The sequence below is a fragment of the Crinia signifera genome, chromosome 4, assembly GCF_055691185.1.
Source record: "Crinia signifera chromosome 4, ASM5569118v1, whole genome shotgun sequence".
NCBI classification, from domain to species: Eukaryota; Metazoa; Chordata; class Amphibia; order Anura; family Myobatrachidae; genus Crinia; species Crinia signifera.
In genome coordinates, this window is record NC_139220.1 from 317,048,180 (window position 1) to 317,192,358 (window position 144,179).

General features: G+C 43.8%; 3 protein-coding genes across 14 annotated transcripts in view; all 3 read left to right on the plus strand.

The window, feature by feature from the left end:
* The first annotated feature begins 7,694 nt into the window (after positions 1 to 7,694).
* Positions 7,695 to 53,815, plus strand: LOC146075889 (uncharacterized). 6 transcript variants are annotated; one of them, XM_083185566.1, is made up of 4 exons: positions 7,695 to 7,923; positions 9,523 to 9,658; positions 33,205 to 33,304; positions 48,238 to 53,815. In XM_083185566.1, the coding sequence occupies exon 4, from the start codon at positions 48,388 to 48,390 to the stop codon at positions 49,603 to 49,605; it is 1,218 nt and encodes a 405-aa protein (XP_083041692.1). In that variant the 5' UTR covers positions 7,695 to 7,923; positions 9,523 to 9,658; positions 33,205 to 33,304; positions 48,238 to 48,387; the 3' UTR covers positions 49,606 to 53,815. The 6 variants fall into 6 exon arrangements, 5 of the variants coding, with proteins under 5 accessions (XP_083041692.1, XP_083041691.1, XP_083041690.1 ...); XR_014473652.1 differs by lacking the exons at positions 7,695 to 7,923; positions 9,523 to 9,658; positions 48,238 to 53,815 and adding exons at positions 20,068 to 20,362; positions 41,003 to 41,071; positions 41,369 to 42,181; XM_083185565.1 differs by lacking the exon at positions 9,523 to 9,658.
* A 36,794-nt stretch (positions 53,816 to 90,609) lies between these two features.
* Positions 90,610 to 126,391, plus strand: LOC146075886 (uncharacterized). Of its 4 annotated transcripts, none has more exons than XM_083185559.1 (3): positions 90,610 to 90,816; positions 91,040 to 91,201; positions 122,116 to 123,723. In XM_083185559.1, exon 3 carries the CDS (start codon positions 122,287 to 122,289, stop codon positions 123,586 to 123,588), a length of 1,302 nt encoding a protein of 433 aa, XP_083041685.1. In that variant the 5' UTR covers positions 90,610 to 90,816; positions 91,040 to 91,201; positions 122,116 to 122,286; the 3' UTR covers positions 123,589 to 123,723. The 4 variants fall into 4 exon arrangements, 3 of the variants coding, with proteins under 3 accessions (XP_083041685.1, XP_083041684.1, XP_083041686.1); XR_014473650.1 differs by lacking the exon at positions 90,610 to 90,816 and adding an exon at positions 123,870 to 126,391 and having other exon boundaries at positions 90,912 to 91,201; positions 122,116 to 123,694; XM_083185558.1 differs by lacking the exon at positions 90,610 to 90,816 and having other exon boundaries at positions 90,912 to 91,201.
* An 11,735-nt stretch (positions 126,392 to 138,126) lies between these two features.
* The window catches only part of LOC146075885 (uncharacterized), a 37,774-nt gene continuing 31,721 nt past the window's right edge, over positions 138,127 to 144,179 (plus strand). For 2 of the 4 annotated variants that reach the window (XM_083185553.1, XM_083185557.1), the window contains exons 1-2: positions 138,127 to 138,515; positions 139,247 to 139,408. The gene's annotated coding sequence lies outside the window, so the exon portion shown is untranslated. Of the gene's footprint in view, positions 138,516 to 139,246; positions 139,409 to 143,519 lie in introns of those variants that run through there. The other 2 variants (XM_083185554.1, XM_083185556.1) reach the window with 1 other exon arrangement.

Consider the following 144,179-nt stretch of genomic DNA (forward strand, 5'->3'; position numbering starts at 1 on the left):
CCTATGATAAGAAGAACCTGATTTTAAGAAATTCATGTTTTAATAAACAGTATTTTTATACACGTAAATATATGTATGGTTCTTATGGAATAGTATTGTGAATACGGAAAGACAGAAATAATCATGGTAATATAGGGCGCCTGACACTATTGTGGTAGTATTGGATAGAGGAAGCTCCGCTAGTAGGGAGCAAAGTGTCATTGGCAACCACTTATTGATAGCGCAAATTCCAGGAATTTTGTTGTTTATATATATATATAGATACTTATATAATAGGATATTTAGAACCGCACTCTGAAGAAAACTGGACAACTCAGCGGTGCTCCACTTTAAAGGAGTATAAGTCCCAATAATAATGCGTTGGTTTGAAGCAGGCACTCACCATAAGCAATTTTTGAGCAAGTTGGATCAAATTTTATTCAAGACATCAAAAAGTTGGTCGACGTTTTGATCCTCAACAGGGATCTTTGTCAAGACAAGAATAAGTCACATCACAGGACAGGTAGCACCAGACTGCCTGGTGCTACCTGTCCTGTGATGTGACTTATTCTTGTCTTGACAAAGATCCCTGTTGAGGATCGAAACGTCGACCAACTTTTTGATGTCTTGAATAAAATTTGATCCAACTTGCTCAAAAATTGCTTATGGTGAGTGCCTGCTTCAAACCAACGCATTATATATATATATATATGTATATAGATATATTCCTCAAGGAGGCACTCTTTAATCGAAGGCTGGAACAGGTAGGTATATCAATATAGTGCGGGTGCCTTCCATAAAAATAGCTGGCAGGCAGTACTTCAAATGTAGTCGATGGGACGGCGGCACTCAAAAAAAAGACACCAGAGAATAGTTTTGGTAAACCGACGTTTCAAGACCGTCAGGTCTTTTTATCAAGGTGCAAAAGAGATAAATGCAAGTGAAACATAACATACATAAATACCTGAGAGACCCGTTCACGTCTCCTGCCGTGGCTCCCCGGGCGCCTAATGATGACGTCAACACGTCGGAGCGTCACAGGAGACGTGAAGTGATCCTGTGCAAAGAGGAAAAAAACCGTAAACCAATAGGAAACATACATAGGTAACCATAGCAATGGCACCTAAACAATAATAACAGACGTTTAAAAACAGCGGTATTGAATACATAAAACAGTAGTGAGACTGCGGGCAATAATAACATAACTCGTATGAGTAAAGATACAGGCTATGGCTCTTTTGCTGGCATAGCAATTTATATGATACTTAGTACACACATAAAAAGATGAACAAATGCATGAAGGCAAAACTACAGCAAGTAGGTGATACTAATAAGATCCTCAGAGGAAACAAGACAACCCCAGGTTCTCATTTAAACCCCTGGGGGCCAGCGTGTCCAGGCGGTAGATCCACCTACACTCAGCTCGTAACAACGCAAGAGACCTGTCACCCCCTCTTTTGGGAGGGGGGACATGGTCTATTATGCGATATCTGAGCGAGGTGAGTGGATGTCGGGCCTGTGCGAAGTGTCGCCCCACTGGTTGTTCACTGGATCCGGACTCAATAGCTGCCTTGATGGCCGACTTATGGGCTGCTGCCCTTTCTTTAAAGGAACAGTCAGTCTTGCCGACATAGTGTCGACCACAAGGACAGCTAATGAGGTATACCACAAATCGGGTGTGACATGAAACCCGATGTCTAATTTGAAACCTCTTCCCAGAATAGGGATGAAAGAAGGCATCACCTGCGGTCATGAAACTACAGGTGGTGCAGCTGCAGCACCTGTAGCATCCAGGTTTCGGGGTACCCAGAAAAGTAGTATTTTTTTATGTACTTATAACTTTGAGCGCTACGAGGATCACACCGCATCTTGTGTTTTGTATCATTTATGTAGAGGGACCGAACTATCCCTCATTGTGGTTTGTAATCTTCATTGCTGCTCTAGGCGCAGTTGCTACAGTGGAGAAAAAAGTTTTGTGTATATCTTGTTATTTAGTTCATTCTCCACAGTTCTGACCGCTGCCATCAAATATGTTTCAACATAGAAACGTTAGGAGGGAAAAATTAAACGACCTTTTTTCAGATAAAACTGAACCCATATCACTTATAGATGATGATCTAGAAAATCTCATGGATAAAATTAAAAATGCCCTGGTTAAAGAAGGCAAAATATGGTGGGAATTAATCTCTCTAGAAAGATATGTAGCTGAGGAAATCATCCCAAGGGGCCTCAGACTAGATAAATTACCCTCCTTCAATAACCAATCAGAAGGTTTCGAAAAAGAATGGGTCAAAATACTCGACTCATGTTCATTGTCACTCATGAGATTAATCATTAGAGAAAGAGCAAAACAACTCAAAGATTTAGAATTAGAAATCGATTCCCTAAAGAGTATGGTAGAACCCATCAAAGACTCACAAGATTTCCTGGACATGGAACAGGAAATAATAGAGAAAGTAAGGAGGAATGAAAAGGAACTCATGGAGAAAAAAAAGAAAAAATATCTGAGGGATGTCAACGATTTCAAGGAAGGAAAACAACATCTTATTACAAACAAAGAGAAAAACTTCTTTAAAAGCAATAGGGAAATTAGATCCCCCCCGCACCAATAAACCGTACATAAGAAGAAATATAAGAATTTGGGACCATGAAGGAAGAGATCAGTACACACAAAGAGATAACTTCCGACAAAGAAATACATATAGGAAAGACGCTGAAGATGAATATGAAGAGCCCAGACCCCAGAGACGGAGCAATAGATTTGGCCCACACAAATTTCATCTTGATAATCGGAATGAGAGATCCACTCCCATGTATCAAAGAAGAAAACCATATAGAGACCATAGCAACCATGGTGATCACCATAGAAGGGAACGATACCAACCAATCCTAAGATACGAGTCAAATTATTGGGAACATGGAGAGGGACACCACGGCACAAGGGACACGTTCCAACCACTCGGAGTCAGGTCGAGAAGATCAAACCGATTTGAACCTCTAAGAAACCAAGAAGTAGCCGATGATTTTTTAGAATGAGGGAGCTTGGTTCCAAGAAACCAAGCAAAACAAGAAGAGGGAAAAGAGGAGGAGTCATCAAATCCAAACATAAAACAAAAAAGAAAAGCAGAAAAAGAAAAAAGAAAAACAGCACAGATATGGATCAGAATAGTGGAATGACGACTGAGAATCAAGAAAACGGGTGCACAAAAATTTTTAACATTAGTAGTCACACCCTGACCAACATAGAAGTGAAAGTTCTGGAGAAAGGCCTGAAATTTGCGCCGTCCAGCAAACTCAATCCATTTGAGGCCTACATAGACCTACAACGTTTTATACGTAAAATTACCTTGAAAAAATTCTTCGAGGACAAAGAGGATGATGAACCAGAAAGACAAATTAACCCTTTTAAACCGAAGTCCATATTCTTCCCCACCCACAAAAAGGGATGTTTTATAGAAACATTCGAAAGGATGGTTAGGGAGGATCTAGAGAACACAACGTTCAAACAGATACCTCAGAATAATTTTAATAAAGCAGAACGGGAAGCTTTGAAGAATTTACAGGACAACAAGGTAATTACTATTAAGCCAGCGGACAAAGGCGGAGGGGTGGTCGTCATGGACTCTACGGCGTATCACAATGAAGTAATGAAGTTGCTCAATGACGAAAACACCTATAAAAGATTAAGAAAAGACCCCTCAGAAGAAATAAAAGGAAAATTGATCCGGATGCTAGACAAATATTCGGGAAAAGAATTTATGCCAGAAGTCACGAAAAAATACATATTAATCCCCAATCCATCTATTCCGGTTATGTACATCTTGCCGAAGATCCATAAGGATAAGGAAAATCCCCCTGGTCGTCCCATAGTTGCCGGCACAGAATCCTTGACAGCCAATCTGTCCCATCTTTTGGACCACTTCCTTCAACCTTTGGTCCTCAAGACGGAATCGTATCTCAAAGATTCCATGGAAGTTATAAAAAAACTGGAGACCATAACATGGGATCCCACATACTTTTTAGTCACAGCGGACGTTTCCTCTCTTTACACAATCATCAACCACAAGGATGGATTGGATGCCGTAGCCTATTTCCTAAATAAAGAACAATCGACAGAGGACAGAACACACTTTATTCTAGAAGGAATAGAGTTTATACTGAAAAATAATTTTTTCTGGTATAACGAGTCCTACTACTTGCAGACCAACGGCACGGCCATGGGGACCAGGTTCGCCCCGGGTTATGCCAACCTCTTTATGGCACACTGGGAATCCCAGTGTGTCTTGGGGGGGCATGACCTAGGGGCAAACCTGGTCCTCTGGTCGAGATACATTGACGATATCCTGTTTCTGTGGAAGGGAGATGAAAACTCACTCAAAGACTTCCTCCAGTACCTTAACAACAACACAAGAAACATTAATTTAACATATACATACAGCAAAGAATCAGTTAATTTTTTGGATCTTTTGATTTATATCGAAAATGACTGTATTCAAACCAAAACATACATCAAACCTACAGATTGCAATTCCCTCATTCCCTTCAATAGTAACCATCACAACAATTGGTTGACATCTGTGCCCAATAGCCAGTTTCACAGAATCCGCAGGAACTGCACAACAATAGAGGATTATGAAACTCAAGGAAACACTCTCAAAGAACAATTCCTCTCCAAAGGCTACAAAATAGAAACAATTCAAAAGCCATTTGAAAAATACAGAAATTGTAATAGAAGAGAACTCCTAACAAAAGAAAAAACGATAAAACAATTGGATACCATACCTTATATTACAAAATACAATAGCCAACATAAACAAATGGAAACAATTATAAAGAGGCATTGGAACATCTTACTACGGGATAACACCTTGAAGAATATACTAAAAGAAAGACCTAAATTTGTATATAGAAAAGCCAAAACCATCAAAGATAATGTCGTCTCAAGTGTAAGCAGTTACCAAGAGAAAAGAGTACCGGGTACCATCTATACCAAGGGTTTCCACCGCTGTGGTTCCTGTATGATGTGCAGAAATTGCAAGAGTTCCGAACGGAAGATTACAGAAGTTACTTCCACCAAATGGGGCAAAAAACACTCCATAAACCAGTTCATAACATGTCATAGTAAAAGTGTGATTTATCTCCTTCAGTGTACATGTAATTTACAATACATAGGCCGAACCAGTAGAAAACTTAAAGATAGGATGTCAGAACACGTGAGAAACATTAAGAAGGGTTTGGATTCTCATAGTGTTTCAGCCCACTTTAAATCCACTCATGGATGTGATCCTAAACATCTGTCCTTCTTCTGCGGAATTGAACTGGTTAAGAACAATTGGAGGAAAAATAACCTGGAAGAATTATTAGCCAAAAACGAAATGAGAACCATTTTTAACTTCGGCACCCTTCAACCAGGCGGATTAAACTTAGAGTTCGAACTCAAATGGTTCTTATAAAAATCCCTTGCAAAGTATAATATGAGTTATAGAAACTTCCTTTTAAATAACACCCTCAGATGTGTATAAAGCACTAGAAGAGTTTTCCTCATATCCCATTCCCACTTTATCTATTTAACCATATATTTTTAGAACTTAAATCATCACATGAATTAATTATACACATGTCTCTTTAAATGCTTTTTTGTACATAGTGTTGTAGATTTATCATGTATGCCGTTTAAATTGCTGCAGGTTACGTTTATATGCTCCTAACAGGGCATTTCCTGTAAGTTGAAACGCATTTGCGTTCCATTCAGTTCCTCCTTTTCAGTAGGAACCTTTGCTGTCATGATTAGTTCCCATATGATCAGGAACGTTGCGCTTTGAATCCGGAAATGAACGGAAGTATTAGGCACTTCCGGTATAGCGCTATCAGAAACACAACGGTATATAGACCGTTTTACCTGCCACACATCCCCTCCACAGCAGGCTTAGTAGATGCAGTAATAAGCATCTACATATAGGTATATAAACAGCCCGTTTAGCGCTGAGACCGGCACATATTGCCGCTACACACGCTCAGCACACTTCCGGCGGAAGTGAAGTGCGTTCCACCTGTGTGGAACGCACGCTAGTAATTAACCTTTTTTTATCATTTCCAGCATACTAAATGCATATATTTTACACACAATTATCACTGTGACATCGCTTATCCTATATGGGGTATGATATGCACACTAATAGCCACCATAAAGGAATTTTATCTCATTTAAGTGAATATGTAACCACACCTCCCATAAGGGTGGTCCTATACCCCTCAGGTATAAATAGAAGCTCCAGGCAGACAGATATTGCACCTTGACAAAGACAGATATTGTTGAAACGCGTTGGTGTTTTATGATGCTGGAGGAGACTATTTGAGTTGTATTTGTCATCCCCTCCCTTTTTTACTATTTTATTTAAAATAAATTTCTACAATTTTTTTTTAACATTTCTGCCTGGACGTGATCTTATTGGAAAAGAAACCGTTATATGAGGATCCACCACGAGGATAATGTAAGCATACAAGTGAGCGTTTGAAAGATACCTTGATGTGTTTTATACCACCTGTTTGAATGTAAGCTTATTGTAACCACCATCCATTACTACGCACACAGGAGGTGAACCCATAAAGAATAACAACACTATACAGAGGAGAACCTCATTTGTGTCCTTTTGGGGAAAACAGTCCCAATATGAACTATTGAAAAACAAATTACACTATATGTGCATTTTTTCTGTTTTTTTATGTACGAATCATCCTTGAATTGCGGATGGTACACATTCCATACCCGGGACATATGAAGCATATAAGCACGTAACTACTGGTTTATTTTTTTACTATCTCCTTTTTTTATGTACTTATAACTTTGAGCGCTACGAGGATCACACCGCATCTTGTGTTTTGTATCATTTATGTAGAGGGACCGAACTATCCCTCATTGTGGTTTGTAATCTTCATTGCTGCTCTAGGCGCAGTTGCTACAGTGGAGAAAAAAGTTTTGTCTATATCTCTCCTGGCTGTGTTGCTCCACCCTGGAAGGTGCAGGGACCCAGCAGTATGGTGGGGGAGGCAGCTCACCACAGGCCCAGAGTCAGAACTTCAGAAGCAGGAAGAGCAGGGAGTGCTGGCCTCACGGTAGATGCTAAATTGTAGTGGGCTAAAGGACTTTCCACGCCCAGGGAGAGGAGCAAGGCCGGGGGGCTTGCTCCTTCACTATCCAAGCCACCACTGGTTGCCTTTAGTAACCAGGTGGCGACCGGAGCGAGCCACCGTGCCCGAAGCGTGGCGAGAGTCCATTTGGGACCCTTCTTCCGACCTTGCACCTCCTCTCTCCACCCCCACTCCTCCCCGAGGTCCTTTAGCCCATTACAATTTAGACCTAACCCTGGCCTCACGGAGCTCAGACAGTGTGGTGGGCAGGGCCAGCTCTGGCTGTCAGCTCTGCTCCGATGCCTTGGCAGTCACACAGCACATGATTGCTCAGCACTACAGCAGCTCGGCCATCGCATAACCCCGCGGCGCGGTGGCTGGCTGTGAACCCCGCCCCCTCCATTTGCCAGAGGGGTCCCGAAAACCGAGAGGAATGGGGGGGTTTGCGGGGCAGCGGGAGGCTCCTACAAAAGCAGAGAGCCTCTCGCTAAATGTGGGAGGGTAGGCAAGCGTGCGTGTGTGTGTGTATATATATATAATTTTCTTTATTGAAAACTCCTCGTGTCTGTAAATGTATCATGTGTCACATTGCAGTAGTTAGAATACTTTAGCTTTTGTCCTATCTGTAATGCTGCTACACTGGTTTATGGCTTGCATAAGTTTGGAACATCTGGGCACCCATGGTTGTAGTACAGAGAGGACTTCAGAACTACAGGATGACGTCAGAGAGGCGGTGTCACGTGACCAGGAAGTCCCCTGGTGTCTGCACACGGAGCTGGCCGGACTCCATTCCGAATACGCACGTCACAGGCTGAGGTATATAATCTGTGTATTATTGTATTTCCTGTGTGACCTCTGCACCCTGCACTCTAGGGATGGGACATCAGTTAAATGATGTTTTCAAAAATGGTTACAAAACATCATTTAGACCTAAACATTGGGACTCTAAACCCGATGTTAACCGATGTTTACTGATGTTTCAATTGTTTTTTTTTTAATAAACTGTCTAGTTAAGCCTATAATACAGTAATAAACTTATGAGATGATAAATAATAATTCATGCTTTGTGGTAAATAAAATTTGTCACGGAGGGGAAAAAAGTGAAGCATTAACTAGCAAAACTTTATTTAAACAACTCACAGCAGCTCACAGCCTGCTACATCTCACAGCAGCTCACAGCCTGCTACATCTCACAGCCTGCTACATCTCACAGCGGCTCACAGCCTGCTACATCTCACAGCGGCTCACAACCTGCTACATCTCACAGCGGCTCACAGCCTGCTACATCTCACAGCGGCTCACAGCGGCTCACAGCCTGCTACATCTGACAGTGGCTCACAGCCTACTACAACTCACAGCGGCTCACAGCCTGCTACATCTCACAGCAGCTCACAGCCTGCTACATCTCACAGCGGCTCACAGCCTGCTACATCTCACAGCAGCTCACAGCCTGCTACATCTCATAGCGGCTCACAGCCTGCTACATCTCACAGCCTGCTACATCTCACAGCGGCTCACAGCCTGCTACATCTCACAGCGGCTCACAGCCTGCTACATCTCACAGTGGCTCACAGCCTGCTACATCTCACAGCGGCTCACAGCCTGCTACATCTCACAGAAGCTCACAATCTGCTATTTTTAAATATTTTTAAGGTACTTACTCATCTTTTCAGCCACCGCTTACGCCAGTTACGTTAGCCGCTACGTGAATCACTATCGTCCCCTCCCGATTGCTCACCACGCTCGGTGGCTCGGTCGCCAAAACATTACTAAAAGGTAATAGATGGTGGCGTGGACTCCGAAAATAACCCTCGCGGCTTACCGTACGCTGCGTATGTTCTGTAGCAGAAGCGGTGGCCGCAAAGATGAGGAAGTACCATTTTTAACTTGATTTATAACAGTAGGAACAGGCTAATAACTTAAGTTGAACATAGAAAATAACTCAAAAACATTACATACAGGGCAACATAGAACATACTGGACCTTATTCTAGTTCACTCGCAGAGGCAAATTCCTTCTCAAATGGACAAAAACATGTGCACTGCAGGTGGGGCAGATGTAACTTGTGCAGAGAGAATTAGATTTGGGTGGGGTATTACTTCAAAGTGAGATCTATATTGCAGTGTAAAAATGAACCAGTCAGTATTTACCCTGCACAGAAACAAAACAACTCACCGAAATCTAACTCTCTCTGCACATGTTACATCTGCCCCACCTGCAGTGCACATGGTTCTGCCCATTTGAGAAGGAATTTGCCTTTGCGAGTGAACTAGAATAAGGGCCACTTTACGTTGAAAAAAAATGGCCTTTTCTTGTTGCAATATAGGAGTAGTGGTTTATCACTCTCCATTTTATCACTTTTGAAGCTTAGTGCATCTGGCCCAGTCTGTTACTGTTTTGGATCTGTTTTTTAAGGTGTCAATGAATATAAAACAAGGAGTGAGCTGGCTGCCGAAAGCAGTGACAGCACCACACAGTGACACACAAAAGTCATCAGCTGCAGTTTGCCAGTTGGAATTTACATTCATGCTTCATTATATGTCTACAGATTGTAAGTGTAATCTTTAAATAAAACTCTTCTCTTTTAAAAAGACCATTTGCACTATATCTTTTCCATCTCCCTCCATACACATGGTTACATCCATGGGAGAAGGGAGTGTATTTTCTTTTTTTTCAGGATTAATGGCCAATCATCAGGATTGAAGTATTGAAGGACTTTTATTTGGTGATATCAATTTAATTCATTGTCACTGGGATTACACTTTTTTGTATTATTAATGAACACTTTCTGTCTATGTTTTTACTCTTTTTTTATATATATATGTTCATGTTGTGAGTATAACTGGATGTTTACTCTTTTGATTATGCAAGACCTTTGCTGCACTTTAATTTAATTTAATTGCGCACTTTAGTCTGAATTTTTTTTTACAGTTGTGTAGGAGAACGGTGTGTGCATAGTGAGTAGTGTAGGAGAGCAGTGTGTACATGGCAAGTAGTGTAGAGGAGCAGTGGGTACATGGCAAGTAGTGTAGGAGAGCAGTGTGTGCATGGTGAGTAGTGTAGGGGAGCAGTGTGTGCATAGCGAGTAGTGTAGAGGAGCAGTGTGTGCAGGGTGAGTAGTGTAGGAGAGCAGTGTGTGTATGGTGAGTAGTGTAGGGGAGCAGTGTGTGCAGGGCCAGTAGTGTAGGAGAACTGCGTGTGCATGGCGAATAGTGTAGGGGAGCAGTGTGTGCATGGTGAGTAGTGTAGGAGAGCAGTGTGTGCATGGTGAGTAGTGTAGGAGAGCAGTGTGTGCATGGTGAGTAGTGTAGGGGAGCAGTGTGTGCAGGGCCAGTAGTGTAGGAGAACAGCGTGTGCATGGCGAGTAGTGTAGGGGAGCAGTGTGTGCAGGGGAGTAGTGTAGGAGAGCAGTGTGTGCAGGGGAGTAGTGTAGGAGAGCAGTGTGTGCAGGGTAGTAGTGTAAGAGAACAGTGTGTGCAGGGGAGTAGTGTAGGAGAGCAGTGTGTGCATGGCGAGTAGTGTAGAGGACCAGTGTGTGCAGGGTGAGTAGTGTAGGAGAGCAGTGTGTGCATGGTGAGTAGTGTAGGAGAGCAGTGTGTGCAGGGCGAGTAGTGTAGGAGAGCAGTGTGTGCATGGTGAGTAGTGTAGGAGAGCAGTGTGTGCATGGTTAGTGTAGGAGAGCAGTGTGTGCAGGGCCAGTAGTCTAGGGGAGAAGTGTGTGTAGGGCGAGTAGTGTAGAAAGACAAGATATAAGCGATAATTCGCATATATCTAGAGAGCGCCACAGTTGGATGAATTCAATACAAATTTATTAATATAAAATAACACACAATAAAATTGTACAGACAATATAAGCTCATAAAAATACAAAAAAGTAAAAAGAATCGATATATTCGCACACACTCCTATTGACGATTTCAAGGGCTGTAATAGACAGCTGATTGTCCTTTAAATTGATCCTTAAATGGATTTGGGGAATTATAAATGGCAGTGGCTTACTCAGAGTATTTATCAATGATTAACCGACCTCAGATCCTTTGAAATTTGAACAGCCGAGAGAAATATTCAGTTGTGCTGTGTATATTCAACAGACAGCTCCAGCACCCCTGTCAGCGGTCGCCGCCTGTTGACAACCCGCTGATGAGATGTTTCACAGGGGGCGAGCCGTCCGTCTCCGGCAAACAGCGCGGATGGAAGTTTGCTGTACTGCCGGGAATCACAGAAGTCAGGACACAGTGCGTTGAGTTTTCTGATATAATGTGAAGCTGCATATACAACCACCCAAACCACTTATCTAATATGTTAATAAGTTGAAGAAACCATTACTGTCATTGTCTCTGTCTTAAATGTCTACTCACTCTGGTTTTCCACACCATCAAAGTGGTTTTGTCTGTATTTAATTTTTGGATAATCATATGTTTCTATCTGGATAATACCCCATATTATAACAAAAGTATAAGGTATGGAGATAAAAAGGAAAATGTTATTCATAATATAATAATAAAGAAAAAGAATTTATTTTTTTTTTTTTATAATAAAAATAAAAATAAACTTTGCCGAACTCTGCTGACCAGGGGTTTTGAACTTGTGGATAGCACAGCTAGTGATTCTGTTGCTAAGCAGGAGCACTACTGAGTGAGCCATTCAGCTCTATATTAACATTATAGCACATTTACCCCTATTAGTCTTTCTTAAGGCCCCCATACACTATGCGATTTTCGGCCGATTTCACCCGATTTCGGCCCTTTGGGCCGATAAATCGGGTGAAATCGGACGAAAATCGCATGTATTTGACATCTGATCTGATCTGATGCGCGGTCCCGTGCGCATCAGATCTGATCAGGGCGTCGGACCTGCAGAATATAAGATATATCGGAATCTGACCCATCATGGGCACATCGTGAGTGCTTTTGAGCACCCACGATGTTTCAGATCCGATATATCTAAGTGAACAATTCCTGGTACCTCCTTCCGTGTTCTGCAGTAGCAGCAGCGAACACACATCAGCGGAAGGGGCAGGAGAGAAGAGGCAGTGAGACTCTTCCAGTTACCTGCTGCTGCTGCTGCTGGAGCTCGGCGCCGGCAGCAGAGCCCAACCCACTCTCCTCTGCTGTTGGAGGTCGGAGAGCAGCAGAGAGTCTGACACCCCCCTCTCCCCTGCTGCTGCTGGACGTCGAGGTCAGCACGGACACCAGAGCCAGTGACCCCCCTCCCCTCTTTCTCCTGCTGCTGCTGCTGGAGGTCAGGGGGAGCTTCTCATTGGCTGATCTGCCTCCCCCTTGACGTCACTGGAAGTGTCCTCCTCCCCTCTATCTCCAACTTTTGTAAGGTTTCAGATGAGAAGAAAGAAAAAAAAAAGCAAGAAAGAAACCATCCCGTTTTCTGCATCCACCTGGGACAATGTATGTGGCTGTGGGATAACTGTCTTTTTTGCACCATTAACCCCTTCCATAGTGGAAGAGCATAGGAAAGGAAATCAAGGCAGGGGGTTAATGCATAGATGTAAATGTAAATTCATCATCTATTACACACTAACATTGTAATAATAAAATTAATTCAATGAGAAATGTATTTTTCGTATTTGAAAGCTCAATTTATATATAGATATATATATATATATATATATATATATATATATATAGTCCATTGTACCGGCTCTCCGTCTGGGACTTGTAGTGCACCGGGTGTCAGGACCAAACACCTGTAAATACAAGTGTATAAGCAGCGTTGCGGGGGGGAGTGCTGCACTCACGGCGTCTTGTTAAAGAAAATTCAGCAGTCTGATTTACAACATTGAAACGTTGTAAATCAGACTGCTGAATTTTCTTTAACAAGATGCCGTGAGTGCAGCACTCCCCCCCCGCAACGCTATATATATATATATATATATATTGCAGTCTCTTGTGATAGATCCTTGGTATATCATTGAAGTCCACTGTCTCTCTCAAATATATATATATATATATATATATATAAAATCAGGGAGTCGGGTCATTCATTACTTTGCATTAATAAAATATCTATATAATCTATATAATGAAACATTACAGATGCTCTGTAAAGGTGCCCATACACTGCTGTGACGTCTCGCAGCAGTCTTCGGACCCCCGATACCCTGCAAGCCGCCGCAACTTCCCGGTGGCAGGGATGCATGCGATCCATTGTGATGGATCGCATGCGTCCCTGCTTCCCGCCTGCCTCGCCGCCTGGAGGGAGGTCCCAGAACGGGTGGTCGGACGGCCTGCAGGTCCGACCACCTGGTCGGGTCCTATGTGCACGGGACCGCGCATTGGACCCAACTGCATGTCAGGGAGAGGCGATTTGGTCCAATTTAATGGGCCGATTGGTCACAATCGCCCGAAATCGGACCAAATCACCTCAGTGTATGTATTAGTGTTTAGCCCCTGCTTCATATAGCACTGTTCAGGCCACTCCCTAGAGCCATCCCATCAGATACATCTCATGGCACATCCAAATTGCTTCAGATTAATCTTATGATTAATCACATGTGATAAATCACATGTGATTTATCTGACACAAATTGGATGTAAAAAATGGCACATCAAGTGTCAAATTGGATGTAGGCCTCCTGGGAAGTTGCCGGGGAAGTTCAAGGGAAATCAGATGCAATTTTAAAGGTCAGATAAATCTCATAGTGTATGGGGGCCTTTAGAGTTGAATATATACAAAGCAATAACTTCTTTTGCACGCTCTTCCTTCCTTTTTATCTCCACAATATATTCGGATGCCATTCCCCTCTCTATTTTCTTAGTGTTGTTTATATTATATTATGTTTATGCAAAAAAAATTTTTTTCTATTTATTTATTTCGTTTTTTGATAATATATATTGGTTTATATACTTGTATATGTAATGTTTATAATTTGTATGGATGATATGTTATACAGGAGCATTAGGATTAATGTTTTATAAGTTTATTCGAATGTTCTGGGAAATTACACATGACTAAGCAAAAAGTGCTTCTTTCTAAACCCAACCCACCAAGGGTTAACTCACAACCTGCATCAGGACATTTGCTAGAAGCACTAATTAGTGCATAAAGATGATTGGATGTCAGTCTTTTAAATAGCATGGCTCACAAACCTTGTCTTATACCTTCTGAGGAAACCGCTGCTTACCCACATAGCGGAGAAACGCTTCAAGGGATTTTACCAGCTGGCACTCCGTGTAGCCGACTCAGAGCAACCGCTTAACAATCTACCTCAACCTGCCTTAAAAATTTCCAAGCCGTTCCAGAGTGACCTCCCCAGTGTGTTGCTATCTTCAACAAGCATCCGGCGTCTGACCGGTAATTCAAGCCACCGCAACCTGGGTGAGTGTTTGCACTGTGTCCTGACTTCTGTGATTCCCGGCAGTACAGCAAACTTCCATCCGCGCTGTTTGCCGGAGACGGATGGCTCGCCCCCTGTGAAACATCTCATCAGCGGGTTGTCAACAGGCGGCGACCGCTGACAGGGGTGCTGGAGCTGTCTGTTGAATATACACAGCACAACTGAATATTTCTCTCGGCTGTTCAAATTTCAAAGGATCTGAGGTCGGTTAATCATTGATAAATACTCTGAGTAAGCCACTGCCATTTATAATTCCCCAAATCCATTTAAGGATCAATTTAAAGGACAATCAGCTGTCTATTACAGCCCTTGAAATCGTCAATAGGAGTGTGTGCGAATATATCGATTCTTTTTACTTTTTTGTATTTTTATGAGCTTATATTGTCTGTACAATTTTATTGTGTGTTATTTTATATTAATAAATTTGTATTGAATTCATCCAACTGTGGCGCTCTCTAGATATATGCGAATTATCGCTTATATCTTGTCTTTCTACATATTGTCCTCTTACAAATATACCTATTTGTACTTGGGAGCAGCCAACCATATTTACATCCATATTTACCTAATTTATTCAATAATCTTTGTGTAATTTTCCAGTTTTTTATTATTTTCTATTTTTTTCCCCAAAAGGGGGTGTGGTCACTAATTGCGCCCGATTGGTTTGTTTTTTCTGAACCAGAGCTGTTATCCTTACGAGTAGTGTAGAGGAGTAGTGTGTGCATGGCGAGTAGTGTAGAGGAGCAGGGTGCGTAGTGTAGGAGAACAGTGTGTGCAGGGTGAGTAGCGTGGGAGAACAGTTAGAGCAGTGTGTGCAGGGTCAGTAGTGTAGGGGAGGAGTGTGTGCAGGGCGAGTAGTGTAGGGGAGCAGTGGGTGTAGTGTAGGATTACAGTGTGTGCATGACGAGTAGTGTAGAGGGGCAGTGTGTGCAGGGGAGTGGTGTAGGAGAGCATTGTGTGCATGGTGAGTAGTGTAGGAGAGCAGTGTGTGCAGGGTGAGCAGTGTAGAGGAGCAGTGTGTGCAGGGGGAGTGGTGAAGGATAGCATTGTGTGCATGGTGAGTATTGTAGGATAGCAGTGTGTGCAGGGCATGTATTGTACAGGAGCAGTGTGTGCAGGATGAGAAGTGTAAGAGAGAAGTGTGTGCAAGATGAGCAGTGTAGGAGAGTAGTGTGTGCAGGGCGTGTAGTGTAGGAGAGCAGTGTGTGCCTGGTGAGTAGTGTAGGAGAAAAGTGTGCATGGCAAGTAGTGTAGGAGAGCAGTGTGTGCATGGCGAGTAGTGTAGTAGAGCAGTGTGTGCAGGAGGAGTAGTGTAAGAGAGCAGTGTGTGCAGGGGGAGTAGTGTAGGATTACAGTGTGCGCATGGCGAGTAGTGTAGGGGAGCTGTCTGTGCAGAGAGCGTAGTGTAGGAGAGCAGTATGCGCATGGTGAGTAGTGTAGGAGAGCAGTATGCGCATGGAGAGTAGTGTAGGAGAGCAGTGTGTGCATGGCATGTAGTGTAGGAGAGCAGTGAGTGCAACGCGAGTAGTGTAGGAGAGCAGTGTGTGTAGGAAGAGTAGTGTAGGGGAGCTGTGTGTACATGGCGAGTAGTCTAGGAGAGCAATGAGTGCAGGGCGAGTAGTGTAGGAGAGCTGTGTGTGCAGGGGAAGTAGTGTAGGAGAGCTGTGTGTGCATGGTGAGTAGTGTAGGAGAGCAGTGAGTGCAACACGAGTAGTGTAGGAGAGCAGTGTGTGTAGGAAGAGTAAAGTAGGGGAGCTGTGTTTATATTGCGAGTTGTGTAGGATAGCAGTGTGTGCAGGAAGAGTAGTGTAGGAGAGCTGTGTGCTCAGAGGTAGTGTAGTAGAGCAGTGAGTGCAGGGCGAGTAGTGTAATGGTGTGTACACAACAGGAGCGATATGCCGTGCTATGCGAGTCCCGATGCGATCAGATCACATCGGGACTCGCATCGCACGGCATGCATGGAGGGGCACAATCTGTACTATATAGTCTTGGCTGCCGTCTCCATCTGGCTGAGGATTTGCGCTCACACAGTGCGCATCGGCAGTGCATCGGGCTCACAAGCCCTAAAAAATCATGCGATTTGCATGCGATATGTCTTCCGATTTTCACTATATCGGCAACATCGGAAGCCATATCTCACCCTCTGTACACACCATAAGAGAGCATTGTTTGCCGAGAAGGTTGTTAAAATATAAATATGTGGACCTATATGTTCATTGAGCAACTCTTACCTATATCCATGCTTATGTTACCTTATTTTCTGCAATGGCATTCAGGACATATCATTAATCATTGAAAAGTTATTGATATATTATATAGCCGTGCAAACTGCAGAATACTACACTTGCTGAATGGGTCTAATCCTACAGAGTATAAGACCTTCCCTTTGCCTAACATAGGCAGGTGGGCATACCTCCCAACATGACCCTCTCCAGGAGGGACACAATGCTCTGCTCCTGGGCTTTCCTCTTAATGTATGATTACCTTCATCTGTGTTAAGGCCCCCATACACTATGCGATTTTGGGACGATTTCATCCGATTTCGGCACTTTGTGCCGATAATCGGGTGAAATCGGCCCAAAATCGTAGGTGTGTGATATCTGATCCGATCCGATGCGCAGTCCCGTGCGCATCGGACCGGATCAGGGAGGTCGGACAGTCTGTGCATACGATCACGTCCGACCTCCCTGTATGCATATGCCTGCCACCTGACAGACATATGCATGCAGACACCGGGGGAGATGTGGGGCGGGCGGCGGGTGCGGTGAGCGCTGCTGACCTGGCCGGGCAGTGTACTTACACATAGCAGCAGCGGGGACGGGCAGCGCAGTGGTGGCTATTATATTTTTAAAAATACTTGTCAAATGACCGGCCGCACTCTGATTGGCTGAGAGCTCTCCGGCCAATCAGAGAGCGGCCGGTCATTTGACAAGTATTTTAAAAATCTAATAGCCGCCACTACGCGTCCCGTCCCCGCTGCTGCTATGTGTAAGTACACTGCCCGGCCAGGTCAGCAGCAATCACCACACCCGCCGCCCGCCCCCACCACCGCTGGCCGCCCGCCCCCACCACCGCTGGCCGCCCCCACCACCGCCGCTGCCCGCCCCTGCTACTGCCGCTGCCCACCCCCAGTACTGCCGCTGCCCGCCCCCACTACTCCTCACTGCCCTGCAGCTCCCCGGGTTTTTTTTTACATGGGATAAATCGCATGCGATTTATCCCATGTAAAAAATGGCACATCAAGTGCCAAATTGTATGTGAGCCTCCCGGGGAGCTGCCGGGCGGCTCGCAGGTAAATTGGGTCCGACTTGTCCCTAGGACAAGTCGGCCTAATGTATGGGGGCCTTTAAACAGGTAAATTGCTGAGAAAGGTGCTTCACTACAGGTGATGGCAATCATACATTAAGAGGGAAGTGCAGGAGCAGAGCAATGTGTCCCTCCTGGGGAGGGTCATGTTGGGAGGTATGGGTGTGTACAAGTAGGGAAAAGGAAAAAGTACTCTCTTTTGCTGGGGGCACTGCTTTTGAAAAAAGTTTTAAAACTTAGCTTTTAATTTATTAAACAATTTTATAAGAATAAAATGGACACACGTTGATACTAACATAACATACAAAAAACATTGAACATATAATAGGAGTGTGTAGCACTATGCCTCACAATCTATCCAGTAAGCATTTTGTGTAAATAAGTTGTATAGTGTGTACAAGAATTCAATGTGCACACTGAATGCTTCTGTAACAGAGAAATGGCACAAATAATTTGATGGATATTTACAAATATCCTATAAGCAGAACGCTGCGAAATATTGAGGTTGTCACAATAAGAAAATCTGCTGACACTATCTGGTATCTCACTCTATAGAAAATAGATGCCGTTTATTACTGTTCAAAACGGTATTTAACCAGTGATTGTAAATATTGTCTAATAAATTCTCTGCTTTATGCCCCTTTCCCACTGCAGCCTTAAAACGGTATATTGCCGATTTTTTGAGGGCAAAATACCGTTTAAGGCTGCAGTGGGAAAGCACCAGAGTTGAAATACCGTTTAAAGTTAAACGGTATTTCAACCCGTTTCCAAAGCAGAGTTTTACACGGTAATCTATCGTTTAAGAGGCAATGGGAATGCATCTTAAACGGTAGAGATGATGGCAGATTTTTTCAGCCATCATCTCCGTGTGTGTGCGCTGCCGGGCTGAAAGATTAACCACTTTCAGCCCGGCGGTACGCCCCACTGCCACCCCCCTCCCCCCTCCTGTTATACTCACTTGTCCACGCTGCCCCGCTGTGTCCGGCTGGCTGCTGCTGCGGCTGGATGCCGTTAGCGATGCTGGTCCGGCCACATGCCCCGCCTCCCTCTGTCCTGCTCCACACGGAGCAGCACTGGCCACCAATGTTTTATTTTGTAAGCCAGTAATATATAGATTGCTGGCACATGCCAGCAATCTATATATTTCTGGAACCACTGGGCACCAATGAGAATCCTAAGCCAGTAATATATAGATTGCTGGCACATGCCAGCAATCTATATATTTCTGGAACCACTGGGCACCAATGAAAATCCTAAGCCAGTAATATATAGATTGCTGGCACATGCCAGCAATCTATATATTGCAGGCACCACTGGGCACCAATGATTTAGTTATTAGGCAGTAATATATACATAGCTGGCACTGGCCAACAATGTATATATTACTGTCCACCATGGGTTAAATTGAGCCGACACATAGCACAAATGTCGACGGCTGCGGGATTTGTACGCACCACTGGCCCCTCCCCCACCTTTTATTATGTGAAAACAACTGTTGGTGTGCACCTTTTTATCCCTGAAAAGCCCATTAAAGTCACAGGCACTCATTTGTGCTGTAAAAACGTTTTGAAGAGCTAAAACGTTTTACCTGCAATGGGAATGGTACTTAAATGGCATTTAAAACTGTAATCTGCTGCAGTGGGAATGCTAAATAGCGTTTAAGATTACCTGTAACTTAAAATGGGTCTGCAGTGGGAAAGCAGCATTAGAAACACTGTGTATCACTCTCCAACAGTTCTATATTACCTGGTGATACAGAAATCAAGAAATGAACATTGTATCTCTATGTTGCAAATAAAGACGTCTGGCAGATAACTGCTTAGTTTGACTTTTTCACAGAGATACTATAAGATTACTATTATCACATTCAAAGGGACAGGATAGGAGGCTGTCCAATCAAATTATGCAACCGTTATAGACATTGCAGATAAGTGACAGTGTGGAGATACAGTGTAACAGGATTACTTAAATAATCAATAGACAAGCATTTCAAATAGGTGACAGTGTGAATATACCATGTGCCAGGGTAACTTTCATATGAAATAGGGTGCTCTTTTAATTCGCACCACTAAACCAAATTTCTGTAATAGTTCATCATGAACAAAATGTTACATATGGTACTGCAGACTTCGTGTGGAGGGATTCAAATATTCCTCTGATGTTACTTACTAGGACTTGCTACCATTTACTCATGGGTCAGTTTCTAAAGAAATGCAGTAAAGGTATGGGTGTGTGTCTCATGCAGCAGCCATTTTGTCCCATGATGGGTATTCAGAGCTGATTACTTTTGTGCGAATTCTCAATCCTATTGTTTACCAAATGGCTGCAGCTGTCCAGTCACACACACACATCTGTGATGTCACTTGGCAGTGATTCTGTCCTCTCAGACTGGCCCCTTCTAGTCAGCAGGGCTGTAGTGATGCTCCATTTCCTGTCAGTCAGCCATGACACCAGGCCGGGGTGTGTGATAGGAAAGACTCCCAGCAGCAGATGTGAGGATCTGAGATCAGAGACCTGGATATCGTGCTGCACTTCTCTCATCTTCCAGTAACAGGGTGGAGGAAATAAGCAGATTACAGCAGTCAGCCCTCATCTGAGGTAATACACTAGTGCTGCAGCCCCTGTCACTCCTCACAGATACAGTCTCTCTCCCTCCTGATGTACAGGGCTAGCCCCGTATGTGTCCTGCTCCAGACTCATGGCTCCCTGCTAGTTACACATGACCTGCAGCAGTCAGCCCTCATCTGAGGTAAGACACTAGTGCTGCAGCCCCTGTCACTCCTCACAGATACAGTCTCTCTCCTGATGTACAGGGCTAGCCCCGTATGTGTCCTGCCCCAGACTCATGGCTCCCTGCTAGTTACACAGGACCTGCAGCAGTCAGCCCTCATCTGAGGTAAGACACTAGCGCTGCAGCCCCTGTCACTCCTCACAGATACAGTCTCTCTCCCTCCTGATGTACAGGGCTAGTCCCGTATGTGTCCTGCTCCAGACTCATGGCTCCCTGCTAGTTACACATGTCCTGCAGCAGTCAGCCCTCATCTGAGGTAAGACACTAGTGCTGCAGCCCCTGTCACTCCTCACAGATACAGTCTCTCTCCCTCCTGATGTACAGGGCTAGCCCCGTATGTGTCCTGCTCCAGACTCATGGCTCCCTGCTAGTTACACATGACCTGCAGCAGTCAGCCCTCATCTGAGGTAAGACACTAGCCCTGCAGCCCCTGTCACTCCTCACAGATACAGTCTCTCCCTCCTGATGTACAGGGCTAGCCCCGTATGTGTCCTGCCCCAGACTCATGGCTCCCTGCTAGTTACACATGACCTGCAGCAGTCAGCCCTCTAGAACCTATTGCTCTCCACATGTTTGGGAAACTACACATCCCAGAATGCTTTGCAACAGATCTAGCTTTCCATAATATGAAAACTGTGGCAATGCATGCTGGGACAGAAGTTCCTCAACATCTGGAAACCATTTGTTGCTCAGGCCTGTTCTAGAAAGTTCAGAACTACAGTTAACTAATTCAGGGCCACATTTAAATATCCGTTCCCAGAGTCTGTGATAATATAACTTTACAGAAGGACCATATATCTATCTATATATCGGCGGTACAAGTATCGCCCACTCAAACTGACAGAAAATATTAAACATAAAACATCAATACATATAAGGATTGTCCTTTTATATTCCTGTAGACCAATGGTTCTCAACATCGGTCCTCAGGACCCCCAACAGGCGCAGGTTTCCCAGGTCACCTGGCAGGTGCACAGGTGCACTCATTATTCACTGACTCATTTTAAAAGACCACAAGTGGAGCTAATTATTGCACCTGTGATTCTGTGTGGAGACCTGGAAAATGTGCACTGTTAGGGTCCTGAGCACCGGGTTTGAGAACCATTGCTTTAGACTTTTAAAAACACAATCTCTCCTCAGGACGGCTGTTCCTCCCCAGCAGGTCAGTTCCAATAGCCCTTCCTAAAGATAATCTGTAAGACAGTTGTGAGAAGTGCGCCTCCTTGTGTAATATTTTGGAATGTAAATTTCCAACCCTCCACCATAGCACACCCAAAATGTAAAGGTGCACCTTCTGTAGTGGTATTCCACCACTTGTATAATGAGCATGTACAGCCAATCATCCAGCTTCTCCAGAGACCACTCCTCTTCTCTCACAATGTTCCAACATATATTAGAAACATAGTAGAAAGATGGAGAACATTGGAGAACCTAGTGCAATACTATAAAATCATTTTAATAATACAACAAGATGACAACAGTCTGTATTCCCTGCTAAACGCGTTTCATCCATCAAATGTACACAGACTTCCTCAGAATGCTCCTGACGTCCAGGTACATTTGATGGATGAAACCTGTTGAACAAGTGGTTGAATACCACTACAAAAGGGACATCTTTAAATTTATATATATATATATATATATATATATATATATATATATATTACCGAAAGAAGGTGTCACTCAGGCCAAATGATAGACTCATAGACAGCGTTCGTTATATCAACGTTTCATTTTCTAAACGAAAATTTCATCAGGATACAAAACAATAGTGAATGAGGTGCTCACCTTATACCCCCCGGTACAGTACCTCCTGACGTCATCCCTGTGCGTCCCGGGGCCGTCTGACCGTCGGCGTCGCCTACCCGCAGCGTCACCGCGTCTGTGGTGACGTGCTAACGTCATCGCGCTGCAGCCGTGGTCACCTGACCGAACCCGGAACCATGGCTTGGGGCGGGATAGAACTGTTACCTTGGAGACAATCATAAACAAAAATAAACCAACGTACAAGTGTGAAAAATAACATAAAAAATACATGAAATACATCATCGTCCATGACAGTTATTAAATACTTATGAAATATGCATATGTACATCCTATGCCAAGGAATATATCCTTGTCACTGGTGTCATAATTTTAAATTAATATCCAAGACGGCAAAGTTTTTTAAATTACTATCAAAAACGGCATATTATTAAAAACTGGAACAGACAATATATTTATAGTATCCCAATATAAAGGGGCAAGTGCCTGTAAGTTATCTATAATAATTCAAGAACTAAGTAGATAAATATGCTGACAGGTGATAAAAAATGGCTAGAGGGCATATAGTAGAATGTTATTCAAAAACAATGATGGGGCATAGTCACAGCAATTGTAGAAAAACCTACAAAGGTAACTAGGAAACATAACTATAAAGAATTAGAAAAAACAGGATAGAGGGATTTTTTCATTGAGGCCTTTTGGATGGATTACATTAAGGCGGTGGATCCACCTTGCCTCACAACGCAATAAAGCAGCACCTCTATCACCTCCTCGAATGGATGGCTTGATGTGATCAATCATGCGATAACGCAAACTTGGTAAGCTGTGCCTGGCCTCGACAAAATGTCTGGCAACAGGCTGATCACTGGTACCAGACAAAAGGGCAGTTTTAATGGCCGAGCGGTGGCCTGCCATCCGCTCTTTAAATTTTCTGGTGGTCTTGCCGATGTAGGCAAGACCACAGGGGCACACAATTTGATAAATCACATAACTGCTTTCACATGTCAGATGGTGTCTAATCTGGTATATGTTACCATCATGTGGATGATGGAACTTGTCTCCTGTGATCAAAAATTTACAGGTTATGCAGGCACATTTAAAGCAACCCCACTTTTTCTGCTGTAGAAAATTTTTTGATGGGGGGATACCTTTACCTGCTATATCTGATTTTACCAAAATGTCTCTAAGGTTCTTTGGTCTAGAGAAACAAGGTAGCAGGTTGGTGTTTTCTAACCCTAATGCTGGGTCTGACTGTACTATACGCCAGTTAGCTTTGGCGATTTTGTTAATTTTTTCTGAATGTACATTATGCTTGCATACCCATGGAATTTTTGATGAAATTTTGTTCTTTTTCTTGTTAGTGTTGCTAGATAGCAACTGTTCACGGGGGACTAGAAGTGCTTTAGCTTTAGTGTTAATCAAATCTCGTAGATAATATCCCCTCTCAACAAATCTTGAGATTAGATCATCAATCTGGGTAGAAGCTACATCAACATTGCTGTTAATGCGTAGAATCCGCAACATCTGCGAATACGGCAGACTCAGTTTAAATTTAGTCGGGTGAAAACTACGGTTATGCAAAAAGGTATTACGGTCAGTGTCCTTCATGAACACTGTTGTATCAATTTTGCCCGCTTCAACAGAGATTCTAACATCGAGAAAATCGATGTTAGTTTGATTCATCTGATATGTAAATTTCACAGGGCTGTTACTGGTATTATGAGTTTGCATGATCACATCAAAGTCATCCCTTGGGCCACGCCAAAAAATGAGCAGATCATCTATGTATCTTGTAAAAAATAAAATATTGTCAGAAATCTGCGAATTTGAGAAAATTTTCTACAGCAGAAAAAGTGGGGTTGCTTTAAATGTGCCTGCATAACCTGTAAATTTTTGATCACAGGAGACAAGTTCCATCATCCACATGATGGTAACATATACCAGATTAGACACCATCTGACATGTGAAAGCAGTTATGTGATTTATCAAATTGTGTGCCGCTGTGGTCTTGCCTACATCGGCAAGACCACCAGAAAATTTAAAGAGCGGATGGCAGGCCACCGCTCGGCCATTAAAACTGCCCTTTTGTCTGGTACCAGTGATCAGCCTGTTGCCAGACATTTTGTCGAGGCCAGGCACAGCTTACCAAGTTTGCGTTATCGCATGATTGATCACATCAAGCCATCCATTCGAGGAGGTGATAGAGGTGCTGCTTTATTGCGTTGTGAGGCAAGGTGGATCCACCGCCTTAATGTAATCCATCCAAAAGGCCTCAATGAAAAAATCCCTCTATCCTGTTTTTTCTAATTCTTTATAGTTATGTTTCCTAGTTACCTTTGTAGGTTTTTCTACAATTGCTGTGACTATGCCCCATCATTGTTTTTGAATAACATTCTACTATATGCCCTCTAGCCATTTTTTATCACCTGTCAGCATATTTATCTACTTAGTTCTTGAATTATTATAGATAACTTACAGGCACTTGCCCCTTTATATTGGGATACTATAAATATATTGTCTGTTCCAGTTTTTAATAATATGCCGTTTTTGATAGTAATTTAAAAAACTTTGCCGTCTTGGATATTAATTTAAAATTATGACACCAGTGACAAGGATATATTCCTTGGCATAGGATGTACACAGGGCTATTTTTGTGCAGGCTCCAGCAGGAACTGTGGCCCTTATTCTAGTTCACTCTTTCTGACAAAATATTCCTCAGATGGACAAAACCATGTGCACTGCAGGTGAGGCAGGTGTTACTTGTGCAGAGATAATTAGATTTGGGTGGGGTTTTACACCTGCCACACCTGCAGTGCACATGGGTTTGTCCATCTGAGGAATATTTTGTCAGAAAGAGTGAACTAGAATAAGGGCCACAGTTCCTGCTGGAGCCTGCACAAAAATAGCCCTGGATGTACATATGCATATTTCATAAGTATTTAATAACTGTCATGGACGATGATGTATTTCATGTATTTTTTATGTTATTTTTCACACTTGCACGTTGGTTTATTTTTGTTTATGATTGTCTCCAAGGTAACAGTTCTATCCCGCCCCAAGCCATGGTTCCGGGTTCGGTCAGGTGACCACGGCTGCAGCGCGATGACGTCAGCACGTCACCACAGACGCGGTGACGCTGCGGGTAGGCGACGCCGACGGTCAGACGGCCCCGGGACGCACAGGGATGACGTCAGGAGGTACTGTACCGGGGGATATAAGGTGAGCACCTCATTCACTATTGTTTTGTATCCTGATGAAATTTTCGTTTAGAAAATGAAACGTTGATATAACGAACGCTGTCTATGAGTCTATCATTTGGCCTGAGTGACACCTTCTTTCGGTATTGTATCAAGTGCCCTTGTCCTGGTTACCGGGGGATTGGCGGGCACCGGGTCCAAGCTACAGTATTTTGAATAGTGCCGGCTATACGCTTCTATATATATATATATATATATATATATATATATATATATATATATATATATATATATGGCATGGTGTAGTAGTGTCTGTACTGGGCTCTGTGTATATATAGCATGGTGTAGTAGTGTATGTACTGGCTGTGTGTATATATGGCATGGTGTAGCAGTGTCTGTACTGGGCTGTGTGTGTGTATATATGGCATGGTGTAGTAGTGTCTGTACTGGGCTGTGTGTGTATATATGGCATGGTGTAGTAGTGTATGTACTGGGCTGTGTGCATATATATATATATATATATGGCATTAAATCATTTAAATTAAATTTAAATATATACAAATATTCCTTACCTATGAGGTGAAGTACCACCAGTGAACTGTAGCAGTCACTCCAAATGATTCATTTGTGGTATTTAATTAATTAATTAAATATGACCAGTAGGGGGCTGGAGTAGCTTAGCATAGGATGCACTTACCAGCTCTCCAACTATTATCCTGCTGAAATATCCTTATTAAGTGGCTGCCACTCACTGCAGTTGGACTACAACTGTAGCCTATACCCTCTGGTCCCCGGTGCGCTACCTTGCAGAGTCCTGTTCCTCTGTCTGACCGCCCACCGCTCAGGGAACCTTATGAGCCTTGTCCTGCAGCATGACGCTCCTGGCTCCGGTGCCTTTCTTCTCTTTGGAAGCTGTGCGGCAGCTGTCCTTCTCCTGCTTGGTGGACCCGACTGCTCTGGCTGTGGCGTCTCCCTGGTGATCAGCCCACCCACCTTCCTGGTTGGGGCCCCGACAGCTGTGGATGTGCCCTTGTGCGTTCCATGGAGTGTAGGCTGTAACCCGCGGCCATTTTGTGAGCTCCTGTCCTCATGGCAGAATTATTGGTGCAGTGTGGAGATCAGAGTGCTAATGATTGCACCATAGATATTATTTTGTCTCTCTTGCTCTATTCTCCTCCTCTACCTGCTGATTGCCACTCTGCTATTATATTTACAGTGGCGGTGAGTGTTGGTGGCGTGCTAGCTGCCGGCATCTTGCTGCCTGTGTGTTGTACAGTTAATGTTTGGATGCCATGAGGTGTCGATTTACCGACGGGCTCAAGATAGGTAAGTATTAGTATGTATGGGCTTTGGATGTATTAAAGTTTTATTTTTCTTGTGTGTCAGTGTGTGTTTATTTGACATTTTTATTACTGTGGAACTACAAGTGCCAGCAGGCCCTTTAATGCCTCGCATGCTGGGACTTGTGGTTCTCCAAGTCTCAGCATGCGGGGGAGGCTTGCTGGGACTCATAGTTCCACAGTAAAAGACAATAGTTTTTATTCTATTTTTTTACACTTCAATCAGCCCGGTGACCACCGCACAGGGTCACCGGGGACAGCACCAGGCTTCAGCCTGGCCAGGTAAGTCCTGGAGGGGGGGACCCCTTTATTACGGTTGGCCCCCACTTCCCCAGGACCCTTGGCCAGGTTGACCGGTCAGAGGGCTGAATGTATAAAAAGTCTCCCCCCGGCTGTGGGGGAGATTTGGGTGGGGTTTTTCTTCAAAGTGAGATCTATATTGCAGTGTAAAATAAAGCAGTCAGTATTTTCCCTGCACAGAAACAAAATAACTCACCCAAATCTAATTCTATCTGCACATGTTACATCTGCCCCCCTGCAGTGCACATGGTTTTGTCCATCTAAGAAGGATTTTGTCAGAAAGAATGAACTAGAATAAACCCCATTGTTATGCAGGCCCTGGCCCTGCTTATGGGACTTGTAGTTCTGCAGTGGGATCAAAAAAAATGTTAAATTCTACAGAGTGACTGTGGTCCCCTAAAGTGTTATTCAGGAGGACCTACATGTGTATTAAGGATATGTCCATGATGAACCAGAAATTATTACCCTAAGTAGCTGCAGAAAGTTTAATGAGCATGCATTACAGTGTGTGCCACCAATGTGTAATGGGAATAACGAATTGTGTAGCCTTATATGTAATGGACATTACTGTGTGTGTCATAAAGTGTAATGGGCATATCGGATTGTCATATTCTGCAATGGGCATTATGGCGTGTGGCTTTATGTGTAATGGGCATTACGGAGTGTGGCTTTATGTGTAATGGGTATTACAGAGTTTGCTAAAATGTGTAATGGGCATTATGGTGTGTGGTACCATGTCCCTTTTTGTGACACCCAGCCTCCTTTCCATTAGGCCGCACCCCATGTTTGATGCGCAGCTTTGCCGCGCAAGATCACTGCCATTTAGGTCAGTTGTATCTGGGACCACCCATTACATATTTCTAGATTTGCCAGTGACTACCCACACTGCCCCATCACCGTGCCACAATAGCATGAATGGAGGTCACAAGCAGGTGGGCCTGTCTGCTCAAAATGCCAGGGCCGATTTTTGGTCCCAGTCCGTCCCTGGTTTGGCATAATGTGTAATGGGCATTATGATGTGTGGCATAATATGTAATGGGCATTATGTTGTGTGGCATCATGTGTAATGGGCATAACAATGTGCTTAATCCTTTTCCTTTGCAGAAGGGGCTCTACCTGACACAGTGTGTCAGAATGCTACCTAGCACAATGTGTATAAGTGCACTACTGTGTGGTGTTATATTTATATAGGACACTACTGTGTGGTGTAATGTGAATTGGTACTATTGTGTGGCAATGTCCCTTCCCACAAAGTCATGCCCTATATTTTTGCCCCCCCCCCCCCCAAATGATGTCATACAGTTTCAAATGCCAAGACACAGACTACCACCACCCACCCACCTGCACCTCAATGTATGCATTATTTGCATATAGATACCTACATGCTGTAGGTGTAGAGGACCTTATTCTGGTTGTCTTGCAATTTGCAGCCTTTTGAGTCCCCCAGCCACCCTGTGAATTCTGGTTCGCCTGCCCCCCCCCCCCCCCGCACCACGGCTATGCTCGCACAGGATGCAAATACTGTAGATGTTTAACATAAACATCTATTTGCAGGCCGGGGGGGGACTCTCATATCATTCAATGGTCGAATGGTTTGGTGAGTGCACAAATATCTAAATGACTCTCATGTCACTTAGATATCCGCGCACATTTGGAAGGAAATGAGCAGGCAACTGACATCCGATGATGCCCGGCACTGCCATCATAGCTCAATTACCATGGGAACACTCAGTGTTTGCATGGGAACACCCATGAAATTCTGGGCAATCCCATGGGCGCGACTATCTGCCACTGCCCCCCGCCCCCCGTCTGCAGACTTGGGTGCGTGCTCCCAGCATATGGTGCGAGCGTCTCACACAATCATGCATCCCATTGTCACAAATGGAGTACGCAAGCCTGTCACACTCACGCGTGTCCCATTCTCTGCAAATATAGCGCCGAGACAGAAAGCTATGGAGCCCCATCCAGATGAATAACCGCTGCTCCATCTGTATATACAACATGTGAGGTGTGTATTTATTTACCTTTAACAACTGGTTCTGCAGCACATCTACTATAGCTTTGCACATCTCTGGGATGATATGCCCCAGTGCCTGTGCAGAGATGAAGACTTGAACTTCAGATCCTCCAGTAACCACCCTGTAGCCAGGAACCTCAGGGTAGACTCAAGCCTCTCCTCAGCAGGGATGGCCCTCTGCAGGGTGGTATCTAGCCTCTCAATGTAGGGAGTCACCAGGCCCAGCAATACCTGGAAGGTAGCGTCATCCATGTGCAAGTAATTGCGATAGTCCTCTGGGTTGTTCTCCCTTATCTGGGTCAGTAGCGACATGTGAGAGAGCAAGTCCCTCTTCAGCAGCCACTCCTAGTTCCAGCAGGACCTCACGCTCTTCCATTGCTGATTCCTCTCACATCTCAATTTCAGAAAGCCGTAGACTTGCAGAAGGTGATAAGAAGCCATCACAGAATAGGATAAAGCAGTTTGTTCAGAAAAAAACAGCCTCAGTAATCACAGAGCAGACTGTGCAGAGGTTTTAAAATGGCTCCTTGTTTTTATTTCACTGTTTTGGCCACAAACCTCCGAGCACTCATGCCATCCCCTAGGACCATTCCATCAGATAAATCTATGTACATGCAATATGGTCAGATAAATCTCCTGCGATCAATGGTACATCAAGTGCCAAATCACATGTAGCACTCCAGGGAATCTGCCAGGGATGTTCTGGGTAAATCGCGTCTGACTTGTCCCTCAGGCAAGTCGGACAATTGTATGGGGCCTTAATTATTTTACAGGGATGGCTTTCATCTTCATTATGAGAGACACAGAAGCACCATAGGTGCATCGGACCGTCCACAAACAACAGCCGATACGCGCATACACACCTGTACAATTTTACTTGCGACGTCCGATGTACTCCCATCCAAACAGTCGCATAAAAAAGATTGTACCACCGTACACACTCTCTCGATTTGGGCTATTGACACGTCATATATAAACATAATGGGCTGGGTTAAGGCATACCAAAACAAAGAGGCGTGAGTACAGAACCTAAACAAAAGTGACGGGGTACGTGTCTAAAAATTAGTCAGCCGGCAGGGTGACTACGGTAAATGCTATATAGACGGGGTACGTGTATAAATTAGTCACCCTGGTGACTGACTAATTTAGCCGTGTAACCCGTCTAAATAGCAGTTTGAGAAAACAAGGTCATAAATATAGATTCCCCAGGAATGATTCACTTTCTGTTATAATATGGCAACAGAGTACATGTTTCGTGAAATGTAAATAAACAATATTTCAGTCTCAGCAGAGACTAACAAGTTTCTGACTGTCAGTTAAGAGAAAATGCCGGCTAGGACTGTATGAATTATCCCGGAGATATGCTACTACGGGGGTTAACAGTGACTAATGTGACTTCACAGGAACCTTAAGCAGAATTATCCTGTGATGGTTCTCTAATGAGTCTTAAATAAACACTGTTATCACTGCGTGTCTGGCCCCTGAATTTTATGTGGGGATGTCACTGTACTGCGATACTGCAACCAACAATTCACGTTGAGGTGATCTTTATTAGAGGATGTCAGTCACCTCTGTGTCATGGTAATAAATCCACACCATGTTCAGTGGATGCAGCATCTGGGGATCAAGTAGGTTAAATGTGTATAGCGTAGCAGCTACAGCTAAAGTATAGCCTGACTAGTCACAATATAAATAAATTAGACGTATCAGAGAGTCTGTGTTCCGTCTATGTGTTCCGTCTATGGTCTATGTGTTCCGTCTATGTGTTTCGTCTAGCGGTTCAAAGGTGCTCTGTTCTGAACATGAATTTCCCAGACATGGTACACATTATGTTACACATGCTAGACGGAACACATAGACCATAGACGGAACAAATAGACCATAGACGGAACACATAGACCATAGACGGAACACATAGACGGAACACATAGACCATAGATGGAACACATAGACCATAGATGGAACACATAGACCATAGATGGAACACATAGACCATAGACGGAACACATAGACCATAGACGGAACACATAGACCATAGACGGAACACATGACCACAGACGGAACACATAGACCATAGACGGAACACATAGACTCTCTGATACGTCTCCTTAGAGAGGAATGGAGAGAAGGGCAGCGGCAGGGAGCTGTGTGGCTGATCTGGCACATTGTGCACGGTAATACCTGAGCTCATCCGGCAGCAATTGGGGGGTACTTCTGGCCACTCCCCCTCTCTCTTTGTTACATGCGGAGCTGTATGGGTGTCGTGTTGAGCAGGTACAGTGCACATTCCCACGTGGTTCCTGTGTGCTACAAGGCCTCTGTGAGAGGTAAATGGGTGTTGGGTTTCAATGTTTATTTTCCCTGCAGAAGTTTTTCTCATCTCAGTGCATGTAAACTGAGCATTTTACTCCCAGGTACTTCTCTACATTAATCCCACATCAAAAAGAGGGATTAAACATTGATGTGCTGAACTAAACTTCTAATAGACCGAGATTTATGTGCTACCAGCAGCGAACAGATGAATATGTGTAATGTATATTTATTTACCTTACATAAAATTATTGTAAATTGGATTTATAGTCAGTATTTTTTACACCCTCATAAAATATAACCTGAATTCGCCTCTTAATGTGATATCAGACTGATCCATCTATTACAGTGTGCGATCTCATGGCATTTTGAATGAATATCATTAGCCACCAGTACTTCAACAAATCAGGATATCTCTCAGCCCATGGTGTATTAGAGTTTATTGCCAGGTGACTAGACAAACAAAAAGAAGTCAATACAAATGATGGGCAATTCTAGCTAGATCTCAGCCCTATAGTAAATGACATGCTATCAGTGTATTTGTTAATGTGAGAACAGTAGAGATGCGTGATGTCATCATGACATCACAATTAGCTTTATATTTATGACAGATCATCATTTAAATGCTGCAGTCGAAAAAACCATAGAGACCATTTAGTAGACATGGGAGCCCTGCTCGTGCTGTTTTTAAACACATACTTTACATCGCTTTGTTTGACAATATTTGTATGTTTTTTTAAATATTTTGCAGTTTTAAGTACATTTAAATAAAGGCTACATTTTATTCTGTATATAGCAGTTTTCACTAGTCACATGCCGGCTGACTAATGAGACGCGTACCCCGTCTATATAGCAGTTTGCTGTATGTCTGGCCCCTGGAGGTGAATACTACTTGTATACATGCTGTGCTGTAGGAGAGATCATGCCACTATGGAACGCCCACATGGTAGTTCCAGCTTTGGGAGTATAATCGCAAGAACGGCCATCATATCGATCGAACACTGCACTTTTGTTCCGATATGGGCCCGGCCGGTTGGATAAATATTAAACAGCACTGAACCTTCGACTGACCGAGTATGGACAGACAAGACCGTTTTTGGCCGTACAGAGGGAATCGGGACAGCGTACACACCTATACAATTGAATGGCCGTCCAACCCAGAATGGAAGAATGGCCCGACGATTGGATGTATGTGTACCCAGCTTAAGTCTTTCCTTTCCACTTTGTGTCATTGGCAGCTTGTTTTGTGGGGGCCCAAACAAACCAATCATTGTAGCCACAGTTGAATAAAATATGAATAAAATAAACAAGACACAAAGGTTTGATCACATGCGTGTAACTTATTAATATAAGGCATCTGACACAAAATATGTCAATAAAAATGTCATTTAAAAAAAAAGAGATTTTCACAAAATAAGTCTCCAGAATCCGTGGAGGGGAAAATATCAGATTTTGAGTCATCATTTATTTATTTATATAAATCCAAGATTATCATAATCCCTATAAATGGACAATGGGGTACAAACTCGGAGGGTTTGGACCCCAGTTTTTCAGTTTGTCCAGTAATGTAGTAATTATACATTTGCTTGTGTAAAGTCTTTTTTCCCATACCAAGATAGGAGTGGAGGTGACGCCCTGTGTGTTGTCTCTGACTGCATGTGGCTCTCTCATTTTTAATCAACTTCTTGACACTTTCCTCTACCTCTTGCCTCTTCTCATAGGGCCTTATTCTGGTTGAATCTGACGGATGTGTATTTCAGACGGGCACCAAGTGTTCTTAGCCCCGCCTACCGTACGGATCGCTCACGCCATCTGAATGCGGTAAGACGCCAAACGAGTGGAACGCGAGTGGATATTTCATGTGAACACCTCCCCAATCTGTGGGAACCTCCCCTATTCTCCGCTGGTCGCCGACCATCGAATGATGGACCGAGCGGTCAGGCAGCCCCGAGTGCTCCACACCACTCTGACTCCGTGTAAAAGCTTGGATATGGGCGGGCTGCTGACATCCATCTGTGTCAACTGCCCGCCCCCCACACATGTATCACGGCCGGATTACCATACGTACGCCCAGCATTTTCGTGGGAATGCCCATGAAACGCGTGGCGTACGCATATGGTAATGACCCCAAACAGCCCTTCATGCCCCTCTCCACCCCCTGTTTGGATGGTTCCATACAATTGTTTTCTGCATGGAATTCTCACCATGTTCGGACGTGCGAGGCGTTCGCACATGCGCAGAAATGCCTTTGCACATGAGTAGGTATAGTCCCAGGAAAAATCAACCATAAAAAGTGACAGGTTTATGACTATCCCACATTCCTGCCCCATTGATATGAACTGGCGATGCTTTGATATCGTTTCATATTAAAGTATGTCTGTTTTGAATCATTTGTCACGGAATGCTGCATGATATTGTTTCATATTAAAGGCTGGCTGTTTTGAATCGCTTGTCACAGAATACAGCACAACAAATCAAGAGGATGATTTAAATATTGTAATATGTGAATGATTACATATACCATTACAGGAGTGGTTTCAACACAGTTGTGTCTCAGATGTTTGGGCCATTACAGCAACACACATATTTTAGCTAATGTTAAATTAGTTATGCATACCAGTCAGACATCTGAAAGCCATTACACCACACATAGCTGCATTGTCCAGTTTAATACAGGCATCTGCAAAGCATTATACACACTGAGGGTTTGACCTATGTATACCTCAAATGACTATTAAGACTTAAGGCTTTTTTTGTTTGATTCACTCATTTGGATAATGGTGTTTTAACAGTTGGCCGCAATTTGTCACGCATTAAAGACCAGACATTGTGGTGGTTCACATTTTAAACAGGGCCAGGGGGGTGATGGCAAAGGTCATAGATCACTGTTAGAGGGTCAGAAAAAGCATTACAAGAGTTATGTAACAAATATTTCAGTTAATGCATTAAAGGCCAACATCTGTACGCCTCAAATGACTATTCATGAATTAAAAGGCTCAATGGTCACTGATAGTCCTGTATAATGTAAAGATCAAATACTTTTTTTTTTTTTGGGGGTTTTACAAACTGGCTCAACACTGATGGTTGTTGTTACAGCTGTTTGACAGACACTGTCATAAAATAGCAAGATGTGAAATGTTCACATGTTTGAAATGGTTGTGCAATATGTCCAATATTTTCAAATTAATCATGTATATAAACCCAGCTATGTTGAAAAGATTATGATGTGCGGCAAGCTAATGTTTCCACTGTGTCGCACATGCGCAGAGTCTGGACAGACAAAGCTTTGCGATCACGATGATGAAAAGCCATCACTCACGGGCACTTGGTGTACGGTGGAGTTAAATTTGGCTATAGAAAAGGGTTACAAAATTTGTAATATATACGAAGTGTGTCATTTTGCTGAACGAACTGATGACTTGGTTTCAGGTTACATTAAAATGCACCTCAGGGGTAAACAAGAGGCTTCTGGTTATCCCGATTGGTGTACAGACTCTGTGAAATGACAAGAGTATATAGACGCTTATAAAATAAATGAAGGGGTGTCTTTACGACCCGATCACATAGAAATTAACCCTGCAAAAAGGCAAAATTGTTTTTAAATTCGTTATGGGGTAAGTTTGGCCAGCGTAGCAATCTGACCAATACGTCTCTAGTCACGGACCCTGACAAAGTTTTTGCATTTGCGTTTCTGCCCCACTACGAAGTGTCCGCTTTAGACTTCATAGATGACAGCACGGTTATGGTGAACTGGAAGTACGCCAAAGACCATTACGCCAGAGCGGTAACTACAAATATATTTATAGCCGCTTTTACTATGGCCCACGCACGCATTGAATTGTGCAACCTGTTGGACAAATTACAAGGTCGTTGCCTGTATCACGTCACAGACTCTGTGATTTTTGTCAGCAGACCCGGTGATTGGGATCCGCCCTTGGGTGATTACCTAGGTGAGTTAACTAGCGAATTACCTTGGGGCACCCATATAACTGAGTTTGTCTCAGCCGGCCCCAAGTCATACGGCTATCGACTAAACAACGGGAAGACGTGCAGAAAAGTAAAAGGGATAACACTTAATACCGTTAATGCTCAGTGTGTTAACTTTGACAGCCTGAAAGATCTGGTCTTAGATTACCCTTTAAACCCCAAAGGTGAGGACCAGAAAAAAATTGTGATCCGCCAACCCGGCATAGTGCGTGTGAAAAAGTACTGGCAGATTGAAACTCACACTGCAGAAAACTCAAAAGTGCGTTTACACTAAACGGTCGCTTACAGACAACTTCACAGCCCTGCCGTTTGGTTATTAAGATGGACACCAGATTTCAGCACCCCTTCTCCTGTATTTTATCTGGACCATCTAATTCGGGGAAAAGTTATTTTGTGAAAACCCTGTTGCAGCACGCCGCCACACATATGACGCATGTGCCTGATAATATTGTTTGGTTTTACACCTGTTGGCAACCTATATATGATCAACTTTTGCGTGATTTCCCCAGTATGCGTTTTATAGAAGGTTTACCCGAGTCTTTTAACGACGACCAGCTTTTTCCACCTGATAAGATTAATCTAGCTGTGGTTGATGATCTTATGGAGGCTGCTAATAATAATTCTAAGGTTGAGAAAGCTTTCACAAAGTATGTACACCATCGTAATCTCAGCATCATGTACCTTGTGCAAAACATATTTTGTCAAGGTAAAAAGAGCAGGACTATACATTTAAACACAAAATATATGGTCCTGTTCAAAAACCCCAGGGATAAAATGCAAGTGGGTATTCTGGCTAGGCAAATGTATCCGTCGAGACATCGATTTTTCATCGAAGCATTTGAATCTGCTACGGAACCCCCTTATGGATATTTACTGGTTGATTTAAGAAACAGCGCTCTTGACGATTATCGTTTACGAAGCGGCTTATTCCCACCTGACACACCGGTTGCTTATGTCGTTAAGAAACGCGGTTCTAAATAGCTATAACCGTGCAAACTTTAGTCATTCATCATTGTTCTATCAAAGGTGAACATGTCGAACCGGATATGCCGCAATTGGGCGCTTTTAAAAACGCTGATAAAAGCGAAGCCGACCCAAAGAAACACTATTTTATCCAACGCTTCAAACGATTTGGTGACTGCTATCTGTGAGATTGCTCTCAACAGACTTAAAGCTAAAATACCCTTGTCACAACGGCAATTGAACTATCTTAAAAAGAAGAAGGCCCTTATAAAATCACTTTGTAATAACAAATGCGCCATTGGCAAAAAGAAACGTCTGGTGAAACAGTCGGGCGGCTTTATTGGATCGCTGCTTGGTTTTGCTATTCCGTTAATAACAGGGCTGCTATCTATTCGTTGATGGAATTTGCTGAGAAAATGTATCTTGTGCCTCAGCAGCAGATAGACCGTTTACACATCAAACCAGGTAACGACGATATACGTAAAACAGCCACGCAAGGTCTAGATGCGGAGATCATAAGCATACTACATAATAATGCATTATCAGAATACGAAAAGGCGAACCGATACACTGCCACTTTACAGAGATATCTGGTGTTGAGTAAACAGACTGATAGAGAAATGTCAACTTTAACCCTTTTATCACCCGGTGCAAATGCTGATGCTGAATCATTTAATGTCATGCAAACTGATGCAGCCGACACAGTTTATCAAGATGTTTTGAATGTTGTTAATTCAAGGTATTAAAAAAAACTGTGAAATACTAATGAGCAAGATGTCTCGCGCTAAACACATCACAAATTGGAATGATAAAGGCGTGTTTTTGTATAAGGGGAACACTGTACCCGGTTCCAACATGATCGATTTGATAAGAGGCATCACACAAAATCACAGCGTAACGCTTCATAAGATGCCTAACGGTTGGCCCGAGTTTATGCGCGCTATGGCTGAATTGAATATACCATCCACAGTCACTGGTAATGCCTCAAATAGACTGCAGCTTGACCGGTTAAAAACAGCGGCCTTCGCTGACTCTGATGATTCTTTAATCGCTGACACCCCGAAACAAAACTTTCAAAAAAGTCGTATAAATGTTTTAAGTTCCCCAGGGCTAACAACGCAACATGGATACTTGTTACCTAGGAAAAGATCCATACATTTATTTCAGGAATCACAGTGGTTGAACCTATAACTTATAAATTATTTATGTTGTTTTATACATTAACTTTTGTGTGAATATTTTGTATTATGATGTTTGTATGGTGACAATCCTTCCTCATGTTAGAATCAATATACTCTAGTTATGATTTGTTGTACATAAAACGCGTGAAGAGTTATATTTGTTACAGCGTTTATTTCACTGTAATTTTGTTTTTCATGAACCAATAAAATATATTTCTGGTTTAGAAATTCAACATTTTGGTCTTTGTTTCTAATCAAGTAGTTGTAAGAATCACACGTTATAAAGTTAAAAACTTTTTGTTTATTATAATCACCATATTTATGAAGCATTGTACATAAAATGCTTTAAACGCAACGTTGGTTACAAGTTACACAAGCCTGTACATATTTAAACGTGTAATGACTCAAACAATGGCTTCGTGGTAGATGTCTTACAAAGTTTGAAATGAAATGCTCATTACGTTTTGTATCACCGGTAAAACGGGCCAGTACATTCGAATATTTGTAATTTTTACACATGTATAATATAAAGTATATACAAAAGTGGCTGCAAACGGTGCTGTTAACATCTTGCAACTGACTATTTTGATGGTAAATACTTTTTGAATTCGCTTTTAAAAACTGTATTATAGACTTTGGGAATAGGGCGCTGTGAGGTGCTAGGCCGTAAGAATCAAAAAAGTAACATTTGCGCCTTTCGTTAAAATAAATGGCCAACCAGTGCTCCCCCGGTTGTCTGCTGTTATGCGTATTGATTACAAATGCACAGGGGTATTGCGGCAGTTTACAGTTAGGTAGCATATCATACGGATAAGCCCCTTTAAAGTATATTCAGGTTGTTGGGTCTGCGTACAGTATGCAATTTATCTGCAATGTGTTCCTCTTGCGGCTGTGTAATGGCAGTTGTTAAAATATACGAAAAATATGAATGTTATATATCTCATTTATAGATAATCATACAGCACACCACATCTTTGATTAATTTCGATGATATTATCAAATAAAGCATAAATAATCACATTGACTGTCCGGTCTAGCGCTTCAGCAAAGCGGAATTCGGCACGTAGATTTCCTGTTCTGATTAGTGATAGGTGTTCTGCGCATTCCTGTTCAGGCGACAGATCAAAAGCGAATAACGTGTAGCCGTTGAGGTACTCTTCACGGTCGATTAGTATACCTGAGTCTGATTTCTGCTTATTTGTGATATGTATGAGCGACATATACTCACGAACCGCATTGCCGTGTTCAAAGTCTGGTTGAAACGGCTTAGCCGGATGCGGTGTTCCATCCAGGTATAGGGATGCAAAGTTTACGTTTTTATGTACAAAACGTAGAGGGTTCCTGTCATAGGGTCCTGAATATGCTTCGTTGTCTACAAATGCGGCTATAACCATTTTTGGTACTTGCCCTAAAAACATATTTTCTAAAACACCCGACTACCGATAGGCACACTATATATCTTCATGCCAAACCGGTCAATGGAGTATTTAGCATTCCCGGTTAACAAAGCCTGAGCGTGGCCGATCCGGACGGCCGGTGAGACCTGGACTCTTTTCACAAACAGGGACGCGGTGACAATCTGAATTTTAAAGGGGTCTGCTTCCATGTATATTAAACAGAAAGAGTCATTGGGTGACTTTCTATGGGCTGAGAGAAAAGCGCATATATTTTTCGCACTCCACATCGCCGCTCTTCGCACTTTCAGAAATCGCATTTTTTAGTCATTCGCATATTTAATGGGATGCGCATTAGAGGCTAAAAAGTGCGATGTAGTGCGATTTGAGGCGAATTGATGCGAAATTATGTCACTAAAAAGTGCGATTTCTTCCGCCGGTCATGTGCGAATTTTAGACCAACCGGAGTGTGATTTACAAGACTGTCTCCACATGACAAATAACCCCCTAACCTATTGGCCCACCTAGGTCCCCTCCATTATGCATCACACCCCCTATATAAAGGGGCATTGGTGCCATTTCACTCTTTGATAGGAAGTAAGGAGCATGGAGAGGAGCAGTGGCAGTGTGAGAAGAGGAAGAGGTGTTGGTGGCAGAGTGAGGAGTGGCAGAGGGGCCAGTGGCAGAGGGAGCAGTGGCAGTGTGACCAGAGGAAGAGGGGCCAGTGGCAGAGGGAGCAGTGGCAGCAGCCAGGCAAGAGGAGCCAGTGGGAGAGGCAACAGAGGTCTGGTGAGGTCGACCTCCACTACAGGGAGTGGCAGTAGTGTGGCAGCCACCATGGCCACTGCAAGGGCAGCCCCAGACCAGGCCCTGGCGGACCAGGCCCAGCAGGAGGAGGTGGAGGATCCGCTGGCATCCCCATCCTGTAGCCAGGACATTGCCCATACCCCACAGCAGCTGCAGGAGGGCCACATGTCCGAGACGGAGGAAGATGGAGGTGAGGAGGAGGAGGAGGAACACACTGGCATGGAGGAGGATTTTGACATGCATGTGGAAGATATAGAGGATGAGGAGGAGGGTGAAGCTGGCCGCACCAAAAGTGGGAGAAAGGTCCGATTCAGTTATGAGGAGAATGTGGCGCTTGTCCGGGCCATCATACCCCTGTATGACCGCTTACTGGGGAAAAACCAGCACAAGACCACCTCACATCGTAAACGTGGTATGTGGAAGGACATAACCCAGGCGGTCAACGCTGTCAGTCACCGCAAGAGGCTAATCCAAAACGTTAAAAAGCGGTTTAACGACATCAAGTGGCAGCTGAAAAAGAAAATGGCCATGGAGATGGAGGAGGCCACCAAGACTGGCGGAGGAAGCCAGACCACAATATCCTACACATCATATGATGTGAAGCTCCAAAGAATTATCCCCCCTGAGGTCCTGCCTGGGATGCACATTGCGGATACCGATAGGCCGGCAAGCCCACCCCGAGCTGGTAAGTGTCACCACATGCAATATGAAACATACATGCCAATGTATTTAAACTGCAATGTTATTTTGTAATATTATACTAATTAATGTGGTGCTGTGGAACTACATAGCCCAGCAAGGTCTGTTCATGGCAATAGTTTACACCTACTTTAAAAATGATCAGAATGCTGGGCCTTGTAGTTCCACAACTGCACATTTATTGTTCCACACTGTAACATTTTTTCTAGCAGCTTCATATGTATGTGGCCCAAAAACATTGGTGTACTGGTGGTTTAGCAGTCACGCCTACATACCACAGATTTGCCAACAGTTGTAATGTGTCATGCAGTGTTTTAATTTTTTTGGCTGACTACAGGTGCAAAACATCAATGTAAAATATGAATAGTAAATAATATAGCCCTAAACCAAAGGTAAATTTGTCCATTATTGTAATTTATTTGATGATTTTGCACAAAAGAATCTCCATTGCTCGGTACATAAAGGTCTGCCGATCTTTCCTTTCACAGATTGTCCGTCCCGAAGTGATCAAGCATCCAAGAAAAGAAGCTCCGATGGTGCCGCATCTGTGGAAGCAGGTAAATGTTCAAACCACAGGCCATTACACATACAGTACACACACCTATGTCACATCAAATAATAAATCACATTACAGTCATCTCCAGCTGCTACATTGCAACGGACATGAATGTAATGTGGCCTAGCCATGTCAATGAAGATTATTGTCAATGTTTCATGCAGGATCGGGGTCCATTTGTAAGTACATAGTACCCCTAGGTATGGGCGTCTACCATCTCAGACCCTTTCCAAAACAGTACTGACGACAGAAAGGACAATATATGCATCTGTACTTACCTCTTCCTCTGTATCCACAGGTACTGTACAACTAGGACAACAATCCACAGAATCCTCTGATATGCCGGTGGATGACATAGAGATAATTCTGGAACCAGTGGACACGTTTGCGGCTGAGGAGGAAATAAACACATCATCACAGAGTGATCTTCCACCAAGTGGGGTGACTCCAAACCCACCTCCACCCAGAAATACTCCCCCTACAGCTGCTTCTGCTGCCCAAGTAGCTACCTCCTTGGTACATTTCAAGGACAAACAACTAGAATTTATGGCCTCCCAAAGTCTGGAAATGGGCAACATTAAGGGGTACATGCGTGACACCTTTCTACAGTTGAGAAAATTGTCTAGGAGTGTACGGGTTGGTGTAGGCACTCAGGTGCATATGGCAAATAGCATGGACACCCGTCTTGCTAAACTTAGTTCTGCTGTAAGGGAGAAGAATATCTATATTGGCAGCCTTGCACAAAGTATTCATTCAATTAGTCAATCGTGTACTGCGCAGACCAATGCGTTGATCGCTATGCAGGCACAAATCCATCAAATGGAGGTGCCAGGTGTCATAGGTGCAACTACATCTACAATTAGTAGTGTATCTAGCACCCAGTAAGTGGCTCACCAACTTCCCCACCCCGTCGGAGTATTAGGACCCGGGGTGGCGTGTGCGCAGGGTCAATAGGTGGTAGTGCGCGGCCTGATGGAGGGAAAAAATAATAAGTTAACATAAAATAAATTGATAATGCATGTACTATGCTTGAATTTTTGTTACATTAATACACATTTCTATTGTTTGCGACTGACAAATGCAGGTTATGTATGACATAATATACTGTAGTAAAAATGTCACAACACATACCATTTTGTCTGTGTGTTATTCTTCAAACATTTGTTGTGTGATCTGTTCCATAATGTAATGATATATGGGCAAGGGATTGGTGGAAGATGCTGTTGTCTCAAATCTGGCCCATCCGAGGTTGTGGAACTACATATTTCAGCAAGCTGTGGCAATCATGTTTTGAGCTGTCATGCTTACAGTGTGTCAGGGCATGCTGGCCCATGTAGTTCCACAACAACAGGTGAGCCATAGTTGATTGCACAAAAATCACATACATGTTGTTAATATACTTACAAGGTTTTTACAGCAAGGGATAGGTCTGCACCACCAACTGTACCCTTGGACTGTGTCTATTGGGCTAAATGTGGGGGCAAAAAGATGTTAGTGATAAATGTAATGTAGGTGAGTTCACTTCCAGCAAAGGTACATGTAGGAATAGAGGGCACATGTGCTTACCAGAAAAGCAGTGCCTGATGATGTCTGTACGCACCAGATTCCCCCTCTGCGTACCCCTCACTACCCGAGGTGTGGTAGGTTGGGCTTCCTGCACGACTGCTGCATGATCCTCCTCCACATAGTCTGGTTGGTATAGGGCTATGTTGTGTAACATGCAGCAAGCCTGGACGATCATCACTACTTTTGCAGGGTGGTAAAGCAGCAAACCAAATGACCGGTCCAACCACCGGAATCTACTTTTCAACACTCCAAACGTACGCTCCACCACATTCCGGGTTGCAATATGGGCTTCAATATACCGGTGCTGTGCAGGGCCATCGTGGGTGCGCAAAGGTGTCATGAGCCAGCAAAGACACCCATGTCACCTCAACCAAAGAAAGGAAGTTATTGCCTTACATGGTAAGGTGTGTGCAGTGGGCAAATAGTATTTACTTGGACAAGAGTAGTAGGCTGTTGAAAATTTAAACACACACACACATTTCAGCAGGTACAAAGACGAATAGAGAGGGTAATATGTAAAAATGTACTTACCAAGTAGCCAGCCCTCTGGCATTTGTTGTTGGGTAAATCGGTTCCAGAGGCCGGAGTGTCTCAGAATATAGGCGTCATGGCAGTTCCCAGGGAAGCCTGCAACTACACTTAGGATTTTGAGATGAGCATCACATACCACCTGCACGTTCAGGGAGTGCCGCCCACGCCTATTGACATAGACGTGGCCCCGCACGTGCGGTGCCCTAATCCCAATGTGTGTGCAGTCTATAGCTCCCAGCACGTGAGGGAATGCTGAGAGTCTATAGAAAGCAACCTTGTGGTCCTGCCACCCTGACTCTGAACTGGGGAATCTGATGTATGTCCGCCACAACTTCTTTAAAGCAAGTAACACTTGAGTAAAATGCTTTGAGAAAGTGGCTTGTGATACCCCCAAGGACCATGAGGTCACGGACTGAGTGGAGCCAGTGGCCAAATAGTAGAGGGTACACATTAATTTCTGCAGCCCAGACACTGCATAGTTGCCCCCCCCCCCCCCAAAGGGACCAAATCATCTCTCACCTGCTCATATAAGTTCAACAAGTTATTGCGGTGTAGCCTAAACATCCCCACAACCTGTTGATCCGAGAGGGAGTCCAGGTACAGCCTAGCACGATACATACATTGGGTACGCACTATTTGGGGTGGTACCTAGTTCTGGTGCGCAGCTTCCTCCCTCCTGCCAGCTCCTCCAAATGGGCCAAATCCAAAATGAGCAACTCAAATCCACTCTGCACAATCTCCATGTCTCAAACCCTCACAGGTGTCCTTAATGATGTGGGGGTATATGTAGGGGTGTTTGTGAGTGAAATTAAGGACACCTGTGATGACATTAACCATGTGCGCACTTGACCAAATTGCCCAACAGAACCTGGTCTGAAAAAATGGCGATTATTAGACACCTTAAAAGTGCGATTTGCGAAATCCCATTCCATTAAATAAGCGAATTGTATACTTTTCTATTGGAAAACATCTGGATGCGATAAAAGTGCGAATTTTTACCGCACTTTCAGTACGCATGACTTATCGCACAAAATATGCGATTTAGGGACCTTTTCGCATCAGATTAAATATGCGTTTTCAAGCAAAAATGCGAATTAGCTGTTTTTTGGAGTAAAATTCGCCAAAAAACACAACTCTCATTCCATAGAATGTCACCCTTTGCTTCTGGTGAGTTTTATCTTCAAATCAACAACGTTTAAGATCAACTTATGTTGATGAAAAAGATCGCAGTGTAGCGGCCCCAACAATTCCACCGTTCGACTTTGCGCCGTTGCTCTTGCTCTTTTTATAAACCCAGTATTTAGACCATGGGTTCTGGTGTTGTGTTCTCCAGCCACATCTTTGTAAAACAAGCCTGTTGTGTGTTTTGTGGATAAAGCATCTTAGCTATAATTCAAAATGGTCTTGATGTACGCTCTATAGGCGTAAAGATTATTGGATTGTGATATGCCCAAAGAAACATCCACTTGGCTGAATAAAGTCGCTATGGGATTATTAATAAGGGCGACCCGTGCCGCTTGCGGTATTGCCGTGTTATCGGCCTGTACGATCTTACAGGTCAAGTACAGCAACGTGTTGTTCAGGTCGTAGTAGTGTTCGCCGCTGGTCGCTATGTAGAATTCTAGCGGAGCGGTCTCGGATAACGCAGCTAAAGGTTGAACTTCCACGTATAGACTTTTCTCTATGCTGGTTTGCGTTGAGGGCACATCAAAAAGGTCAAGCTCAGATGGATTTGTTGTGTATGAAAGACATTCTTAAAAAATATCGCCAGCCCTTCTCTTCAGCTTCCTTTTTTTATCTAAGTTGCGCTTGCTCCAGTTATTGTTTAAAAGAGGCATGCACCAAGGCGGAAGTTGTGTTGAGCGCTTTCGTTTTCTTTTAACCGACCCTTTCCTCGTATAAACTAAACCGGACCCATCTTGCTTTGCTTGATTCGCGTTGTGTAATCTGTTCACAACGGCCGTTGTGGCTTGGCCTATGAGGTCTTTTGCTATATTGCGGGCTGCATTCTTCACATGGGGTTTTGTCAACTCCAGACCGCTTCGGAAAAAGAGGCACTGCTTTTCTGAATAGGCTTCGGAAAATACCGCCTAACCCGCAGCCGTACATATAGACGCTGCCGTGAAAGCCTGGTAAACCGCTGCCGGCTTCAGTTTTATAAAATTGCGCGTAGAGCGCCGGATCGCTATAATTTTTTATGGCGACCATGCTATTTAATAAAATTCGGTTTTGCGTCGTCTGAAGTGTAGTTTCACGTTCGCTTTCCCAAACTTGAAATGTTCTCATTCTGGTCGTTCTTTATCTCTATGTCTATAGTATCAAAATGCGTTTTGCACAAAGGTACGTAATCGGGATTCTCGTATCGTATAGTGATCATTTCATTGTTACGCCCCTTTATTGCCACAGTCCGCAGCAGCGGTACATAACTATCACCTACCCTCTGATGCTCGATAATATCTGCGTACACGAACAACATATACTGGCTGCCGGTGATGTCTGCGCACGGTTTTAAAGAATTAGTTGTAGGTTGTAACCCCAGTATCCTCGTCAGTTTAGGGCCGTTCAAGCGGATCGTACCATAATTTTAAACCGCCATCCAGTTTTTGCCGGGCAATTTCAACATTGCACTCGTCGATTATCGCATCCATAGTTTCATAATACCCCGGTTTAATGCATGTGGCTGAACTGTTCGCTTCATCCCACCTTGTTATTTTCAACACACAATTTTGTACATCGATTGTATTCCAGGTGTGGGGGTATTGTATTTCTGTAAGAGCTACTTCCCATTAGCCGTTTAAGTCTATCGGCTTCGCTAGTTTTGTCGTATACTCAGAAATCTTGTTTTGTGGAAAGGTATTGGCCGAGGCGTTGCTCGGCAACGTTATGTAGAACGGTTTGTCATCCATCTTTCCCTTTGTTTATATATCCTTTATCTCCAATGCTGCGACCCAACTGTTGAATTTTGTGGGGTATCCGCGCCACTTAACTAGCGTGTATTTCCGACCTCTGACCATCTTATTTTTTCAAATCTTTTCCACTTTGTAAACCCTATTATAATTTTTTTGTATGCTTTGTAACTCCTCTGGATAAAAACTACCGGTTATATCTTCGCCGTATAGGTCCACCAGCTTGTAAAGCGGCTTAACCCCTTTAGTGTTTACGCCGTGTATTACAAATATTTCCTCAGAAAAATTCTGTTCGTAACCTTTCTGAAATATGTCCTTATATTTGGAAATGCGGACGTGGTCGCCGATCGCTAAACAAACGGGTGTTTTCTTACTTCTAAAGTAATCGCCGTACGTCGCCTTGAAGACTCTCAACACGTTAGAATCATTCATGGCGCTTGGCGCGCACTTAATCGTTCTATGATAAGTGCTATTATAACTGGTTATGAAATCTTGTAAAACATCTATATATCTGTAGGTATTCTTTGCCATGAAATAACGCCACATTCACATTTTTAAAGTCCTATTGAAACGCTCTATAACAGCGGCTTTCACATCATTATTGGTTGTGAAATGTTGTATTCCAAATTTTTCTAACAACTTTTTTAGGACTTTGTTTAGAAACTCTTTACCATTGTCAGTTTGCAGTTTCTTAGGCACGGCCCCCTGTTGGAATATTTTTTTCAAAAGCCTTAGCAACGGTTGTCGCGTTCTTAGCGGGAAGGCTTACGGCCCATGCCCACTTACTGAATATATTGATGATGGTTAATATATATTTAATACCATCGTTGTGTATTGACAGGTCTATAAGCGACACCAAATCACATTGCCATTGTTGATTTATCCCCGACACGCAGATCATATTCCTTTTATAGTTTTTTCTCGCCGGCTTGTGCAATGTGTATGCGTCTTGCTCTTGTAACCATTTTCTTACATCGTTTCTTTTAAATTTATTTTTAACCGCTTCATAATATTTATCAATACCGCTATAACTACCTGGTTTTAATACGTCGTAATAGCACTCTTTCATTCTCTTGATTTGGGTCGCCGCATTCCGTGACAAGCAATTCAAAACAGCCATCCTTTAATATGAAATGATATCAAAGCATCTCCAGTTCATATCAATAGGGGCAGGAATGTGGGCGTGAAAGTGGGCGGGGTTATGGGTTGGTTTGTGGGCGGGGCCACTTGTCACTTTTTAAGTTTGATTTTTCCTGGGACTATACCTACTCACATGCAAAACACCAACCATCGGCCGTCCGCACACGCAGCCGTCTGACTCATTTAGAATAAGGTCCATAATGTGAAAAGTCATCAAATATGGAAATTAGATGATTGTAGATTGCTATGATTCGGAGAACTTGATGAGCTTTTCCAGGGGAACCACCTGTTGCTGAAATGATTGGTTTGTTAAAGGGCGCATGTCCTTTTAATACAACATAAGGGCTGGTGGGAGGGATCAAGGACAGCTCCATCTTGCACCTCTTTTCTTTGCATTATATGCTCCTTGGAGCATTTTTTGGCGGTTTATAAAACTGTCATCCTGTTTGCCACAGCAGTGCCACTCCTGGATGTTGCAAGTGCTAGATCGCCTATAAATAAAGCACAGATTGCTTTATGTGTACACCCTATACTGATGGTGATGCATGCACTGTCTATCCTGCTTATCCTACAGTAGCTGCACAGATTGCTCAGCACACATCATGGGTTCAGAATAGACGGGAAATGAGTGGAAATAAATGTCATTGATGTAATAATACTGTAGGAACAAAAAAACATTCTGTAATCTTTTATGTTTCTATAATTTAAAAAAAATTACAGATCCAAAACCAAAACACAAAACCTGGGAGGGTGGTTTTGGCAAAACCAATCCAGAGCCAAAGCACTAAACCCATAACATGTCTGGGTTCACACTCCTAACTGGCATCTGCTGTAGTAAGGTAGCGAGATCTGTGCTGTGCATCTGACAGCAAATAGTCCCAGCCATTTGGCAGCATACAGAAATATAAAACAATGGACCACGACTGATATGTGTTCTATATAGAAATGTTCCTTACACAATATAACCCTGACATCACACTTGTACTACAGTATGTTAACCTTTTACATTTTACCTGTCTTACAGGACGATTGAGTCCAAATCCTGCTCAAGGGGACGTTGTTCTCTGATCCAGCCAACTAAAGTCATCATTTCTTCTTACACCTGGAGGATTAAAGTGACTTTATTTTGCGGATAGAAGAAACATTCAACAATTATTATTTTTTTATCTTGTACATGATGAGTCTCACAGGAGAGAAACCACATGTGTGCTCTGAGTGTGACAAAGGCTTTACATATAAGTCACAGCTTCTCAAACATCAGAGGAGTCACACAGGAGAGAAGCCATTTACATGTCCTGAATGCAGCAAATGTTATTCCCAGAAGTCAGAGCTTGTCCTACATCAGAGGAGTCACACAGGAGAGAAGCCATATAAATGTTCTGAATGCAGCAAATGTTTTTCCCAGAAGTCAAATCTTGTCCTACATCAGAGGAGTCACACAGGAGAGAAACCATTTAAATGTTCTGAATGCAGCAAATGTTTTTTCGAGAAGTCACAGCTTGTCCGACATCAGAGGAGTCACACAGGAGAGAAACCATATAAATGTTCTGAATGTAGCAAATGTTTTTCCATGAAGTCAGATCTTGTCCGACATCAGAGGAGTCACACAGGAGAGAAGCCATATAAATGTTCTGAATGCAGCAAATGTTTCTCCGAGAAGTCAAAGCTTGTCCGACATCAGAGGAGTCACACAGGAGAGAAACCATATAAATGTTCTGAATGCAGCAAATGTTTTTCCCAGAAGCCACAGCTTGTTGTACATCAGAGGAGTCACTCAGGAGAGAAACCATATAAATGTTCTGAATGCAGGAAATGTTTTCCCCAGAAGTCACAGCTTGTTGTACATCAGAGGAGTCACACAGGAGAGAAACCATATAAGTGTTCTAAATGCAGGAAATGTTTTCCCCAGAAGTCACATCTTGTCCTACATCAGATGAGTCACACCGGAGAGAAACCATATAAATGTTCTGAATGCAGCAAAAGTTTTTTCGAGAAGTCAAAGCTTGTCCAACATCAGAGGAGTCACACAGGAGAGAAACCATTTAAATGTTCTGAATGCAGCAAATGTTTTTTCGAGAAGTCAAAGCTTGTCCGACATCAGAGGAGTCACACAGGAGAGAAACCATATAAATGTTCTAAATGCAGCAAATGTTTTCCCCAGAAGTCACATCTTGTTGTACATCAGAGGAGTCACACAGGAGAGAAACCATATAAATGTTCTGAATGCAGCAAATGTTTTTCCCGGAAGTCAAATCTTGTCCTACATCAGAGGAGTCACACAGGAGAGAAGCCATATAAATGTTCTGAATGCAGAAAATGTTTTTCCCGGAAGTCAAATCTTGTCCTACATCAGAGGAGTCACACAGTAGAGATACCATATAAATGTACTTAATGCAGCAAATATTTTCCCATAGGCTACAGCTTGTTATACATCAAATGAGAGAAATGACAAGGCTGAGTCACATAATTACGGCCACCTCCTACATATGACAGCACCGTGTACACCGTGAAGTATACTACATAGCATGCACTGGCTTGGTGGGTATATAAGGTGTGTGAAAGGCCACTTGCAGACATCACCCATTGTATGATGTGCAAAATGTTATGTTTACCAACATTCAGGCCAAGGGTGTCAGTATTTGTGAACAGAGCAGATTGTGAACTGATCACGTGCTGCTGTGGTGACTGATTATCATTACTGGACAAATGGGAGCGCTGTGTTTAACTGATGTGGAAACTGATAATCACCATGGCCCTTATTCTGATTGAGTCGGACGGCTCCGTATGCGGTCGGACGGCCGATGTTTGGTGTTTGCGCATATGCAGAGGTATTTCTGCGCATGTGCGAACGCCGCGCTCGTCCGAATATGGCATGAATTCCGTACAGAAAACGATCGGTTGGAACAATCCGAGCAGGGGGTAGAGAGGGGCTGTTTGGATTCATTACCATATGCGTACGCCCCGCGTTTCATTGGCGTTCCCATGAAAACGCTGGGCGTATGTATCTGGACGTGACGTACGTGTTGGGGGCGGACAGCTGACATAGCCGGATGCCAGCTGCCCGCCCATATCCCTGCTTTCATACGGAGAAATGTCTGAGTGGTCTGGAGCACTCGGTGCTGTTTGACCGCTCGGTCCTTCATTCGATGGTCGGTGACCATCGGAGGATGGGGGAGGTTCCCACAGATGGGGGAGTTGTTCACCTGTTCAATCCACTGGTTATCCGTTTGCTCGGCGTCGTACCGCATTCGGACGGTGTAAGAGATCCATACGGTAGGCGGGGCTGAGAACGCACAGTGGCCGTCCGAAAATACGCATCCGTCCGAGTCAACTAGAATAAGGGCCCATGTGCCATTGATGTATGAGGTGAATCTTGGCTACGAAGGTGCTTCAGGTCCAACAGACGCGCTGCAGTGGAGCAGCTCACCCACAAAATGAGCCATGGGGCTACCAGATGTAAAATGATAATTTAGTGAACACTTCTGCATTTCGGGCTTTGAAGCAAATGGATGATCCCTGCACCTATGCAAGCAAAGATGCAGTATTAGAAATAGACCTCCGCTGATTGGGAGACGGTTGCCTTCTATGGTCTGTCATGATTTCTGCCTCCGCCCACTCACCTTGACCCGCTGTCTGTCCCTGCCTGCATCACTAAAAGAGACAGTCGGGCAGAGCATTGGGAAACCTAACGTGGTGTGCGCAGTGTCGGGTATATATGTACAGCTGATTAGATATATGTTGCAGCTGAAGTGATTGACAGATCAGTGATCTTGGCCATTGCTGGCTGATTAGACAAACCCATATGTATGTGTATGAAGAGATTTAGATGAGACTAGACTGTTCCCACAGTCTAGTCTCATCTAAATCTCATCATACACATACACAGGTGATCAAGCCCACGTGGTGAAACGCATTCTGATGCTGAACAGGCTACAGCAGCTCCCTGATTCAATGGGGAACTGTTAGCCTTGACACTGCTCCAGCCACCCGCTGCCGCTACAGGTATCCTCCCCGTCCCCTCTTCCTTCTCCGTGTGTGACGGACACGCTGGCGGCGCATCTCTGTCCTGCACTACTTCGGCACCAGGACAGACCTAACACCGCGCACAGCTGCTGTCCCCACACACCTCTCCTATCCGTCTCCCCCACAGTGTGCCGGCTTCATCACTCTCACCTCCCGTCCGCTCATTGAAGACGGGACGGAAGTGATTGATCTCGGCTTTGCAGCACTGTTTTTTTCTTTCCCCTCTCTTTCTGCTGAAACATAACCTACATCTTTAATTTACTCTTACCTTCAATTGGCCTATTTATAGGTCCTACTTAGGTGTGTATTGGGTGCCTAACTGTCAAATTGACAGGTGCTTACAGAAACAACCAGCAACACACTTTTTGTGTGCATATCACTCTTATTCTGCTGCTTAGCTATAATAGATACTGATGGCTAATAATTAGATATGTTTTGACTGAGAAGCCTCATCAGCAGAGATATTGTACAGTGTGTATCTTTTCTTTAACACAATATCCGTAGACAATGGATCTATCCAATTTGGACTGTCACTCAACTGTTTCAATCACTACCAGTTTTTCTTGACTCCGTGTAGGAGAGACTTTCTGGTGGCGCATTTCAGCCCTGCAATGCGACAGTATCAAGGCTGATCTAACACCACTTACAGAAGTGTCCTCCTTACATTTGCTATTTTTCTCTCAGTGTGTCAATCTCTTCTCTCACCCTCCGTCCGCTCATCTCTGTGAAGACGTTGGGCAGCAGAAAGAATTGAGTCCAACTCACTGTACTTTTCTTTTCCCCATCTCCCTAAGGTTACCTGTTATGTTATGAATGTATACATCATGTTTCATTGAACTAATTGACGGCACAATACCACCAACGGGTATTATTGTGACTTACTTTATTTATTTTTTGATTGTATTATTAATGAACAATACACATTTGTCACACATTCTGGATGTATCACCAGCTGTCCTATTGAAGGACCTAAATTAAATCATATACCAACAGTATATGGTTATCTAATAACACCACTAACTGCCACTGTGTTACAATTACATGGTAAATTTCAGTGGCCATTTTTGTTCACAAAACTTTAAGTATTTGTTGTTATTTAACTCTTCATTATTATTATAGTTATTACTATATTAGATAAATTGGAATTAAAAGTTAAGTTTTATCTTACTCATTAAACATTATCTCTTATCATTTAAAAGAGTGCCTCCAAAAAGGAATCCTTTCTGTGAATGGCTGCCCATCTCCTGTGGACCACCGTTTCCTTTTTCTAAGTATACTAGTACTTGATTCCTGGGGGCACCTCCAACAGCATATAATTATTGTATGTTATCAATATTACTCCTCAAGTTGGTTTCTAATATCCAATCATTTCTTTGTCCTGTGCATGTTACCACCCCCATTCGCTACCAGACCTACATATGGGCCAGACTCATTGTTTCCACCAAACTGCCACAGGACATGGACGTGCAAGCGTCTCACAGGCTCACGTGTCCATTACCAAGAATGGGGCGCGCGAGTGTCTCCACGTGTGCACGCCCCCCATTCTTATGGAGGATGACACAATGGGAGCCGATCCGAGGAGCGGTCCCATCTGTATCATTGCTGCACAAAATACTTTATTTCAGCCAACATCCTGTCAGATCCAGGTAACAATACATCTATTCTTACCACTAAAGTGTCTCTCCAGAATGTCAGTGTGCTCCAGGTCTGGATATCTTCAGGGCTTCTTGCATGCAGTCTACAGCACAGCTTCCCCACAGTCTCCAGATGTCACCTGACGCTGCAGCAATCCCTGCCTGTCATGTCTGCCTGTCAGCTCCAGTCTACTGTGGCTTTCACATCACCACCATTATCATAGGCTACAACCATGTACTGTACAAACACTGTTTCCCACCTTCCTTGGACATGGGAGCAGCCATGTCCATTCCTGTCACCTGTTTGTTTCAGACAATCCTATCACCACTGTTACTGACATCACAGTCTCTAGCCTATCACTTTGCTGAAGGTTCTATAAGTATACTACGTTGAGACCTGGGAAATTGCCAGTTCAATGATGTCTACAGCCCAGCTGCTACCAATGCATCCTGAAGATCCTGCTCAGCTTCGTGGATGCTCACCGGACACTGCCCAGCTTCTCAACCTCATCTGCTGCTGCACATTGTCTCTGTCAGATCTGGATATTTAGTCACTTTATATTACCACAAGCCCTGAGTAGGTCACAATCAGCTATCCTGTCACAGACGGTCACTTCTCCATTGACCAGCTCCCAGTGACCTTGCCAACCAGTCATTTCCAGTTAACCAGCCACTATTCAGCTCCCAGAGTCTCCGCTGATCTACCACCATCTTGTCACAGTACCTGCCTGCTAAGCAGCTATTATTTAGTTATTTGCCAAGAAGGCAATTCAAGTTTCTATTACCCGGTCCAAGGACTATTATCTTTTTTTAAACTCTTTATTTTTGGAGTGGCAAACAATACAGTTGAATGAGACAGATATCTGAACGATGCATTTACAAACAATTTGGTGTAAACAAACAACATGGTATAATGCATATAAATAAAATATACTGCTATGAGTACCACTGTCTTTTTTTGTTTTTATGTTAGTTCAGCGAACAAACAGCAAAATAATAGCATTGGGGAAACACAGAAACACAGAGGGGGGAAGGGGGAAAAAAGAGAGGGGGAGTGGGGAACATTTAACCTTGCATATGAAAGGGTATCGGAAAAAGGATAGAGAAAGGATTGTCTTTTTTTTCTTGGCGCACTTTAGAGAGAAGAGAAATGATACGTAAAATATACCTTTTAATATTATTATTTAAAACCGTTCAAATGAAAATATAACCACATAATAACATTTAACAAACATTGAATAATAAAATGAGAGGCACGTGTTGTGTGAATAATATCGTTGGATTATTATGTTTTGCTTTTTCAGTGCCCCAGTGCTATATTGGAGAATTTTGTGTTCTACCGCGCTCCCTGGTGTTTGCCTAGATGGGGTGGAACCAGACTCTCAAAGAGTGTTCCACGAAACTAATTCAATTAATCATAACACAGCACGAAAAAGATCTGAGCAAACTAGACACAGAAATCACAGATTTACATCGCAACCTTGAGCCATTCAGAGGAGAGCAAGGCTACAAAGAGATAGAGATACTGACCAACCAAAGACTACAGAAAAGGGAGGACACAATTAAAGAAACCAAGAAAATAAAATTCCTTAGAGACAAGTGGGGCATCAGGGCAACAGAGACACCGAGACATAATAACAAACAAAAACCCAAACATAACCGAACATCCTCAAGGACAAGAAACATACAAACCAAAGACTCACACAAGACAATTACGGCCACAAGACCTACAACAAAAAAATACAAACACCCAGAAACAAAACAACTATTAACATACCAACAGTTAGGGTACAACATACAAACATAGAAAAGCAGACGACAAATTAGAAGCCGACAAAGACTCCACAATAGAGATAGACATCAGCGAGCTAAGCTCAGATCAAACATGTTCGGATTCAGACAACTCATCATTCTCGACATACGAGATAGAAGACAGGGAATACATAAACATAGCAAGACAATCACTAGAAGCAAGTCATGTAATAACAGAGAGACACCCGACAGACATGGAGAACAAAAAACAGGAAGAACATTGGGATATAGATTTTTTAGATCTGGAGGCAGGCCTAAAAACCTGCCTAGCACATCCAACACACACCCCACAAAAACGGAAGGCCAGAGACGATGTAGAGGTTGCAGGGGCGGCAAAAAAAGTAAAAACACAACAAACACAACCACAGGTAACAGACAAGGAATCTTCAACCTCAGCAACACAACACTAACAGAGACACACAAAACCATACTAGAATAGGGACTCAAATTCGCTCCAAACAACTGAACAAATTTGAAACATACTTAGACATAAGATCATTCACACGCAAACTCACCCTAAAGAAATTCTTTGCACAAAATGCAATCAGTCAGAAATAAAACCAGATGGATACAGACACACCACCTTCAGCCCCAAATCCACTTTCAACCCACAGCACACAACAGGACACACCATAAAAAAAAAAAAAGACAAAAAAACGCAATAATCTAAACAAACAAGAGTGGGAGGCACTACAAGAACTCAAAGACAACAAGGAACTGATAATAAAACCGGCTGACAAGGGAGGAGGGATAGTACTACTAGACAAACAGGCATACATAACAGAGGCAAACGGAATTCTAGGAGATCAGAACACTTACACCAAGCTCAAATCACTAACAGATACAAACAAGAACTGCAGACACTTCTCAATGAAGGCTTATCACTTGGCATCATTACAAAACAGGAACACGATTTCTTACAGCCACGACACCCAGTAGTTCCCGTATTTTATTATCTACCGAAAATTCACAAAAACCAGACACAACCACCAGGCAGACCCATCATTTCAGGTATAAACTCAATAACCTCCAACCTCTCACAGTATATAGACCATTTTTTACAACCACTAGTTAGCAAACAACAGTCACATCTGAAAGATACAACCCACACACTACTGACACTGAAGGACATACATTGGAATGAAAACATGTGGCTAGTCACAAGTGATGTAACCTCCCTGTACACAGTAATTGAACACTCACAAGGCATAGACAGCTCAGCATACTTCCTAGCAACAGACACAACAATACCACCAGCACAACAAGAATTCATCACCAAATCAATTAAATTCATCCTCACACATAACTACACTTGGTTTAACAATGATTACTACCTTCAATACACAGGGACCGCCATGGGGACCAGATTCACACCGAGCTATGCTAATCTCTTCATGAGCAAGTGGGAGGAGGAAGCGATATGGGATGGGCATGAGTTCAGGGCGAATCTGGTCCTGTGGCAGTGATACATAGACGACATACTCTTCATCTGGCAGGGCACTGAAGAGACATTACGAGCATTCATAAATCATCTCAACTGCAACACAAAAACTCTCATCTTTACAACAACATACAGCAAAACCAGAGTGGAATTCTTAGATCTAGACATACACGTAAAAGGACAAGCAATAGAAACAAAAACATTCTATAAAACTGTCGATGTAAACAGTTATATTCTGTCAGAAAGCGGACACCACCGTCACTGGTTAAACAGTATACCACTAGGACAATTTACCAGATTACGGCGCAACTGCACACAGATAGACACATATAGAGCACAAAGTGAAAAACTCAAAATGCAACTCAAAGAAAAAATTACGACACACAAATAATAGAAAAAGCATACGAAACAGCAGAACAGAGAGACAGAGAAGAACTTCTGATAATGAGAAACAAAAACAATGACAATACTGACAAAAGCAAAGACATATACTTTATTACAGACTACAGTACAGGGGCAGGACAAATAAAATCAATCATAAACACAAACTGGAAAGTATTACTGAAAGATGATACACTAGCAGGAATCTTACTGACACATCCAAAAATAGTCTACAGAAAGGCACCAGATATAAAACAAAAACTAGTGGAAAACCATATACCTCCAACATCAATGAAACAGAAAAAAATTGACACACAAACAAGAACACAAGGATTCCAAAAATGTGGAACCTGCATGGGATGCAAGACATGCAGTCAGACAAAAGATCAGACACAGACAAGAATAACAAAAACGTTTACATCTACAGTGACCAACCAAACTTTCAAAATACGACATGAACTAACATGCCATACGAAAGGCATAATATACCTTCTCACATGTCCATGCGGACTTCAGTACATAGGACACACAATTAGACCATTCAAAATCAGAATGGCGGAACACACCAGGAATATCCGCAAAGGGTACGAGCAACATAGCCTATCGGCACACTATAAAGAAGTACATGGACAGGACCCCACAAGCTTAAATTTCACAGTCATCAGCAAAGTAACACCCAATTGGAGGGGAGGGAACTATGAAAAAACTATTGACAGGGAAGAGTTAAAATGGATCTATACCCTAAAAACCTTAGAACCCAATGGCCTCAACATAGACTTCAATGTAGCAGCAATCCTTTGAGAAAGAAACAAATCCCACAATATACAGTTAACTAACAAACCCCTGGACCTATAAATTAACAGCACATACCAAACCAACAAATGTCAAAACACCACCTAAGTTATAAAAATTATCAAAAGAATCACATATAACGCATAAACTACCAATAGTACCTCCACCAAACTTTACCATTTTAATTCCCACCTAACCCATATAAACAGCCAGAATGTAGGACTAGCACTAATCCATAATTAGAATCAGTTAGAGTTCAGAAAGAGCACCCAAAAGAAACCACATATATCGCAAATAATATCAACATTATCTCTCCAAACTTTACCACTTCACCCCCATAAAACCATAAAAGTAGCCAAAATTCAGGTATAGCAATAAACTACGATCAGAACCAGATAGAGACCAACTAAAACTATCTAAAACCACACATCTCACACGTAATACCAACAATATCTCTCCTAACTTTACCTCTCTATTCCCGACTTCCGATTCCGGCACCGTGGAGTAAGCATCGTCTCCACAGAGCTCCGTGCTGCGCAACGGCCCCGGACACCTGCAAACTGTCGGCGACACGCAGAACCCGCTCCAGGTCCCCACGGCAGAACCTGCAGACAATAGAGAAGTTCATGTCAGCACCGCAGAACCCCAAAGCGCCCCCGCAGCCTCCTCAACAGCAAAGGCAGGAGAAGCGCAGAGGAGAATCCAATATGGCGACGGACTGCGACAATGCCCAGGACACTCCAGCGGCGAAGAAACCGATCCCTGACCCTCACTACCCTGGGGATTTAGCACAGAAACGCCCAGGTATTGCCTCACTAACCTATAAAGACCTGGTAGATGCCATCCACACCACCATGGCACCGCTGCTACAGAAGGCAGTCACGGATATAGCCTCACAGATCCAGTCCCTAACACACAGAGTAGAAATCACTGAACATTCTATAGGTGACCATACAGACCAGATTGATATATTGCAAAAGTCTGCCAAAAAGCTGCAAATTGAAAATAAACGCCTGTCAGATAGCCTGGACAATATGGAAAATCGCACAAGGCGTAACAAGCTGAGAATTACAGGTATCCCAGAGCGCTTAAAAGGGCCGCAGTTGGATCATTTTGTATGTAAAACACTCCCAGCTCTGTTGCAAATTGAGTCTGTGTGCACGGATCTAGTGGTGGAGAGAGTGCATAGACTGGGCACACACCAACCCTCACCCTCAGAAAGACCAAGGATGGTGATATTTAAAGTACTAAATTATCTTCACAGACAGGCAATATGGTCAGCCTCTCGTAAAATTAACCCAATAAAATGGGAAGGAATAACGGTCCGCATATACCAGGACTTCTCTATGGAACTATCACAGGCAAGCCGTTCCTTCACACCGGTGTGTTCAACTCTGGCAAAAAACAAAAGGAAATTCTACATGATATTTCCAGCAAAGCTGCATATATTCGCACTAACATTGTCTGGACATCGTGACTTTCTATCCGCAACGGAAGCTGAAGCCTTTATAAAAGGAGCAAATAGGTCCCAGGACATGGAGGACATTACTGACGTGCCGCAGGACTGAGTGACGTAACTATCTTATAAATAATACGGAGCACTGGGTTATGTGCTAATCATTCTGATATCCGCCTCCTAACTCTCATCTCTACTGTAGAGATGGGAAAAGGTTTTCTGCAAACATTAGCAGAATAGTTTGCTTACTAGGAGGACGGAGAAATGGAAAGGTAGTTTGTGTTTATTTTTTAATGACTGTTCAAAAGTTTGTCCCAATGTTTTTTGAGGCTACCTGTCTTAAAAAGGTAACCTATCTTAATATATCTTAGATAAGGGGTTGTGCACTCACGGAGCCAAGCCGGCTCACGAAGTTCATTTTATAAGTTAAACTGGTTAGAGGTATACAGGAGATACCCTCTCCAGAAGGATATCGGAAGTTCAGGTTAGAAGTAATTTAGCTGCAGTGACTATTGTCACATAGTGTAAGCTACATCTTTAGTGTATTAGAATGTGTTTTTTGTATGTCTGTATATATGTGATGTCTTCCCCCAGTGTGTCTTACTCTCCTCTTGTGGCTCCCACCCCCCTGCCTTTACCAATGTGGGAATTACTGGATTCCATCACTAATTTGCTGAAACAGATATGTCTGTTACTATAGGATCCCTAAACATAGGGGTATACATACGCCTGCAAAAAGGCGCAAGTTATTAACATATTTAAACAAACAAGGCATAGAGGTGGTACGCCTGCAGGAGACGCATCTGCTGCCAGCTGAGGTTATCAAACTAAACTTTCTCCAGTGGAAGGTGCTGGGCTGAGGATCCTACACCTCCAAATCATGTGGGGTAATCACATTAGCAAAAACACACTTGGACATCCAGGTCACTGGGGTAGATGCGGACCCTGCAGGCAGGTATCTAATTTTAATGTGCAAGCTGAGAGTTAAAGAATTGACAATTTGCAATGTGCATGCTCCTACTCAGTACAAGAGATCGTTCTTCACCCAGCTGCTAACAAAACTGCTCTCATATGACCCAACCTCTCTGATTGTGTGTGGTGACTTAAACCTGCTCTCATCTGTGTATATGGATCGCTCACCTCCCCCGAAAAAACCCAATCCACTCCCAAAAATAGGAGTACCCTATCTAATAAAGTCCCTCAACCTAATTGACTCCTGGAGAATGTTAAATCCAGATGAAAGGGAATTCACTAGCCTATCCCTGACCCACCACACGTGGTCCAGGATAGATTACGTATTGGTCGCAGAACCGTTATTCCCAAAAATCACCTCTGCATCTATCGCACCCCCAGTACTATCAGATCACGGATTAGTCACTGTGTCCATGACCATACAGGATCATATGAAAACCCAACCATTATGGAGATTTCCTTCCTACTTATCCCAGTCTCGTGGCATGCAGGCTACAGTCAATAAATCATGGACTGAATATTGTCAACATAATGCCCCATATCAAAACGAGAATCCAATTATCTTCTGGCAAGCCGCTAAAGCGGTATTAAGGGGAGAGACAATAGCCTATGCATCGAGACTCCGGAAAAATCAAACAGGCAAATATAAGGAATTACAGCTTAATTTAACTGAATCATTTCAACGATTCAAATTAAACCCGACACAATCCCATAAATCATCATATCAACTAGCCAAAACACAATACAATGAATATTTACAACTTCAAGGGGATAAGTATTTATTTAACGTCAACTCTAAATTTTACACTTTTGGTAATAAAGTAGGCAAATTACTAACTAACTTGTTACAGGGATCCAGACATCAAGTAGTGATACAGCCACTAATAAGAGAGGATGGAACTCTAACAACGTCAGACGCTCAGATAGCGGCAATACTGAAAGATTACTATGAAAACTTTTACACACCACCCCAAAGACCCTCGAATAATTCAATGAGTCACCCCAATTCAAATCCATCATCACCCGACACTTCTCCTAATTCTTATTGGAACTCTCTCCCATGCCCCCAAACTTGGCCAAACCCTTAATAGAACCTATCACCACAACTGAGGTTTTATGGGCGATAGGACAATTAAAGCTGGCCAAAGCTCCCGGACCCAATGGGTTCACGAATGAATTCTATAAGACAATGGCCAACCAAATAGCACAACCATTGACTGCATGTTTCAACGAAATAATGAAGGGGGGTAAACTACCGGAACACTTTTCTGATGCAATTATCAAGGTGCTGCCGAAGTCTGGAAGGGACCTGAGAAAGCCGGGGTCGTACAGGCCAATCTCTCTGCTAAATGTGGATTATAAGATATTTACAAAAATATTGGCAGAGAGATTGAAGCCTGTACTTCCCTGTGTGGTCCACAAGGACCAAACGGGATTTATATCAGGGCGGCATTCCGTGGTAAACGTACGAAGGGTATTAGCTGCGATACAGCAGTTGGGTGTCAGTTCCGCGTCTGGCGTGGCCTCAAACTTGATGCTAACGCTAGACGCGGAAAAAGCTTTTGATATGGTACTATGGCCGCACTTGTTCCAGACATTACATAACTTTGGCTTCCCCTCTTCATTTGTTGATTTGATTCATGCTTTATACGAATCCCCAAGATCCTCAGTTGCTTGTAATGGATTGTTATCCTTCCCCTTTGAGTTAAAACGAGGAACTAGACAGGGATGTCCCCTGTCCCCCCTACTTTTCGCGATAGCGAAAGAGCCCCTTGCTGTTTCAATCAGAACCAATGATACAAGGTATAAGAATAGGGAAAGAGGAACTAAAGATAGCTTTATTTGCAGATGATGCATTATTATTTATAGCAAACCCATCTCATTCCCTCCCTGCAGTATTGAATCTTATAGGCTCTTTTGGAGACATATCGGGGTACAAGGTTAACTTACCAAAATCAGAAATCCTTGTTTTAAGAGGCACTGACCCCGCAATACTAACCTCTTTGCAATTACCATTTGCCGTAGCCCCCTCACACTTCAAATATTTAGGAATTCAGATTAGCGCAGACATCTCACGCATTTACACATTAAACTTTTCTCCTATAATATCCCAAATTGCCACAAAGCTAGACTCATGGAAAAATCTACCACTCTCTCTACTTGGTAGATTAGCGGTGATCCAATCGATAATATTTCCGAAAATCCTATATAGCATGCAGATGCTTCCTATAACTCTTAATAAATCAGATGTGACTAAGCTGGACTGCCTGTTCTCGAAATTTATATGGCAGAACAAAAGGCCCAGAATTGCAAAAAATAAACTGAAAACCCCTAAAAAAGAGGGAGGGTTGGGTTACCCTGACTTAAAGACATACTCCCATGCTATTATGTTCAGATATGTAAGTGATTGGCTGTTGAGCAGATCCATATATACAGATGCCCAATTAGACAGAACTATTTTTCACCCATATGCGCCAGGAGCTTTGATACAATCCAAAAAAGCTAATATTCCACAGAAGATCCAGGAGCATATACTCTTTAGAGATACATATAGCAGCTGGGTGGAAATGAACAAGGCCCTAAACAGCAGCCCTTATACCTCACAATGTCAACCTCTGTGGGGTAACCCTAAGTCCCCCCCCCTCTATGACTAACCCTGACTATCTCACATGGAGGGACAGGGGTCTGGATATTTCCTCCAGGGTCTTCGACCCAGGGGGAAACATAATGGCTTTTAGGGACCTAGCATTAACTTACACATTGCAAAACTCACATTGGTACATGTACTTGCAGACAAGGCATTTCTTAATGTCCCCAGAATCACCACGATCAACGACATATCTCACAGTTGCACTGTCTAACGTTACAACAATAGATGATTTATTGAGGTTCATACTACTAAAACCTTACAAACGAAAATATTTATTTGCTCTATTAATACGATACACAATGACAGCTACCCCACAGTGGGACCTGTTGGCAGATAAATGGAAAAAGGTCACACCACTGCTTGCCAACAGAGAAAGCATACTAAGCTTACATGACCAAACAATTGCATCGTTGAAATCAACATACCTACAGGAAGTCTATTTAAGGACGTTGCATAGGGCATACATAACCCCCCACAGGAGAAAGTTCATGGTACCTGATGAAACCGGCCACTGCCTCAAGTGTGGCGTGACAACAGCTACGTTCTCACACTGTGGCCCTTATTCTGATCGGTGCAGCCGGATCCGATTATGCAGCCAGGACCGTGCGTGCGAAACCCCGCCTTCCATTCGGATCGCCAACTCCGTCCGTATGCGGTAAGAAGCTGGCTGAACGGACCGGAAGGTGTATTTTTCACGGAATACGCCGCCTCCATCTCAGGGAACCTCCCCCATCATTCGATGGTCGCAGACCATCGAATGCAGGACCGAGTGCTCCACCAGCTCCCGCAACCTCAGACCACACGGACATTTTTCCGTGCAAAAGCAGGGATCTGGGAGGGCAGCTGACATCCGGCGATGTCATATGTCCGCCCCCTACACGTGCGTCACGGCCGCATTACCATACGTACGCCCAGCGTTTGCATGGGAACGCCCATCAAACGCGGGGCGTATGCATATGGTAATGAGCCCAAATAGCCCTTCACGCCCCTCTCCACCCCCTGTTCGGAGTGTTCACATATCATGCGGGATTTGGCCGTACGCCCCGCTCGCACATGCGCAGAGACGCCTCTGCACATGCGCAGACACAAAACATCGGCGGGCCGAACGCACGCGGATATATCCGCACCGACCAGAATAAGGGCCTGTATGTGGGACTGTTACAAACTGAAACGATTTTGGAATAAAGTCATAAAATATTGCAGCGACCTGTTTAGACTTCAACTTTCCAACAGCATCCCAGCAATCATGGGGCTGAACTTCTCAGAATGGCACGTTGAGACGTTAAACAAAAACGAGCTTTCTTTGTTGATAACGGTGTTAACTGTGGCCAGGAAATGGATTTTAATACATTGGACTAAACGGACTGCTCCACAATTGAAACAGGTTCAACAAAAAATGCTCCAGATCCTGTACTTCGAAAGAAAATACGCACGATTGGATATTAACACAGGAGCAACCAAATTCTATCGAAAGTGGTCTATACTCATTAATTCTCTGGATATTACCGCTAGAAATCATATCATATCTGTATTCGAAAATGTACCCAGTACTAATACCGACCCTTAAATATAAGCGATGTGCTAGGGTCATCCTAATGTACAGTCTTGTATACACAGAAGATATATATATATATATATATATATATATATATATATATATATATATATGCATCTTTGTATAATTGTACCCCAAAATCACCCTTTATACTGTCTTTATAAACATTACATAAGTGAAGGTAGAACTGTTTGACGGAATTCTATACTCCCACATACCCCCCCCCCCCCCAACTTTCACCCCTTACTATACATTTGTTGTGATGTGGTGTCTTAAGTGTTTGTCTTTGTCATATATATTACAATTATTTATAGGGATGTCAGTGCAGTAGGATAATACAACTCATAAGTTCGAAATAATATACATACGGTTGCCAATTGGCTACTATAGTGATAAGTTAAAAGCTACAAGTCATAGCAAGAGAAGGCTACACGTATTTTATAACCTGTTGACTAGATAAGCTGATGGCCATACAGAAGATACAGAAGATATCTAAGAAACCTTATATAAGAAATGACAGACACAACTAATTTGTTTTATTGTTATACCGAAGCACTGCTGTATACAGAGAAAAAAAATTATATGTTTCCATGTTTGTATGTCTTTGTAAGCGCTTGTATTATGACGAAAAATGCGCTGTGCGCACAGTGCAAGCCCGTTTTGATGAGACTCCCACAGATTTGCTAAATCACTGCCCAACTATAGGAGTTACGGACCTCCTACTACCCGACCGTTGTGACACATCTACAGCGCACAACACCGGGACCCATCTGCTGCAACTTTCTAAATCTACAGCTACATGCAGGCAGACAGTGTGAGACCCTGACAGCCACTACTAAATCTTTACACAGCGGGGAACACGCGCTATCATCCTATCACCAACAGACGGACTCTCCCCTTACCAGGCACAGAGACCCTGATTTAAATGCCGAAGTATACCTGACAGAATACCCATCGTCAGCCACACTCTAGAGAGAGGAGCAGATTTGAACTACACATACCCCGTATATTTCACACAGGGAAGCGGTAACGTTAAAAAACATCTTTTATTCTCTGCCTTAATTAAGCACTTTTTAAACTTTACAGGATAGATAATAATGTGAATACTGTCATGTTGTGTTCTGAATAAGACTTTACAACTAATTGCATACAGGCTGCAATTTATCTGTCTGACTTAGCTGTTTGCAAGAGCATTTCCACGGTTGCTATCCAATTTCAAAAAACGGTTACAATCTAAATGGATTTCGCAACAAACTGTATACAATCTATCTATCTGCTCAACAGAGTTGTGAATTGATGTCTGTATCTATCAATCCTTTATGGCTAAGTGGTCCATGTCTGTCTACAGGTTGGTGTGATAAAAGGGTATAAATATATGTGCATTTTTAGAGACATTTCTGCTGCTGCCTTATGACCTCACTGAATAACCATACAGCACATGTATGTATCTAATTAATTTGCTTAAACTAGTTGAGAACAGATATGTGTATCTATTTACTCACAGGAACAAACGGCCCATGTTCATTTATTTATACATTTGTGTGATGTAAAGGGTATTTTATACTTATTTCGAGAAGTACCCCTGTATTTGCCTTCTGATTTATTCTGGAAGGACCAGAGCACGTAGCACTGTATGATATGTAATTAAGCCAACTTTTGAATCAGAGCACAGAACGCCATTGGCTATAGTTACTGTTGGATTAGCCCAGGGCTGGGCAATACCGGCCCTTCAGATGTTGATGAACTACACATCCCAGCATGCCTTGCATCAGTTTTGAGCATGGCCACATAGCAAAACTAATGCAAAGCATCCTGGGATGTGTAGTTCACTAACATCTGGAGGGCCGGTGTTGCCCAGCCCTGGATTAGCCTACAGACAGACGATCCAGTCTGGTGTAGGTAGATCAGTGCAGCCTACTATTATCCAGATGCGATACTGTGCCTTTTTAAACAGAGAACAAATTAAACAGAGCGCGCAGCACAATGAAATACAGCATACCTTTGGCAACTTATACTTCTCTTCTGCCAATTGCGCACACATGGACTGGGTTCTACATGCTTTAATATAATAAGACCTTTGTTCTCTACCTGATATCAGCGTTACTACCTGACTAATCAGAGCACATAGCTATTTACTCCAGTTTAGCCACAGAATTGTATCTCACCTGCTCATATTGTATATAAAAAATAAGTATGCACCATTTCTGACTCCATGGTTAATGGGACAGACTGTTGCCCATAGACAGACGGTCCAGTTTGATATGGACAGATCCATCTCATTCCCACATGTGTATGATTTATGCGCTATATATATGATATGTGAGACTAATATATTTTCAATAAATCTCGCTGCGTGAGACCCAATTATACAAGCATTCAGGTGTATACACTTCTACTATCGTATTCTCCTTCTTCTACTTATCTCTCCTCTCCACACTCATTCTGAGTTCACTCATCGGCAGGGCCGGCAACAGAAATCTTGGGGCCCTGTACAATGATATTTCTGGGGCCCCCCACCTAATCCCAAATCCACACAACCCTCTTCTGGATGAGCCTCATTCAACCTTTCGCTGCTCCAGATCCTGTTTTCAGGTGCGGACTTCTCTCATTCTCAGTCCTGCTGGCCAGGCTCCTGGCTGCTGCTTCCTGCTGGCTCCTGGCTGCTGCTGGCCTGTCACTTTTACAAAATAATGGCAAGTACAGGAGCCAGAGACTGAGGCCACAGTGCCAGCAGCGGGTACGTCTGTGCGCCTGTGGCCCCAGGCCGTGCGCACACACAGAGTAGATGGCTGAGCGCCGAGCAGCAGGGCACACAGTGAGTCAGTCAGACTCAGCCACACCCAGATGGTGCACAGTAGACTGACAGGCCAGCTAATACAGGCTGTGGCCGTGTTGGGACATGGAGGCTCTGGGGCCCTTCAGATTGCTGGGGCCCATCACACTTGTCCCCCTTGACCCCCCCTGTCGCCTGTCCTGCTCATCGGCACATATCGAAGGGCAGGCTGCCGACAGCAGTAACTCACTAGAGCTGTCAGGACTCTGAGGGGTGAATTTATGAAGCTTGGAGAAGTGTTATCTATCCCCATAAAGAACGTTATGAGCAAGGTGATAATGGTTCAGCCAATCAGCTACAATATGTAAATTGACAGGTAAGAGCTGATTGGCTGAACCATTATCACCTTGCTCATAACGTTCTTTATGGGGATAGATAACACTTCTCCAAGCTTCATAAATTCACCCCTGAGACACGGAGCAGAGGCACTGAACGCTCCTCTCCGCTGTATAATTTCTACATGAGAGAAGTTAGTAAGTGACAGTGGCTAGTCTGGTACAAGCTCTCTTTCTATTTTTTCTATTATTCAAACATAGACCCTTTTGGTCAGCAGAGGAAACTCATGCCGCATCCAATGTAATTTCTATATGATGCAGCACAGCAGGTAATCTGCCCCAAAAGATATATCTTTTCCAACTAATACTATTCTTATCTACATCTCCATCTACCCAACCTTCATCACTGCCCTGTACTACAGTTACATGAAACCCATACTGTATATATCTATCTATCATCTTATTGGTGTACCCACGGCTGTCCATTCATATGAGTTCTGACAGACTTTTGTCTACATGCAAGGACGCTGAAGCTGTTATATGTTGATTTTTAACAAATACATTTTTAAAAGATTGCAACTTTTTAAAATGATTTCTTTTTAGATGTTATTTAGTTGTCAATGTGAGGACATATGACATCAGCGTCCTTGGTGATTCTCCCCCCCCCCCCCCATACCCATTTGGGGGACTATCCAAAGTTGGATACTGGACTTTACTTTGAGAAAGCCCTAAGGATTACCTTTCTAGCGCTGTTATCAATTCAATTGTTTTGGATATTTACTAAGGACAAACAAGTGGCTCCACCCATCTATTCTCCATAATATATATATATATATATATATATATATGTTACCATATATAATTTTGTTTGCATAGAAATTGAATATTATTTTGATACTATAAAGTAATGTAGCTATAAATTGAATATGTATATCATTTAAATGTTTACAGAATGTAGCAATATTTGTATTTAGGTAGTCTGTGCTGTAAGGAGTAAGCAATGTATACACTATGGGCCAGACCCCAGCCATCTGGAGAATGTAGCTGCTAGTACATCATCCAAGTTACATTGCAGGACAGACAGGACACTATTGTATTTTGACAACAGGAGTGTAAAATAGATTGATGCACAGGGAGAGACCAGAACAGGAGATCTCGCAAAGGAGATTACCACTAGAGTCCAGACAAGCAGGAGACTCTGTCACCATTAGCATCCATAAATTCAATAACGTCATGAGAACAGGGAACTTCAATTCATGTATTTGGGATATAAGGAGAGAGATAGAGTAGACATTCACTCTCACAGACTCACAGACACACGGACAGTCAGCAAGAAACCCATTCAGAGAGTCAGGAGGAGAGATGTGAGAGAGAAGCAGGAGAAAGAATGGAATAAATAAGCAATGGGCAGGAGGTGAGGTGAATCATAGGTAGCTATACCCATGTAACTTGTAAGTATGTCATTTTATGTTAGTTTTGTAGCAATCTAAGTTTGTCAATTGTTTAATGTAATATAAGCAAGGAGGCGTATGTATAAATATATATATAATAGCATATACAACAATCACTGTGTTAATGTATTCTGTAATGGTTTGTTTTGCCTATAAATAAAATCCTCCAATTGGAGCTAAAATTACAAGTCTCGAACTCTCATATTTGGGGAATCAAATTATGACAAGTACTCTGCATATTGTATTGTAAGGTCTATTAGAATATAATTGCAGATGTCAAATATATATGTTATTATATCAATACCAGATATAATAAATATATTTTATATAATATTTCAATCTCAATAACCATTATTGGGATAAGAGAGATATATGATCCCTAAAATAAAACTCTACAATGGCGACCACGAAGGGACTTGTACATTTTGGTATCTGATTGTATGATTATAATATTTATAAGGAGTAGCAGATGCGTGAAGCTGGCTACCTAACCTACAGAATCACAGTGAGGATGTATCTAGGAAAACGTAATACTATTGTGTATTTTTATCTTGCATTGTTTGTAGACCTAGAATAACGTATTGGTGAAACAGAACTGATATTCCATTGTTACCATTATCTGGGAGTGCACGCTTTGATATTGATAATATGGCATTATTCAGAAACATTTTTAACTAATACTACATTTACTAGGCTCAGCACAAGGGCATGTTAGCCTGTTGACACATTGCAAGATCACAGTGGGGTATGTTACTAAATAGGCACATGATAATTGTAAGGCCTAGAATGAATAAAGAATGGAAATGAGCATTTCCAAATAAATGATAATTAGTACCAGATATTAGAGTTAACTTTGAGAATCCGGACACTCTCATTGGGAGGATATCTTGTGTACAAAAGTATAAATACAGCATTGTAAAATAAGTGCAATGTTGAAAATGCAAAGAGTTGCTGTAGCATTTAGGAAAATGCACAGAGCAGCGACTTTAGAAGTTAAGCAGGAATGTAAAGAGAAATCAGGTTCACGTCTTAAGAGCGCATGCCTTAAAATGAATGCAAATGTGAATTCCTTCTTAAAATCCCTAAAGGTTAAGAAGTGTACTCAGAAGAATTCTGAGACAAAAGTAAATTTTCTGGCAGATTGTGAACAAACTGTCCAGATCTCTCATGAAGGGATCACAGAAGCACTCAGCATAGGTGTTAGGAGCAGGGATGAGACCACAGAGGGGCTCATTCACAAACAGACTACAAAGTCTGAAATGGTCACAGATGCTAATCAGGGCTCTGTAATAGAGAGAGAACGTAATATTACTACAAATAAGGCAGGAGCAATGAGAGATGTCCCCTGCACTGTTTTGATTAAGGGGGGAGATCAGTACAATAAGGAGAGTGATTCTGCAAAATCCACACTCATAGTCCCTATTGTGACAAAAGGAATTGTGTTGCCCTCAGGGAAAAGGGAACTGGCAATAACCTTGTTCACACACACTCCAATTGTAGGTAAAGTTGTCACAGAATTAAATGAGCAAATGTATTCAGCCACAAATATGTCTGAGCTGAGCAATGGCATGAATTTGAGCATGCATGATCACACAAAAGGTTCCACCATCTCTGTAACCCCCACACAGCAGTTAGAGACATCTAGTGGTGGAGCAAATGTCCACAGTCTTTCAGAGAGACCAAATGCAAAGTGTCAATCTAGAAACACCACACCAAGTTTCAGCAATGATACAAAGTGTCACCAGGATGAATATGTTTTTGTACCCTGGAAACCTAACAATTTTGTTACAGATCTGGACAGGCAGAAAGCCCTCCTGAAACCTGCAAAAGGTATCCGGCACGGATTAACAAGTTTCTCTCCCCACAAGAATATTTTCCAGGGCTGGCAAAATTCTCCAAGGCTGAAGAGTCTCACTGAACAGCAAGCACTGCAGATGGAGAAGTGCTGGATTCAGACCACTTCAGATAGTGCAAACACAAGTCAGACGGTGGTATCACTTATTTTACTTTTAAAACCCAATGTAGCCATTGTTTGCTTTGAGAGGATCTCACATGTTAAACCAGCCCAGTTTTCCAAGTTAAATTTGCCCAGCATCATATATGCAGCAGAGTTTGTGCTGTCAATGACACACAAAACTACAGAAAGTAAAGACTGCCACGGACCAGCAACCATTGCTAGTTATTAAGTCCTTAAAACCATAGTTATGGAAAGTCTGCATCTGGCAGCATAGAGGAGAGAAATGGTACAAACCAGAAAACATGGCCAGCAATGTTGGACCAGCAGATAGCACAAAAGATATAGCTAGCAATGTCACACCACTAGCAATGATAGTAATTGTATTTCTTTTTGTTTCAATTTTAGGTTACAAGTTCTACACAGCAGCTTCAATACTAATGGACGCAAAGTTTTAAAGAAAGCCCCAAGTCGCAACAACAACCTCTACTAAACCTTTTATTGCTGCAATTATGCAAAGAGCCAGTACCTCGCACAGCTTGTATTTGTCACCTAAGGAGGATCCAAAAACTGTCACATGGACAAAAATCAAAGGACTTTTTTTTTATTAGTTTATTTTTCTTTCTTCAGTCCTTCAGAGAAGGAAAAGGTTTAAATACAGCAACTACTATTTGTTTTCTGGACACATGGACAAAATCCCCTTTTCTCTTCTTCAGGAGAAGTTCATTAACCCCCTCACTACAGCAATCATTGTTTGTTTGTTTGTCAGGACACTGTGACACATGGACATTCCATTTACAGTGTGCTTTATTCTAACCACCAAGCATGCAGAATCCTTTTGTACATACATTTTTAATTGCCGATCAATTCACACATATGATCTTCATTCTTATGTAATTGTATATACCTTGTAAATATTTGTTTTCTTTTTCTTCTTATTTTTCTTATGAGTATATGCTGATTATATATATACGCTTCCTTCTTAAAAAGCTTCAAACTAATTTAAATATCAGACAAAGAATGGTATGCCTTACATCAAATTGTAAAAGAGAAACGTTTTGTTAGTTGTTGAGATGGACCAATCTCTTAATACAGACTTAACCAAGTCTAAGAGAATAAATAATAGCATAGATGGGATATTGTAGTTATTGTATATGCACATGGCTGCATATCACACAACACTGGAAGGAATCAGATATAGTCAAACCCATTCTTAACAGATATCTAATATTTGTTTGAAGTAAAATTATAGTCATTTGTTGTATTGATAGGATGTTTTCATAGATACGTCAAATCAAAATATTATTGTTAGTTATTGGATTTAGCTGGTGTATGGTTATTTTAGTTTAAGATAAGATAGCATATAGGAAGGTAGGTAAGAGATCAGAGACTGAATGGTAAATTGTTATTCAGTGAGGAAATTTAGTATAGACGGAGTGGATCCTTTAGAATCTACCCCAGACATTTACCTGCCAATGCCTGAAGATAAATGTTCTTACCAACAAGTAAAGCAAAAATACTTGGTTAAAGTTTCAACTGCTGTATTCAACGTCACAAACTGTTTTATTCAACACAATGAGGTTGGGGTTAAAGAGAGACATGGACACTTATCATGATTCGCAGCGCGATAATCTTAAAGGACGCACAAGGACACTTGTCACGATCACAGCGATAATCGTAAAGGACATACAAAGCAAACTCGCTAAGGACTGCATCAATGAGGGTTATCAAAGGCCCCATGTTTTTGCAAAACTGTGGTGAAGAAATTTATCAAGACCACAGCACTCCAAGGGCCACACAAGTAAAGCAACATTTCAAGCAAGTCAACAGCCTCTATACATGTAAAGCAACATGTCAAGCAAGTCAACAGCCTCTATGAAGAATTCTACTTCTACGTCCACCATACTGCAAATGTAAAGTGTCTCCAAGAACTACAACCCACACAGGTGACAGCCCTCAGCCAGGAAATCACTGTGAGCAACAGTACAAGTAAAGTGTCCTCACACATCGACCAAACAAGATCTACAAGGCAAGCCGTGGCGTGGCATATAACTGTCTGTAGCAATGAAAATATTTTCCTCATGAATACTGAATATAAAAACCTTCTGTCCTGGTCAAATTTAGTTATTATTGGGTAAATCAGGTTAATTAAATGAAGGATATTTCATACCAATGGTTAATGTATGGTTAGGAGAGTTGGGAAAAGAATGTTTGAAAATATATATGAAGCAATTATGGTAATTTACTGTGTGACCAATCAAAATAATTTCTCATGGTCACAAGCGGGGGACTGTTACCATATATAATTTTGTTTGCATAGAAATTGAATATTATTTTGATACTATAAAGTAATGTAGCTATAAATTGAATATGTATATCATTTAAATGTTTACAGAATGTAGCAATATTTGTATTTAGGTAGTCTGTGCTGTAAGGAGTAAGCAATGTATACACTATGGGCCAGACCCCAGCCATCTGGAGAATGTAGCTGCTAGTACATCATCCAAGTTACATTGCAGGACAGACAGGACACTATTGTATTTTGACAACAGGAGTGTAAAATAGATTGATGCACAGGGAGAGACCAGAACAGGAGATCTCGCAAAGGAGATTACCACTAGAGTCCAGACAAGCAGGAGACTCTGTCACCATTAGCATCCATAAATTCAATAACGTCATGAGAACAGGGAACTTCAATTCATGTATTTGGGATATAAGGAGAGAGATAGAGTAGACATTCACTCTCACAGACTCACAGACACACGGACAGTCAGCAAGAAACCCATTCAGAGAGTCAGGAGGAGAGATGTGAGAGAGAAGCAGGAGAAAGAATGGAATAAATAAGCAATGGGCAGGAGGTGAGGTGAATCATAGGTAGCTATACCCATGTAACTTGTAAGTATGTCATTTTATGTTAGTTTTGTAGCAATCTAAGTTTGTCAATTGTTTAATGTAATATAAGCAAGGAGGCGTATGTATAAATATATATATAATAGCATATACAACAATCACTGTGTTAATGTATTCTGTAATGGTTTGTTTTGCCTATAAATAAAATCCTCCAATTGGAGCTAAAATTACAAGTCTCGAACTCTCATATTTGGGGAATCAAATTATGACAAGTACTCTGCATATTGTATTGTAAGGTCTATTAGAATATAATTGCAGATGTCAAATATATATGTTATTATATCAATACCAGATATAATAAATATATTTTATATAATATTTCAATCTCAATAACCATTATTGGGATAAGAGAGATATATGATCCCTAAAATAAAACTCTACATATATATATATATATATATATATATATATATATATATATATACAGGTTGAGTATCCCGTATCCGAGTATCCGTTATCCGAATTATTCCGAAAACCATACATTCCAGAAAGTGAAAAAAATTTTTTTTTTTGCTAAAAACTCACTGGGGACATTTGTAACAGCATCACTGGGGACATGACATGTAACTGGCACTATATATGTGCAAGACAATGATTGCTTGGCATTCAAATTCAATATCTGAGAGTACACAAATTTTGTTTCATGTTTTGAAACCTTGTTTTTTGAACAAATAAAATATATTTGTGTGTATTTTATGTGGTAATAAAATATATTTGTGTGTATTTTATGTGTTTATACAGCATACTTGCAAGATACTTCAAAATACATAATTGAAATATTAAAATATTCCGAAATACGGAATAATCCGTTATCCAAAATTCTCCTGGTCCCGAGCATTTTGGATACGGGATACTCAACCTGTATATATATATTTAGTACGGTTTGAAGGCGGCACCCGGAGTCTCATACATACGAATGATACTGCAGAGAAGTGTGATCAAACGTTTTCGATGTTTATTACCATCGTCATCAGAATAACATACAGGTTACAAGAACATACCTTTATGCTATAGCCAAGACCACGTGAAGGTACCCGTCCCGGTCCGAGTGATGACGTCATCATCCCGTCCCCGGTTGTTAAGGTAACTTGGTGCAACAACATGATATACAACATGATTCGCATAGGAAAAAATAGATACAAGTGATGTGAAATACATAGTATATACAATGTATACTCATAATGCGTGCATGTAGAGTGATAAGAATAACAGTGTTAAAAAATAAAGAATAAAAAATTGAGATCAAAAGAGACGCAATAATCCATGGAGTAGAAGAAAACCGTGCCGTGTAGAGGCACCAATTGCATAGTTAAGCAGGGTCTGCATCAACATAAAAGTCTATCATAATGCGTAGTAATAGCAGACACGTGTGGTGAACACTAAATGCGAACGGAGCGCAATGTGCCAGAGACCGGCAAAGTCAACACGTTGTGTCAACCCAAATCTGATGCGTGACTGTATCATCCTGAAAGTAAACATAGAAGAAAACTCAACAGTGTGACAACAGTATAACATTAAAACATGTAGCAGGGTAGAAGGCATCTGAAGTACAAATATCAATGAACGGGGCGCAGTGCGTCCGAGACCGAAAAAGTCGACACTGTGTGTCAACCCAACTCTGAGGTGTGGCTGGGAACTGCGCTGGGCAGAAGTGTGCTACAGTGAAAGTGTGTTGGGCAGCAGCTATTGAAGGAGTTAGAGAAAGCAATGGAGTCCTGCTGACTCATTGAGTCCTTTGGGCGACAAGGTGTCAAGTCGATTAATCCACCGAGCTTCTCTTTGAAGTAGTCGCAGTGGACGATCACCAACCCGCAGTCGTGATGGCTCATGGTCAATGATGGTATATCTGAGCTGTGCTAGGTTGTGTCCCTTAGTGACAAAATGTCTTGCGACTGGTTGGTCGCTATTGCCGCTGGCTTGGGCCAGCAATTCTCTCCCGTAGGGTGCGTGTGGTTTTACCCACGTACCCCATTCCACATGGGCAGGTAATAAGATAGATGATGAACCTGGTGGTACATGTTACCACATGTTTAATGGGGATTCTCTGTCCTGACTGTGGGTAGGGAAAGTCACTGCCCGTGTTAAGTGATCTACACACTGCGCAATTCAAGCAGCGATAGCATCCATTGCGTTTAGTGAGGAAGTTGCCCTGTACTGATTGGGCAGTTTTAATACGGATTCTCATACGTTGGAAAAACAAAGCGACAACTGAAGATACGTATTCAAGAACATGCGTAATATAAAAAATAAATTCATGCTACACAGTCTATCAAGACACTACTGCAAAAAACACAGCTCAAGGATCGACAAAGAAAATTTCTCCTTCACAGTTTGTGAACATATTAAGTTGGACCCCCGAGGAGGTGACCGAGAACTAAGCCTGTCAAAACGCGAAAGTTTCTGGATCTTTTCGCTGAATACACTCATTCCAAAAGGCCTTAACGAGAACATAGATGTTGTTTCATTCTTGTGATCAACTTAGCGATCTGAACATAGTTTATTCTCATTGTCCCATATCTGTTAATATACACCCCAAGATTTTTCTTCCTCTATTTTTCTACTCAACAGAGATTACATATCCCTTTCCAGCTTACACATACAAAAGCTGTCCACACAGATATATCATTAAGGAGTAGTGCCATAATCACTGAGAGATGGCATCTTTTTCTCTTCTACTAATGATCTTGACTGATTGTGAAAGAATGTATAAAAATGTATAAAATACAAATGTATAAAATACAAAAGTTTGTGACACGGAAACAAAGGATCATTAATGAAAGATTGTTATGGTAGTCTTTATGTTAACAAATGATGATAATATGGCTTCATGATGGCAACCATTATAATTGCATATATTCCATTTATGGTATCACTGTGGTAACCTTTGTAAATGCACAATCTGTCTAAAACTAGCTTGGTAATACAGACACCGATTCCACCTAAACAATGTTATTATTAGAAAAAGGTAATGTGTGGTGCGCTATCAACAGCTGCTGGCACTGGGTTTGTCGGGCCCAAATATAGAGAGAAAAAAGAAATGGTGTGCCAGCGCTGGCTGTATTGTGGCATCACTTGCACAAGAATAATGGATAGAAAAATAGGCTGTATATTACCATCCCATTGCACCTGGTGGTTTTTGGAGCCAGGGTATAGTGAAAAAGTGTCCGCAGTATGTCCTATAATTTCAAGGACTCAAGGTTCCCAATTTGGATGTCCTCTGGTTGTCGTCTGGAAAGGATTAGGGACAAAGCAGATATCCCATATATTTTGTAATCCAGGAATTCTTGAGGATCATCTAGGGATGAATGGACACGTCACTTGTGGGAGGATGGATGTCAATCATACAGCAGGTTTTTGGTAGTGCTCAACGCGTTTCCCCGGTATCACCGGCTTCATCAGGAGCAGAATTCCTGGATTACAAAATCATATATGGGATATCTGCTTTGTCCCTAATCCTTTCCAGACGACAACCAGAGGACATCCAAATTGGGAACCTTGAGTCCTTGAAATTATAGGACATACTGCGGACACTTTTTCACTATACCCTGGCTCCAAAAACCACCAGGTGCAATGGGATGGTAATATACAGCCTATTTTTCTATCCATTATTCTTGTGCAAGTGATGCCACAATACAGTGCTACATAGCACCATCTAGAGCGATTCACCTTTTAGCTAGTGTTTTAATGTGTTGTTATTATTAATAAATTTGTAAATTTGTATCTTTTGAACCGCGTATTGTTTTTCTTAAAACAGCCAGCGCTGGCACACCATTTCAATGTTATTATTAGGTTTTACAGCCATCCACTATCCCCCCCGTAATGCATAGACTAAAACATATAGGGCGGTATTCAATGTGAATACCTGCGAGGTGCAGCGAATACTTTTTTGGATTCGCTGCACATTCGCCACGTTCCGGAGCCGGGGGGCTCCGGTATTCAACGAGTCAGGGGCAGCGAGCCCCTGACTGGCGAATATGAGCTCCTGCGGCGATTGCCGCAGGGAGCCTGAAGACGGTGCCAGGCAGAGAGATGGTAGTCTCTCTGCCTAGCCCAGACCTTTGTGGGGGGTTAGGTGGGCTCCCCGGGTGCCAGGCAGCACAGGCTGCCCCCCCGGGGGTGCCAGCAGGGGGGCGTATATTCACTACACACGAACGTAATGATCGTGCAGTGAATATATGAATATGTAATGAGCGGCTCGGCTCCGGCGCCCCCTGCTGGCTGCTGTGTAAAAAAAAAAAAAAAATTATTTTTAAAATTAAATATATATTCATGTGCTTACAGCACATGAATAAAAATAGCATGCCCCTCCTCAGAATAAAATTCCTGATTTTTTGACACCAAATTTAAAAAACAAAACACTTTATTTTAAAAGTTCACATTCCACTTCACCATAAAAAGATAGCGATTGCTACTCGGTGAATCATGGCGAAAAAAACCTTCACATGTATTCGCCATGTGGTCATTGAATAGGGTGATTCACCGTTTTTGTCAGAAATTCGCCAAGCAGCACAAATTCGCCATAAAAACCTGGCGAATCAGGCTCATTGAATACCGCCCATAGATGTATTAAACATCAGCCATTATATACCTTCACCAACCCCGTTAATTAAATATAAGTAGGGAATAGGTACATATTATGTACACAGTATCACAAGTACTTATAGCACATAATTAGGCAAAACACCACAGTAGTAATCTATAAAATGTAAAGCACATACATAGCACATATACATCACCCACTATCATACGCTCCCATTAGGGGTATACCATTAAGGGAAATAATTATTTTTTTTCACCCCATAGAATAACTGCACACGCACCATAATTAACATAGTGAAATACTCTATCACAATTTATTAATTCACAAAGCATTTTAATAAGCGATGCATATATTGAGCAAATCAAACATAAATTTAATATGCAGTAAGCGTATTAATGAAAAGAGATATATATATAAGTATAGTACACATAATTAAATATCAAACTCATATATGTATTAGCCATATTTAATTGACACATTAAATAAATCCTACAGTATACACTGCAATTAATTAACACCAATATAGATAGGTACACAATTAACAAAGGTTAAACTATATGTCATATCTAATAAAATTCTATGAAAGCACTCACACATACAGTAATATTTAATAACACAGAGTCACTTAGTACCAGCACACATTACCGGCAATTAATTAATAAACGTACGCATATTTATAGAGCACACTTAAGATAATATCCACACACTAGCCCATCACAATATAGCAGAATTAACAGCAGGGATAGGATTAACCTAAAAGACATCCGCACATCAACGCATCGGCACGCATATACCATTGAAAACAGCTGGGATGAAGAGTCTTGGAAACGCTTACGTCCATTAGCATATATCTACAATGACATCAATTAAACCTCCGTATTACGGAGTTAGCGCAACGTGAGCATTCAGAGCGCACACTATATGCGACTCCTACACTCATAAAAGCCTTAACATAGACACGCAATAGACACGCACGCTCCCCAAAGCCGGCATCTGAAACCGGAAAGACCATATTAGGAGAATGAAACGCACATACGTCAGATGTACGTTCCAAGCTCTATCCTCCGCTACCAATTATCCCCACTATAACGTGTTTAGGTACACTATACCACCAAACGGTCCTAGTGTGATCACAGGCATCACCTCATCCAGATGCTGTGATTTATATTTGATTTAAGACTTAATAAAGCGCATTTAGCAACCTTATCAAACAGGAAGTAACATTCCACGTATCCACCTTAAATACCGGGCTCTCTGCCTCTCTCTTTCATTCTCATTCTGAATGCAGAGCGAGGAGGTTACCACAGAGAGAACGTCCTGGTAAGATAAACTGTGCATACTGCAACATTGTACCTGTTAAACTGTCATGTCGAAACATCATTTTAACTGAGATTTTGTAGAAATATGATTATTTGTTATATATATGATCCTAAGAACAACTGCTGTTCAGCAATTATATTATGCTGTTTAGTAATTACATTATGCAAATGAGGTATGATTTCATCTGTAGGAATTTTAAAATCATTGTGTAAGTTATTACCTTAATATGTATTTATAATGATACACACCAACAAATGCATTTTTTGTAAGGTGTAGAAATACGACCCAAAGTAAGCTTTATTGAAGATGACATGTTGAAATTAATGGACCTGTCTGAATGAATTTAAATTGAATTTAATTTAATTATAATACTTTGCTTGTGCACAGATATTGTTCCTAACAAGAACCCACACTAAACTTTCAACTCAGAAATTTCCATTTAATCGAGTCCCATCGAGAAGTACTTGGTGTTAAGGATTAAATATTCCTCCAAATACCTTCTTCTCTTTTTTCCGCCAGCTCCTCCCTCCCCAACCTTTTTTAAAAAACATAGATTAATTGTATATTATCATTATTTTAGATATTTATTTTATTGCATCAGCTGTGATCAGCAGAAACTTCCAATAGGACCAGCTACACAAAATCCATTCACCCATTGGGTATGTAAGAAAATAAATCAAACTACTGGCTTTTATTGAATGAATGTGAATAAATTGTACATTTATATATCCCCCCCCCCCATTTTTTCTTCTGTACCATCCCCAGTTCTTACCCCCGATGAAGTCTTAGAGACGAAACGCGTCGGGTTTCTTCACCAATAAAATAACTATTTACCCAGAAATGGACTGAGCTTATTCATTGGGAACATCCTCAAATACAAGAACACTATTTCAGAAATGTGTATTTTGTTTTGAAATTGATATGTTATATTGGGAGGTACAGTTTCTTTACTAGGTAGCGCACCCCAATCACCCCCCACTTTCTTGATTACTACACCGTTCCTCACTAACAGGAGGAATTTTGGTGGTGCTGCACACACAACCCAGCGCAACTCAGAGTCAAAAACCCTTTCTTCTATATATATATATATATATATATATATATATATATAATGGAGAATAGATGGGTGGTGCCACTTGTTTGTCCTTAGTAAATATCCAAAACAATTGAATTGATAACAGTGCTAGAAAGGTAATCCTTAGGGCTTTCTCAAAGTAAAGTCCAGTATCCAACTTTGGACAGTCCCCCAAATGGGTATGGGGGGGGGGGGGGGGGGAATCACCAAGGACGCTGATGTCATATGTCCTCACATTGACAGCTAAATTTAAACAGAAATCATTTAAAAAAGTTGCAATCTTTTAAAAAATGTATTTGTTAAAATTCAACATATAACAGCTTCAGCGTCCTTGCATGTAGACAAAAGTCCGTCAGAACTCATATGAATGGACATCCGTGGGTACATCAATAAGATGATATATATATATATATACTTGCCTACTTTTGAAAACTAGTTTCAGGGTGACTTTAGATGCTAGAAGAATGCGTTGTGCCGCTTAGATGGTGTATAATGCTCCGCCCACCTATTGCCATTAAGGGGTGTGTCCTGCAGTGACAGAAGAATACTCTGACGCAGGGAATGAGACAATATTCACATTCTGACACAGGGAATGAGCCCGAAATTCACATTCTGACAAAGGGAATGAGCCCGAAATTCACATTCTGACAAAGGGAAAGAGCCCATTCACATTCTGACACAGGTAATGTGCCCCGAAAATCACATTCTGACACAGGGAATGAGCCCGAGAATCACATTCTGACACAGGGAATGGGCCCGAAATTCACATTCTGACGAAGGGAAAGAGCCCATTCACATTCTGACACAGGGAATGAGACAATATTCACATTATGACACAGGGAAAGAGCCCCTTCACATTCTGACAAAGGGAATGAGCCCGAAATTCACATTCTGACGAAGGGAAAGAGCCCATTGACATTCTGACAAAGGGAATGAGCCCGAAATTCACATTCTGACAAAGGGAATGAGCCCGAAATTCACATTCTGACACAGGGAATGAGTCCGAAATTCACATTCTGACAAAGGGAATGAGCCCGAAATTCACATTCTGACACAGGGAATGAGTCCGAAATTCACATTCTGACACAGAGAATAAGCCCGAAATTCACATTCTGACACAGGGAATGGGCCCAAAATTCACATTCTGACACAGGGAATGTACCCAAAATTCACATTCTGACACAGGGAATGAGGCCGAAATTCACATTCTGACACAGGGCATGAGCCCGAAATTCACATTCTGACACAGGGAATGAGGCCGAAATTCACATTCTGACACAGGGAATGAGCCCGAAATTCACATTCTGACACAGGGAATGAGCCCGAAATTCACATTCTGACACAGGGAATGCGCCTGAAATTCACATTCTGACACAGGGAATGAGCCCGAAATTCACATTCTGAAACAGGGAATGAGCCCGAAATTCACATTCTGACACAGGGAATGGGCCCGAAATTCACATTCTGACACAGGGAATGAGCCTAAAATTCACATTCTGACACGGAATGGGCCCGAAATTCACATTCTGACACAGGAAATGAGCCTAAAATTCACATTCTGACACAGGGAATGGGCCCGAAATTCACATTCTGACACAGGGAATGACCCTGAAAATTCACATTCTGACACAGGGAATGGGCACGAAATTCACATTCTGACACAGGGAATGAGCCTAAAATTCACATTCTGACACAGGGAATGAGTCCAAAATTCACATTCTGACACAGGGAATGGGCCCGAAATTCACATTCTGACACAGGGGATTCTGTTATGCGGGGTGTCTACACAAGTGTAAGTTCATCCCAGTTCCTGCCTGTGATGGAGTTTTGTGCCCCCTTAAATATATTATACACACACACACACACACACACACAATCTATCTTGGGGGCACAAAACTCCATAACAGGCAGCATTTGGGAAGAACTTATCACTGTTAACAACACCATCATCTCCCCCGTTCCCCAACTCCACTGCCTGGGTGTCACTCTTGACTCCTCCCTCTCCTTTGCACCCCACATCCAAGCCCTGGCCCATTCTTGCCGGTTCCAGTTACGCAACATTGCTCGCATCCGGCCCTTTCTCTCACAGAGTGCAACTAATACCCCTTTTACACCAAAACGCCGGGTCGCACCCGGCTTTTTTAGACCCAGGTTCAAGCCGGGTGCGACCCGGCGTTTAGTGCAATTTCCACCGGGCGGCCCGCACCCGCCCACCCCTCCCGGTGCTTGGAGATGACAGGATTATTTTGGACACTAGGAGGCTTAAAATATGAATAGCAAATTCTCAAATTTTCAAGAAAATTTCAAACACTGATTTTTTTAGGGACCAGTTCAGTTCTGATGTGACTTTGAGGGACTTGTATGTGAGACACCCCCATAAATGATGCCATTTCAAAAACTGCACCCCTCACAGTATTCAAAACAGCATTTTGGAAGTTTGTTAACCCTTTAGGTGTTTCACAGGAATTAAAACAAAGTGTAGGTGAAATTTCAAAATTTCATTTTTTTTGCAGATTTTCAATTTTAATACATTTTTCTAAGGAACACAGTAGATTTTACTAGAGAAATGTGACTAAAAATTGATTCCCCCAATTCTTTTGTTTTCATAAATATCCTATATGTGGCCCTAGTGTGCACGTTGACCAAACCACAGGCTTCATAATAGAAGGAGCACCTACTTGATTTTGGAGCCTCCTTTTTATGAGATTATTTTTTAGGCACCATGTAGGTTTCTAGGCACCATAAGATGCTAAAAGTTAGGAACCCCCCCACAAGTGACCCCATTTTGCAAACTACACCCCTCAGGGAATTCATCTAGGGGTATAGTGTACATTTCAAACCCCCAGGGGTTTCACCAATTTTGGTACAACTGGGCTGTGAAAATGAAAAATTACATTTTTTACACAAAAATGCAGTTCTGGCTCAAAATTTTTCATTTTCACAAGGAATGAAGGAGACAAAGCACCCCAAAATCTGTGCCCCAATTTCTCCCGAGTACGGCAATGCCTCATATGTGACCAAAAAATACCATTTGGGTGCATGGCAGGACTCAAAAGGGAAGGAGTGATATTTGGATTTTGCAGCACACATTCTGGTGGAATGAATGGTGGGTGCTATGTCGCATTAGCAAGACCCCCGAAGCACCAATACAGTGGAACCCCCCCACAAGTGACCCCATTTTGCAAACTACACCCCTCAGGGAATTCATCTAGGGGTATAGTGTACATTTCAAACCCCCAGGGGTTTCACCAATTTTGGTCCAACTGGGCTGTGAAAATGAAAAATTACATTTTTTTACACAAAAATGCAGTTCTGGCTCAAAATTTTTCATTTTCACAAGGAATGAAGGAGACAAAGCACCCCAAAATCTGTGCCCCAATTTCTCCCGAGTACGGCAATGCCTCATATGTGACCAAAAAATACCATTTGGGTGCATGGCAGGACTCAAAAGGGAAGGAGTGATATTTGGATTTTGCAGCACAGATTCTGGTGGAATGAATGGTGGGTGCTATGTCGCATTAGCAAGACCCCCGAAGCACCAATACAGTGGAACCCCCCCACAAGTGACCCCATTTTGCAAACTACACCCCTCAGGGAATTCATCTAGGGGTATAGTGTACATTTCAAACCCCCAGGGGTTTCACCAATTTTGGTCCAACTGGGCTGTGAAAATGAAAAATTACATTTTTTTACACAAAAATGCAGTTCTGGCTCAAAATTTTTCATTTTCACAAGGAATGAAGGAGACAAAGCACCCCAAAATCTGTGCCCCAATTTCTCCCGAGTACGGCAATGCCTCATATGTGACCAAAAAATGGCAGGACTCAGAAGGGAAGGAGTGATATTTGGATTTTGCAGCACAGATTCTGGTGGAATGAATGGTGGGTGCTATGTCGCATTAGCAAGACCCCCGAAGCACCAATACAGTGGAACCCCCCCACAAGTGACCCCATTTTGAAAACTACACCCCTCAGGGAATTCATCAAGGGGTATAGTGTACATTTCAAACCCCCAGGGGTTTCACCAATTGTTGTACAACTGGGCTGTGAAAATGAAAAATTACATTTTTTACACAAAAATGCAGTTCTGGCTCAAAATTTTTCATTTTCACAAGGAATGAAGGAGACAAAGTACCCCAAAATCTGTGCCCCAATTTCTCCCGAGTACGGCAATGTCTCATTTGTGACCAAAAAATACCATTTGGGTGCATGGCAGGACTCAGAAGGGAAGGAGTGATATTTGGCTTTTTCAGCACAGATTCTGGTGGAATGAATGGTGGGTGCTATGTCGCATTAGCAAGACCCCCGAAGCACGGTGAAATGATGAACCTAATAATCCATAGATGTGTGGTATATTTTAAAGCACTCCTTCATACATAGGCCGGGTTTGTCGGGGCAAGTTTCACAGTGGAAAATAGTTTGCTTTCGTATTCCCTTTTTATAGCAAACTTTGCACCTTTTTTGTGTCCTGCCCTTTTTTCCAGTGGAGGGGATTTCGTTAGGAAAATGCTGCCCTGATACAATACGGGGGTCAGTACTAGAAGTACTGGGGCCAGTACTAGAAGTACTGGGGCCCTCTGCCTGCTGGTTCCCAAATATTAGGCCCTTTATGACTTCCTCTTGAAAGTGCATAAATGTCCCCCTCTGGCTGGTAGAACGGAATAGTACGTACGCGTTATACAGTGCCATCTGGATGATATACACGGCCAGCTTCTTATACCATATTTTTGTTTTCCGCAGGGCACTGTACGGCTTCAGTACCTGATCTGAAAGATCCACTCCGCCCATGTACTTATTGTAATCAAGGATACAAATAGGTTTTGAGGTGTGGGTACTGGTACCTCGTACAGGGACGGAGGTGGTACTGTCTCCGTGAATTGTTGTCAGTATAAGGACATCCCTCTTCTCCTTATATTTGACCAACAACATATTTCGGTGCATATTCCCCTGCTTTCACCCTTTCTCAGTAATTGGGCAACATGCGTTTTTGGGAGGCCTCTTTGGTTCTTGCGCACAGTACCGCAAGCTGCTGTACCTCTTGAACCAAGGGCCTTAAACAGGGGGATGCTGGTGTAAAAGTTATCCACATAGAGGTGATAACCCTTATCCAGGAAGGGGTGCACTAAATCCCAGACAATCTTTCCACTAACACCTACGAGGGAGGGGGGGCATTCTGGCGGTTCAATTCTTGTGTCCTTCCCTTCATATACCCTAAACCTGTGGGTGTACCCTGAGGTACTTTCGCACAGCTTATACATTTTTATGCCATACCTTGCCCTCTTATTGGGAAGGTACTGGCGGAATTTAACCCTTCCTTTAAAATGTATAAGTGACTCGTCTACACAAATGAATTTTTGGGGGATGTACATCTCAGCAAATTTGGCGCTGAAATGATCAATGACCGGCCTGACTTTGAATAGCCGGTCAAAGGTGGGATCATCTCTGGGTGGGCACTGTGCATTATCGTTGTAATGCAAAAATTTAAGGATTGTCTCAAAACGAGTCCGGGTCATGGCCATACGATGAAGTGGGGTGCTGTACAGAACATCTGTACTCCAATATTGCCTAATTTCTGGCTTTTTAACTATGCCCATATGTAACACCAGACCCCAAAACGTCATCATCTCTACTGCATCTACAGGGGTCCACCTAGCAAATGATGACGTGGGGTTTTGGGCAATAAACTGCTGGGCATATAAATTACTTTGGTCCACCATTAAATTTATAAAATCATCAGAGAAAAAGACTTTGAAAAAGTCCATTTCTTTGAGGCCTGTACTATCAAATTGGATTCCTGGGTTGGCCAAAAACGCAGGAACCTGGGGCTCAAAATTGTCTGGTGGTGGGGTCCATACGAGATCAATCATTGGGGGGGGTCTCAGCTGCTCTATGGAAGCGTCTTTGAGGGGGTCCCTCATCACTAGAGGAGGAAGAGGAGCTTAAGACAAATGCCAATTCATCGCTTACTTCACTGGCTGTGTCAGTGTCAGAGGCAAGAAGGGCATATGCCTCCTCCGCTGAAAACAGTCTTTGCGATGATTGGGAAATTTTTATTATTTTTAAGTGTAGTGTATAGTGTAGGGGGGGGGGGGGTACAAACTTTATTTCAACACGGGGGGTATGTAGTATGTATGTAGTGCTTTAACACGTGTAAGTTAAAAGAAAAAAAAAAAAGCTCCTGCGCCAAAAATTGAGCACAGATGTTGGTCAGTAACGTCCGTCACTGATCAGCGCTCAGCGGGCACAGGACACCCACAAAAGCACCGTGGGTGTAAAAACAATATAAAAAAAAAATCCCACAGCACTCTCCAAAAAAAATAAAATAAAAAAAAACTGCTGATGAGGCAAAGGCAACAGAAATTTGATCAAAAAAAAAATATTAGATCAACCCTGTGCCAAAAATGCTGATCAGTGATGTACGTCACTGATCAGCGCTCAGCGGGCACAGGACACGCACAAAAGCACCGTGGGTGTAAAAACAATTTAAAAAAAAAATCCCACAGCACTCTCCAAAAAAAAAAAATTTAAAAAAACTGCTGATGAGGCAAAGGCAACAGAAATTTGATCAAAAAAAAAAAATATTAGATCAACCCTGTGCCAAAAATGCTGATCAGTGATGTACGTCACTGATCAGCACTCAGCGGGCACAGGACACCCACAAAAGCACTGTGGGTGTAAAAACAATTTAACCCCACAACACCCTCAAAAAAAAAAACTGCTGATCAGTGATGCAACACTGATTAGCAGTGAGGGGCAGCAGGCACACAACTGTGGGTGCAACCTGACAGGGTATATATAAAAAAACAAAACCCTGCACCCCAAAAAAGGTGCTGATTTATACTAATCAGCACAAAAGGGGGGCAGCAGGGGGCAACAGATACAAAATTATATCACACAATTTCTGACACAATGACGCTGCTGCAGCAGCAGCAGCAGCAACACTCGCACCAGGAAGTCACAGGAGCTGGCAGCACGGATGCCACCAACGCTGATCAGGTCAGTATAGGGCACAGATGGGCACGGAGACCGCTCTGCACGCTGTTCCTGACCGGAATGGGGGCTGCAGAGCTGTCTCCAGTATTTTCTATGTGGTGTAATGGCTGTGATTGGTCCGTCGTTCCGACGGACCAATCACAGCCTTTTGGGGGCAGGTGGGGTGAGGTGGGGTGACACCAGTGTCACCCTTACACCCGGTGGTGATTGGTGCTGTACTTTACAGCACCAATCACCACCGATCCCTGTGTCACCGGCGAACGTTATTCGCCGGTACACAGAAAACGCTGTAATTGGCTGTTCACATTGAACAGCCAATCACAGCGATCGCCGAAGGGCGGGAGCATCGCTGCCCCCCCTGGGCAATGAGGGAAGATGTCTGCTGTCAGGGACAGCAGACATCGTCCCTCTGTCACCGCGTCTATAGACGCGGTGACAGTTAAATGGCATGACGTACATTTATGCCATGTGTCGGGAAGTACGGGGCTGAAATCGCTGGAAACACACTGCATGCAGTACAATACAAATCCATACACACTACAACACACACCCAAAAACAGTACAACAAACACACAACTCCTGGCTTCAATCAATTCTATGGAGACGGACTACGATAAAATGGCCACCCCATAAAGCAGACAGTTCTCTGAAACAGTTTGCGGTATGGGGCGGCCATTTTATCGTGGTCCGTCTGCATAGAATTATTAATTGAAGCCAGGAGGGGAGCCGGGATGCGCAGACAGGTAAGCCTGCGGCGATGGGGGGGGGGATGGCACCGGCAGCCGGGGAGGGGGGGAGGCGCTCCCCATTAACGGCGGGGGGGGCACCCCAAACAAAGCTACGCCACTGAGAACACACACACTTAAACATTGCCAGGATATGCACAGCACACTACACACAAATATATACGTAGCGCACCTCACAAACTTACACATTGGACAGATACACACAACAAAACACACACATAACACACCACATGCAGTACAACACAAACCCATATACACTACAACACACGCCCAAAAACAGTACAACAAACACACAGAACACACACACTTCAACATTGTGCAGATACAGAAACACACAGAACACACACACTTAAGCATTGTCAGGATACGCACAGCACACTACATGCACATATATATGTAGTGCACCTCACAGTCAGCAGATGCACATAACACAACAAACACACATAACACACCACTCACGGTACAACACGCACCCAAAAACAGTACAATACAAAGAACACACACAAACATTGGCAAATATTTTTCTCAGTCTTATTCTTCAACTTATTACCCTCCAAACCTTATCAATGCACCCATTTATGATTGCGATGGCTGGATCGGTGTATTGGCCTGGTGGGTGTAGGGAAGAATTTGGCCCATTGCACCCGTTCCCAGTGGTGCATTGCAGTGGTGCGGGTAGCGTGCATCGAGTCATGATGTCATGTGGCCAGGCCCGCGGACCTGCTCCCACACTCAGTGGCTGCCCCACTGTTTGGTAGAGATGCCCGGTGCATGTGCTTTACAGATCTCCAGACCTCAGAGACTGTTGCTGGCAGGATCGGTGAGGGGAGCGTCAGTGGCAGGGAGCAGTGAATTTTTAATTAATTATGGCGGGGTAAGTAACGCCCACCCCGGTCTCCACGCACTCAGTGCCTGTAATTACACACCCTAAAACTGTACCATTGAAAGTATAGAAATGGAGGTGTGGCCACGTCCCTTTCTGATTTTGTACCAATTTCTGACCCTCAGATGTTGGAGGATATGTCATACAGTAGGTGCTAAATCTCAGGAGTGGATGTGGAATTCATCAACACATACAAGTTATCAACTCAGGAGCGTTGTGTTTCAAACAACAACACCACACCTGATTTCATTGCCATCATTGAGTATCAATGCAAACACATTCTAACATTATGGTGGAATCTATAACAAATTACAATCTTAGGTCTTTGGCACAGCATACTGTAAGATGACATTTTTCAGCAATTTTGGAAATGATAAAAACCCAAGTTTTTTCCGGGCAACGCCGGGCGGGTCAGCTAGTAAATAAAATAATAATAATAATTGTGAAGACACCCCCTCCCCCGCCCGCTGCTGCCACTGATCTTCCTGCCGCAGGGTCCTCAGTTACTGTGCACAGGCGACATCATGACGTCACCCGCGCGCTGCATCACTGGGAACGCTGAAGCCTCAGAGAACTTCTCAGAGGCTTCAGCAGATATTTACATGGGAGATAATGGCACGTGATTGTGATCTACCAGCAGGAGCTGCTACAGCAGGGCTGGGCAATTGCGGCCCTCCAGATGTTGATGAACTACACATCCCAGGATGCTTTGAATTAGTTTTGCTATGTGGCCATGCTGAAACTGATGCAAGACATGCTGGTATGTGTAGTTCATCAACATCTGGAGGGCCGCAATTGGCCAGCCCTGAGCTACAGGATTGAGCGGTAGATCGCGATCAACCTTTTGTCCAGCCCTGCAGTATACACACCACTATGTTACACTACACACAGCCCCCCATATAACAGCCAGTGCACATCACCATATTACACAGAGTGCTCCCATATTACATACACTACGTATTATATTACACAAAGCCCCCTCCTCACCCACATTATATACACACCCCACCCCCACATTATATACACCCCCACTCCCACATTATATGCACAACCCACTCCCCCACATTATATATACCCCACTCCCCCACATTATATACACCCCCCACTCCCACATTATATACACACCCCACTCCCCCACATTATATATACCCCACTCACCCACATTATATACACCACCCACTCCCCCATTATATACACACCCCACTCCCCACATTATATACACCCCCACATAATATACACACCCCACTCCCACATTATATACAACCCCCACATTATATACACATCCCACTCCCCCATATTATATACAACCCCCACTCCCACATTATATACACCCCCCACATTATATACACCCCCACTCCCACATTATGTACACCCTCCACTCCCCCACATTATATACACACCCCACATTATATACACACCCCAATCCCACATTCTATAAACCTCCCACTCCCACATTATATACACCCCCCACTCCCCCACATTATATACACCCCCACTCCCACATTATATACACCCCCCACTCCCCCACATTATATACACCCCCACTCCCACATTATATACACCCCCCACTCCCCCACATTATATACACCCCCACTCCCACATTATGTACACCCTCCACTCCCCCACATTATATACACCCCCACATTATATACACACCCCAATCCCACATTCTATAAACCTCCCACTCCGCTCCTTCCGATGCCTTGGCAGTCACACAGCACATGATTTCCTGTCAGCGGCAGCACTACAGCAGCTCGGCCATGGCAGAACCCCGTGGCGCGTTGGCTGGCTGTGAACCACGCCCCCTTCATTTCCTAGAGGGGTCCCGAAAACCGGGAGGAATGGGGGGTTTGCGAGGCAGCGGGAGGCTCCTACAAAAGCCGAGAGCCTCTCGCTAAATGCGGGAGGGTAGGCAAGCCTGTATGTGTGTGTGTGTGTGTGTATATATATATATATATATATATATATATATATATATATATATATAAATAAATTTTCTTTATTGAAATCTCCTTGTGTCTGTAAATGTATATTTGTCACATTGCAGTAGTTAGAATACTTTAGCTTTTGTCCTATCTGTAATGCTGCTACACTGGTTTATGACTTGCTGTGCTTTGTCACGTTATTACAGGTTTGGAACATCTCGGCACTCGTAGTTGTAGTACAGAGCTAACTCCAGAACTACAGGATGACGTCAGAGAGGCGGAGTCACGTGACCAGGCAGGAAGTCCCTCTGGTATCTGCAGACGGAACTGGCCGGACTCCATTCCGAATACACACATCACAGGCTGAGGTATATAATCTGTGTATTATTGTATTTCCTGTGTGATCTCTGCACCCTGCACTCTAGGGATGGGACATCAGTTAAATGATGTTTTCAAAATTGGTTACAAAACATCATTTAGACCTAAACATTGGTACTCTAAAACCGATGTTAACCGATGTTTCAATTGCTTTTTTTTTTAATAAACTGTCTAGTTAAGCCTATAATACAGTAATAAACTTATGAGATGACAAATAATCCTTCTATTAAGTTTATCTTGTTGGAGGCTTACAGCTTTCACACACATTGGATATATGATTCATGCTTTGTGGTAAATAAAATTTGTCACGGAGGGAAAAAAAAAGTGAAGCATTAACTAGCAAAACTTTACATCTCACAGCAGCTCACAGCCTGCTACATCTCACAGCAGCTCACAGCCTGCTACATCTGACAGCGGCTCACAGCCTGCTACATCTCACAGCGGCTCACAGCCTGCTACATCTCACAGTGGCTCACAGCCTGCTACATCTCACAGCCTGCTACATCTCACAGCCTGCTACATCTCACAGCGGCTCACAGTCTGCTACATCTCACAGCGGCTCACAGCCTGCTAAATCTCACAGCGGCTCACAGCCTGCTACATCTCACAGCGGCTCACAGCCTGCTACATCTCACAGCCTGCTACATCTCACAGCGGCTCACAGCCTGCTACATCTCACAGCCTGCTACATTTCACAGTGGCTCACAGCCTGCTACATCTCACAGCGGCTCACAGCCTGCTACATCTCACAGCAGCTCACAATCTGCTATTTTTAAGTTACTTCCTCATCTTTTCAACCACCGCTTACGCCAGTTATGTTAGCCGCTACGTGAATCGCGATTGTCCCCTCCCGATTGCTCACCACGCTTCGGGCTCGGTGGCTCGCTCGCCAAAACATTACTAAAAGGTAATAGATGGTGGCGTGGACTCCGAAAATAACCCTCGCGGCTTACCGTACGCTGCGTATGTTCCGTAGCAGAAGCGGTGGCCGCAAAGATGAGGAAGTACCATTTTTAACTTGATTTATAACCGTAGGAACAGGCTAATAACTTAAGGTGAACATAGAAAATAACAAAAAACCTGTACATACAGGGAAACCTAGAACATACTGGGCCTTATTCTAGTTCACTCGCAGAGGCAAATTCCTTCTCAAATGGACAAAACCATGTGCACTGCAGGTGGGGCAGATGTAACTTGTGCAGAGAGAATTAGATTTGGAAGGGGTATTACTTCAAAGTGAGATCTATATTGCAGTGTAAAAATGAAGCAGTCAGTATTTACCCTGCACAGAAACAAAATAACTCACCAAAATCTAACTCTCTCTGCACATGTTACATCTGCCCCACCTGCAGTGCACATGGTTCTGCTAATTTGAGAAGGAATTTGCCTTTGTGAGTGAACTAGAATAAGGGCCACTGTACGTTGAAAAACATGGCCTTTTCTTGTTGCAATATAGGAGTAGTGGTTTATCACTCTCCATTTTATCACTTTTGAAGCTTAGTGCATCTGGCCCAGTGTGTGTTTTGTATCTGTTTGTTAAGTTGTCAATAAATATAAAACAAGGAGTGAGCTGGCTGCCGAAAGCAGTGACAGCACCACACAGTGACAGCACCACACAGTGACACACAAAAGACAAAAGTCATCAGCTGCTGTTTGCCAGTTGGAATTTACATTCATGCTTCATTATATGTCTACAGATTGTAAGTGTAATCTTTAAATAAATCTCATCTCTTTTAAAAAGACCATTTGCACTATATCTTTCCCATCTCCCTCCATACACATGGTTACATCCATGGGAGAAGGGAGTGTATTTTCTTTTTTCAGGATTAATGGCCAATCATCAGGATTGAAGGACTTTTATTTGGTGATATCAATTTAATTCATTGTCACTGCGATTACACTTTTTTTTTTATTAATGAGCACTTTGTGTCTGTTTTCACTGTTTTATACATGTTCATGTTGTGAGTATAATTGGATGTTTACTCTTTTGATTATGCAAGACCTTTGCTGCACTTTACTTTAATTTAATTGCGCACTTTAGTCTGTTTTTTTTTTTTTACAGTTGTGTAGGAGAGTAGTGTGTGCATGGTGAGTAGTGTAGGAGAGCAGTGTGTGCATGGCGAGTAGTGTAGGAGAGCAGTGTGTGCATGGCGAGTAGTGTAGGAGAGCGGTGTGTGCATGGTGAGTAGTGTAGGAGAGCAGTGTGTGCATGGCGAGTAGTGTAGGAGAGCAGTGTGTGCATGGCGAGTAGTGTAGGAGAGCAGTGTGTGCATGGCGAGTAGTGTAGGAGAGCAGTGTGTGCATGGCGAGTAGTGTAGGAGAGCAGTGTGTGCATGGTGAGTAGTGTAGGAGAGCAGTGTGTACATGGCAAGTAGTGTAGGAGAGGGATCCGATACGATTTCCCGGCGGTCGGAATCCCGACACTGGAATCCCGACCGCCGAAATCCCGACAAGGGGGGGACATGGATCGCCCCCCCTTGCGGGCTCGCTGCGCTCGCCACGCAGCGGGCCCGGTGCCTCGCTACGCTCGGCACGCTATTTTATTCTCCCTCTATGGGTGTCGTGGACACCCACGGAGGGAGAAAGTTTCGGGATTTCGGCGGTCGGGATTCCAGTGTCGGGATTTCGGCGGTCGGGATTCCAGTGTCGGGATTCCGACCGCCGGGATCCCGACCGCCGGCAAATCAACTGCATCCCTAGGAGAGCAGTGTGTGCAGGGTGAGTAGTGTAGGAGAGCAGTGTGTGCATGGTGAGTAGTGTAGGGGAGCAGTGTGTGCAGGGCCAGTAGTGTAGGAGAACAGCGTGTGCATGGCGAGTAGTGTAGGGAAGCAGTGTGTGCAGGGGAGTAGTGTAGGAGAGCAGTGTGTGCAGGGGAGTAGTGTAGGAGAGCAGTGTGTGCATGGTGAGTAGTGTAGGAGAGCAGTGTGTGCATGTCGAGTAGTGTAGGACAGCAGTGTGTGCATGGTGAGTAGTGTAGGAGAGCAGTGTGTACATGGCAAGTAGTGTAGGAGAGCAGTGTGTGCAGGGTGAGTAGTGTAGGAGAGCAGTGTGTGCATGGTGAGTAGTGTAGGGGAGCAGTGTGTGCAGGGCCAGTAGTGTAGGAGAACAGCGTGTGCATGGCGAGTAGTGTAGGGAAGCAGTGTGTGCAGGGGAGTAGTGTAGGAGAGCAGTGTGTGCAGGGGAGTAGTGTAGGAGAGCAGTGTGTGTAGGGGAGTAGTGTAGGAGAGCAGTGTGTGCATGGCGAGTAGTGTAGAGGAGCAGTGTGTGCAGGGTGAGTAGTGTAGCAGAGCAGTGTGTGCAGGGTGAGTAGTGTAGCAGAGCAGTGTGTGCATGGTGAGTAGTGTAGGAGAGCAGTGTGTGCATGGTGAGTAATGTAGGAGAGCAGTGTGTGCATGGTGAGTAATGTAGGAGAGCAGTGTGTGCAGGGCCAGTAGTCTAGGGGAGATGTGTGTGTAGGGCGAGTAGTGTAGAGGAGCAGTGTGTGCAGGGTGAGTAGTGTAGGAGAACAGTGTGTGCATGGCGAGTAGTGTAGAGGAGCAGTGTGCATAGTGTAGGAGAACAGTGTGTGCAGGGTGAGTAGCATGGGAGAGCAGTTAGAGCAGTGTGTGCAGGGCCAGTAGTGTAGGGGAGGAGTGTGTGCAGGGCGAGTAGTGTAGGGGAGCAGTGGGTGTAGTGTAGGATTACAGTGTGTGCATGACGAGTAGTGTAGAGGAGCAGTGTGTGCATGGTGAGTAGTGTAGGAGAGCGGTGTGTGCAGGGTGAGCAGTGTTGAGGAGCAGTGTGTGCAGGGGGAGTGGTGAAGGATAGCATTGTGTGCATGGTGAGTATTGTAGGATAGCAGTGTGTGCAGGGCATGTATTGTACAGGAGCAGTGTGTGCAGGATGAGAAGTGTAAGAGAGAAGTGTGTGCAAGATGAGCAGTGTAGGAGAGTAGTGTGTGCAGGGCGTGTAGTGTAGGAGAGCAGTGTGTGCCTGGTGAGTAGTGTAGGAGAGAAGTGTGCATGGCAAGTAGTGTAGGAGAGCAGTGTGTGCATGGTGAGTAGTGTAGGAGAGCAGTGTGTGCATGGTGAGTAGTGTAGTAGAGCAGTGTGTGCAGGAGGAGTAGTGTAAGAGAGCAGTGTGTGCAGGGTGAGTAGTGTAGGAGAGCAGTGTGTGCATGGTGAGTAGTGTAGGAGAGCAGTGTGTGCATGGTGAGTAATGTAGGAGAGCAGTGTGTGCAGGGCCAGTAGTCTAGGGGAGATGTGTGTGTAGGGCGAGTAGTGTAGAGGAGTAGTGTAGGAGAACAGTGTGTGCATGGCAAGTAGTGTAGAGGAGCAGTGTGCATAGTGTAGGAGAACAGTGTGTGCAGGGTGAGTAGCATGGGAGAGCAGTTAGAGCAGTGTGTGCAGGGCCAGTAGTGTAGGGGAGGAGTGTGTGCAGGGCGAGTAGTGTAGGGGAGCAGTGGGTGTAGTGTAGGATTACAGTGTGTGCATGATGAGTAGTGTAGAGGAGCAGTGTGTGCATGGTGAGTAGTGTAGGAGAGCGGTGTGTGCAGGGTGAGCAGTGTAGAGGAGCAGTGTGTGCAGGGGGAGTGGTGAAGGATAGCATTGTGTGCATGGTGAGTATTGTAGGATAGCAGTGTGTGCAGGATGAGAAGTATAAGAGAGAAGTGTGTGCAAGAAGAGCAGTGTAGGAGAGTAGTGTGTGCAGGGCGTGTAGTGTAGGAGAGCAGTGTGTGCATGGCAAGTAGTGTAGGAGAGCAGTGTGTGCATGGCAAGTAGTGTAGGAGAGCAGTGTGTGCATGGTGAGTAGTGTAGGAGAGCAGTGTGTGCATGGTGAGTAGTGTAGTAGAGTAGTGTGTGCAGGAGGAGTAGTGTAAGAGAGCAGTGTGTGCAGGGGGAGTAGTGTAGGATTACAGTGTGTGCATGGCGAGTAGTGTAGGTGAGCAGTGTGTGCAGAGAGAGTAGTGTAGTAGAACAGTGTGTGCATGGCGAGTAGTATAGGAGAGCAGTGTGTGCAGAGAGCGTAGTGTAGGAGAACAGTGTGTGCATGGTGAGTAGTGTAAGAGAGCAGTATGCGCATGGTGAGTAGTGTAGGAGAGCAGTGTGTGCAGAGAGCGTAGTGTAGGAGAACAGTGTGTGCATGGTGAGTAGTGTAAGAGAGCAGTATGCGCATGGTGAGTAGTGTAGGAGAGCAGTGTGTGCAGAGAGCGTAGTGTAGGAGAACAGTGTGTGCATGGCGAGTAGTGTAAGAGAGCAGTACTGTATGCGCATGGTGAGTAGTGTAGGAGAGCAGTGTGTGCATGGCATGTAGTGTAGGAGAGCAGTGAGTGCAACACGAGTAGTGTAGGAGAGCAGTGAGTGCAACACGAGTAGTGTAGGAGAGCAGTGAGTGCAACACGAGTAGTGTAGGAGAGCAGTGTGTGTAGGAAGAGTAGTGTAGGAGAGCAGTGTGTGCAGAGAGCGTAGTGTAGGAGAACAGTGTGTGCCTGGTGAGTAGTGTAGGAGAGCAGTATGCGCATGGTGAGTAGTGTAGGAGAGCAGTATGCGCATGGAGAGTAGTGTAGTAGAGCAGTGAGTGCAGGGCGAGTAGTGTAATGGTGTGTACACAACAGGAGCGATATGCCGTGCTATGCGAGTCCCGATGCGATCAGATCACATCGGGACTCGCATCGCACGGCATGCATGGAGGGGCACAATCTGCACTATATAGTCTTGGCTGCCGTCTCCATCTGGCTGAGGATTTGCGCTCACACAGGAGCGCGCATCGGCAGCGTATCGGGCTCACAAGATCTAAAAAATCATGCGATTTGCATGCGATATGGCTTCCGATGTTCACTATATCGGCAACATCGGAAGCCATATCTCACCCTCTGTACACACCATAAGAGAGCATTGTTTGCCGAGAAGGTTGTTACAATATAAATATGTGGACATATATGTTCATTCAGCAACTCTTACCTATACCCATGCTTACGTTACCTTATTTTCTGCAATGGCATTCAGGACATATAATCAATCATTGAAAAGTTATTAATATATTATATAGCCGTGAAAACTGCAGAATACTACACTTGCTGAATGACTAATCATACAGAGTATAAGACCTTCCCTTTGCCTCTAACATAGGCAGGTGTCCGTGTGTGTCTCATGCAGCAGCCATTTTGTCCCATGATGGGTATTCAGAGCTGATTACTTTTGTGCGATTCTCAATCCTATTGTTTACCAAATGGCTGCAGCTGTCCAGTCACACACACACACACACACACACATCTGTGATGTCACTTGGCAGTGATTCTGTCCTCTCAGACTGGCCCCTTCTAGTCAGCAGGGCTGTAGTGATGCTCCACTTCCTGTCAGTCAGCCATGACACCAGGCCGGGGTGTGTGATAGGAAAGACTCCCAGCAGCAGATGTGAGGATCTGAGATCAGAGACCTGGATATCGCGCTGCACTTCTCTCATCTTCCAGTAACAGGGTGGAGGAAATAAGCAGATTGCAACAGTCAGCCCTCATCTGAGGTAAGACACTAGTGCTGCAGCCCCTGTCACTCCTCACAGATACAGTCTATCCCTCCTGATGTACAGGGCTAGCCCCGTATGTGTCCTGCCCCAGACTCATGGCTCCCTGCTAGTTACACATGACCTGCAGCAAGTGAGCCCTCTAGAACCTATTGCTCTCCACATGTTTGGGAAACTACATATCCCAGAATGCTTTGCAACAGATCTGGTTTTCCATAATATGAAAACTGTGGCAATGCATGCTGGGACAGAAGTTCCTCAACATCTGGAAGCCATTTGTTGATCAGGCCTGTTCTAGAAAGTTCAGAACCACAGTTTCAGGGCCACATTTAAATATCCGTTCCCACAGTCTGTGATAATATAACTTTACAGAAGGACCATAAATCTATCTATATATCATATAATCGGCGGTACAAGTACAAGTATCGCCCACTCAAACTGACAGAAAATATTAAACATAAAACATCAATACATATAAGGATAGTCCTTTCTATTCCTCTAGACCAGTGGTTCTCAACATCGGTCCTCAGGACCCCCAACAGGCGCACGTTTCCCAGGTCACCTGGCAGGTGCACTCATTATTCACTGACTCATTTTAAAAGATCACAAGTGAAGCTAATTATTTCACCTGTGATTCTGTGTGGAGACCTGGAAAATGTGCACTGTTGGTGTCCTGAGCACCGGGTTTGGGAACCATTGCTTTAGACTTTTATAAGCACAATCTCTCCTCAGGACGGCTGTTCCTCCCCAGCAGGTCAGTTCCAATAGCCCTTCCTAAAGATAATCTGTAAGACAGTAGTGAGAAGAGCGCCTCCTTGTGTAATGTTTTTGGAATGTAAATTTCCAACCCTCCACCATAGCGCACCCAAAATGTAAAGGTGCACCTTCTGTAGTGTTATTCCACCACTTGTTTAATGAGCATGTACAGCCAATCATCCAGCTCCTCCAGAGACCACTCCTCTTCTCTCACAATGGAGGTTATTCTGATCTGTGCGGGAACGGCCGCTTGCGGCCGTCCCGCCGATGTTTTCGCTCTGCGCATGTGCAGAGGTCATTCTGCGCATGTGCAGGCGAAATCGCCGCACTATTTTTTTTCCGCCGCAAAGGGGGTTGATAGGGGCGTGAGGGGCTACTAAGCCTCATTTCCATATGCATACGCCCCGCGTTTCATGGGCGTTCCCATGCAAACGCGGGGCGTACGCATGGTAATGAGGCTGTGACGCGTGGGTACAGGGCGGGCATCTGACATCGCCGGATGTCAGCTGCCCGCCCCCATACAAGATTTCACACGGACAAGTGTCCGTGTGGTCTTGTGTTGCGGGACCTGGTGGAGCGTGCGGCCCTGCATTCGATGTTCGGCGACCATCGAATGCAGGGGCTGCTCCCACCATGGAGGAGGCGTATCCCCGTCCAATTTCATGCGGATCGCCACATGTCCGCGTACGGACGGCCGTGGCGATCCGTATGGAAGGCGGGGATTCGCCTGGTGCGGTCGGAGCCGCATATGCGGCTCCGGCCGCACCGATCAGAATAAAGGCCAATGTTCCAACATATATTAGAAACTTAGAAGAAAGATGGAGAACATTGGAGAACCTAGTGCAGTACTATAAAATCGTTTTAATAATACAACAAGATGACAACTTTCTGTGTTCCCTGCTCAACGCGTTTCATTTATTTATTTATTTTATTTATTTGCAGTTTCTTATATAGCGCAGCAGATTCCGTTGCGCTTTACAATAGTAGGCAGTGATAAAACAAACTGGGTAACAGACAGACTTGGAGGTTAGAGGGCCCTGCTGCAAGCTTACAATCTATTAGGTATATAGGAGGGAAACACAAGGACAGGCATCAGTAATAGCATAGCAGTCCCAACAAGTTACAAGTCCAGAAGGGAAGCTATATAATACATAAGTGCCTCAGAGGGTTATGCGTGTAGAACTTAAATATGATAGGCTTGCCTGAAGAGGTGAGTTTTCAGGGAACGCTTGAACGTTTGGAGGCTAGCGGAGAGTCTAATTGTGCATGGAAGGGCATTCCATAGGATGGGAGCAGCCCGATGAAAGTCCTGTAATAGTGAATGGGAGCTAGTGATCCGCTCAGATGAGACGCAAATCTTGTGCAGAGCGGAGTGGTCGAGATGGGAGATATTTTGTGATAAGTGCAGAGATATAAGCTGGTGCAGTATGGTTAATAGCTTTATATGCAAGTAGAAGTGTTTTATATTGAATCTATATAATAAGTTGAAGAGTCTGTGTGTGTGTGTGTGTGTGTGTGCGTGTCCGTCGCATTGCGAACACACCGTGGCACTCAGAGACACCAAATTTGGCAACATGATACCTCTGGACCCGATGGTGTGCACCTCGAAGCCGTTTTTGGGAAATTTCACTTAGAATTTAAAAAAACACCAAGTTTTAATTTTCCTTCATTGATGATCTGGGGAAAAGACACATTCTAACATTATGGTGAAGGCTTTAAACAATTAGGAAATAATTGAGGATATACATAGACCACACATAACACACACACGTACACATTGTACACGCACACACACAGTACACCACATACGCACACATAGCACACAACACACACATTTATACGTAGAGCTCCTCACACACTTATGCTGTGTACACACGGGGGAGATAGGGGCTGAAATCGCTGGAAACACACTGCATGCAGTACAATACAAATCCATACACACTACAACACACACCCAAAAACAGTACAACAAACACACAACTCCTGGCTTCAATCAATTCTATGGAGACGGCCTACGATAAAATGGCCACCCCATAAAGCAGACAGTTCTCTGAAACAGTTTGCGGTATGGGGGTGGCCATTTTATCGTGGTCCGTCTGCATAGAATTATTAATTGAAGCCAGGAGGGGAGCCGGGATGCGCAGACAGGTAAGCCTGCGGCGATGGGGGGATGGCACCGGCAGCCGGGGAGGGGGGAGGCGCCCCCCCATTAACGGCGGGGGGGGGGGCACCCCAAACAAAGCTACGCCACTGAGAACACACACACTTTAACATTGCCAGGATATGCACAGCACACTACACACACATATATACGTAGCGCACCTCACAAACTTACACATTCGGCAGATATACACACAACACACACACGCATAACACACAACTCACAGTACAACACATACCAACATTCACTACAACACACACCCAAAAACAGTACAATACACAGAACACACACTTAAACATTGCACAGATACACACATATAACATACCTCTAACAGCACAACACACACCCACATTCACCACACACACCCAAAAAAACAGTACAACACACACAAAACACACATTTAAACTTTGCACAGATACACAAAGACACAACACACACATACTGTATATACATAGCACACCTCACACACAAAACCACATACATTACAACACACACACAAAAACAGTACAACAGACACAAACACACAGAACACATAAAAAATAATTTGCAGTTTATTTAACAGTCTGTACCGGCAAATAAAAACTGTACCTAATGAACCATTTCTACTTTGTTCCCCATATCCGTCTCTCCAGTCCTCCAGCCTGTCACTGCGCTCCCCGGCCAGTTGCACTGAGAAATCTTCGTCCTGGCCAATGCACCCATTGATCAATACAAAGTGGGTACACTGCACTCACCCTGTTAGTCAGTTGGATATCAGGCACTGCTCTGCCTTAAGGGTTTCCCAGACTCTTTTGGTTCATAGATAATGTTTGGTCGATGGGCATGAGCGCTGCATGCATTTGTTTGAATGTTATGAGTGTAAGAAGTTGAAGAATAAGACTGAGATGAAGATTTGTCATGTTATAGTGTACAATTTACTCAATAAATCGTGAAAAAAATATGTGTACATAGAAGTACAATCAAGAAATGAAAGTAGGATTAAAAAATAAATTATGATTCAAACTGATAATTGTTTGGATGGCGGTGGGTTGCGAAACAAATCTATAGGTGGAGGGGGTATGGATATTGTGGGCATAATTGGTGTTTGGTACACCTACAGGGGGTACCCAGATGATGAGAAATTTTCACTACAGTGTCACCGTAGGGGGATTTCCAATTGGGGTTCAGGTGGTCTTTTAGGGACCACTTTACAATTCCGTTGGTCTCTTCTCCTGGAGCCTATGGTCTCCCTCAGTGATTGACTATCATTAAGGGAGACTGTAAGCTCAAGGAGAAGAGACCTACAGGATTGTAAAGGGTCCCTAAAAGACCACCTGGACCCCAATTGGGAATCCCCCTATGGTGACAATGTGATTGTGACACTGTAGTGAAAATCCCATCAATTGAGGGCCCCATGTAGGTGTATCAAACACCAATTATGCCCACAATATCCATACCCCCACCTATAGATTTGTTTCACAACCCACCCCATCCAAACAATTATCAGTTTGAATCAGAATTTATTTTTTAATCCTACTTTCATTTCTATTGAAATTCTATTCATTTGTACACTTACATTTTTTTTCACGATTTATTGAGTAAATTGTACACTTTGTAACATGGCAATTCTTTTTCTCAGTCTTATTCTTCAACTTCTTACACTCAAACCTTATCAATGCACCCATTGATGATTGTGATGGCTGGATCAGTGGATTGGCTCGGCGGGTGTAGGGAAGAATTTGGCCCATTGCACCCATTCCCAGTGGGGCATTGCAGTGGTGCGGGTAGCGTGCGTCGCGTCATGACATCATGTGGCCAGGCCCGTGGACCTGCTCCCACACTCAGGGGCTGCCCCACTGTTTGATAGAGATGCCCGGTGCATGTGCTTTACAGATCCCCAGACCTCAGAGACTGCTGCAGGTTCGGTGAGGGGAGTGGCAGTGGCAGGAAGCAGTGAATTTTTAATTAATCATGGCGGGGTAAGTAACGCCCACCCCGGTCCCTTCGTACTCAGCGCCTGTAATTACACACCCTAGAAACTGTACAATTTGAAAGTATAGAAATGGAGGTGTGGCCACGTCCCTTTCTGATTTTGTACCGATTTTTGACCCTCAGATGTTGGAGGATATGTCATACAGTAGGTGCTAAATCTCAGGAGTGGATGTGGAATTCATCAACACATACAAGTTATCAACTCAGGAGCGTTGTGTTTCAAACAACAACACCACACCTGATTTCATTGCCGTCATTGAGTATCAATGCAAACACATTCTAACATTATGGTGGAATCTTTAACAAATTACAATCTTAGGTCTTTGGCACAGCATATTGTAAGATGACATTTTTCAGCAATTTTGGAAATAAAGAAACCCCAAGGGTTTCCCGGGCAACGCCGGGCGGGTCAGCTAGTACGGTAATATACAGGCAACCAATGGAGGGACTGGCAGAGCGGATCAGCAGACGAGGAGCGTCTTGCAAGGAAGATCAGCCTAGCAGCAGCATTTAAAATTGATTGCAGTGGTGAGAGTCTGTTCTTGGGAAGACCAGTTAGGAGACTATTGCAATAATCAATGCAGGATATAATGAGTGCATGGATAAGAGATCATCCATAAAATATACCCAGATTTCATCAGAATGCTCCTGACGTCCAGGTACATTTGATGGATGAAACCCGTTGAGCATGCTTATTAAACAAGTGATTGCATACCACTACAAAGGGGACCTCTTTAAATTGATATATATATATGGCATGTTGTAGTAGTGTATGTACTGGGCTCTGTGTATATATGGCATGGTGTAGTAGTGACTGTACTGGGCTGTGTGATATATGGCATGGTGTAGTGTATGTACTGGGCTGTGTGTATATATGGCATGGTGTAGTAGTGTATGTATTGGGCTGTGTGTATATATGGCATGGTGCAGTAGTGTCTGTACTGGGCTGTGTGTATATATGGCATGGTGTAGTAGTGTATGTACTGGGCTGTGTGTGTATATATGGCATGGTGTAGTAGTGTATATACTGGGCTGTGTGTGTATATGGCATGCTGTAGTAGTGTATGTACTGGGCTATGTGTATATATGGCATGGTGTAGTAGTATATATACTGGGCTGTGTGATATATGGCATGGTGTAGTAGTGTATGTACTGGGCTGTGTGTATATATGGCATGGTGTAGTAGTGTATGTACTGGGCTGTGTGTATATATGGCATGGTGTAGTAGTGTATGTACTGGGCTGTGTGTGTATATATGGCATGGTGTAGTAGTGTATGTACTGGGCTGTGTGTGTATATATGGCATGCTGTAGTAATGTATGTACTGGGCTATGTGTATATATGGCATGGTGTAGTAGTATATATACTGGGCTGTGTGATATATGGCATGGTGTAGTAGTGTATGTACTGGGCTGTGTGTGTATATGGCATGGTGTAGTAGTGTCTGTACTGGGCTGTGTGTATATATGGCATGGTGCAGTAGTGTATGTACTGGGCTGTGTGTGTATATGGCATGCTGTAGTAGTGTATGTACTGGGCTGTGTGCATATATGGCATGGTGTAGTAGTGTCTGTACTGGGCTGTGTGATATATGGCATGGTGTAGTAGTGTATGTACTGGGCTGTGTGTATATATGGCATGGTGTAGTAGTATATGTACTGGGCTGTGTGTGTATATATGGCATGCTGTAGTAGTGTCTGTACTGGGCTGTGTGTGTATATATGGCATGCTGTAGTAATGTATGTACTGGGCTGTGTGTATATATGGCATGGTGTAGTAGTGTATGTACTGGGCTGTGTGTATATATGGCATGGTGTAGTAGTGTATGTACTGGGCTGTGTGTATATATGGCATGGTGTAGTAGTGTATGTACTGGGCTGTGTGTGTATATATGGCATGGTGTAGTAGTGTCTGTACTGGGCTGTGTGTGTATATATGGCATGCTGTAGTAATGTATGTACTGGGCTGTGTGTATATATGGCATGGTGTAGTAGTATATGTACTGGGCTGTGTGATATATGGCATGGTGTAGTAGTGTATGTATTGGGCTGTGTGTGTATATATGGCATGGTGTAGTAGTGTATGTACTGGGCTGTGTGTGTATATATGGCATGGTGTAGTAGTGTATGTACTGGGCTGTGTGTGTATATATGGCATGCTGTAGTAATGTATGTACTGGGCTATGTGTATATATGGCATGGTGTAGTAGTATATGTACTGGGCTGTGTGATATATGGCATGGTGTAGTAGTGTCTGTACTGGGCTGTGTGTATATATGGCATGGTGTAGTAGTGTATATACTGGGCTGTGTGTGTATATATGGCATGGTGTAGTAGTGTCTGTACTGGGCTATGTGTATATATGGCATGGTGTAGTAGTATATGTACTGGGCTGTGTGATATATGGCATGGTGTAGTAGTGTCTGTACTGGGCTGTGTGTATATATGGCATGGTGTAGTAGTATATGTACTGGGCTGTGTGATATATGGCATGGTGTAGTATTGTCTGTACTGGGCTGTGTGTGTATATGGCATGGTGTAGTAGTGTCTGTACTGGGCTGTGTGTATATATGGCATGGTGTAGTAGTGTCTGTACTGGGCTATGTGTATATATGGCATGGTGTAGTAGTATATGTACTGGGCTGTGTGATATATGGCATGGTGTAGTAGTGTCTGTACTGGGCTGTGTGTATATATGGCATGGTGTAGTAGTATATGTACTGGGCTGTGTGATATATGGCATGGTGTAGTAGTGTATGTACTGGGCTGTGTGTATATATGGCATGGTGTAGTAGTGTGTACTGGGCTGTGTGATATATGGCATGGTGTAGTAGTGTATGTACTGGGCTGTGTGTGTGTGTGTGTATATATGGCATGGTGTAGTAGTATATGTACTGGGCTGTGTGATATATGGCATGGTGTAGTAGTGTATGTACTGGGCTGTGTGTATATATGGCATGGTGTAGTAGTGTATGTACTGGGCTGTGTGATATATGGCATGGTGTAGTAGTGTATGTACTGGGCTGTGTGTATATATGGCATGGTGTAGTAGTGTATGTACTGGGCTGTGTGTATATATGGCATGGTGTAGTAGTGTAAGTACTGGGCTGTGTGTATATATGGCATGGTGTAGTAGTGTCTGTACTGGGCTATGTGTATATATGGCATGCTGTAGTAGTGTCTGTACTGGGCTATGTGTATATATGGCATGGTGTAGTAGTGTATAGTACATACACTACTACACCATGCCATATATACACATAGCCCAGTACAGACACTACTACAGCATGCCATATATACACATAGCTGTGTGTGTATATATGGCATGGTGTAGTAGTGTATGTACTGGGCTGTGTGTGTATATATGGCATGGTGTAGTAGTGTATGTACTGGGCTGTGTATTGTATATATGGCATGGTGTAGTAGTGTCTGTACTGGGCTGTGTGTGTGTATATATGGCATGGTGTAGTAGTGTCTGTACTGGGCTGTGTGTGTGTATATATGGCATGGTGTAGTAGTGTATGTACTGGGCTGTGTGTGTATATATGGCATGGTGTAGTAGTGTATGTACTGGGCTGTGTGTATATATGGCATGCTGTAGTAGTGCCAACAGCAGATTTATCTAATATATAAAAGTGAAGAGTTGTCCTTCTGTCTTTCTAAACAAATACACAAATTTAAATAAACCGCCACTATAATTCATTTGGTACTTGTTTCCTAGCACGGCCACACCAATGTTTATCTGGTCGATCGCATCGCATGCGACCAAATCGCATGTGATGCGACCGACGCGATGGTCCCGATTTTTACATTGATTGAAATGTGAATAGGGTCCCTGGGACCCTATTTTACATTGGATTCAATGTAAAAGTCTCCCCAGACCCCAATTTTAACCCCCTTAACGGCACCCCACGATTGACGCCAACCCGAAGCGTGGCGAGCGTAGCTAGTCTGCGAGTGGTTGCGGTACGCATCTTTCGACCTTTTCATACCCCTACTATCCACGTCGGCGTGGAGTTGAGAATATAAAGTGTGGCGAGCCCGAAGGGTGGCGAGGGGACGCGTATAAGTTCACAGGTATACGTGTCCCCTCGCCACGCTTCGGGCTCGCTGCGCTCGCCACACTTTATATTCTTAACTCCACGCCGACGTTGATAGTAGGGGTATGAAAAGGTTGAAGGACGCGTACCGCCGCCCCTCGCAGACTAGCTACGCTCGCCACGCTTCGGGTTGGCGTCAATCGTGGGGTGCCGTTAAGGGGGTTAAAATTGGGGTCTCTGCACAAGGGAACTCCGGGTTACTGGCTTTCTTGCAGTGGGACGAATGTATCCAAGTCTCTCGCTCTGCGACTTTAATTGATGTAGTGCTGGTCAACAAAACTTGGTACGGTCCTTCCCAACGGTCTATCAAACAACCTGAGCGTAAAAAATTTCAGATCATAACAAAGTCTCCTGGTTTAAGATTATGACAGTTCTCAATAGGCATGTCAGGTGTCAATAAATTCAGTTCCTTTTGTTGTTTCCTCAGCTGTTTGTTTAGCTTTAGGATATATTGTACAGTTAGCTCATTGTTACACATGAGATCATCCTGCGGGTCTATCATGACGTGTGGCTGCCGACCAAACAATATCTCGAAGGGGGACAAGTTAAGCGGAGCTCTGGGAGTGGTCCTAATGCTATACAGCACAATGGGCAGTGCCTCTGGCCATAACAACCCTGTTTAAGCCATAACTTTACCCAATTTGTTCTTAATAGTACCATTCATTCTCTCAACTTTGGCGCTCGCTTGGGGTCGATATGGAGTATGAAGTTTACTATTAATTCCCAGGAGTTTACACATGATTTGGAAGACCTCTCCTGTGAAATGAGTGCCTCTGTCACTCTCGATGACCTTTGGGATACCATATCTACAGACAAACTCTTGACATATTTTCTTAGCTGTAAAGGTAGCAGTGTTGGAGGCAGCGGGGAAAGCCTCCACCCAGCTGGAAAACATGTCAACACATACTTCAAATTTCTACAGGGTGGTAACTGTATGAAGTCGATTTGTATTACCTGGAAAGGGCCTTCTGTAGGAGGGATGTGGGATGGCTCTGTTGGGATGGCTTTTCCAATGTTCTTCCTCAAACAGGTGAGGCATGACATTGCCACTCTACCTGCTTGAGAAGCGAACCCTGGTGCACACCAGTAGGCCTTTACCAGCTTGCACATACCTTCCTTTCCAAGATGTATCAGCCCATGGGCCGCCTCGGCTAGACTAGGAAGGTATGCCCTGGGGGCCACTGGTTTCCCGTGTCCATCTCTCCAAAGTCCGGTGGACTCTTGGCCACATCCCTTCGACTTCCATACTGCTCTCTCCTGTGGGGAACACAAATTCTGCATGTCTATCAGTTTTGATGTGGATATCATGTTAAGTGTACAGAGGTTTGTAGGATGGGTAGAAATATTTACAGGGCATGCGGCCCTTTTCGCTGCCTCATCAGCGCGGCTGTTACCAAGGGACACCGGGTCCTTCTCTGATGGGTGAGCTTTGCACTTAATAACAGCCACTCTATCTGGAAGCTGGATAGCTCCCAGAAGTTTTCTAATATATGTCGCATGCGCCACGGGTGTGCCAGCCGCCGTCATAAAATTTCTGAGGCGCCATAGGGCTCCAAAATCATGTACTACTCCGAAAGCATATCTGGAGTCGGTATATATGTTAACTGATTTTCCTTTGGCCAGTTCACATGCTCTGGTCAGTGCCACCAGTTCCGCTACTTGTGCTGAGTGAGGTGGTCCTAGGGGTTCAGCTTCCACAATACCTTCTCCATCTACTACCGCGTAGCCTGTGCACCACTCTCCCGTCTCCGTTTGTCTATGACAGCTACCATCAGTGAATAAGGTTATGTCTACCTCACTTAATGGGCTGTCGCTTATGTCAGGACGTGCTGTAAAGGTCTGATTCAGGTAGGTCATGCAATCATGTTTGTCCTCACCTTCACTAAACTCTGCCTTACCATTTTCAGCAACATTCCCATCAACCTCCACCCTTTGTGCCTTGGAGGGCACATGAGGTAGGAATGTGGCTGGGTTCAGTGTGTTGCATCTTTTTATGGTAATATTTACTGGGGCCATCAGCGCCAGTTCCCACTTGGTGAACCGTGCTGAGGACACATGTCGTGTTTGGGCAGAATTTAGGAGGGCAGAGACAGCATGGGGAGCATGAACAGTTAAATTGTGTCCTAACACCACATCCTCACTTTTGCTTACTAGTTGTGCTATTGCAGCTACGCTTCGTAAGCAAGTTGGGAGTGAGCGTGCTACTGTGTCCAATTGGCCACTGTAGTACGCTACTGGTCGGTTGGCATCACCATGTTTTTGGACAAGTACTCCTGCCGCACACCCAGCTGATTCTGTTCCGTACAGTTCAAAGGGTTTCCCGTAATCTGGCATTCCCAGTGCTGGGGCCTTTGTTAGGCTCACCTTTAGTTCCTCGAAAGCCAGCTCAGATTCCTCAGTATGAGAAACCCGGTCTGGCTTAGTTGAGGAAACCATTTCTTGTAGTGGTAATGCCAGAATAGAGAATCCTGGGATCCAATTGCGACAGTATCCACACATGCCTAGGAACGTACGGATCTGGTGCTGGGTCTGCGGCAGTACCATGTTTTGAATCGCTTGGATTCTGTCATCAGTGAGGTGTCTCAACCCTTGGGTAAGGCAGTGGCCCAGATACTTAACCCTGGTCTGACATAATTGTAGCTTATCCTTTGATACTTTATGTCCTGTCTCTGAGAGATGCATCAGCAGCTGTCGAGTGTCATCTACTGATGACTCCAGTGACTCAGAACACAACAATAAGTCATCGACATATTGTATTAGTATGGAACCATTCATAGGTTGAAAGGATTGTAAACAATCATGCAAGGCCTGGGAGAAGATGCTGGGGCTGTCTATGAATCCCTGAGGGAGTCGAGTCCAAGTGTACTGTACTCCTCTGTAAGTAAAAGCAAAAAGGTACTGGCTGTCAGGATGTAAAGGGACAGAGAAGAAAGCAGAACACAAATCGATGACTGTAAAATGTGTACAGTGAGGTGGGATTTGCATCAGGATGACAGCTGGGTTTGGCACTACGGGGAATTGGCTCTCAACTACTTTGTTTACCCCTCTTAGATCCTGCACTAGTCTGTAGCCCCTCCCCCCACTCTTTTTCACAGGAAAAATGGGACTATTGGCCGTGCTAGAGGTTCGAACTAGGATTTCTTGTTGGAGCAATCGTTGGATCATAGGGTACACACCTAGTTCGACTTCAGGTTTTAAAGGGTATTGTGGTATTTTTGGGGCTATCCTGCCTTCTTTTAAACGAATCTCTACTGGAGCTACGTTTGCCATCAACCCAGCATCCTGTCCATCTTTAGTCCAAAGGGAACTCGGTATTTGTGCTGTAATTTCAGCTACCCTAGATGGATTTGACTCTACAACAGTTGAATACAACATTAGCCTCTGAGGACTGTCCAGCATATCTTGCACTTCTTGTGCAAGATCTCTAGGAGTGTCCAGAAATACCCCATCGGGGGTGCAATAGATGACACATCCCATTTTACATAGTAAGTCTCTACCCAGGAGGTTAGTCGGGGCCGCTGCAGCCAACAGGAAAGAATGTTTGGTATGCAGAGGCCCGATCGTAACTTCTGCTGGTTTCGTCAGTGGGTAATGTTGCACTTTTCCTGTTACCCCAGTTGCTGCTACTGATTGATCAGTGAAACCCAAGTGAAGGGGAGTGTTGAGAACAGATCTGGCCGCCCCTGTATCAACCAAAAAGGTTTGTCTTATTCCAGCTATATCAACCTTTACCTGAGGTTCCTCCCTGAGGTGTTGTGTCAATCTAACTGGTTGTAGGATACAGGTATGACCTGTTTCCTATTGTCTTACCTGGGTTGCCCTTAGTACGGTGTCAGCCATCAAATGGGGAGGAGGCATGTTGCGTGACCTGTCTGTCTCCTCCCATTGTCGAGGGGTTGGGTATCTCCGCGTCTCACCCTGGTGAGACTCCCAGTCACGTCTGTGTTTTGTATCTCCTGGGGTTTCCTGATTTGCATTGATTTGCAAAGTGTCCCTTTCTGTTGCAGTTGGAGCATACCATGGGTTTTCTCCCTGTATCTCTGGTGTTTGGTTGGTATGCAGTTTTATTTGGGACATTTGCAAAAGCTTGGATGCTGACCGCCATTAATTTTTCGGTTTGCATCTCTCTGTTTCTTAGTATGTTTTTGTCATGGACGACAGCAGATTCCCGTAGGGCATCTACTGTCATTCCTCGCCAATTTGGGAAAGATGTCTGGACCCTGGTCCTCAATTTCTCTCTCAGCCCCTCCACTAGCACAGAGACAACCATCTCCCTCAGGTGTGGGTTATCCTTAGGTTCGGCGACACCAGTGTGTTTGGATACCGTCATCAAACCCCGGTTGAAATATTCGCTAGCTGATTCACCATCCTTTTGTTTGATAGTGAATATCTTGCTATATTCCACTGCTGCAGAAAAATATACACTCAACTGTAAGTTTATTAGGCGTATATTTTCCTGGTTGATCTCATCATTTATTTCCTTGTCTCCTCTCAACCCGCTATCCTTAATGAATTTCAAGATATCGATGTGAGTAGGGAGACAGGCCCTCAACATGATCCTCCAATCCTTGTTGGTTGGTTCATCAGAGTTTCCCAGATCCCTTACACATTTCTGGCATAAGGTCAGATCTTTCCTAGGATCAGGGAAATCTGAAATGATGGACTGCAGTTCTAACCGTGTCCATGGATTTAACATGGTCATCTTCCTGGTAGGTATCACACCCTCTCTGTCTGCCTTACCATAGGGAACCTCCAGTGTACGTACTGGGTATGTTTGCACCACATCCGCATTACTGGGTCCTGGTATGGGGTTGTCTGTGTCTGTGCTGTCTTACCTGAGTCCACAACTACGCTGTTGGCATCAGCCGTCTCCTCTTCCTGTGCTGGAGCCCCAGCAGCAGGTTTTGCTGGTTCAGCCTTTCCTTCAAGCATGTTAATTGCATGGGAGACGGCCGATGTCAACAGCAGATCATTTTCCTCTCTGGTTTCCTTGTAAGGGGATAAAACAGGGTACAGGTTAGTAATGGTTACATCTTTACTCATGTTTTGTTTAGCAGTCATTAACCCCTCCGGCACATATGGAGGTGGGGGAGCGGTTGCGGTTGCATTCCTGCGGCGGCTGATTGTATCTGTTATTGCTAGACATCCAATTCCCCATTGTTCCTGCCCTTCCTTCTGCCACAACTTAAGAATTTCAATGTGCTTCACTCTCTTCTTACGTGAGGAAAGTAGACATATCTCATCTTTTACTGCGGATAAGATCTCTGGATCAAAACTACCAACATTGGGAAATTCTAACTTGCTGCCCTGTGTCATCTTTTTCCATTTTTCTTGGTAAACAACTGCTCGTTCACCGTGCTTTCTGCACATTATGAATGCTGCCGACCCTTTAGGTCGGCTTGATTCCTCCCTAACTTGCACGGTATCCCTGTGCGACCCGTTATTTCCCATTGTTACAGGAATAAAAGTTCACAACTAGCAGAAACCGGTGGGTCGTTTGTCCTTGAGTCGCTCCCAAAACACTCCTCCCCAACAGAGTGACACTATTCCGCACTTAAGCGTGAAGCCCACTCTGCGAGGTTATGTACTCAATCACCACTCGCTTACGGTCAGAAACGCATAACTACACGACTTGCGGGGTGCGGCCGAGTTTTGCAGAACACAAAAAAACTTGTTTTTCCTGTATCCTCAAAACTGGTATATTTCTAAAGTGGCTAATCAGATCACTGGGTTCCGATTTAGCTTCTTGTACCCTTCCGGTGGATCAAAATAGGTAGGTCCACGGAAGGGGCAGTTCCTATGGGCACGTCGTCACGTGCGCCTCTATATCTTAAACCTTGTCCTACTCTGGACTGCGCTGAGTCGTGTCGTCACACACACGTTCACCTCAGTGATTGTTTCACACTGGGTGCTAGTTACACCTGGCCTTACGCTTAAACTTGAAATATTTCTGTACAGAAAATCTTCCCTAGTTGGTAGTTTCTCACTAGATACTTATGCAGGTATAAATCCCTTAACTGGCTATAGGAATCTATTAAAATAATGCTTGAGTTGCTTGTTTTGGGGAAAAATGAACAATAAAAGAAAAACTTATTTTCTCTTATTAATTTCCGCTTTATCCACAGTATGTTACTATACTGTTTTAAATAAAGCTAGTGATTTAATACTATTCACCTCTGGGTTCCTATGTGTGCTGCATGTGCAGTGCCAGTGAACAGCCACGTATGTACGTGTGTTTGCTAGACCTGTTCACAGGCCGCCGAGGAATCGGCCACCCACGTGTTCTACAGTGTATTTGCAAGGTCGCGATCGGGTTTAGCTACACGCAGTAATTGCGCATAAATATGGAATAAATCCCTTAACTCAGTCCGAAAGTTACGTATAAAGATGCGAAATAAATCCCGCACTTAATCCGTAAATTACGCACAAAGATGCGAAAATTTCCCAACGTAAGCACGTGCGTGCGCACCTTGCGTAATACACAATAGACGCTTCACGTTACTGTAAAAGGCCCAGAACTTATCGCCACGTGGCGGAGTCCCTGGCCCTGCAGTAACTAACAATAAAAGTTATAGTTTTGCACAGAAGGGATCCTCTATGTACTATAATAAACACAGGCCTTTGCCTCCACGTGTGCGAACCTTATCGCACGTGGCACATATACTATAATAAACAAGCAACTCAAGACACTATACCCCGTTAAACTACTTGTGGCAGGCATAAAGTACAGGTGACTAAATACTTAATATACTTTAAAACACGTGGCTTGATTTCTCTTTGAATTTCACTTATTGTACTCCGGGTTCAAACGCTAGCACCTCTCGAACCCTGCACCACCGCGGACTTTGCCTATCCAGCAATGGTTAAATAATCACTTCCACCCTTTTGCTGGTATAGGTTCAAGCCGCGCATTTGGTACCGTGTTCTAGAGTATGAAACGCTCGGACACCAGCCCCCAACTATCAATACCTGATATTTATATGACCAAAGAACAATAAGTGAAATGCGCAGGTTACATACTTCTTCCATAACTTGCGTACCCTTTATTCCTAGCTACTTGCGAACAAAGAGTAGCGCAGCGTAGCGTACCTTTACCGTGTATTGTACACGCTTGAAACAATGCAGTAATAGGAGATCCCTTCACAGTACTTTGTCTCTAATCTGCGAATGCACTTAAAGGACAATGTCCGTAATACACCCTATCGCAAGATGCAAATAATTTAGACGAGACCACGATATTACAAGTGAGGAGATAGATTCTCCATAAATAGTGTATTTAGTCCCTAATGGACAAAAGGGGATTACAGAAATAAGAAAATACAGGGTAACACGTGATACAATTATCTAACAATAATTATACAATAAGACTCTACTTGGGAAAGAAAACAGGCACAGGATACAATCAGCCAACAATACAATAAAAGAAAGTACAGGGAATGCAACCGTTTACCGTCTCAAATATGCACAGCGCAGTCCGGTCGGAGCTCGCTATATTCAGATTGAACTAAAGCCCGGGTTAATGGTGACAGGATAAACAGCAGTTCCAAATAAAAAGAAAGAGCCAGCTCAGGGATGGCTATCTTATAGGGTCAGAAGGGGGAGGTCAAAGGCCATTCCTATTGTTCAGGGTTCGAATGTCCAGCCCTCAGTGATTGGGCAAGGTATTACATCTGGCTTGGAGAAATGCAGGGGGGGAAGGGTACTTTGGTGTCCTTTTGTTTGCTGGCATCGTCGTCGGGGGTCGTAAACAGCAACACAAACTAGTTACAACTGCATTCCTTTGTCTCACACAGGACACATGATAAAAGTACATATAATAGGTATTTTGTCCGTAATTATCAGACCATGGGACTTGCGAATATTTGTCTGCGACCGGAATGCTGCGTACGGGACACTGAACATAAAGATACCAAAGACAATCGTGTATTTCTAATTAAACTATGTGTAGTGCACTAATCCTTTAATTAACTATATTTTATTTGGTGTAAGTATGGTATTATGAATTTATGTGTAATAGTATGGCTGCACTCCTGGTCCACTTTGTCACACAGACTCGGGTATGTATACTTTATTTGCGCAACTCTGCGAACCAAAATGGCGGCCATACTATCCTAAAATGGCGTGTGTGCAACTCAACTTTAACACCATAGAAGACCAGGCTGTCACCCCAGCCGCCGCCCCACACATGGGTGTCCTCGACCTCCCCCATGTATAGGTTGGCGTAGCTGGGCGCAAACCTGGTCCCCATGGCCGTCCCATTCACCTGAAGAAAGTACTGATCCGAAAAAAGAAAATAATTATGAGTGAGTATAAATTTAATAGAATCAATTATAAACATCCTATGCTTGCAACTGAGGTCAGCATCGGCCTGTGATAGTCTCCTTTCTATCACTTTACACCCTAGGTCGTGCGGTATGTTGGTATATAGTGCACTGACATCTAGGGTCATAAAGGCATAAGTTGGTTTCCAGACAATATTTTGGATTTTGGTTAGGAGGTCTGTTGTGTCTCTGATGTATGACCTCAGTTGCATAACATATGGCTGTAAAAAGTGATCAACGTAAAAGGATACATTGGAAGTAAGAGAATTGATACCAGAAATAATGGGGCGTCCAGGAGGTGCAGTGAGTGATTTGTGGATTTTGGGAAGGAAATAGAAAGTGGGGGTGGTGGGAAATTTGGAAAACAAAAAAGTGTATTCTTCTCTGGAAATGACTCCCTACTGTAAAGCCGTAGTTAGTAATGTTTTGAGGTCAGATTGGAAGGTGGTAGTGGGGTTATGAGAGATGTTGTTGTAAAATTCTTTATCTTTTAATTGCCTATCGGCTTCGCTAATATAGTCTATTCTATTCATGACCACCACTCCACCTCCCTTGTCTGCCTCTTTTATTATCAGATCCTTATTTTCGGTAAGTTTTTTCAACGCTATTTTTTCTTGTTTGGATAAATTAGAAGGAGGTGTGGTCTTTTGAGAGTTGGAACAAAGATTCTTAAAATCTTCTAGGGTTATTTTGTAAAAGGATTCGATACTACTGCTTTTGGCAGAAATAGGGAAAAATTCCGATTTATTTTTAAAGATATTCTGTGATGTTTGTAAATCAAAGATTTTTTTATATGGTTGGGTATTATCTGTGTTGTTAGATTCCCATAAATCTTCTAATATTGTCAGCAATGCGTTGTCGGTAGAATCAAGGATTATTGGTACTGAACTATCCTTAGTTTTGTTCAGATGTTTTTTAGCAAAAAATCTTTTGCGGCATAAAGTATGGATATATCTATTGAGGTCCACATATAGATCAAATATGTTTGGACCCGATGTTGGAGAGAACTTTAGTCCCTTTGATAATACCGACAATTCATTGCTGTTTAATTGTTTATCTGATAAGTTGTAGACATATTTTTTGTCATTAATTAAGTTTTTGTTTTTATTATAAATCATCTGTAATTTCTTTTGTATGAGTTTCCCCCCTCGTCTTCCTCTGGGCTTGGTTCTCTTCTTCTTTTTGGGGTCCCTCTTTGTTGGTATGCTGGAGTGTTCCAGCGAGTGTTTTTGGGTCTTGCCCCTAAAAAATGATGGTGATAGGGTTCATCACTTTTATTCGTGATGGATTTTTCTTTGTGTGTGTTCTCTCTGTTTCCCTCTAATAGAATGGAACCACTGGATAGATGATCCAATGGTGAATATCTATTCGTTACTGGAATCTCGTAATTATTGTCCTTACTTGTATTCTTTGTTTTCTATTGGTCTCTATTGTTAGATTGAGTATAGTCCCTTCTCGGATATTTTTGTGCATTGGGATTATTAATTCTCCTATTTCTAGAGCGTGATCTATTTTTAGAGTATGACCTATTTTTGGTTCTATATGATCGTACTTGATCATTTTTATAATCATAAGAGTCCCTCTGGAACTTTTTTTGTTTGATCATTAGAGATTCTTTTTCATATCTTATGACCCTTTCATTAATTATTTTGTCCTTCTCATTGAAGCCTTCTTCATTTTTATGGATGTCCATGGACTTTTTCAACAATTCTATTTCTTTTTCTATAGCATAGACTTTGTCCATTCTGTATCTGACAATTAATTTCATTAGTGATATAGAGCAGGTATCAATCAACTGGTCCCATTCCTTCTGATAGGTTATGTCTCCCTGAAATATGGAGGGTTTCATTTGTTTATCAATATACTGCTGTAAATTGTTACTATCTAGCCAGTTGCGAGTTTCTGCTTTAAGAAGGTCCTCTAGTTTATAGAAGTCCTTTTGCCACTCAGATTTGTCAGGTACAGAATTGACAGTATTGACTTCAGAGAATTGTGACATATAGTTCTGCCTTCTAGTCTGACGGTCTGAAAAGTTGGTAAAACAGCTCATAGTTGCTGCACTGATCGTGTATGACAACAAGAAAAAACAAAAGAAGGTGATCAGTGCGCTACTATCTGCAGCTGGTACTAGGACTTGTCAGGTCCTCAAAATGTAGGAAAAATGGGGGATATGTACCAGCGCTGGCTGAAAAAAGTATAAGCAAAAATTTGCAGAACGGTATCCTGTACAATATAGAATTTATTAAAAATAAGATTTAAAAAGCTGTAATAACATATGAAATTTGCACTTCATAAAGGGGGGTTACAATAATATGTAAAAGTATTAACATGTGGACATTCAATTCTCAGCACAATTTGAGTGGTTAAAAGTATAGCATATAATTTGCATATTACCACACGGACATCTTAAGGTGTAGTCCCATAGTAGCAGGTGGCCAATGGCGATCCCAAACAGAGTCCAGATGAAGAATTAGGTGTCTCTGATGGGAAAGATGGTATAACCTGGAGGATATGATGATTTCCGTGTCTGCCTCGGATAATGAGTCCGGATGGGATGGTGCAATGCACAAAGAGATGTCCGGGTTGTGTGGATGAGCTCAAGTTGTAGCAATGTGCTAGAGGTAGAATGATCCACTTGATAAAAAGGCTCAACGCGTTTCCCTGGGCCAAGACACCCAGCTTCTTCAGGAGCAAGATATAATTGAGTCCTTATGCTGTGTACATGCAATATGGTCAGATATATCTCATGCGATCAATGGCACATCAAGTGCCAAATCACATATAGAACTCCAGGGAAGCTGCCGGGGAAGTTCTGGGTAAATCACATCTGACTTGTCCCTCAGGCAAGTCAGAAAATTGTATGGGGCCTTAATTCTTTTACAGGGATGGCTTTCATCTTCATTATGAGCGACACAGAAGCACCAGTCATATACAGGCCAAGGCCTTAAGCTGGGTACACATCTATACAATCCCTGTTTTCTTGCGACCGTTCGACCGACCATAGGCGCGTCGGACCGTCCACAAACAACAGCCGATACGCGCGTACACACCTGTACAATTTTACTTGCGACGTCCGATGTACTCCCGTCCAAACAGTCGCATAAAAAAGATTTTACCACCGTACACACTCTCTCGATTTGGGCTATTGACATGTCATATATAAACAAAATTATCATAATGGGCTGGGTTAAGGGCATACCAAAACAAAGAGGCGTGAATACAGAACCTAAACAAAAGTGACGGGGTACGTGTCTAAAAGTTAGTCAGCCGGCAGGGTGACTAAACTTCTATATAGACGGGGTACGCATCTAACTTAGTCAGCCGGCAGGATGACTACGGCAAACTGTTATATAGACTGGTACGTGTATAAATTAGTCACCCTGGTAACCCGTCTAAATAGCAGTTTGAGAAAACAAGGTCATAAATATAGATTCCCCAGTAGTGATGGTGATGCATGCACTGTCTATCCTGGTTATCCTACATTAGATAAACAGATTGCTCAGCACACATCACAGGTGCATCGCTTTTGTGCCGCCATGTGTGCTGAGCGATCTGTGCTTTAGCACCTCACTCAGCATGGAGGCAGCATCGCCCCGTGTGTACACCGTATAGCGATGGTGATGCATGCACTGTCTATCCTGCTTATCCTACATTAGCTGCACAGATTGCTCAGCACACATCATGGGTGCATCGCTTGTGTGCCACCATGTGTGCTGAGCAATCTGCGCTTTAGCACCTCACTCAGCTTGGAGGCAGCGTCGCCCGTGTGTCCTGGGCTTTTGTTGATTATCCAGCTACTTTGGTACAACATTTTGGCCTAAAAAGTAATGGTGTGAGTTGTGAGGTGATCAGAATAGACGGGAAATGAGTGGAAATAAATGTCATTGATGTAATAATACTGTAGGAACAAAAAAACATTCTGTAATTTTAGATGTTTCTATTATTTAACCCCTTCCTGACACAGCCAGTTTTTGCCTTCCTGACAGAGCCCTTTTTTTCAAATCTGACATGTATCACTTAAGTGGGGATAACTTTTTTTTGCTTTTACTTATCCCAGTGATTTTGAGATTGTTTTCTCGTGACACATTGTACTTCAAGTTAGTGGTAAATTTGGGTCGATACAGTCTGTGTTTTTTTGTGAAAAATACTAAAATGTCGCAAAAAAATGGAAAATTTAGCAATTTGCAAAATGTTAAATTTTCTGCTTGTGAGACAAATAATCATACCACTCAAAATAGTTAATAACTAACATAGACCATATGTCTACTTTATGTTTCCATCATTATTTCAACTTCCTTTTAAATTTTTTGGACACTAGGAGGCTTAAAATATGAATAGCAAATTCTCAAATTTTCAAGAAAATTTCAAACACTGATTTTTTTAGGGACCAGTTCAGTCCTGATGAGACTTTGAGGGACTTGTATGTGAGACACCCCCATAAATGATGCCATTTCAAAAACTGCACCCCTCACAGTATTCAAAACAGCATTTTGGAAGTTTGTTAACCCTTTAGGTGTTTCACAGGAATTAAAACAAAGTGTAGGTGAAATTTCAAAATTTCATTTTTTTTGCAGATTTGCAATTTTAATAAATTTTTCTAAGGAACACAGTACATTTTACTAGAGAAATGTGACTAAAATTGATTCCCCCAATTCTTTTGTTTTCATAAATATCCTATATGTGGCCCTAGTGTGCACGTTGACCAAACCACAGGCTTCATAATAGAAGGAGCACCTACTTGATTTTGGAGCCTCCTTTTTATGAGATTATATTTTAGGCACCATGTAGGTTTCTAGGCACCATAAGATGCTAAAAGTTAGGAACCTCCCCCACAAGTGACCCCATTTTGCAAACTACACCCTTCAGGGAATTCATTTAGGGGTATAGTGTACATTTCAAACCCCCAGGGGTTTCACCAATTTTGATACAACTGGGCTGTGAAAATGAAAAAATTTAATTTTTCATTTTCACAGCTCAGTTGTATCAAAATTGGTGAAACCCCTGGGGGTTTGAAATGTACACTATACCCCCTGATGAATTCCCTGAAGGGTGTAGTTTGCAAAATGGGGTCACTTGTGGGGGGGTTCCACTGTATGGGTGCTTCAGGGGTCATTCAACCAGAATCTGTGCTGCAAAATCCAAATATCACTCCTTCCCTTCTGAGTCCTGCCATGCACCCAACTGGTATTTTTTGGTCACATGTGAGGCATTGTTATACTCGGGAGAAATTGGGGCACAGATTTTGGGGTGCTTTGTCTCCTTCATTCCTTGCGAAAATGAAAAATTTTGAGCCAGATCTGCATTTTTGTGTAAAAAAATGTAATTTTTTACACAAAAATGCAGTTCTGGCTCAAAGTTTTTCATTTTCACAAGGAATGAAGGAGACAAAGCACCCCAAAATCTGTGCCCCAATTTCTCCCGAGTATGGCAATGCCTCACATGTGACCAAAAAATACCAGTTGGGTGCATGGCAGGACTCAGAAGGAAAGGAGTGATATTTGGTGGTGGAATGAATGGTGGGTGCTATGTCGCATTAGCAAGACCCCCGAAGCTCCAATACAGTGGAACCCCCCTCACATGTGACCCCATTTTGCTCACCAGATTTGGGAGGGGGTCTGGCGCTGCGGCTGGTGGGGGGGTGGGAGGGGTGCTGGCGCTGCGGCAGCCGGGTGGGTGGGAGGGGGGACTGCCGGGTGGGAGGGGGCTGGCGATCGGTGGTGATCGGTGCTGTACTTAACAGCACCGATCACCACCGATCACTGTGTTACCGAGCGGCTTAGCTGCCGGTAACACAGAAAACGCTGTGAATGGCTGTTCAAATCTGAACAGCCAATCACAGCGATCGCCGACCGGGGCTCAGGGACAGCAGACATCTCCAAACTGTCACCGCGTCTATGGACGCGGTGACAGTTTAAAACCATGACGTATATATACGTCTTCGGTCGGGAAGTAACTCCAGACCATGACGTATATATACGTCTTCGGTCGGGAATATCTATCTGTATATATATATATGCCCAGGGGTCTACACTGCTGTTATGTATGTATGTATATATATATATATATATATATATATATATATATATATGTATGTATATGTATATATACATATATATATATATATGTATGTATATGTATATATATGTATATATATATGTATATATCTATATATATATATATGTGTGTATATACACACATACACACACACACACATATATATATATATATATATATATATATATATATATATATATATATATATAAAAATCATTTCATTTTATTTCTTTCATTTTTACATGGCCCCGTAGGCTGCTGCTGCTGCTGGCGGGGGGGAGGGAAGGGGGAGGCGGCGCTGCTGGATCAGAGCAGAGGGAGGAGAGCGACTGCCGGGCTGGGGTAAGAGCACAGGGCTGCCGGTTGGGTGGGAGGGGGGGGTCTGCGGATCGGTGGTGATCGGTGCTGTACTTAACAGCACCGATCACCACCGATCTCTGTGTTACCGAGCGGCTTAGCCGCCGGTAACACAGGAAACGCTGTGAATGGCTGTTCAGATTTGAACAGCCAATCACAGCGATCGCCGACCGGGGGGGGCATCCCTGCCCCCCCCCCCCGGGCGGCGAGGGGGGATGTCTGCTGTCAGGGACAGCAGACATCTCCAAACTGTCACCGCGTCTATAGACGCGGTGACAGTTTAAATCCATGACGTACATTTATGCCATGTGTCGGGAAGTACTTCCCGACCATGACGTAAATGTACGTCAAAAGTCGGGAAGGGGTTAAAAAAAAAAATACAGATCCAAAACCAAAACACAAAACCTGGGAGGGTGGTTTTGGCAAAACCAATCCAGAGCCAAAGCACTAAACCCATAACATGTCTGGGTGCACACTCCTAACTGGTATCTGCTGTAGTAAGGTAGCGAGATCTGTGCTGTGCATCTGACAGCAAATAGTCCCAGCCATTTGGCAACATACAGAAATATAAAACAATGGTCCACGACTGATATGTGTTCTATATAGAAATGTTCCTTACACAATATAACCCTGACATCACACTTGTACTGCAGCATGTTAACCTTTTACATTTTACCTGTCTTACAGGACGATTGTACAACATCTTCTTATATTTAAAGTCCAAATCCTGCTCAAGGGGACGTTGTTCTCTGATCCAGCCAACTAAAGTCATAATTTCCTCTTACACCTGGAGGATTAAAGTGACTTTATTTTGTGGATAGAAGAAACATTCAACAATTAATTTTTCTCATCTCGTACATGATGAACCTCACAGGAGAGAGACCACATGTGTGTTCTGAGTGTGACAAAGGCTTTACATATAAGTCACAGCTTCTCAAACATCAGAGGAGTCACACAGGAGATAAACCATATAAATGTTTTGAATGCACCAAATGTTTTTCCTATGAGTCACAGCTTGTTGTACATCAGAGGAGTCACACAGGAGAGAAACCATATAAATGTTCTGAATGCAGCAAATGTTTTTCCCGGAATTCAGATCTTGTTGTACATCAGAGGAGTCACACAGGAGAGAAACCATATAAATGTTCTGAATGCAGCAAATGTTTTCCCCAGAAGCCAAATCTTGTCCTACATCAGAGGATTCACACAGGAGAGAAGCCATATAAATGTTCTGAATGCAGCAAATGTTTTTCCCAGAAGCCACATCTTGTCATACATCAGAGGAGTCACACAGGAGAGAAACCCTATAAATGTTCTGAATGCAGCAAATGTTTTCCCAAGAAGTCACAGCTTGTCCGACATCAGAGGAGTCACACAGGAGAGAAGCCATATAAATGTTCTGAATGCAGCAAATGTTTTTCCCAGAAGTCACAGCTTGACCAACATCAGATCAATCACACAGGACAGAAACCATATACATGTTCTGAATGCAGCAAAGGTTTTCAAAAGAAGTCACATCTTGTCCAACATCAGAGGAGTCACACAGGAGAGAAACCATATAAATGTTCTGAATGCAGCAAATGTTTTTCCGTGAAGTCAGAGCTTGTCCGACATCAGAGGACTCACACAGGAGAGAAACCATATAAATGTTCTGAATGCAGCAAATGTTTTTCCGAAAAGTCAAAGCTTGTTATACATCAGAGGAGTCACACAGGAGAGAAACCATATAAATGTTCTGAATGCAGCAAATGTTTTTCCCAGAAGCCACAGCTTGGTGTACATCAGAGGAGTCACTCAGGAGAGAAACCATATAAATGTTCTGAATGCAGGAAATGTTTTTCCCAGAAGTCACAGCTTGTTGTACATCAGAGGAGTCACACAGGAGAGAAACCATATAAATGTTCTGAATGCAGGAAATGTTTTCCCCAGAAGTCACATCTTGTCCTACATCAGATGAGTCACACAGGAGAGAAACCATATAAATGTTCTGAATGCAGCAAATGTTTTTCCGAGAAGTCAAGGCTTGTTGTACATCAGAGGAGTCACACAGGAGAGAAACCATTTAAATGTTCTGAATGCAGCAAATGTTTTTTCGAAAAGTCAAAGCTTGTCCGACATCAGAGGAGTCACACAGGAGAGAAACCATATAAATGTACTTAATGCAGCAAATATTTTCCCATAGGCTACAGCTTGTTATACATCAAATAAGAGAAATGACAAGGCTGAGTCACATAATTATGGCCACCTCCTACATATGACAGCACCGTGTACACCATGGGTCCTCAAACTGCTGCCCTCCAGATGTTGTGAAACTACAAATCCCAGCATGCCTTGCCAAAGTTTTGCTATAAGGGAGTGTTTAAACTGTGGCAAGGCATGCTGGGATTTGTAGTTTCACAACATCTGGAGGGCCGCAGTTTGAGGACCCATGGTGTACACCATGAAGTATACTACATAGCATGCACTGGCTTGGTGGGTATATAAGGTGTGTGAAAGGCCACTTGCAGATATCACTCATTGCATGATGTGCAAAATGTGTTGTTTACCAACATTCAGGCCAAGGGTGTCAGTATTTGTGATCAGAGCAGATGGTGAATTGATCACGTGTTGCTGTGGTGACTATTTATCATTACTGGACAAATGGGACCGCTGTGCTTAACTGATGTGGAAACTGATAATCACCATGGCCCTTATTCTGATTGAGTCGGACGGCTCCGTATGCAGTATGATGGAAGTTTCTACCTGCAGTGCGTTGGGACTGCCATGGGCACCAGGTTCGCCCCGAGTTATGTAAACCTGTTCATGTTCTATTGGGAATACCATAGGATATGGAGGGGCGACAGCCTGGGGGCGGGCCTGGTGCTCTGGCAGCGTTTTATTGATGATGTTCTGTTTGTATGGAGAGATGGTCAGGAGAGCCTTTTAAATTTTTGTAATGATCTCAATTTTAATGAATTTTCTATTAATTTGACTTTTAACACTAGTCCAGTTGAAATATCGTTTCTAGACCTGACCATATACATTGAGAATGGAAAGGTCAGCACAAAAACATTTAGGAAACCCACAGACTCTAATGGTTACATTGAGATATCCAGCCAGCATCACAACAACTGGCTTAAGGGCCAATTTACAAGAATTAAGAGAAATTGCTCCAACCCAGAGGTATGCCATCGACAAATAGAAGAAGTATCTGAAAGATTGACAGCTAAAGGTTATCCTTCTGAAAACCTCAATATAGCGAAAACCAAGATTGAAGCCATTGAAAGAAGTGACCTGTTAAAGGAGAAAGAACCTAATAATACAACAGACAATAAATTTCAATGGGCTTTCATCTCTCAATTTAATCGATTTCATTCAAAAATAGAAACTGTCTTTAGAAATAATTGGCACCTTAACAGACAGGATCCTGTTTTAGGAAGGATAATTCCAGATAGACCGATATTTATTTACAGAAGAGCCCCATCTCTTAGAAACCATCTAGTTAAAAGTACCATCGATGTTGGCCCGAGACAAAGTGTCAGGACAAAAGGTTTTCATCGATGTGGGGAATGTCTCATGTGTAAATCTGTAAAAAGCACACAACGGAAAATGATCGATTTTGAAGTTAAAAATAAAAAATATAAGATCAATGAATTTATAACATGCCATTCGAAAAACATCATATACTTATTAGAATGTTCATGTCAGCTGTTCTACGTTGGCAGAACCAGTCGCCCCTTGAAGGTGAGACTAGCAGAACATGTATATAATATACGAAAAGGCCTAACTATGCATACATTGTCTGATCATTTTATAAAAGTTCATCAATCAAATGAATGCAAATTAATACATTTTTGGGGAATTCAACTTATCACCCCTAAGTGGCGCACTAGGGACTTAGACAAAAGATTGGTGCAGACAGAAATGAAATGGATTCACCGTTTAAAAACTCTCGTTCCCAAGGGGTTAAACGGTGAGTTCGAATTAAAACATTTTCTGTCCTAATTGTACCTGCTGCTGCCAATATTATGATTGCTGCTATATACTATTTGCTGCTAATATATATCCCTACTGCTGCTATCTATTTATTCATTTATATTTGCTGCTATTATATATTGCTGCTATTTGTATGCTTTGGTGGTACAATTTTAAGACAGGTATGCCCTGACCATCTCTCTCTTTTTTTATGTTCATGAAGTGGTTTTAATTCTGTTTTTATCATAATGTAATATATGTTAAGTAATGGGACCTATAACACTGTGGTATTTATTGTGTATGAAATGGTGCCGTGCTTGTTTAGATCTGTGCGTATATGGAACGCACAGATCAATCAATGGTGGAACGCACGGCCATTGTAACCGCGCCGAAAGGCGGAACTAAACAAACTAAGTCTGTGCGTATATGGAACGCACAGATCAATCAATGGTGGAACGCACGGCCATCTTAACTACGCCGAAAGGCGGAACTAAACAAACTAGTGTCCCAGCACAACCACCGTATATAAGGAAGTAAGGCTAGACACTAAAGGTGGCCATACACACGCAGATTTATCTGCAGATCTGGCTGGTTGGAACAAAAACATGGTTATGGATGAGAGCAATTGACAGTTGACCATTTGCTTGGAAATGCTGGAAAACTGACAAACTGTCCATCATCCATAACCATGTTTTTGTTCCAACCAGCCAGATCTGAAGATAAATCTTACTAGTGTATGGGCACCTTTAGACACGCTGCTGAAGAAGGACCTGGCGGTCCGAAATGCATTTGGCGTATCTTGCCTTTTAAATATTACCGCTCCGACGGCATTCTTTGACGGGATCCACGGCTCTGACCCCTTCCAGTATCCGGAAACTGTTTGGGATTGACTTAACCTTTGGACTGTTCCTGCATCACAGTGTGCCCTGAGCGTTTTCGTTATATGCTTTTTTAACCTCCCCAATTGTAAGTGCAAACTCTTATTAAAAGCTGTATGTTTTAAACGTTATGCACTATTCTGCTATTTTTGTCTCCTCCTCTATGTTCATCAACATCGTGCGAGCATAATCATTGGAGGACCCAATTTCAGAAATCCATACAGGGGACTTTTTGGTGACATTACCCTATTAATTGTGACTTTTGCACAAGGATTTGTTTATTGGGAACACCTTAAGCGCTATTATAACAGTTTTTTCACCCTTTCACTTTTATCCCTATCATGCCCATCAGTCCTGCTTTTATCCCCATCATGCCCCTCAGTCCTGCTTTTATCCCCATCATGCCCATCAGTCCTGCTTTTATCCCCATCATGCCCCTCAGTCCTGCTTTTATCACCATCATGCCCCTCAGTCCTGCTTTTATCACCATCATGCCCCTCAGTCCTGCTTTTATCCCCATCATGCCCATCAGTCCTGCTTTTATCCCCATCATGCCCATCAGTCCTGCTTTTATCCCCATCAGTCCTGCTTTTATCCCCATCATGTCCATCAGTCCTGCTTTTATCCCTATCATGCCCCTCAGTCCTGCTTTTATCCCCATCATGCCCCTCAGTCCTGCTTTTATCCCCATCATGCCCATCAGTCCTGCTTTTATCCCCATCATGCCCTTCAGTCCTGCTTTTATCCCCATCATGCCCATCAGTCCTGCTTTTATCCCCATCATTCCTGCTTTTATCCCCATCATGCCCCTCAATCACGTTACATTTTAAGCACAACTGCCGCTTTCCTTTCCTTCCGCGTTTTTCAGCCAATCAGCTTTCCCTCCGCTGCCGCTCAGTCACTTCGCTCCCGCCTGTGTACGGATGCCGCTCAATCCTTGAGGTATGCGGTGATGTCACATGCGCAATGCATCCCTGGGACCGCTGATGCCAGCAGAGGCTTCAGCGGTATCAGGGCTGCTAGGGGCCAGGGCTAAATCTTTAACAGCAGCATCCATTTCTTGCAGGGGGGGGGATGGAAGCATTGTAGTTTAGCACAGGGACTGGGCAAAATGGGGATTTAGCTGGAGATTATTTCCAGGGTAGGGCTTATTTTGGACCGTTGTGCAGAAATAAGGGTAGGGATTATTATCGGGGTTGGTCTTCTTGTTGGGGAAACATGGCCGTACAAAACAGAGCTGTGTATCCAGTACAGAATTCCTGCAGCTCCTCTGAGTACGGGGTTTCCTTCTGTGACTGGCTGATGTATGAGTTCTGGATATTTCTATAGTCCCCCTGCACACTGCACTGTATCACCCTACAGGGCCCTGCCAAGTCCTCAGTGACAGTAGGTGACACTAATATTATCTCAAATAATCTAACGTGGTCAAAAAATGTTTTCGTTATTTTAGGAAAGGTCCAGCAACACCTCTTCCTGCTGAGAAGGTGGAAGGTGGTGGGTGCGGTAGAGACTTGTGAATTTCTATCGCTGCACTACTGGGTGTGTTCGGACATTTGGAGTGATTGCTTGGTTTGGGAATTGTACAGATGGGGACAGAGGGGCACTAGAACATCTTGTCAGGACTGCAAGCACAATCGTACGGCTGTCACATGTACATGAACTCTACGAGAACAAGGTCTTATACAGACATTGGGGCTATTTGTATAACTACCATCTAACAAATGGTTTAGAGAACTGACGCCTCGCTCTAATCGATTGTATGACTTTTTCCATTAGCAATTCGTATGTTGAACTGTAATTAAGGGTCCGATTCTGGGTCACACGTAGTGAACCGAATTTGGCCCCTGCCCAGATGGTCGGGGCTTGCGCATGTTCATTTATGCACGTGCCAACCCTGACTGCATACAGCCTTGTCTCTTTACACCAGGGGTGGGGAACCTCAGGCCCGTATGCGTCCCCCGTAGCCGGTCTGAGTGGCCCTCCCACCCGCCCGGCGGCTTTGCCGGGAGTCAAGTACAGGGGAATTCTCGTGAGAGGTCAGTTGTTCTCGTGAGATTCCTCTTAATCAACAGCAGCCGGAGACTGTCAGTCCGATTCAGCGGCAGCCGCCGGAGTGTGGGACGGCTGCAGCAGGACAATTTGCCAGATAAATTGTTACACATGGCCCCCGAAGGATTTTTACCCCATACAAACGGCCCTTGGCACAAAAAATGTTCCCCGCCCCTGCTTTACACAGTCGCCGGGTCATTCGCAGCGAGGTGGGAGGGATGGGGCCAGCGCTGGGACATGGGAATGCCCAGCGTTTCATGGAAGTCCCAATGAGAACACTGGGAATTCTCCCTTGGGTACGTGGGCAGGCCGATGCCTGCTGGGGCGAGCAGCCGATGTCACATAGCATCAGCCGCCCGCCCTGTCTTCATCCCAGCAGCCACTAATATAAGTCATGATTTCTCCTTCTGCGGGCACATGCCAGGGGGTGTGTCTTTGTAACACATCCCGGGAAATGGCAGGAGAGGCGGGTAGTCGGGGAGCGGTGTCATAGAGACTCGGTAAACTGTGACCTTCGCTGGTTACCGAGTCAGTTAGAATGACCCCCTAAATGTCTTAGGCCCAGATGTGCTCAGGACGGGATCAGGGAGCTTTCTGTCCAAACCAGACCATTCTTATAGCACTATGGTGCTGTACTTGTAACAATTCATCTCGTTCTGTTTAATGACAATAAAGCTTTTTGATGTGATTTGTCTGCTATACCCCCTTACACTTTCCTTCAGGTGTCTGTGTTATTGCTGCTTTACCTTCCTCTATTATACTGTAAATTAGTGCAACTAAGTCACTGGCCACCGGTATCCCATAGCAACCAATCATGACACATTTGTGTGCTGACACCATACTGCTAAGAGCTGATATCTCATTGCTATGGGTTACAGCACAGCCTTGCTCTTCACACCATTTTATTAACAAAGTAACATTGTGCACTAGGCTATATATACATATATATCTGTAATCAAGGTGAACACCCGTGCATCCGACACTCGTCCTGCTCCCGCCGGTGCATCAACGCACCCGGTGTGTACAGAGGGTGGAACCTTCAGATGTGTGCCATCACTATAGTTAATGGGGAAAAAAAAAAAAAGACATATGAGGATCATCAGGGGAACCACATACAAACATAAATGAGCAGAAGGGTGAGCATACTACACAGAAGTCATGCAGATAGAAGTAAAAACAAAAAACACAGACTAAAGCAGTGAGGTGCTGACAGCCAAGCGACTAGATGGAGAGTCACACCCGCTGATGTCCGTTCCCAGTGCTAGAGCAGGAAGTGCCGGGCAGCTGGCGGCTCATATCGGCTGGATGGCTGGCGGCTTCACGTAGTCCATCTGGGGGCAGCTTCTGCATTGATGGCAGAAGTGTTTTATAGGCTAGAGCGAATTGCCCCCTTTGCCTCCCCCTGTATCTGTGCCTAGTACCTGTCTTTTATTGTATACCTAAAATACATAAAGGCCCGTTGCACCCGCTGGTAGACCTACAGATGTGATTCCTTTTTGGAGGGACACTTTTAAATGATGAGATAATGTTTAATGAGTAAGATAAAACTTTTAATTCCAATTTATCTAAAATAGTAATAACTCTATATTTTCATATGATGCATAATTTGCCATGAAGAGTGTCACGTTTCGTGAAGCACCAGCTGGAGTGTAACGGAGGCTGGGTGCTTTGATATAAGGTTGTTGCATTAACGACAGAAGGGAGTGAAGCAATGAGATAAAGTAAAACCTTATTTAATGAAGAAACTGCGATACAGGTTGTAAATGATGGCACAATAATATACTGTAAGTCATGGAATGATAAAGGTCAATAATACATTACTTATTGAAGAGGATGAAGATGCTTGGTAACTGAAGGAATTATTGGAGGATTGGTTGAAGAATTGGATGATTGAATAAAGAGTTGAATGATTGAAGGAGGATTGGATGAAGATTGGATGGTTGGAAGAATAATTGGATGAAGATTAAATGATGAAGTCTGAATGTCCTTGCTGAATAGGATCGTGGCTGCAAAACCAGGAGTAACCTTGGAGAATAACCGTCAGCAGTGAGGAGAAAGATAATACCCCTTTGGGGAGCTAACCTTGTCCAGTCCGTATTGGCGGCAGCAGGTTCCGTGGTACACAGGTGTAGCAGTGTGACGATCAGCAGGAGTAGAAGAGAACTTCACTGGAGGCGCAGGAACTGTAGTAACTACCACAGACAGCCAGGAGTGAGCAATGATGCATAGGCATGGACATCTTTGTACTGACTGCCGGTCTTGCCCGGCAAGTCAGTACTTAAGGAGTGAGCTGTGCGGCGATTGGATAGCCATTTGACAGGAGAAGGTGGAGCCGCACAGTACAGGTTGCAGGATCCCAAAAGATGGCGGCAGCCAGCGGAGGCAACAGAAACCAGCCGGCGGTGAGTGTGTGCAGCTGCGCAGTTGCCGGCGCATATCTGCAGTCTGCACACTGTGCTTGTAATCCGGTTTGCCGTAGCTATGTGAGCTCTGCCAGCGGCCGCATCGTCACACCAGCATATTTATTCTGTGCAGCGTCCAGCCGCCTGTCCCTCTGCAGGTACCCGCTTCAGCTCTCCCTCACGCTGCAGAGGCTCAGCATATGTCTGAGTTGACCGCGCAATACCACACCTGCATATTTATTCTGTGCAGCGTCCAGCCTGTACTTCCAGTATTAAAGTGGATGCGAGGAGGCGGTCTGGGCTGGCTGCCACTGTCAAAGATGGCTGCCGGTCCTTAAGGAGTGCTGCTGCGCATGCCCAGATAGAGCAGCTCTTCCCATGGGCCTTTGCGGAGTCTGAGACTTGTTGCTCGTAACTCCGTGAAGCGTGCGTGCCAGTGCAGCCAGCCACCTTCCTTACCTTAAGTGCAGGGGTATATTTAAAAAAGTAAGTTTATTTTATTTTTAGTTCATATTAAATAAAAATAATAATATAGCAGACTGTCCACAGGGGCATATTTATTAAGCCCAGTGAACTGAAAAGGTGGCTGGTTATTTTTCACCAGCCAATCAGCTACTAACTGCCAAGTTACAGGCTGGGTTTGAAATATGAGCGTTAGGAGCTGATTGGCTGGTGATAAAGTACCAGCCACATTATCACTACACCAAGCTTAAAAAATCTGCCCCAACTGACTACTGTAAATAAACGTGCACTGCATTGTCACAAACTGAGAGGGGGAAAACAGAAACCACCAATCATAATGGTAACTGTGGGCCAGATGTGTCAAGCTTTAAAAGTGATAAAATAGAGTGTGATAACAGCCAGCCAATCAGATCCCAAATGCCATGTCACATGCTGTGTTTGAAAATGTGTCAATTAATGTCATTTTATTGGTATCTATTTTTATTTTTGAAATTTACCAGTAGCTGCGGCATTTCCCACCCTAGGCTTATACTCGAGTCAATAAGTTTTCCCAGTTTTTTGTGGTAAAATTGGGTGCCTCGGCTTATATTCGGGTCGACTTATACTCGAGTATATACGGTATATGCAAGGCATATCCAAACTATGGCCCTCCAGCTGTTGTGAAACTACACATCCCAGCATGCTTTGCAATAGTTTTAGCATTCTATAATAGCAAAATTGTGGCAAGGCATGATGGGACTTGTAGTTTCACAACAGCTGGAGGTCCATAGTTTGGACATTCCTGCTATATGCTTATCTTTTGTGGTAGGCAGGAGGCAGTGTGTATATAAAGAGAAGGAAAACCCCAAACCACACTATCACACTATCCTGTAGCGAGAGCAGCACCTTAGGTGAGTGTCCTCTGTTAGGCAGGACCCAGAGATAGAGTTCAGAGCAAGGGAGGGGGGGGGAGGGAATCAGCGAGGGCGCTGACATCATATGTCCTCAAATATACAACTAAATAACATCTAATTAAAATAACAGAAATCTTTTTAAAAAGTTGCAATCTTTTAAAAAATGTATTTGTTAAAATTCAACATATAACAACTTCAGCGTCCTTGCATGTAGACAAAAGTCCGTCAGAACTCATATGAATGGACAGCCGTGGGTACATCAATAAGATGATAGATAGATATATATATATCTCCTATATATTTGGCTACATCTGTCACTCAAAGTGGGTGTCTGTGTCTATAACGCTCTGTTCCTGGACTTTCCTCTTAATGTGTGATTGCCTTCATCTGTGCTGAACACCTTTCTGAGAAATTAACCTGTTTAAAACAGGTGATGGCAATCATACATTAAGGGGAAGTCTAGAAACAGAGCATTGTGTCCCTCCTGGAGAGGGTCATGTTGGGAGGTATGTGCCAGAGAACCAGCCCAGTGAGCCCACAGACAGTGCCAGACACCCACTGACTTCCCATGTTGCCCAGCACTGCTACTCCACAGCCACCAGGTGAGCGCCCCCCTCCCGCGATTTGCGGCAAAACCTCCCCCCCCGCGCCCCCCCCCCCGCGATTCGCGGCAAAAACACCCGCTCCCCCGCGACCCCCCCTACCGCGGTTCGCAGCAAAAACACCCCCCGCAACCCCCCCTCCCGCGATTCGCTGCAAAAAGAACCCCCCCACGACCCCTCCCGCAATTCGGGGCGGCACCCCCCCCTGCGACCCCCCTCCCGCGATTCGCGGCACCCCCCCCCCCGCAATTCGCAGCAGCCCCAGGATTAAATGGCACATGCAAAACACTGACATGGCTATGGTCGACAATGAAAAAGGTTGACATGAGTTTTTGAAGATTTATTTTTAATTTTTTCATATTCATTGTCATGTGTCGACATGGACACCAATGAAGTGGCACACTTATGTCAACATTTACATGTGTTGACCTTTCTGTGTTGATTTTTTCTTGTGGTGATTCGCGTCACACCCCCCGCAACCCCCCCTCCCGCGATTCGCGGCAACCCCCGTGACCCCACACCTCCCGCAATTCGCGGCAACCCCCACCGGAACCCCTGTGAACCCCGCCCTCCCGCGATTCGCGGCACCCACCCCCGCGACCCCCCCTCCCGCAATTCGCGGCACCCCCCCCGTGATTCGCGGCAGCTCCAGAATTAAATTGCACATGGAAAATACTGACATGGCTATGGTCGACAATGAAAAAGGTTGACATGAGTTTTTGAAGTTTTTTTTTTTCATTTTTTGAATATTTTCATATTCATTCTCATGTGTCGACATGGATACCAATGAAGTGCCACACTTATGTCAACATTTACATGTGTTGACCTTTCTGTGTTGATTTTTTCTTGTGGCGATTTGCGTCACACACCCCCCACCCCCCCCCCCCCACAACCGCGATTCACGGCACACACACACACACCTCCCCCGCGATTCTCGGCACCCCACCCCGTGACCCCCCCTCCCGTGATTCACGGCACACCCCCGCGACCCCCCCTCCCATGATTCGCCGTAACCCCCCTCCCGCGATTCGCGGCACCCACCCCCGCGACCCCCCCTCCCGCAATTCGCGGCACCCCCCCCCCGCGATTCGCGGCAGCTCCAGAATTAAATTGCACATGGAAAACACTGACATGGCTATGGTCGACAATGAAAAAGGTTGACATGAGTTTTTGAAGTTTTTTTTTTCATTTTTTGAATGTTTTCATATTCATTCTCATGTGTCGACATGGACACCAATGAAGTGCCACATTTTGTCAACATTTACATGTGTTGACCTTTCTGTGTTGATTTTTTCTTGTGGCGATTCGCGTCACACCCCCCCGGAACCCCCTCTCCCGCGATTCACGGCACACACACACCCCCCCGCGATTCTCGGCACCCCACCCCGTGACCCCCCCTCCCGTGATTCACGGCACACCCCCCGCGACCCCCCCTACCATGATTCGCCGCAACCCCCGCCCCCGTAACCCCCCTCCCGCGATTCTCTGCAATCCCTCCCCTCCCGCGATTCGCAGCATCCACCCCCCCACTACCCCCCCTCCTGCAATTCGCGGCACCCCCCGCGACCCCCCCTCCTGCAATTCGCGGCACCCTCCGCGACCCCCCCTCCCGCGATTCGCGGACACCTAAGTTGCAATACAGGGCATCTTTCATACAATTCTAACCATATTTCTCATATACAAACGTTCACAAATTAAGGGGGCGCAGCCCCTTACGACGGTGTGAAGAGCACCCGTAGGGCGCGATGAATCACCTAGTATATATATATATACACACAGTATACTTGCCTACTTTTGAAAACTAGTTTCAGGGTGATTTTAGATGCTAGAAGAATGTGTTGTGCGCTTAGAGGGTGTATAATGCTCCGCCCATAATGCCATGTACAGTAATGTCCATTACACATAATGCCTCTCACCGTGGTGCCCATTTCACCTTATGCCTCTCACCGTGATGCCCATTACACATTACGCCTCACAACACATTTTGCCACACACTATGATGCCCAGTATACATTATGCCACACACTGTGATGCCCATTACACATTCTTTGACACAAATGATGCCTATTACACAGTGTGAACACGGCATAAATGGGGCAGAGGACTGGGCCCACTAGGACTGGCTGGACATATCCCATATCTCCCTTCCTGACCCCCTCCTCATATCCCACTTCAGCTCCTTTACCTTTGCTGGTCCCCTTGTGATAGGCACATTGCGGGAGCCGGGCAGGATGAGGTGAGGTTTGCTGTGGCGGACGGCTGGCTCTGGTCTCTTTGCTGCAGCCTGCGCAGGTCCGGCGCAGGCTGCACAACCATAGACATCATAATAGTCAGCCATCACAGCTCACACTTCGCCGGTGGCTGTGACGGCTGTGACTGGACTCAGGGAGCAATACTGCGGATCCACAATGGAGATCCGATCCCCACCTCCCCCCGCACGCAACATACCCAACATCCCCACCACCACAACACCGTGCAACGTCTGCGGAAACCTTGTGGTGCCATATAAATGATAATAATAATAAACCCAGGCATTTTTTTGGGAGGATAGATAGGTAGATAGAGATAGATAGATATGGAGCCAGAAAACACGAAGAAGAGTTATAAAACTTTTTTGTATACTTTAATCCATAAGACATGCACTGCTTCTCAGCGAACACTGGGGCAGTTACGCGGGAATTATTCATGCAGACTTCCCTACCAAGCATAATGTGACACTACAGCTGCAGAGTGTAAACACCGCAGCAGACATCAGGGGTCCCCCAGCTGCCTGCAGTCAGCATAACTACACAGCACCTCCCCAGCCACCAGCAGCCCGTACTAATGGAATAACTCTTCTCCTCACCTGGTCCTGGTGCTGCGTCTAACCCCTGCCCACACTCTCCCCAGGTACGTAGCTGCTACTGTACGCTGGCCCGGCTGTGCTGCTGCTGCCACCTTCCACATGCAGTAGCGGCGGCAGTCAGCAGTGCGGTGATTGGATAGTTGTGCGGTCACTCAGTAGGCTAACCGCGCACTGTGCGCTGTCATTGGTGGCGGATGTAGCAGTGAGATTCCGTCTGCATGATGGACGGAAACGTCGGCAGTCGTGCGGGGGGTCATAAGGAGGTGCCTGTGCACCCCTGGCACCCCCCGTGCGCACGCCTATGCATGTCTGTTGTTTTTCTGCACTGCACTTTTCTTGAGCTTTTGTTGCACAGTCAGTAGTCCTGAGGAAGGGGCGTAAGCTCCGAAACTGTCAACCCACTATGCTGACATTATTCCCACTGTGAATTTTACCACTGTGATGTTTTAATACAAGGTTGTCATTTTTCACTGAGAGTGCCGCCTCCAGTCTTCATTTACTTGAAAACCGCTACTATATATATATATATATATATATATATATATATATATATATATATATATATACACACACACACACACACACACACACACACACACACACACACACACACACTCTTAGGGGGCACAAAACTCCATAACAGGCAGCATCTGGGAAGAACTTACAATTGTGAAGACACCCCCTCCCCCACCTGCTGCTGCCACTGATCTTCCTACCACAGGGTCCTCAGTTATACCCATTTTACACCGCCGAAAAATCCGGGCCAGCTGCGGGTCAGACCTGGATCATCGGCGGTGTAAATGGGGTATATCCGTGTCCATTTACACGGGTCCTCTACCCAGGTCCTGACCTGGGTAGAAACCGGACAGGACCAGTGTTATGTACACCCCCACTCCCCCACATTATATACACCCCCCATTCCCCCACATTATATACACATTATATACCATACCCTCCAACATTTTTAGGGCAGAAATCGGTACACCTACTGAAAGGGGGCGTGGTCATGGATAAAGTATGTATACTTTTTTCAAAATTATGTATTTAAAAAAATGCAGGAGAGGAGGGGGGGAGAAGAAGAGTCTAGCCATGATGGAGGGTATGCTACAATACACTACACGCTGCCTGCATCACACTACAATACACTACACTACACGCTGCCTGCATCACACTACAATACAGTACACATGCCCTCCTCGGTGATCGGCAGGACGGGGCGATGTGGTGGGTGTCAGCTCAGGAGAATCTGTTGTCTAGGCAGCTCGGCCAGGTCCTCGAGAGCGCCCAGGCCCCCGGGGAAGGGATCTGCTGCTGCTGAGGGGGAACCTTGTCCAGGCGGCTGCTGCTCCCGGGGGGAAGAGGACGGAGGACGGAACTTGTAAAAGTCCTGCCAGTCCTCGTCAAACTGGGCGAGTGGTGCCGCCACCTCCATGCCGGGGTCCACGGGGAGCGGGGTAGTTAGAATGGGGCGCTACGACAGCTGGTCTGTTGCCCCAGGACGCACGCTCCCAACACAGTCCTGTGTTGCAGAAAACCGGTACATTCGGTACAAACTGATTTTGCCGGTACAGACTGTTAAAAAAACGGTACTGTACCGGCAAAATCGGTACAGTTGGAGGGTATGTATATACACCCCCACATTATATACACTCCCCCACATTATATACACACCCCACTCGCACATTATATACACCCCCCACTCCCCCAGTATACACAGCACTCACCTGGCTGTGTTGCTCCAAGGACCCAGTAGTGTGGTGGGGGAGGCAGCTCACCACAGGCCCAGAGTCAGAACTTCAGAAGCAGGAAGAGCAGGGAGAGCTGGCCTCACCGGCGCTCTGTAAGTGTGGTGGGCGGGGCCAGCCTCCGGGAAGCAGCAGATCTCTGGCTGTCAGCTCTGCTCCTTCCGATGCCTTGTAGTGATGGGAAATCTAGTTCGTTTTGGTGACTAGTTCATTATGATCTAGTTCACCCAAAAGATTAGATCAGAAGATTAGTTCATCTAGTTCATTTAGTTCATTATTCCTTCACTGACTCAGAGACTGAGAGGAGTGCATGGATCTAGATGAACTAGACTAGATTATGACACACAGAGCATGCATTGTAATACTAGCTCATTGTAGGAGTTAGAGTCTTGTTAGAATGATCATATACTGTATGTTTAATAAATCAGATTATTTTCTAGTTTAGAAAAGCAATACGTTATACAGCACCCTTCTAGTGACATGTTTATTGTTTAGCTCTTCAATATTAATCCCATTGTGGTTATTATTTTACCTTCCATAATATTCCATATTATGCAAGTAAAATACCCAAATTCAGAGTAATTTAATAAGTCAATTTTTTCTGCTTTTAAAATACAGTAATTAGAAAAAAAATGTGTCCCCTTGCCCCGATGTAACTGACCTTGGAGAGAGATAAAGTAGAGACTTTGCAAAGTAACCAGTTGCTGATTGGTTGCTAGGGGCAACTGCTCCACTGTATGCATCATGAAGGTTCATACATATCCATCTCTGACTGTAATGTGGAGTAACAGAGCTATTACAGTATACTGTATAACATGCAGCAGCCAGCACTGTGTCTGTGGCTGCATACACACAATACAAATGCCTGAGCACAGCAGTGCCACACATGGTAGCTCACAGGTACTGTACAGTCTCATTATGGCTGTATAGTCAGAGATTAGTTCAGGGATCTGTATGATCAGTGAACTAATTGAACTACTGAACTATTTGCAGGACTCATGAGTCATCAGGACAATGTAGTTCATTTGGATCCGCAGAGTCCAGACCATGTCTGAGCTCAGCACTGCCATCTTTGGCAGCTACCATGTACTGCCTCCTGTGTATTGCATGAGAGCTGATAACATGGCTGCTGCAGAAGCATCTACACAGGTCCCAGCAGAAGATTTAGCACAGCAGTATGCTCAGGACCCAGTACCAGAAGCAGCAGCAAGTGTTTGGACATCTGAACTAATCATATAATGATAGTATCACAGAAAGGTGAGCAGCATGAGCACACAATCTCACTCACAGACACACCACACATAGACTTTTGCTAGGCAGTGCATATTTTTCCTTTATTAGATCTGTATTTCCTGGGCTTTGTTGTACTTTTAACTTTAGATTCAGGAAGGAAAGATCCAGTAAATGAGCCTTATGGATCTGCTGGGCTCTGTCTGTCTGTGTTACACCTCCCACTTGCTTTACTTCCTGGTGAACTAAATGAACTAATCTTTGCCAGAGCAGTGATCTGAACGATTTAGTTCACTTTGAAGATTAGTTCATTTTGATCTAATCATTCACGAACTACCCATCACTAATGCCTTGGCAGTCACACAGCACATGATTTCCTATCAGCGGCAGCATTACAGCAGCTCGGCCATTGCAGAACCACGCTGCGCGTTGGCTGGCTGTGAACCCTGCCCCCTCCATTTCCCAGAGGGGTTTCCGAAAACCGGGAGGAATGGGTGGGGGGGGGGTTTGCGGGGCAGCGGGAGGCTCCTACAAAAGCCGAGAGCCTCTCGCTAAATGCGGGAGGGTAGGCAAGCCTATATGTGTGTATGTATATATATATATATATATATATATATAAATAAAATTTTCTTTATTGAAAACTCCTCTTGTCTGTAAATGTGTTATGTGTCACACTGCACTAGTTAGAATACTTTTGTCCTATCTGTAATGCTGCTACACTGGTTTATGGCTTGCTGCGCTTTGTCATGTTATTACAGGTTTGGAACATCTGGGCACCCGTAGTTGTAGTACAGAGAGGACTTCAGAACTACAGGATGACGTCAGAGAGGCGGAGTTACGTGACCAGGCAGGAAGTTCCCCTGGTGTCTGCACACAGAGCTGGCCGGACTCCATTCCGAACACACACATCACAGGCTGAGGTATATGATCTGTGTATTATTGTATTTCTTGTGTGACCTCTGCACCCTGCACTCTAGGGATGGGACATCAGTTAAATGATGTTTTTCAAAATTGGTTACAAAACATCATTTAGACCTAAACATTGTGACTCTAAAACCGATGTTTACTGATGTTTCATTTTTTTTTTATAAACTGTCTAGTTAAGCCTATAATACAGAAATAAACTTATGAGATGATAAATAATCCTTCTATTAAGTTTATCTTGTTGGAGGCTTACAGCTTACACACACATTGGATACATGATTCATGCTTTGTGGTAAATAAAATTTGTCACGGAGGGAAAAAAAAAGTGAAGCATTAACTAGCAAAACTTTACATCTCACAGCAGCTCACAGCCTGCTACATCTCACAGCAGCTCACAACCTGCTACATCTCACAGCAGCTCACAACCTGCTACATCTCACAGCAGCTCACAACCTGCTACATCTCACAGCAGCTCACAACCTGCTACATCTCACAGCAGCTCACAACCTGCTACATCTCACAGCGGCTCACAGCCTGCTACATCTCACAGCGGCTCACAGCCTGCTACATCTCACAGCAGCTCACAGCCTGCTACATCTCACAGCGGCTCACAGCCTGCTACATCTCACAGCGGCTCACAATCTGCTTACGCCAGTTACATTAGCCGCTACGTGAATCGCGATTGTCCCCTCCCGATTGCTCACCACGCTTCGGGCTTGGTGGCTCGTTCGCCAAAACATTATTTAAAGGTAATAGATGGTGGTGTGGACTGCGAAAATAACCCTCGCGGCTTACCGTACGCTGCGTATGTTCCGTAGCAGAAGCGGTGGCCGCAAAGATGAGCAAGTACCATTTTTAACTTGATTTAGAACAGTAGGAACAGGCTAATAACTTAAGTTGAACATATAAAATAACAAAAAACATTACATACAGGGAAACATAGAACATACTGGGCCTTATTCTAGTTCACTCGCAGAGGCAAATTCCTTCTCAAATGGACAAAACCATGTGCACTGCAGGTGGGGCAGATGTAACTTGTGAGAGAATTAGATTTGGAAGGGGTATTACTTCAAAGTGAGATCTATATTGCAGTGTAAAAATAAAGCAGTCTGTATTTACCCTGCACAGAAACAAAATAACTCACCCAAATCTAACTCTCTCTGCACATGTTACATCTGCCCCACCTGCAGTACACATGGTTCTGTCCATTTGAGAAGGAATTTGCCTTTCCGAGTGAACTAGAATAAGGGCCACTGTACATTGAAAAAAATGGCCTTTTCTTGTTGCAATATAGGAGTAGTGGTTTATCACTCTGCATTTTATCACTTTTGAAGCTTAGTGCATCTGGCCCAGTGTGTGTTACTGTTTTGTATCTGTTTTTTTAAGTTGTCAATGAATATAAAACAAGGAGTGAGCTGGCTGCCGAAAGCAGTGCTAGCACCACACAGTGCTAGCACCACACAGTGACAGCACCACACAGTGACAGCACCACACAGTGACAGCACCACACAGTGACACACAAAAGTCATCAGCTGCTGTTTGCCAGTTGGAATTTACATTCATGCTTCATTATATGTCTACAGATTGTAAGTGTAATCTTTAAATATAACTCATCTCTTTTAAAAAGACCATTTGCACTATATCTTTTCCATCTTCCTCCATACACATGGTTAATTCCATGGGAGAAGGGAGTGTATTTTCTTTTTTCAGGATTAATGGGCAATCATCAGGATTGAAGTATTGAAGGACTTTTATTTGGTGATATCAATTTAATTAATTGTCACTGCGATTACCCTTTTTTTTATTATTAATGAGCGCTTTGTGTCTGTTTTCACTGTTTTATATATGTTCATGTTATGAGTATAATTGGATGTTTAGGGGGAAATTTACTAAAGGAAATTTGTAGTATTTTCGGGATAGTAAATGTCAAAAATAAGTGTATTTCTGGATACAAATACACCAATTTTTTTACAAATTTCCTTTAGTAAATTTCCCCCTTACTCTTTTGATTACACAAGTGTGGTGTAGGAGAGCATTGTGTGCCTGGTGAGTATTGTAGGATAGCAGTGTGTGCAGGGCATGTATTGTACATGATGAGTAGTGTTCATGGCAAGTAGTGTAGGAGAGCAGTGCGTGCATGGTGAGTAGTGTAGGAGAGCAGTGCGTGCATGGTGAGTAGTGTAGGAGAGCAGTGTGTGCAGGGGGAGTAGTGTAAGAGCATTATGTGCATGGTGAGTAGTGTAAAAGAGCAGTGTGTGCTTGGGAGTAGTGTAGGAGAGCAGTGTGTGCAGAGAGAGTAGTGTAGGAGAACAGTTTGTGCATGGCGAGAAGTGTAAGAGAGCAGTATGCGCATGGTGAGTAGTGTAGGAGAGCAGTGTGTGCATGGCATGTAGTGTAGGAGAGCAGTGAGTGCAACGCGAGTAGTGTAGGAGAGCAGTGTGTGTAGGAAGAGTAGTGTAGGGGAGCTGTGTGTACATGGCGAGTAGTATAGGAGAGCAGTGAGTGCAGGGCGAGTAGTGTAGGAGAGCAGTGAGTGCAGGGCGAGTAGTGTAGGAGAGCTGTGTGTGCAGGGGGAGTAGTGTAGGAGAGCAGTGTGTGCAAAGCAAGTAGTGTAGGAGAGCTGTGTGTGCAGGGGGAGTAGTGTAGGAGAGCAGTGTGTGCATGGCATGTATTGTAGGAGAGCAGTGAGTGCTTGGGAGTAGTGTAGGAGAGCTGTGTGTGCAGGAAGAGTAGTGTAGAGGAGCAGTGTGTGCAGGGGAGTGGTGTAGGAGAGCATTGTGTGCATGGTGAGTAGTGTAGGAGAGCGGTGTGTGCAGGGTGAGTAGTGTAGAGGAGCAATGTGTGCAGGTGGAGTGGTGTAGGAGAGCATTGTGTGCCTGGGGAGTATTGTAGGATAGTAGTGTGTGCAGGGCATGTATTGTACAGGAGCAGTGTGTGCAGGATGAGTAGTGTAGGAGAGTAGTGTTCATGGCAAGTAGTGTAGGAGAGCAGTGTGTGCATGGCGAGTAGTGTAGGAGAGCAGTGTGTGCAGGGGGAGTAGTGTTAGAGAGCAGAGTCTGCTTGGGAGTAGTGTAGGATTACAGTGTGTGCATGGCGAGTAGTGTAGGAGAGCAGTGTGTGCATGGCGAGTAGTGTAGGAGAGCAGTGTGTGCATGGCAAGTAGTGTAGGAGAGCAGTGTGTGCAGAGAGAGTAGTGTAGGAGAACAGTGTGTGCATGGCGAGTAGTGTAGGAGGGCAGTGTGTGCAGAGAAAGTAGTGTAGGAGAACAGTTTGTGCATGGTGAGTAGTGTAAGAGATCAGTATGCGCATGGTGAGTAGTGTAGGAGAGCAGTGTGTGCATGGCATGTACTGTAGGAGAGCAGTGAGTGCAACGCGAGTAGTGTAGGAGAGCTGTGTGTGTAGGAAGAGTAGTGTAGGGAAGCTGTGTATACATGGCGAGTAGTGTAGGAGAGCAGTGAGTGCAGGGCGAGTAGTGTAGGAGAGCTGTGTGTGCAGGGGGAGTAGTGTAGGAGAGCAGTGTGTGCAGGGCAAGTAGTGTAGGAGAGCTGTGTGTGCAGGGGGAGTAGTGTAGGAGAGCAGTGTGTGTGTAGGAAGAGTAGTGTAGGGGAGCTGTGTGTACATGGCGAGTTGTGTAGGAGAGCAGTGAGTGCAGGGCGAGTAGTGTAGGAGAGCTGTGTGTGCAGAGGGAGTAGTGTAAGAGAGCAGTGTGTGCAGGCCAAGTAGTGAAGGAGAGCTGTGTGTGCAGGGCGAGTAGTGTAGGAGAGCAGTGAGTGCTTGGGAGTAGTGTAGGAGAGCTGTGTGTTTAGGGAAGCTGTGTATACATGGCAAGTAGTGTAGTGTGCAGGGCGAGTAGTGTAGTAGAGCAGTGAGTGCAGGGCAAGTAGTGTAATGGTGTGTACACACGGGGGCGATATGCCTTGCTATGCGAGTCCCGATGGGATCAGATCGCATCGGGACTCGCATCGCGCGGCATGCATGGAGGGGCACAATTTAGACTATATAGTCTTGGCTGCCGTCTCTATCTGGCTGCCGATCACACGGGAGCACGCATCGGCAGCGCATTTTAGGGCTTGCAAGCCCTAAAAAAGCATGCGATATGGCTTCCGATGTTCAATATATCGGCAACATCGGAAGCCATATCTCACCGTCTGTACACACCATAAGAGAGCATTGTTTGCCGAGAAGGTTGTTAAAATATAAATATGTGGACATATATGTTCATTCAGCAACTCTTACCTATACCCATGCTTATGTTACCTTATTTTCTGCAATGTCATTCAGGACATATAATAATAATAATAATAATAATGATATTTATATAGCACTTTTCTCCCAATAGGACTCAAAGTGCTTCACACATTGTCTTTACAGCTCGAAATACAAAACAAACTTAACAGTAGATGTCAGTGAAATGCTTGAGTAAATAAGTATGTCTTTAGTCTATTTTTAAAGGATTCTATAGTGGGCGCTTCTCGCACTGTGCGAGGAAGAGAGTTCCACAGAGATGGAGCAGCAAAGTTGAAAGCTCGACCCCCAGATGAATTCAGGGAGATTCTGGGTACTGTTAGTAGTCCTTCTTCAGTGGATCGTAGTAATCGAGTAGGACAGTAAGGGATCAGCAGCTGCTGCAGGTACCTTGGGCCCTGGTCATGTAGGGCCTTGAAAGTGAGTCAATCATTGAAAAGTTATTAATATATTATATAGCCGTGCAAACTGCAGAATGCTACACTTGCTGAATGACTCTAATCATACAGAGTATAAGACCTT

Excerpts from the sequence above, each read along its gene's own strand:
- LOC146075889 (XM_083185566.1), top strand. The coding sequence starts at position 48,388 with ATGATGAGTCTCACAGGAGAGAAACCACATGTGTGCTCTGAGTGTGAC.
- LOC146075886 (XM_083185559.1), top strand. The coding sequence starts at position 122,287 with ATGATGAACCTCACAGGAGAGAGACCACATGTGTGTTCTGAGTGTGAC.